At 35.8% G+C, this 144,179-nt stretch overlaps 8 protein-coding genes, 2 long non-coding RNA genes, 1 other non-coding gene and 1 pseudogene across 13 annotated transcripts in view; 6 read left to right on the top strand and 6 right to left on the bottom strand.

Moving 5' to 3' along the window:
- Positions 1-3,813: 3,813 nt before the first annotated feature.
- Positions 3,814-5,612, top strand: LOC133882116 (monolignol oxidoreductase AtBBE-like 15). The gene has a single exon (XM_062321219.1). The coding sequence runs from the start codon at positions 3,837-3,839 to the stop codon at positions 5,433-5,435; it is 1,599 nt and encodes a 532-aa protein (XP_062177203.1). The 5' UTR covers positions 3,814-3,836; the 3' UTR covers positions 5,436-5,612.
- Positions 5,613-21,755: 16,143 nt separating this feature from the next.
- Positions 21,756-25,822, bottom strand: LOC133882936 (uncharacterized). Its single transcript, XR_009902757.1, has 3 exons — positions 25,283-25,822; positions 23,338-23,436; positions 21,756-22,043 (listed from the first exon to the last, which is right to left on the bottom strand). It is a non-coding gene; the product is annotated as an uncharacterized LOC133882936 (long non-coding RNA).
- Positions 25,823-33,447: 7,625 nt separating this feature from the next.
- On the top strand, positions 33,448-35,279 carry LOC133882060 (monolignol oxidoreductase AtBBE-like 15; annotated as a pseudogene).
- Positions 35,280-37,944: 2,665 nt separating this feature from the next.
- LOC133881079 (uncharacterized) lies at positions 37,945-38,705 on the top strand. The gene is made up of 2 exons (XM_062320043.1): positions 37,945-38,476; positions 38,671-38,705. Exons 1-2 carry the CDS (start codon positions 37,945-37,947, stop codon positions 38,703-38,705), a joined length of 567 nt encoding a protein of 188 aa, XP_062176027.1.
- A 13,311-nt stretch (positions 38,706-52,016) lies between these two features.
- Positions 52,017-52,409, bottom strand: LOC133881078 (uncharacterized). The gene has a single exon (XM_062320042.1). The coding sequence runs from the start codon at positions 52,407-52,409 to the stop codon at positions 52,017-52,019; it is 393 nt and encodes a 130-aa protein (XP_062176026.1).
- A 181-nt stretch (positions 52,410-52,590) lies between these two features.
- On the bottom strand, positions 52,591-56,686 carry LOC133882623 (uncharacterized). Its single transcript, XR_009902697.1, has 3 exons — positions 56,255-56,686; positions 54,225-54,324; positions 52,591-52,869 (listed from the first exon to the last, which is right to left on the bottom strand). It is a non-coding gene; the product is annotated as an uncharacterized LOC133882623 (long non-coding RNA).
- A 6,927-nt stretch (positions 56,687-63,613) lies between these two features.
- LOC133881418 (monolignol oxidoreductase AtBBE-like 15) lies at positions 63,614-65,361 on the top strand. Its single transcript, XM_062320353.1, has one exon. The coding sequence runs from the start codon at positions 63,647-63,649 to the stop codon at positions 65,252-65,254; it is 1,608 nt and encodes a 535-aa protein (XP_062176337.1). The 5' UTR covers positions 63,614-63,646; the 3' UTR covers positions 65,255-65,361.
- Positions 65,362-75,487: 10,126 nt separating this feature from the next.
- Positions 75,488-91,866, bottom strand: LOC133881077 (LRR receptor-like serine/threonine-protein kinase IOS1). The gene is given in 14 exon segments (XM_062320041.1): positions 75,488-75,559; positions 75,562-75,901; positions 76,464-76,653; positions 76,741-76,803; positions 77,670-77,796; positions 78,164-78,378; positions 78,947-79,089; positions 84,498-84,578; positions 84,659-84,730; positions 86,609-86,680; positions 86,934-87,072; positions 88,415-88,884; positions 91,155-91,692; positions 91,782-91,866. Coding segments are annotated over 14 exon segments (2,607 nt in total).
- A 7,866-nt stretch (positions 91,867-99,732) lies between these two features.
- TRNAR-UCG (transfer RNA arginine (anticodon UCG)) lies at positions 99,733-99,806 on the top strand. Its single transcript has one exon. It is a non-coding gene; the product is annotated as a tRNA-Arg (tRNA).
- Positions 99,807-103,169: 3,363 nt separating this feature from the next.
- Positions 103,170-106,711, bottom strand: LOC133882799 (uncharacterized). The gene is made up of 5 exons (XM_062322019.1): positions 106,434-106,711; positions 106,227-106,253; positions 105,917-106,039; positions 104,996-105,224; positions 103,170-104,263 (listed from the first exon to the last, which is right to left on the bottom strand). Exons 1-5 carry the CDS (start codon positions 106,487-106,489, stop codon positions 103,442-103,444), a joined length of 1,257 nt encoding a protein of 418 aa, XP_062178003.1. The 5' UTR covers positions 106,490-106,711; the 3' UTR covers positions 103,170-103,441.
- Positions 106,712-108,622: 1,911 nt separating this feature from the next.
- Positions 108,623-111,706, bottom strand: LOC133882307 (pentatricopeptide repeat-containing protein At3g22690). The gene has a single exon (XM_062321448.1). It carries the CDS (start codon positions 111,250-111,252, stop codon positions 108,697-108,699), a length of 2,556 nt encoding a protein of 851 aa, XP_062177432.1. The 5' UTR covers positions 111,253-111,706; the 3' UTR covers positions 108,623-108,696.
- A 29,562-nt stretch (positions 111,707-141,268) lies between these two features.
- LOC133882186 (cleavage and polyadenylation specificity factor subunit 3-I) overlaps positions 141,269-144,179 on the top strand; it is a 13,642-nt gene continuing 10,731 nt past the window's right edge. Inside the window, exons 1-3 of one of the 3 annotated variants that reach the window (XM_062321298.1) lie at positions 141,269-141,340; positions 141,656-141,849; positions 142,000-142,097. In XM_062321298.1, coding sequence (XP_062177282.1) covers positions 141,700-141,849; positions 142,000-142,097 — 248 coding nt within the window. In that variant the 5' untranslated portion in view covers positions 141,269-141,340; positions 141,656-141,699. Of the gene's footprint in view, positions 141,347-141,655; positions 141,868-141,999; positions 142,098-144,179 lie in introns of those variants that run through there. The other 2 variants (XM_062321299.1, XM_062321300.1) reach the window with 2 other exon arrangements.

Here is a 144,179-nt window from a genome sequence, read left to right as displayed (position 1 = left end):
CTCATCATAGACGGCTTTAAAAGTAGGGCTATAAATGATTTTTGGCTTTGTTTTTTTTTTTTTTTTTTTTTAAAAAAAAAGGTCTTTAAATACTTGATTATTTAGGGTTAACTATTATTTAGTCCTTCGAAGCATCACGAATTGATAAGTGTCATGATTTAATTCTTCTATATGTTAATTTGTTATTATTTAATTCCGTCCATTACTCTTGAGAGTTATGTTGAATATATAGGAAATCAAAATGTTGTGAGAGTAACTTTATTTTCACGGGTCGTCTGAATTATTGGCACTGGGACCGTCCAATTTCGACGTTGACACTGCTTGTCTAAACGAGGCATGTAGGTGGCGCCACCACAACTGTCTTTATCTACTTTCTGAATGCTTTAATGTCATGCAATAAAACCGCATTATTTATATATTATAAGTCATGTCTTCCTTTTCCCATCATTATTTTCATTGTCCACCTATTATAAAATTATACAAATTTCTTATATATTACGTTATAAAAATAACTTCTTTTTTTATTATTATTTTTTGTCTATTTTTGTTAAAAGACATGTAAATTTATTATTAAATTTATAGGACAACATATAAGTTTTACATATTTAATAATAGATTTGTAAAAAAAAATACAAGAAAATGACACCAAACACATTTTTATACATATATTATGTGACACGAAACTCGACTTGATCATTAATTTAATTGGGATGAACCAAATCCCTAATATTATGATAGCATGTACTTTTTTATTTTTATTTTTTTCTTGGAACAAAACTATACAATGCTGGTGTAATGAAATCTAGATTTTATTTTTTTTTCCAATTAGGAAGCCCAAACTTGAAAGTTCTATTGCATAGTTCATTAATTAAGGTTTTCTTTGTTTCGAACGGAAAATGTTTTACGGAAAACTTTTTTTTTTTATTTTTCAGTATTTGGTATGACCGAAAATTGTAGTCAAACCAAAAACATTTTTTTATCGCTCACAAAAACCTTCTTTAATTTCAGTAAAATGGTTTTTTTTTTTAAAAAAATAAAATTGTAAACGATTTTTCGATTTTGAGCTTCTCCTTCTTCCACACAATCTCTCGAAGTTCATTATTTGCTACTGTCGTAGTTTGGCAGAATATGCCGTCGGCCACAGTCGAAGTTCTCCAGAATTTGATCGTTGCCAATCACCAGAGCTCTCACGAATCCCCCTTTGGTTGCCAACCCCCGCCATCAGAGTTCGCGGAAGTTGTTGGCTGTTGGAGGTCGCCGACTATTGTCCCTTGTTCCTGATTTTTCCTATAAGTCAAATGCTGAAAAATATTTTACATTGAATTTTTTTTTTTTCTTTGAATCAAATGGAGCGTAAATACTATAGATAACTTAAATAGTTTGCTCAATTTCCCCATACATCTTTTTTTGTTGATCTTTTTAGTCATTTCTTCTTGAACTATTAGAAGGGTTACTTGTACAACTTTCATGAGACTGCAATAATAATAATAATAATAATAATAATAATAAATAAATAAATAAATAAATAAAATTAATAGATACGTTACTCCTTCATCTTCCAGCTATCTCTCATTCATCTCTTTTTTAAATTTACTATTAAATTTATAGGACACATACACATCTAAGATTTGAATATATATATATGAAGATGAATAAGAGATGGTTGGAAGATGCAAAAATAGCATTTCTAAAAAATTAATGATGCACTTTTGTCTATTCTTGTTTGGCTGCTTGGAAAAAAGGTAGGAATTTCAATGAAGATAAATTGGAATGGCATAACCAGGTAAGGACAGAGGTAGTTCATTTGCTTCTCTTTTTTGATTTTTAATTATTTTTTTTTTTCATGTTCATCTTTCCAGCTCTTTTTTAATTTAATTTCTTGGTTATCACAATCACATGGGAGCAGTTGCAACACCTAGTGGAGAAATTCTAGGTTTTTTTTTTTTTTTTTTTTTTTTTTTTGGCCTTTCAAAAAAAAAAAAAAAAAAAAAAAAGATTTGCTTTCATAAGCTTTTTAGGGTTTTGTGGATTTTGGGTAATTTAATGGACAGTAAAATCTATATTTTTATCTTATAATTATTTAACAACATTAACGTAACACTTCAAATTAATCATTGATAATTTTTTTTTTCTTTTTTCTTTAATAATAATTAATTTAAAAATTAATTGAGAATGTCACTTCAATTTTATTTGATAAATAAAAAAATAAAAAAAATATTTAGCATTTCTTATGACCGAGTCAAGATCTCAAAAAGTACTTAATTAAAAAAAAAGAAGTCGAGAAACCTCTGTACATAGTAAATGTTTATCTCAAATACAATTTGTACTCTTGATTATCTCTTCTCTTGAAACAGACTTCAACAGTCGAAAAAAGGACAGAATTTTTCTTAAATTTAGACTATAAAAATGCCATGTATCTTCTTATTGATCAATGTTTCTTACACAATAAATATACACATTTTATATAACAAAGCTGACGTGTAAATAATTTTCATTTTTTTTCTCGCTTAATATCTTTCTTTCATATATCTCATGTATGCCCTCAAAACATTTTCATGTGAGACCCAGAGTAATGTTTATTGCACACATTTTACACACTTTGTACACAGAGTCTTATGTGACACTTTGTGCACAAAGTGTGTAAGAAACATTACTCGTGTGATCCATGCATGTAAGACTCATCCCAAATGAGTTACACACCCATTGTGAGTGTGTGTACGATGTGTGTACAAGGTGTGCGTGTACAAATATCACTTTCCTTTTATAAATTAGAAGCACATACTTTTTTTTTAAGAGAAATGATATATTTACAACTTCTATACTACTCTTGTACAACTACAATAACTTTTTTTTTTTTTTTTTTTTTTTTTTTTTTTTTTTTTTTTTTTTTTAAACTAACTATTAGATCTGTTTTCTTACATATGGGTTTTACATATTTAATAGTTGATTTTTTTTTTTAAAAAAAAAAAAAATTATTAGAGTTGTACATGAGTTACATAGAATTAGAATAACAAAATTGTAAGAAATTTTATTAAAAATGAGTTTACTATTCCAACTTTATCATTGCAATTAAAAAAAAGAAAGAAAAGTACACATACCCCTCAAACTACCACTTTATTGTTAATGCGCTCTCCAAATTACTAATTGTGTTAATGTATCCTCTAAACTACTAAAAAAAGAGTAATGCTACATATCATCCATTTGTCCTCCTTTTGTCCCCCCGAAATTGATGTGGCTCTTTAAATCACCATTGAATTTATGATAGATCATTATTGAATTTTGATCCAATGGTGATTTTAAGAGCCACATCAATTTTGGGAGGACAAAAGGAGGATAAAAAGATGATATGTAGTATTACTCCTAAAAAAATGTCAATATTTCTTAAAGTCAACAAAAAGACAAAAATAACCATAAAAAAGTTTCAATAAGATCATTTCCATTATAAATGAAATGGAGAGCATCCAATTAGTTATAAAATAAGGGTAAAATTGTCCAAAAAATTGAAAATGACAATTTTGCCCATTATTTTATAACAAACAGGATGTTCTCCATTTAATTTACGTTCCAGTTAAGGGAGCATGTGTACTTTTTCCTAAAAAAAAACATAATGTTTCACAACTTTAAAGGAATAGGTGGCATTTTTATAAATTGGGCAGAAGGAACTCCGACCCAATTAGGATGAAATCTTATTTTAAATTGTTTTTGTTTAAATCACAACACAAAATATGACCCTATATGTAACTCAAATTGAACAGAAAATATTTTAGGTTTCTAGAATTTTTGAACTACCCATAAATAAGAGTGCTCAGTCGCTATTATTCTTCAGCACAAAAACAATGGTGTCTCTAAGCCCTTTCTTCTTTCCAGTATTTCTCTTCCTGCTGTCAGCTTCCATGGCAGCTTCAGCTTCAATCCAAGAACAATTCACCCAATGCCTCTCTCTTAACTCTAAGATGCCAATTCCATTCGCCACGGCTTTTTTCACCCCAGACAATACTTCGTTTACAACAGCCCTTGAATCCACTGCTCAAAACCTCCGGTACTTGCTCCCTTCAGCGCCAAAGCCTGCGTTCATCTTCCTGCCGGCGCGTGAATCCGAAGTTCAAGCGGCGGTAATTTGTTCCAAGAAGCTCGGAATACATCTCAGAGTCCGCAGCGGCGGCCACGACTACGAGGGCCTGTCTTATGTATCAGAAATCGAGTCGCCTTTCTTCATTGTCGACCTGGCAAAGCTTAGATCCGTCAACGTTGATATAAAAGATGGTAGCGCGTGGATTCAAGCTGGTGCCACTATTGGTGAAGTTTACTATAGAATTTCTGAGAAAAGCCAAATCCATGGCTTCCCGGCCGGTCTCTGCAGCAGCTTAGGCGTTGGCGGGCACATTACCGGAGGCGCGTACGGTTCCTTGATGAGAAAATATGGCCTTGGTGCTGACAATGTCGTCGATGCTCGGATTGTTGATGCTAATGGCAGGATTCTTAACCGGAAAGCCATGGGAGAAGATCATTTTTGGGCTATTAGAGGTGGGGGAGGAGCAAGTTTTGGAATCATCCTTTGGTGGAAGATAAAGCTGGTTCCTGTTCCCCCAACCGTGACAGTTTTCACCGTCACTAAGAATTTGACCGAAAGCGCAACAAAGATCCTCTACAAATGGCAACAAGTTACCGCTAATCTTGATGAGAATCTTTTTATCAGAGTCATCATTCAACCGGCAAACTCTGGTGTTAAAGGTGGAAGAACAGTAACAACTTCTTATAATGCTCTGTTTCTTGGCGGTGCTGACAGTCTCCTCCAAGTTATGCAAAAAAGCTTCCCGGAATTGGGTTTGACGCAAAAAGATTGTACGGAAACTAGCTGGATTAACTCCGTTCTTTACATTGCCGGATACCCGAGTGGAACAGCTCCTGAAATTCTTCTCCAAGGGAAATCCCTGTTCAAGAACTATTTCAAAGCAAAATCGGACTTTGTCAGACAGCCGATACCGGAGACAGCGCTGGAGGGGCTCTGGAAAAGGCTACTGAAAGAAAACAGCCCGTTGACGATATGGACTCCGTACGGGGGAATGATGAGCAGGATTCCAGAGTCTGCGATTCCATTTCCTCACAGAAACGGAACGTTGTTCCAAATCCAGTGGCTAAGCTTGTGGGAAGATCAGAAGGAGAATGCAGAGCTGCATATGAACTGGATCAGGAGGCTTTACCGTTACATGTGTCCTTATGTTTCGGGGCGTCCGAGGGAAGCGTACGTGAATTACAGGGATCTTGATCTGGGGAGGAACAAGAACAAAAACGCCAGCTCCGTAAATGCAAGTGTTTGGGGCAGCAAGTACTTCAAGAATAACTTCGACAGACTGGTGAGAGTGAAGACTGAAGTTGATCCAGATAACTTCTTCAGGCATGAACAGAGCATCCCACCTCTTCCACACGTGAAGTGACAGTCTTCATTACAACGCACCTCTCTGTTTCTCTCTCTCTCTCTCTCTCTTTTTTGTTTTTGTTTTTTTGTTTTTTTTTGTGTTTCTCTCTCTCTCTCTCTCTCTCTTCTTTGTTGGAAGACATAAATGACAAAGTTTGTAATGTTTTATTAGTCTAAACTTTTGTTGAATTAATGATACTTTGTAGCAATAAAACCAATCAGAACAAAAAAATTTCGTACAAAGTGAAAATCGAACTTTAAAGGCGGCATCTTTTTTTAACATGTGAAAAATATATATTTTTTCAATAATACTTTTTTAATAGCTTAAAGAAACTCACATGTAAGAGCACTTCCCACACCATAAGGTTTTATTTATTTTTTAATCGAAGTGGGCTTTTAGTTCCCTAGGGAAAATAACCATGAATCACTCATCCTTGTACTTTGATATAGGTGTCAAAATTTCAATTTTAAAAATTTATCTCTAGAACATTAAATTTGTGACAAATCAAACCCTCTATTAAAGTTTTTTCACTAAATCTAAGGGAATTAGACACCAAATAATATATTTGTTTTTGCTGTTCATCCGAATTAAAAAGGTTTCTTTCTTTCAATTTTCAAGCAACTAGCAATATCAGCCAAAAAAATATTTTCAATAAAATCAACTTTATTTTTTAAAAATATAATAAGTACTATATTCAAGGAAAAAAACTACCAATTTTCTAGATTCTTCCTCTGGCACAAAACAAGACATCTTGAATAATAGTACCTATTTGCACACTTTGTGTAAACGCTTTATAGACAAAGTGTGTTAGGGCTAGTTTGGCAACTCATTTTCATTCTCTCTCTATTTCTTTCACTTTTTCTAAAAGTATCAAATCAAAAGCATTCTAACTTTTTTACACTTTTTATATCACATCAATTATATTTTATTATTATTCAAATAAAAAAACTCACTACAAAACAAAATTTTTTTACTTTTCAATAAAACATTCTCAAATTTTATATCACATCAATTACTTCTTACTATACAACACACAAATATTCTACAACACAATTATTTACCAAACAAGCCCTTAGTTTTCAATTATATTTTATTTTATTTTTTTAAAAGAAAAATCTGCTAACACACTTTGTACACAAAGTGTGCAAATAGCATTACTCGATAGTACACCTATCTCTAGGCTGCTAAAGATGGGCCCTCAAAATAGACCCCAGTTGGCCTCCGCCGCTCCAGGCCACCGTGTGGGGATGAGCATATTGAGTTCCCGAGAGGCCCTCCTCTACTGGTTTGTGTGCACCATTTCTGTTGCCTGCCACTGTAGTACTGCCTGTCTCTGCCGAATGATCTTGGGCGTGGGTCGTGAAAACAGCAGCCCAGTCATTCCATCCTCTGCCATAACCGGGCCGTTTATACGTTGGAGATGCTCGGAGCCAGGAACCAAACTGCACCTTCATAGTTTCTCTCGGATTTTGACCGGCCCCCTTTCTTGCTCAGACAACCCGCAGCTCCATGTCGAATAATACCACACTGGAAACAAAACTTGGAAAGTCTTTCGTACTGAAAAGCAAACCAAGTAGTCTGGCCATACAGTTTTAGAACTCTTCCCCTTGCCAGAGGCTTGGAGATATCAAGGCGGATCTTCACTCGGAGATACTGTCCCCAGCCTACCCCATCTTCCTCTGTTTCCACTTCTTCCATATGTTCCACCGAGGTCCCAAGCTGGACTCCCATAGCCTCACTCATACTGTCATACATGCCAGAGGGATGTTAAACATACGTACCCAAAAGGACGCTTTCTCAAACGCCATTTGTGCAGGTGGTATGCTGCCATTGAAATCCTCCACGAAGAAGAAACTACCTTCGAAGACCGATGGCTGGCCCTCAAGCACCTGTGACTTTTCCCAAAGATGTTCGAGCTCCACTAGGAATAGATTATCGCCCAGCGCCTTGAATATAGTTGTCATTGTCGGTTTCCAACCCTTAATGAGAGTAGATTTAATGGCATCTTTCCCAATTATCCGATCAGAGATCAGTAACCCACCAGGCTGGAGTGGCCACGATCAGCAATATCATGCATCCCCTGGTATCAACCCCAGGTGTCCCCTGGTATCAGCAATACATCAACCCGGCCCCCCAGACATTCCTCCACCGAGAGCGAGAAGTTCCTCCATAAGTACGAGAGATCCTCTGCCATAGCGCACTACTGGATTTGGAATAAGAAGAGTAATTCTAAATGTCATATAAGCGTTTATCTAGTGTTCATAAAAAAAATAAGATGACTTTTAAAATTACTATTGAGCGTGTGATCGATTGATCAAATAATGATTTTGATCAAATGATGATTTTGAAAGCCACATCATTTTTTTAATGAACACTTATATGATATATATTTAGAATTAAGGATGTAAATAAACCAATTCGTTCGACAACATACTCAATACTCGCTTGGTTTACCCCGATCCGAATTCGAGCTCGATATATACCATAGAAACTTCCTTGTTATAGTAGAAACTCGATCGATTAGTAAATGATACATACCCAACTCGCTTGACAAAACTCAATAGTGGCTTGCGAGCTCAGCTCATTTAAAGCTCGACCGGATCGCTCGCCTGACTCATTAGTCCGACTCGCTAGCTTGTTCATATATATATTTCTTATACATTATTAAAAATGAGTTATATAAATTTAAGCATGTATATTAGTAATTAAGTAATATATGTTACTTAATATTTATATGTGTGTGTATTAATTAACATACTAACTAGTTAGTTCGTAAGCTAACATATTATCTAGTTTATTAACATATACTAAGTAAATGTAATTAACTGTGTATATATATATATATATACTAAATAAGCATATAGTATACTAGTTAAGTAAATAATGTATGACATATTAATTATAATACTTTGATAATAGTATTTAGTATGTTAAACTATCATATTAAGTTATTAATAGTTAGTATGGAGGTTATTTACAAACTCAAGCTTGAACTCCACTTTAATCACACATTGAAAAATTTAATAACCTATCTTGAGCTCTAGTTGAACCGAACTTGTCGAGTAACCCGACTTGACTCGAATGTCATACTCAACGAGCTCGAGCTTGAGCTCGATCTCACCTGAGTTTTAAATGAGCCGAGCTTGAACACGCATTTTATACTTCGGCTCGAATTCGAGCTCGACTATTTAGGCTCGACTCATAAACGAGCTAGTCTTCAAACTTTAAAACTCGATTCGGTTCGGCTCGATTACATCCCTAATTAGAATTAATCGAATCCCATTGAAAATGAATCACAACCGAGAACTGATAGATCCTTCTGAATCCAAAGAAAGGACGAGAAAACAAACTTTTTCTCCTTTAGAGTTTCAGCATCGCCCTAGAGAGAGTTTCCTTATATGCATATATTACTTGACAGGGAACTCGATTGGGTCATTAATTTAATTGGGATGAACCAAATCCCTAATATTATGATAGCATGTACTTTTTTCTTTTCTTGGAAGAAAACTATACAATCCTAGTGTAATGAAATCTAGATTTTATTTTTTTTTTTTTCCCAATTAGGAAGCTCAAACTTGAAAGTTCTATTGCATAGTTCATTAATTAAGATTTTCTTTGTTTCGACGTAAAATGTTTTACAAAAAATATTTTCTCTATTTTTTGGTATTTGGTATGGCTGAAAATCGTGGTCAAACTAAAAACATTTTTTGATTGACCATAAAAACTTTTTTTAATTTCCATAAAATGGTTTTCCTTTTTTAAAGCTGTGAACCATTTTTTTAAGTTCTCCAGAATATGTTGTCGGCCACCATCGGAGTTCTCTAGAATCCGTAGCTTGTCACCAGAGCTCACATGAATCCTCCTTCGGTTGCTAGCCCTTTCCATCAGAGTTCGTGTAAGTTGCTGGCCGTTTTTGGTTTCCGTTGGAGGTCGCCAACCATTGTACCCTGTCGCTAATTTTTCCTATAAGTCAAACGCAAAAATATATTTTACATTGAAAAAGAAAAATGATTTAATAGGGAAAAAAAAATTACATCAAATCAAATGGAGCGTAAATACTATAGAAGGCTTAAATAGTATGCTGAATTTCCCCATACATCTTTTTTTTTGTTAATATTTTTTGTCATTTCTTCTTGAACTATTAGAAGGTTACTCGTACAACTTTCGTGAGATTGCAAGCAAAAAAAAAAAAAAAAAAAAACCAAAAAAAAAAAAAAAACAAAACAAAACGAAAAGAAAAAAATTAGAAAAATAAAAAATAAAAAAAATTAAGAGATATGTTACTCCATCATTTTCCATCTATCTCTCATCTAACTCTTTCTTAAATATACCATTAGATTTGAACATAAAAGGATAGAAAGAAAGGTATATCCATTCTCTGAATTCAGACAATACCTTTTTATGGAGCCTTAGTTCATTCTTTTGGTAGAATCTCCCAAAACTATCAATTTAGGAGTCTAAAAGTATGGTATTTGTTAACCTTTCTCTTATGCCTACCCGAACTTTGGGACTCCACGGTCTGGTGCATGTTGTTGGTTGCTTTAGTTTTCCCAATTCAATGTTCAATTGAAAGTGATTTGCCTCCCAAACAACTCCACAGAAATTTGTATTATGCTAACTAGGAAAAAAAAAATAAAGATAAAAAAATGTCATAATGCTAATTCTAGTTAGAAGACTCAGGTCCTTGTGGTTTGACTTTGTACAAATAAATCAATGGGGGAAATTTTAAGTCCTCCCTGAGTTTTCTCTTACAAGAAGACACGGGTGTGAGAGGTGGAGTCCCTACTGTTTTTTGACAGTGGGTGCTTGGTGCGAAAGGTGGAGTCCCTACTGTTTCTTTCTTGATAGTGGGTGTTTGTTTTGGTTTTAATAGAAAGTGGAGTCTCGAGGTTGTCCTCTTTCTATTGGTTTTGTTTCGTTTAACAAGCTGGGATGGATGAAATAATTGAGAGTATGACGGAGAGTATGAGTTTGACTGAGGGTGAAAGGAAGGGGATTACAATAACGGAAGCTGATACTGCTAATCTTCGGGAAAAGAGTGGTCGCTGTCTTCTGGGGAAGCTGATGTCGGATAGACGCATTCAAAATGAAGCTTTTAAGTCGCTGATGAAAAAGCTCTGGAAAACTATGGGAGATGTGGCGTTCAAAGAATTATATGATAATTTGTGGCTGATTGAGTTCTCTAATATGGCAGATAAACGGCGCATTTTGGAGGGCAGGCCCTGGCTATTTGATCGTAGCATCCTTGTCCTTAAAGAGTTGGATGTTAGCATTCCACCTACGAGCATGGATTTCTCAAAAGCTCTATTTTGGGTTCAAGTACATGATATGCCCTTAATATGCATGAATCGAGAAATAGGGCTTCGGATTGGCCAATCATTGGGAATTGTTGAGGATATTGATGTTGCTGGTGATGGCGTTGGATGGGGGAGATGTCTACGGATAAGAGTCTACATTGATATTTCAATGCCTCTTGAAAGGGGGCGCGCTCTTGTTTTAAATGGCAAGTCAATCTGGGTCTCATTTAGGTATGAAAAATTGCCACAATTCTGCTATCATTGCGGAAGGATTTATCATGCGAAGCAGATTTGTACAGGAAGAACTGGTTTTCGTCTAAATGACGAGGCATCACCCAAACCTTGGGGGGCATGGCTTCGAGCCGAAGACTTACGAGGAAAGAGGGAGGGACAATCAAAGGGTCGTGGGGTTGAATCTGTGCAAAAGTCAACATTCAATGGGATACAGCAGCCCAACACTGCGGAAGGTGAATCGGTGAGAAGATCTCCGGCTAGACCCCGTTCCAGTTCGGTTCAGGATTGTACGGAAAATATGTTATTGGATTCTCAGTCAAACAGAAATAGTGGTGGGCCCCATAGAGTGGGACAGGGGGAAAAAGAGCTTTCAATTGTCAATAACTTGACAAACTCTACTGAAAATCTGGGGGACAAGTGTGGTGTTGATAGCTTGGAGAATAGTGATGATATGGGTGGGAATCTCAGCATTAATGAGGAAGCTCCAGGTGGGGATGGAGGTGAGAAAAAAGAGGTAGTCTACAGGACAAGTAAAACAGTCAAGTGGGTGGGGAAGAATGATCTGGAAGGGGCCTCGGGTACGGAGGCGCATGGGCGAGAGGAAAATATGCAAGAAGACCCAATGGCGGCGTGCATGGAGCTGTGCAATACAGATTTAGCTTTAAATGCTGAGGATTCGGGAACTACAGCTCTGGAAGCAGCTCAAGGTGGGCCCCGAGCTTTGGTGCAAAATAAGGTATGCAAAAATAATTTTTCTATTAGTGCTAGTGGGCATCTCATGACTGGGCCTTTGACACTGGATAAGGCTCCCCAAAGTAGGGATATGCGGCTTGCGCAATTGCCTGAATCCTCATCTTTAGTTGGGCCCATTAGCTTTGCAGATAACCCAAAAGTGTGCTCTCCTAACTTAGCCATGAAAGAAGTCTTAGAGGAGTCCTTATCCAGACAGGATGCTTCGATGGTGTATGGCTATGAAACCTGTAGGCCTGTGATGAAGGCACTGGACCCAGTCCTTAGAGGTAAAAGGCGCGTTGAGGAAAGGTATAGTATTGATGGGGAGGTTGATGAAGCAAAGGCAAAGAAGGGCAAACTGGAAGGAGGAGTTTTCACTGTCTCAGATTTGGCCGTGGCTGGTCAACAGCCCCGCCAGTCGCCATGATTCTCCTCAGTTGGAACTGCCGGGGGCTTGGGAACCCCCGGACAGTTCGTGACCTTCATTAGACGGTGAAGGAAAGAAGGCCCAATTTTGTGTTTCTTATGGAGACACTTTGTTCGAAAATGTATATAGAGCAGCTAAGGGTCAGACTTGGTTTTGACTCTGTTTTTGTGGTAGACCCTGTAGGTAGGAGTGGAGGATTGGCTTTATTTTGGAATGTGGTGGATAATCTGGAAATATACAATTTTTCCAGGAGGCATATCCATGCTATTGTTAAGGATTCCCAAGGCAAACCACTTTGGAAATTGACTGGTTTTTATGGTCACCCAGATTGTAGAAAGCGAGAAGAATCTTGGGCTATTCTCAGATACCTGAATTTTTGTGATCCGACTCCATGGATATGTGCAGGAGATTTTAATGAAATTCTTGATCAGACAGAGAAAGAAGGCTCTATAATTCGAAGAGAATCATAAATGATGAGATTTCGTGAGGCTCTAGAGGACTGTCATTTAGGGGACCTGGGCTATCGGGGTTCTCCTTTCACGTGGAGTAACAAAAGATCGGATGACTCTTATACTAAAGAAAGACTCGACCGTGCAGTGGCCAATACAGAATGGTGCTCGATCTTCCCAAAAGTCATGGTTTCAGTTCTTGCAGCCAGAACTTCAGATCATAGCCCTTTGATCATTTCTTTTGATGAAGATGGTCATGAGAGGAATTCCCTTATGAGGAGCTTTAAATTTGAAGCTTGGTGGTCAAATGAAGCGGAATGTTCTAGTATTATTAATTCTGTTTGGAATGAGGAGTTCCGGGTTAATGCTTCCATCTCTGATGTCCAGGAGAGTCTTTCAGCCTGCCAGTATGCCCTTAAAAGCTGGAGTAGTCGGAGGTTTGGGAATTTGGATAAACTTATTAAACAGAAGACTTCCCTCCTGGGGAATCTCCAAAAAAAGGAATCCCCGCCATTATTAACTCAAATCAGAACTCTCCAAAAGGAAGTTGATGAGCTTCTTAAATGTGAGGAGATGCGGTGGAAGCAAAGAGCTAAACAGCATTGGTTTCGATATGGGGACCGAAATACGGCTTTCTTTCACTCTTGGGCACAGCATAGGAGGAGGATTAATAATATTCAGCATATTTGTGATGAGCAGGAAAGGGTTTGGAGGAAAAGAAGGGATATTAGCAGAGTCTTCCTTGATTATTATAACCGATTATTTTCTTCCCAGGGATCTGAACGTGTGGAGGAATGTCTCAGATTTGTAACTCCTCGGGTTTCAGATGAAATGAATAGTCGGCTTTTACAGCGATTTACTGAGGACGAAGTGAGAAGGGCTCTCTTCCAAATGCATCCTCTCAAATCTCCAGGGCCTGACGGTTTTCCAGCAGTCTTTTATCAGAAGTATTGGAATATTGTTGGGAGGGATGTTTGTCAGGCAGTGCTTTCTTATCTCAATGGAGGTACTTTTGATGTTAATTTAAATGTTACTAATATAGTTCTCATTCCTAAAGTGAATTCTCCTTCTAAGCTTACTGATTACAGGCCGATTAGCCTATGCAATGTGTTATACAAACTTATCTCAAAAGTTTTAGCTAATCGCCTTAAGATTATTCTCCCCTATATTATTTCTCCGGAACAAAGTGCTTTTGTCCCGGGACGTCTAATTACTGATAATGTTCTTGTAGCTTTTGAGACCCTTCATACTATGGCTACAAGATTAGCGGGAAAAGATGGTTATATGGCGCTTAAGCTCGATATGAGCAAAGCATATGATAGGATGGAGTGGAATTTTCTGGAGGTTATGCTTTGCAGGCTTGGTTTTGCAGAAAGGTGGATTAATCTTTTGATGCCATGCATTCGTACGGTAACTTATTCTATCTTGCTGAATGGCAGGCCATATGGTCAAATTATTCCCTCCCGAGGCTTGAGACAAGGTGATCCCTTATCCCCCTATCTATTTATTCTTTGTGCTGAGGCGTTAAGCTCTTTGATTTGGTCTGCTGGGAGTGATGGGAATATTTCTGGTGTTCCTATATCACGTGGTGGGTTAAGGATTAATCATTTATTCTTTGCAGACGATAGTCTTCTCTTTTGCAAGGCTAATATGAGAGAATGGAGATGCGTGCAAAATCTTTTGACTGTTTATGAGGAAGCTTCAGGCCAGAAAATTAACAGGGAGAAAACCTCTGTTTATTTCAGTAAAAATACGAAGCAGGATTTGCGGGTTTCTATTTTGCAAGAGGTGGGTGCAGTTTCAACTCAGCACTTTGAAAAGTATCTAGGGTTGCCAGCTTTAATTGGACGCAGTAGGATTTCTTCTTTCAATTTTATAAAGGGCAGAATTTGGACTAAGCTGAATGGTTGGAAGGAGAAGCTCCTGACGCATGCTGGTAAAGAAATCCTTTTGAAGACAGTTATCCAAGCGATTCCTATCTATACGATGAGCGTCTTTCGACTCCCTAAAACACTGCTAAAGGAGATAAATGCTCTAATGGGTAAGTTTTGGTGGGGTTTCAAAGAGAATATTTCCAAAATAGCTTGGATGACATGAAAGCACATGGGATGGAGCAAAGACTTTGGGGGCTTAGGGTGTCGAGAATTGGACTGTTTTAATATGGCTATGTTGGCTAAGCAAGGCTGGAGGCTGCTGCAGTATCCTGATTCTCTAGTAGCTCGAGTAATGCAAGAAAAGTACTATAAGGGAATCAATTTTTTGGGGTCGGAGCTAGGCAAAAGACCTTCATATGCCTGGAGAAGCATTTGGCAAGCTAAATCTCTTATTGAGGAGGGGATGGTGTGGAGAGTGGGCAATGGATTGAACTTAAATCTATGGGAGGACAAATGGATCATTTCTACCCCTTCACACAAGATACAGGATCCAATCAGGGTGTTGAGTAAGGAAGCTAAAGTTGCAGATATCATTGATTTGGATTCTAATTAGTGGAACGTACCTCTTATTGAACAAATTTTCTCGCCAGAAACTGTTGAAAGGATCTGTAGTATTCCCATTAGCCCTCGCTCTCAGGAAGATAAGCTGATATGGACTAGGACAAAGACGAGAGTTTTCGCAGTGCGCAGTGCGTATCATTTGGAGATGGAGCGTAGGACTAGGGAGATGGGGTCTGTGTCGTCCCGCTCAGATCCGAGCCCTTATTGGCGTCGCCTTTGGAAATTAAGGGTGCCCCGGTATATTATCTTGTTTCTGTGGCGAGCCAGCAATGATATTCTTCCAACCAAACACAACTTATTTCGGAGGAAAGTGGTTGCTGATCCTTTATGTCCCATGTGTGCTTATGCTTCGGAGACTAGTGCTCATGTCCTGTGGGAGTGCGATGCGGCTCGTGCGATTTGGAGTCTATGTGGAGGACCCATCCAGAAGAGCTCTCTGATGGTGGACAATTTCTTCGGCATATTTTGCTATCTTTGTAATCGGTTAGAAGATAGTGACTTAGAGCTTTTTGCTATGCTTGCCCATAAGATCTGGATTCGCAGAAACCGTTTGGTTTTTGATGGTGTGGTGCTGCCTCCTAGCTGTTTGCTGAAAGGGGCAATTGAGGACCTAGAGGAGTTTCGGAAGTCCTTCGGAGATATGCTAACCCCGATGACGGGTGTTGTTGCTTCCCCTTCTCAGTGGTCTGCTCCAGCAGTGGGCAATATCAAAATAAACTGGGATGCTGCTATGGATGGCCGGACGAAGCTTATGGGTATGGGGATTGTGGCTAGGGATTCGGGGGGCCGGTTTGTGGCTACTATGTGTGTGTTCCTGCCCTATATCAAAGACCCGACAACAGCTGAAGCAATTGTGGCTCGGAGGGCTGTCGAATTTGGTCGAGAGATGGGCTTCGCTTCTATTGAGTTGGAAGGTGACGCGAGGGAAGTGGTTTTGGCGCTAGGGAGAGCTGAGGCATGTGAAGCAGTTTTTGGTAGTATTATTATGGAGACCCGTTTACTTCTTCAATCTTTTCAATTTTATTCAGTCTCTCACATACGCCGTGAGGGCAATAGAGCTGCACACTGTCTTGCTAAGTTTGCCATAGCCCACAAATGTCATCATGTTTGGATTGACGTTTGTCCTTCATTTATTTTGGAGGTTGTATGTTCAGAACAAGTTGCTTAATGGAAAGCTATTTTCCCCTCAAAAAATAAATAAATAAATAAATAAATAAATCAATGGGGTTTCAAAATGAACAAATAACTCCATGTGGTATGCCTACTTAACAAATAAGTCTCCATTCAAATTCCGGCCATTTGATTGCATAAAGCAAATCAAGATTAACTGGTTGGTGGCCAAACACCCCATGCTTATGGGGGTGTTGTGGCCACCCCGTAATTGGTCAGAGGGGGTGGCCAAACCACCCCCAAGGGCCAGATTCGACTGTTGGGGCATAGGGCGTAACTCCACCTGGTCGGTGATCTTCAAGACGTGAGCACGACTCCTTTCCTCATTCGGATAGTGCACGACCACGATGGGTGACACACAGTGGTGCACACAATAGTGCTGGCGCTACCCAGGCCCTCCCCCTTTGGCCGCCCTCTTGGAGGCCCCGAACCCTCAGCTCCCCATGACCATGGCGCTGAGCCCTAGGCAATCTACCTCTAGGCACAGTTGCTCAGCATTGTGGTCCTTCACAATGTGGGTTTTGAAGGGGATTTGGGCTTGCAATAGGGGTTGGGCCAGGGTCGTGGCGTTGGTGGCCTTGAAATTGCCGGAATCATCCTCCAGCTTTCACTGGGAGGCCTCCATGGAGGGAGGGGCAGAGTTGGGGTGTGGGCATTGGGGAATGGAATGCGGTTGGAGCCCCAGTCGATGCCGTAGCGCATGCACGTGGATGAGCACCATAGCCATGGGTCGGTCGGCCTTTGGGGTGGTCTCCAAACCTTTTTTTTTTCCTCTTCTATTTTCATTTTATTTTATAAATTTTCACTCAAGGGTAAATTTGTACTTTTCTTAATGACCATGCCCAAAAAAAAAAAAAGGAAAAAAAGAAAAAAAAAAGGGACCGGAATTTGAAGAGGGACTTATTTGTTACGTAGGCATACCACAGGGAGTTATTTGTTCATTTTGAAACATCATAGATTTACTTGTCTCAAGGTGAAACCACATGGATCAATTTAGCGATTCTCCTTTAAGAATGTTATATCAACATTTAAGGGTAACTTGTCCACCATCTTCATCAGAAAGCTGGAATGGAAAAGAATAGCATCGAATATACATTTGAAAGATAACGTACTATCTCATTTGGGAAATCTCTGGAATATCTTAGTAAATTCTTAGAATTGGATGTTGATGTTGATCTGCAATCATTGCTATGTTGGGGAATTGTGAATTATATCTGGAGCTGAGTCAGCTGACCTTGAAACAAAAAAATTTCAACTTAAACAAAGGTACTTTTTTCATGTGTTACATTTAGCCATGGTGAGTAGAGATCGTGCTGACAGGCTTAGGTAGGTCCCTTCCAAGAAAGGGATGTTCAAGGTTAAATCCTATTTCAGCTCCTTGGCCAGCGGTGAGGGTAGTTGTTTCCCTTGGAAGAGTGTGTGGAGGACTCAGGCTCCTTCGAGGACGGCGTTCTTTGCGTAGTCGGCAGCTCTTGGTAAGATTCTTACAGCGGATAATCTCAGGAAGCAAAAGATCATCATTGTGGATAGATGCTACTTGTGCAAAAGAGACGAGGAAACTGTGGACCACCTTCATCTTCATTGTGATGTGGTTTCTACTTTGTGGAATCATGTCTTTTCTCGGTTTGGTATGTCTTGGGTTATGCCTAGGAGAGTTGTCGATTTATTTTCTTGTTGGTGGAAGGCGGGTAGGTCAAGGAGTGCTGCAGTTTGGAAGATGGTGCCTATATGCATTCTTCGGTGTGTTTGGAAGGAGAGAAATCTTAGGTGTTTTGAAGACTTTGAGAATTCCATGGAGAATATTGTTGCATCGTTTTTACATTTATTGTATCTTTGGATGGAGGCTTTTTTCCCACCCGTGTCAATTAGCTTTTCTGATTTTCTTGTTCGTTTTTCTTTGCCTTTTTAGGCGTTTCCTTATGTATACTTCCAGTGTACTTAGAGGGGCGCCTTACGCTTTTTTTCTTTATATAAAATTTCATTTACTTATATATATAAAAAAAAAAAAAAAAAAAAAAAGAAGGTACTTTTAGGGCAAGTCTAGTTGAAGTCAACCGTTTCATGTTGTCTCCAATGTCGTGTTTACTAATTTGTCCTGTACATTTCTGTGTACTTGAGTGTCTCTTTTTTAATCAGAAAAAAGTGAAATTGTGATGTCCTCTGGCAATGTTAATGACGTTTGGTTGTTGGTTTTTGCAGGGGAGATATTGATAATATCTCAAATGGTTACTTGAGAGCATGATGGGAAGGGATCTGTAAAGAAGTTGTTCTCTTCTTCATTCTCATCAGCAAGGGCAGAAAATACAAGGCCTTCTGAGTTCGTCACCATAAATAGTCTGCCAATTTTTCCTTTTTTATGCGACTTTATTTGACTTTTGAAGTTGGAATTGGTAACTTCCTTTATGAAGCTTGAACTTTGATTTCTGCTTCTACCAAAGTCTCTAGGTTGATTACAATATGATTGTGGTTTATGGGATCTTTTCTAATCTTTTGGTTTGTGGAGCCTAATGGACAAGGGACACATGACACTTTTAGAGAATAGGTTGGAGAAATTTTCCTACAACCCAACTTGTAGAAAAATTGTGTCCATCTCAGAATATAGCTGTTGTACGAATTGATTCACCATTGTGTTTTTGGGAATTAAGGTCATCTAGAATTTCTACGGTTTTGAAATCTCTCCTGTTATTGTCAAATTAACTAGATAAGATCTTGCCATCTAGGTATTTCCGTTTTTTTTGTTGTTGTTGTTGTTGTTGTTTTTTTTTTTTTTTTTTTATTATAATACAAGTCAGTGGTTTATAGCTTTTTTAACTTGCATCTTTTGTTGCGGGTTTGTTTTAAATGCATTATGACTTGCTCTGAAAGGTGCAAACCTGGTAAGATATGTCTTGAGTTGGTCTCAATTTCTCAAACTCCCAGTTTTTTCATCGATTTTTAAAACTCTTGGTTTAGAGTAATGCAGATGTTGAATATGATCTTTTAATTTGTTTCTTTTCCAATTCATCATGTATACCATTACCTTCGATGCTCAGGAAGAGAAACAATTGTATCCCGTACTTCTATGATGATTATTATTTCTGAATCTTTCACTATTTTGTGAACCTGATAATTCAAAATGAAACAATTCCCTATATTTCTAGGCTGCTAATGGATTAGATAGTTTCTGTAAACTTTAGTAGGTTATTATCTAAGTACATATGGTTATCAGCATCTTTATCTAGAAAAAGGCCAAAGTATGTTAGGGCAACGTTGGGATTTCCAATCAGGTCTAAAGTTCGAATATTTTTATGTGCAAACAATTATTTGGGGTCTTAATGTTTCTCGTAATTAACAAGAGTAGGGAAGCATCTTAGCAATATTAACCGGTTCTCATTTATTTTTATCTATATTTGTGACAATTTGTAATAATCTTATAAGATAATGGGGTTGTTTGGCAAATTATTCTAACTCTCCCTCTATTTCTTTTCACTTCTTAAAAAAAAAAAAAAAAAAAAAAAAAAAAAATCTAATTTTTTTATAATTTTTATATTACATCAATCATTTTTTATTACTATTCAAATAAAAAAAAAAAAACTCATTACAAAACAAAACTTTTTTACTTTTCTATAAAACATTTTCAAATTTTTTATCACATCAATCACTTTTTACTACACAACATACAAATATTCCATAATACAACTACATACCAAACAGGCCCAATGTTAGGGGTGCTTATATAAGAAAGAACAAAGTAATAATTTAGATTTGTCTGGATATTCATTTTTATTCACAATTTAAATTCAAATAAAGAAATAAACAGTTTGAGTTTACTAATTAAAATTAAAATTTAGATGATGTCTATCTATACTGTTTACGGATTTCTTTAAATGCTTTTGATCTAGAAATAATCTCATCAATGTATACGAAATTAGGTTTTTAAGTTTCATCAATGTTAATTGGAGGACATCTTATCCTATATATATATATATATATATATTTGAAAAATAAGCTCAAATAAAGTGTCATTTAACTTAATTAATTGAGCTTTGGTATATGGGTTAATTTGCTTCTTGCTTAGCGTGATTGTTATTTCGTATTCATATTTTGCTCTTTCTACTTTTCTTTTCTTTTCCTTTGTTCCTTTGCTCTTGATTGGACGACAGATTATGTCTTTATTACTTGTAGTTATGTTAGTTAGGCTTCCCCTCCCATTTGGGTAAATTACTTATGAAAAAAAAGGGAGGTTTCGAGTTAGAGTTTCTTTTCACCTTCCTCCTTGCGACCCTATTTATTTTGTGTGACAATTTTATTTAACAATAAAATTATTTATTTTTTGAGATAAATTAGAACATTTGACATATTCTTATATATTTGTTTAACATTTATGTATTTATTGTCTTAAGTTACATTGAATATGGTTTAGATGTGTTAATGAGATTATGACCTTGTTTGATAACTTACAGAACATTACACAATAGTGACTGGCACTATTCACAATATTTTATTTTATTTTTACATTTTTCAATAATAATCAACATCAAAACATTCTTACTTTTTATATCACATCAATAATTTTTTATTACTATTCAAATAAAAAAAATTCACTACAATATAAAATTTTTTCACTTTTTTATACAATTATTATTTTTTTTATTTATTTTATATCACATCATCATTTTTTACTAATTTCAAAACTAACAACCCACTACTCTGTTCTGTTCTGTTCTTTGCCAAACAAGCTCTATCACACAGAAGATCTAAACCATAATACTTTGTGACTTAGAAACCCTAGTTCATTGTCATCAATGAGATTGGACATTCCATTTGTAAGACTATAACATATCAATAATGGAAGTAGAGGCTTCTGATTGATATGTTGGTGTGGTTGGAATACATTAATTTGTACCACGTGAGTTGTTATTTTATAAACTATTGTCGATTGAATAACTTTAATTCACGACTATTTATAACATTGACTCTCACCGTTAGAGGATTGTGAACTCAAAAGTGAAGTGTAGCTCACTTGATATATTTAGGAGTGAGATCCTATACGGTCAAAATTTCAATGTGTTACGTGGTCACATGTACCATTGTAGAAATAGTACTCGTCAAAATGGAATCCATAATCATTTTAATTGAAATCAAAGAGAAGTAAAATATTCTCTTTAGATAAATTTAAGGGTTAAATGCCTTTGAATACCTGTGGTAAGGTTTATTATCAAATGGCCGCCTCGATTTAAAAAAATATTACAAGTGAATCTTATCCAGAGCCTAAATACGATATGGTACTTTCGTTCATAATTTCAACGGATACACCTCAAACCAATTATAAGTTGCCATGTGGCCCACCGTCTAGTCAGGGGTGGTATCAATCACCCTCAATGTGACGACCAATTTTTTATTTTTTATTTTTTATTTTTATACAAAACGTAAAACGAGTCCTCACAGTGGTACGACTATGTGTCGCTCAGCCAACATATGGCACATGCCCCATAACATGTACCTGATAATCAAAGTATAACATACATCTATCGATGCAGCGGAAAACATAAATCTAAATAGCGGAAATTACAACTCATACATCTATCACAAATTAATTACAGCATTGAGCCATTTAACATCTATCTGTTTGAGTCTTATTAACACAATATTTACATAACAATAATGGCTTAACAAAGAATAAGTGACACAAATGTCACAAGCCATACCAAACCTGTGAAATAGTGGACAACCCGTGGTCCGACAATTACAACTGTTGCGACGAGCTTCAGTCATAATATCCCAAGCATACTGCTACCGACCCATCGACTATACCGAAGTACCTGCAGCCAAAGAAACATCATCTACACGGTTGTGGTGGTATCTACATCCGCATAGGTGAAAGAATGAGTTCACCGCCTTAGTATACCTCATACTAAGACCTCAGTGGTATAAGACTAACTGAGTTTTCACAAAGAACCAACCTTTATTTTATTTTTAGTCGTGCGAGCACTATATTAGCCACAATTTACCAACAGCTAATGCAGCAAACACCGACTATTTAGAAAACATTTAAAACATACTATATAGCTGTGAACATATGTAGAAGTTCCAATCTACCGCTTGGAAGATTCTACATATAGACTCCTTTATAATAATACTTTTCACCGGTCGCTTGGACATATGTGCACACGATCACTCCATCACAGATATCACGTATACACATAAGTCTTAAGCAAAGAACATGGCATCTTACTCTTCCGTACTAGGACAATATCCGTCAACAAAACACTCGCAACACCATCTCTAATCGTATTTCAGCTTTGTGCCTTGACGCTAGTAGATCATGAGAGCACTAGAGCTAAACTCAATCATGCTAACACGTCTTTCCTGGAGAACAAGAACAGTCAACCTTCCTACTCATAGACATGCCATTACTCGCACCCGGGCAATCATGTATCCATGTACTTTCAAGTTCAATGTATGATATTAACACATGACTATCCGATAGAAATATACATAAGCGCTTTTCATTTAAGACACTTATGCATACCAACACGTCTAGTAAAATCTACTCATAATATAAAAACATCACTCATTAAACAATGCTATACATGATATGCATGACTGGGTCTACTGGGGCTTCGGTCCCCCACGATGCTGATAACTGCTGTTTTACTGTGTATCCTGTTCCTTTACTGCTGTACTACTGTTGATGTATGCTCTATACTACATGCTCAATGTTCCGTGCTTGATCAGTATATATTTCACTACTATATCATGCTCAAATCATGCAGTTGTTAAATCACGTCCTTTTAAAACTAAAAAAATCCAGCATTTTACCCAACACTTTGAAATCATTCAAAACTTAGTTTCTTTATCAAATCTACGCAGTTTCAACATGACATGTTCTCAAACAATTTGCATAATTTAAATCTCAACCGCAGAACTTAACACTTTAAATCTATTCAATACTTTTCACTCATACACTATCTCTTTAACATCATTGATATAGTTTAAACATAATCGAAACTAAACAAATCATCTCAAAGCATATACATTTCATCATATGGTTGGTTCGGTTTCATAAACAATATATATTTTTATCAATCCAATACATATAAAAATATATATTTTCTCAGTGAGTGGAATACCCACCTTGGCTGCATTGGACTTCAACTCGAACACTCCCTTGAACTCTAGTCACTTGGACTCTACATTGGAGAACCAATTAAAGCCTCCAATCCGAACATGATCCTGCAAACATTGGTAACATTAGACTATGCTATTGAACTCTATACTCTATGACACAAAAGCTACCCGCATGCTCACACGTCACGTCACTCGCTTCGAAAGCTATCTAGATATCTTAAGCTATTATTAGATTAGTCATTGGTTATAGGTTCTTATTACATTTTGCTTATTAATTAGGAGATGCATTTACTAATTTATTGGCTTATTTATTAAGTTAACCATTTATACTTAAACTCACATACATGCATATGTATGTTATGTATATACATATACACGTACAACGCTTATTAAGCTAAACGTAGCCTCATAACACACTTAGGTATTTCATTATACATAGATAAACACATTATTCATATAATTACATTACTCGTTGATTTTGAAATCTATTTATGTACTTGTATAATATTACTATTTATACATGTGGTCGTAAGGTTATTTAGGTTATTTACACTTCTACGACGTTCTTATCTTAAACCATACATTTAATACTTTACCCTTACTACTTTCTACCCATTCAAGTAGATTAGGTTTAGGACCTTAGTCTTGTTTACCCTTATAATTTAATAACTCTTTAGATTAGCTTAGGTTACAAATCTCATTTTATAATATTTACGCTTACTAAAGCTTGAGGCATATACCAAGACCTCAAAACTAAGAGTTACACTTAGGCTCAATTTACTATTTGTCCACCACCATTCCACATAAACGCTCCTACCTTATTATTGATACACTTATCCATTAAGTCTTTCCAACCTAGGACTCTAGTGATTTAATCTTAAAGGTTATCTAAATGTCTTTAACTATATTATACTAACATCCCATAATCTATTTATATAATCACTTTACCTATTCATGGGTTTATTCTTTCGTTATGCCCACATACTTTATTTGCTCATTTACTCTATGTAGTCTTTACTCATTTATTTACTTTAGTAATTATCTTGTTTGTTTAACTACATACAAAATAATAACTAACTCAACTCCTTTTAGGGCATAATCTAAAACTCCGTCACATAACCAAAACTACCTTCTCCGAGACTCCACCACATTCAGTCCATCAATACAATCCAACATCAAAAGCCAATCGGCCAACCAAACAAGACGCCCATTTTACAACACTTCCAACCGAAACCCATACACAACCAACTCCACAATATAGAGGCAACCTTTGAGCACTACACCACACGGGTTCTACCCAAAATCATCAAGAATCCCAACTCAAAACATCACACGGCTAAGCTCAACAAATCACCAACTAAAAATTACCAAATTTGAAACCACATAATCCTCAAAGTTCATCTCCAATTAAGCTAACATCAACCTTAAAACATAAACAAACTTAATCCCTAACAAATAGTCATAAACTAACATAACTATCCCATTTACAAATACAAACCAGATTTGGGGTTTTCATCAAAATACCCATCAAAATCAACTTTATAACTATTACACATACCAAATATTAATACCTAAAACATCACATGGCCAGGATAGGAAATCTCATGTTTAAAAACCATTTCTAATTCGGTTAGCAACATGAGTAAACTCAAAATCATATCTCCAAAATTTCTAGTTCAAAATCCACCATCCAGAATCAACTAACGTAATCAACCATGAAAGTTACAAGAAACAAAACCCTAAGATAAAAACACCATTAGGCCATTACTGCCAAGAATCACCATAAACCCTAAATTTTCCTCATCTAAATCAAATCCCATAAAATCCATACCCATTTTCGGATTCAATCCAAAAACATAAACAAAATTAAACTATAAGATTTCAACCTAAATCAACCCAAATATAAAATCCAAAACACTTAGGATAATCCAATAATTTGCTTGAAAATTACCTAATAAAATAGAGCTCAAGAACCACAGAAAATCGTCACTGTTTTCGCCGGAAATCCATACCGGGACTGTCGGAGAACTCGTCGAAATTTGATACTGGAGGATCAGCCACGTAGCTCCGTCGGAGGATCCCTGAACGGCCGAATCTCCCTCGGCACTCCCTCTCTGTTTCGCGTCTGCCAGACCCGTCGGGATTCGGGTGAATCGGGTTCAGTTGGGTTGCACGGTCCCTGGGTTTTTCTTCTTCTCCGGTTCGCACCCCTCACTGACAGCATCACTCTCTCTCTCGAACTCACTCTCTCAAACTCCCCTTTCTCTCTTTCTCAATCTCCGTCTCCCTTTCTCTGTTTCTCTCTCTCGGATCCTCCCGATCTCTCCCTCAATCTCCCTGAATCTCTCTCAGTCTCTCATCTCTATCTCGTCCCTCACTCTCTCGCATCACTCTCTCTCACTCGGGCAAAAGGAAGAACAAAGGAGAAAAGAAGAACAGAGGAAGAAGAATGGGGGGCTGTGCGTGAACTGAAGGCTCTGCACAATTTTTCTTGTCTTTTTGGCTTTACTAAAGATAAGAGTAAGATAGGATATCCCACAAGGCCACACACAGGTTGACACGTGGCAGTGGGTGGGATTTTCTTTATTTTAAATGCCTATACTTTCTATAAATCACGGTAGCACCTCACAACAAATTAAATTCATTCATTTGTTAATTGGTATTTAGCCTTTAAATCTAATCTAACTACATTCTTACAAATATGATTAATTACTCATTCAACTAGGACCCATCATTATTATTATTTATCTTAACACTATTATTTCCATAGTATAAATATTATCACTTAAAATATAATCATTAATCACATCTATTCAATAAATATGATTTATTAACTATTAAGTGTCCTATCTATTTTCTTGGTCTTTACACTCAAGGCCTTTGAGGGGTGGCCGAGCCACGCCCATTTGCTGTGGGGGTGGTTTCAACCAGCCCTATGGCCAGTCTAAGGGTGATTGAACCAGCCCATAGCCATTGAGATGTAATCCAACCACCCCCCAAATGGCTAAATAAGGATGATAGCCACTCTTTTTTTTTTTTTTTTTTTTTTTTCTAATATATATATATATATATATATATATATATATATATATATATATATATATATATTTAAAATAAATAATCTTAATAAGCCGTATGTGACATGTGTCACATTCTAAAAGGTATTGACATGTTTTTCTGTTAAATTTATGGATGGAATTACCATCTCAGTATTTAGGCTCAAGACTAGTACAACCTATAAGACTTTTTGAAATCGATGTGGTCATTTGATAATGCACCTTACTACAAGTACTAAAATATCAATTAACCCTGCATTTAATGAAAGTTGAATATTCTAAATCTCGGGCTTGGGTATTTTGGTGAGGAGTTTCTAAAATTAGATTCAATCAATGAATTACGATTTCAAGAGTATGACAATAATGAAGAGATTAAATCGAAGACTCAATGATTAAGAGATAGTGAAATAAAGTAATAGTAAATTTATTTTGACTTTAATTTCACTATGAATATTTCATGAAGGGGTCAAATGTATTTATAAGAAGTTAAGGGGCTCTTAATTAATCAAAATAAATACTAGATTGCAATTACAACTGTTTAGTGAAATAAGTTGTCATTAATGGTAACCTAGAATAAGTCATGACATAACAAGTATCCTAGCTAGGTCCATTGAAGCTAGTGTTATTTTTTCATTTATCTCCCTCCTCAAACTGATAATTATCTTTAAGGTTTGACCTAATTGTACAAGAAGTAATACTCGTAATAGGCGTGTTAATGGGCGTTCAATTAAGACTTGGTTTCCAAGTCCTTCCATAGTTAAGATTCACATGTATTTTAAAATAGCATTGTGTATGGAAGCCCATACTCTTTGGTTACGAAATCATAATTGAAGAGAATATCCTAGAGGTCTTGAGAGCGAACCCTAGTCTCCAAACACCATCCCAAAACCGTTCTTGAAGTTCCACTGACCAAGTTATGTGATTTCTTCAAGAATACATATGAATGTTTCCATGTTTTGAAAAAATTGGTTCTATGTATGTTTATCATGAAGCATGACATTGTGAATTTTTCATTGCTTTTCATGTGATTAGTTCACATATATGTTTGGAACAAATGAACAATAACGTGTACAACCATTTGATGACAGCAAGGATTTGTGAGGGATACACATATTGGTATGCTCATAGGGAACAAATTGTAACTACTTCTAGTCTGGCTACTATTGCCCCTATTAATATGGAGCCAAAACATGAAGGCTCTAATAGGATGCCATGTTGCATGATGTTTTCCCATGCATGATCATTGAGCATATGAAGGTATGTCTCAAATGGGTGTGTAAAATGAAGTTGTACACTAAAATCAATAATTTGTTATAAGATGCTGATGAGCCATTATATGAAGGGTACACGAAATATAGCGTGCAATTGTAGGTTTATATCATTTGAAGTGTATAAGTAGATGGACTAAAACATTATTTACATGGTTGTTTGGATTTGTCAATGACTTGCTTCCACCGAAAGTGCCGATGCCTAAGCACACATATGAGGTGAAGAAGTACATGAGAGAGTTAAGGCTTGCATATGAGAAGATCTCAGCCTGTTGTAATTAATGGTTGTTTGTTGTTTTGGAAGGAGAAAGAAAAGTTAGAAATTTATATAGCATGCAGAGAGTTGAGTGGAAGCAAAACATGGGTGAGGCTGATGAGTCATCTTGAAAAGCGAAAAGAAAATCGATGAAGGTATTATGGTGATTTTCTTTGAAACAAAAGATTGCAAAGATTCAATTGAGGTTTAAACCTCAATTTCAATTGAAATGGAGTCTACCTCTAAGATGAAAATTGGAAAATGTTATGTTATAGGCCTAATTTCTTAAGCACGTAACAGATAAATAAAAGGAGTTCGAGAAACCCTAACACCTCTAAAATTAACTCAATAGCTTAATAATAATAATTTTTGCTTAATTTTATTAATGAATTTATGGTTTCTTTAAATAGACACTTACATGCATAGTAGAAGTAAAAAACTAATTAGAATAAACTACTTCTAATTCTATCAATAATGATAACATATTATTTTCAAAAATGATAATAATAATAACATATTATCTCTAACATTTAAATTATAATCATAATCTTAACTCTAATGTTATCAATAAAGATAACTTATTATCTTTTAAGTTATTCTAAACTTAAAGTCCTAATGAAGCCAAGGCAAGTTGCTGGTATTTTAATGCAATCCGGAGGAGGAATGTCTTTCTCTGCTTAATACTGTTTCTTATTAGCCCAATTATGAACCACCTTGGTTGGAGCCATGGTCTACCAGCAATGTTATGCAAGACTCCTTCAGTCGTAGGATGGTAAGCTTAGCAATTTTTTATACGACCCGTGAATTCGGCATGAAAATACTGGGTTTGGGTTTGGCATTATCGGATTCGGGTCATAATCGGGTCAACTTGATTATGACCCGATTATAATCGTGTTTGGCGGGTCAACCCCGCTAACACGATTATAACATGGTTATATATATATAAACTTCAAGAAAGATCATGGAACCCTAGCCACGCACTGCCTGCCTCTGCCTAGTTTCAAACTTTCAACTTTCAAACTCAGTTTTCAACCTTTTTTATTTCGCTCAGTCAAACGTTCACTTGCCGACAGCCGTTCACGCAGCCACGAGCCCAGGCCCCACGACGCCTCACACACACAGCCAGTCAGCCTTGACGCCTTACAGTCTCACCTAGCTTTAGTCAGACCCTTCACCGTTCAGTGACTACGGTTCAAACCGTGTGGTTTGTTTTGTTGTTGTTGAGATTGTAGTAGGATTAATGTTTGAAGTTGAAATTGTTGGGTGATTTCTATTTACTGTTGAAGGCTGTATTTGGGTTTTGTTGGGGGATTTAGTTTGTATATGAGGCCGATTCTGCATGGTTTTATTTATTTATTTTGATGTCGGTTTCATTTTTATTGTTTAAGAACACTTGATAATGCTCATACAAATACTTAGTTCTGACTTTTGCCAGCTTGTTAATAACTTAATTATAGTTGAGTAAGTGGAGAATAATAAGAAAGAAATACTAGAGCTTTAATTTTCTAAGGAAAAAATAGGACATGGATCCAACTTCTACAGACTTTTCATATGCATATTCTCAAAATGTTAATAGAAGTATAAAGAAAGTATAAATGGCATACATGCATGATGAGTGTGGATCATGTGGTTAAGTTGTAAAAGAGTTTTCATCAAGTTAGAAATTTACATCTTACTTATAGCCCAACATTATGGTTGCTTACATTACATGATGTAGTTAGTCTCTCTTTAATTCCAGTAAATCTTCTATTTTAGATTACTTGGATTCCAACAAAGCTTACCATATATTTTGACCAGCTCGTCTATTGTGTGACTTGTGTGATTGTGTCCAATCATGAATCAGGATCGAGATCAAGATCAAGTAAGATTATTAGTCTTTTAAGTTCTAAGTTGTTTTTGTGAGTTAGATTTTATGTACTATCTAATTTGGATTGACGACTTAATTTACTAATTATGGTGTGTAGATGAGTAACGAAGTACTTGTTGATGATATTGTTAGAGACTTTGATGATGATGTGGTTGGATTGACTACAATAGAAGATGAATCTATTTGTGCGGGGAAAGATAAAAAAGGCCACAAGCGTAAGAGAACTTCAGTCGTTTGGCAACATTTTGATGCCATTCGTGGCACAGAGGGTGAGAAGTTAAAGGCAAAATGCAAGTTGTGTGGTACTATATACTTGGCTCCAATTACGTTTGGAACTAGAAATTTGAAGTGTCACCTAGACACTTGTCCGAGCTAGAAACACTTGTGATGTTGGGCAGATGCTCATATCTAGAAGTCAGGGATCTATGTCTGTAAGTAACTCTAAATTTTGTCCCAAAAAATTTAGAGAATTATTGGTTGCTTTGGGTCATTAAGCATTGACTTGCCTTTCCGATATGTTGAGTATGAAGGCAAAAATGAGATGATAAAATACTTGCATCCTGATGCACCGCTTATCTCTGGGAATACTCTTAAAACTGATTTGAAAATTTTGCATATAAGGAAGAAATAAAAGATTAAATTTATGTTGAATGGTTGTCCTGGGAGGATTTGTTGAACATTTGATTTGTGGACTTCTTTGACTACTGATTGGTATATATGTGTCTCACAGCACATTTTATCGACAAAAATTTTGTCTTAAGTAAAAAGGTGTTAAACTTTTCATTCATGCCCCCACCACATAATGGTATATCTTTGTGTGAAAAAATGTATAATATGCTAAAATAATGGGGGATTGAGACCAAAGTTTCACTATAACAACATTGGATTAATACTTCTTCCAATAATGTTTCTGTTGGTTTATTGAAAAATCAATTAAACATGAAGAAAACCATTCTTTGTGAAGGCGAGTTCTTTTACATTTGTTGTTGTGCACACATTCTCAATTTGATAGTTCAAGATGATTTGAAAGAGATTGATAGTGCTCTATGAAAAATTCGTAATAGTGTGAAATATGTTAGAAGATCATAATTGAGAAAACAAAATTTTTTTCAAGCTATAAATCAAATGTCATTGGATAGTAAAAATGGGTTAAGATAAGATGTGCCAACCAGATAGAATTCTACATATCTTATGTTTGAGATTGCTATTCATTATCGGCGTACTTTTAGTTATTTATGAGATGATTGATTCAAACTATAAGCATTGCCCTACTACATTTGAGTGGGAAAAAGCGACTAATATATATTATTTTTTGGCTTCCTTTTATCATGCTACATGTGAGTTTTCTGGTATCAAGTATCCCACAGCCAACCTATACTTTCCTGTGATTTTTGACATTTATGTAACTTTGAAGGAAGAAGTTGAGAGTGAAGATGAACATAAGAGATTAATGACAACACAAATGCTCTCTAAATTTGAGAAATATTGGTCAAAATTTAGTGTAGGTTGGATCCTCGTTACAAGCTTCAACTTATAAATTTCTGTTATTCGAAACTTTATGAAGTTAATAATTCTCGAGAGTATAGATATGTTCATGATAAATTGGTCACTATTTTTATGGAGTATGGTGGTTCCTCAATTATATCTTCAAGCACCACATGTCTTGATACAAGACGTGTTGATCCCCAAGTACACCAACCACAAGTCAAGCGGACTTCCACAACAATGAAGGTAAAATTATATGTTTGTTTTGTGATTTATGTGCTATTATTAGTAACTTAGTATATATATTCCTAACTAAAATTAAATTATGTTTATATTATCTTAAATTTAGTTGTTACAGATTTCAACAGTAGAGAAAAGGACAGAATTTTTCTTAAATTTAGTCTATAAAAATGCTATGTATCTTCTTATTGATTAGTGTCTACAAAATAAATGTACACACTTTGTACAACAAAGCTGACATGTAAATAATTTTCATTTTTTTTTTCTCGGTTAATATCCTTCTATCATATATCTCATGAATGCCCTCAAATCATTTTCACGTGAGACCCAGAGTAATGTTTATTGCACACATTTTACACACTTTGTACACAAAGTCTTACGTGACACTTTGTGTACAAAGTGTATGTAAGAAACATTATTCGTGGGATCCATGCATGTGAGATCCATCCCAAATGAGTTACATACTCATTCTGAGTGTGCGCACGATGTGTGTACAAGGTGTGCGTGTACAAATATCACTTTCCTTTTATATATAAGAAGCACATACTTTTTTTTAAGAGAAATGATACATTTACAACTTCTATACTACTCTTGTACAATTACATCAACTTTTTTTTTTTTTTTTTAAACTAACCATTAGATCTGTTTTCCTACATGTGAGTTCTACATATTCAATAGTTGATTTTTTTTTTTTAAAAAAAAAGTTATTAGAGTTGTACACGAATTACATAAAATTAGAAGAACAAAATTGGAAGAAATTTTATTAAAAATGAGTTTACTATTCCAACTTTATCTTTGCAATTAAAAAAAGAAAGAAAATTACACATACCCCTCAAACTACCACTCAATTATTAATATGGATTTGATTCTTGTACTACACCATCACAACAATTGTACAACAACCCCTCACATGAGGGTGGGCCTGAGTGTGTGGGACCCACCTTCATGTGAGGGGTTGTTGTGTAGTTGTTGTATTGGTGTTGTAAATCTAACATTTTCCATTGTTAATGTGCTCTCCAAATTACCAATTGTGTTAATGTCTCCTCTAAACTACTAAAAAAATGTCAATGTTCTCCTAAAGTCAACAAAAAGACAAAAATAACCCTAAAAAAATTTGAATAAGACAAATATATCATAATAAATTCGAAAAAAAAAAAAAAAGAACAAAATTGAAAGAAAAAAAAAGATTATTTTTTTTAAGATTGATAAAAAAAAATAATAATAATAAAAAAAAAAAGGATATCCAAGGAGTGGCCCAAACTGAAGACTATATAAAATCAAAAATAAAAAAAATGAAAAACCTTGGTTTTATTTTTTATTTTCTTTCTTTCTTTCTTTCTTTTTTTTAAAATAATAATTACTTTTTTTGTTATGTTTTTATATAATTTTAATAATTTTATGAAGGGTATTTTTGTCATTGTGGGACACATTGACATTGTTCGATAGTTTAAGAAGACATTGACACAATTATTAGTTTTGGGGCACATTAACAATTGGGTGGTCGTTTTGTAATAGGATTCTCTCCATTATAATTGAAATGGAGATCTAGAGCATCCAGTTAGTTATAAAATAAGAGTAAAATTGTCCAAAAAATCAAAATGACAATTTTGCCCATTGTTTTATAACTAACCGGATGTTCTCCATTTAATTTGAAATGGAAAGAATCCGTCTCCGGTTTAGTTAAAGGGTTATGTGTATTTTTTCCTAAAAAACATTTGTTTTGCAACTATAAAGGAATAGGTGGCATTTGTATAAATCCGGTAGAAGGAACTCCGACCCAGTTAGAAGGAAATCTTATTTTTCATTGTTTTTGTTTAAATCACAACACAAAATATGACCCTATATGTAACTCAAATTGAACAGAAAATATTTTAGGTTTCTAGAATTTTTGAACTACCCTTAAATAAGAGTGCTCAGTCGATATTATTCTTCAGCACAAAAACAATGGTGTCTCTAAGCTCTTCCTTCTTTCCGGTATTTCTCTTCCTGCTGTCAGCTTCCATGGCAGCTTCAGCTTTAACCCAAGAACAATTAACCCAATGCCTCTCTCTTAATTCTAAGATTCCAATTCCATTCGCCACGGCTTTTTTCACCCCAAACAATATTTCTTCGTTTACAACTGTCCTTGAATCCACTGCTCAAAACCTCCGGTACTTGCTCCCTTCAGCGCCAAAGCCTGCGTTCATCTTCCTGCCGGCGCGTGAATCCGAAGTTCAAGCGGCGGTAATATGTTCCAAGAAGCTCGGAATACATCTCAGAGTCCGCAGCGGCGGCCACGACTACGAGGGCTTGTCTTATGTATCAGAAATCGAGTCGCCTTTTTTCATTGTCGACCTGGCAAAGCTCAGATCCGTCAACGTTGATATAAAAGATAGTAGCGCGTGGATTCAAGCTGGTGCCACTATTGGTGAAGTTTACTATAGAATTTCTGAGAAAAGCCAGAGCCATGGCTTCCCCGCCGGTCTCTGCACCAGTTTAGGCGTTGGCGGGCACATTACCGGAGGCGCGTACGGTTCCTTGATGAGAAAATATGGCCTTGGTGCTGACAATGTCGTCGATGCTTGGATTGTTGATGCTAATGGCAGGATTCTTGACCGGAAAGCCATGGGTGAAGATCATTTTTGGGCTATTAGAGGTGGGGGAGGAGCAAGTTTTGGAATCATTCTTTGGTGGAAGATAAAGCTGGTTCCTGTTCCCCCAACCGTGACAGTTTTCACCGTCACTAAGAATTTGACCCAAAGCGCAACAGACATCCTCTACAAATGGCAACAAGTTACTGCTAATCTTGATGAGAATCTTTTTATCAGAGTCATCATTCAACCGGCAAACTCTGGTGTTAAAGGTGGAAGAACAGTAACAACTTCTTATAATGCTCTGTTTCTTGGCGGTGCTGACAGTCTCCTCCAAGTTATGCAAAAAAGCTTCCCGGAATTGGGTTTGACGCGAAAGGATTGTACAGAAACGAGCTGGATTAAATCCGTTCTTTACATTGCCGGATACCCAAGTGGAACAGCTCCTGAAGTTCTTCTCCAAGGGAAATCCCTGTTCAAGAACTATTTCAAAGCAAAATCGGACTTTGTCAGACAGCCGATACCGGAGACAGCGCTGGAGGGGCTCTAGAAAAGGCTACTGAAAGAAAACAGCCCGTTGACGGTATGGACTCCGTACGGGGGAATGATGAGCAGGATTCCAGAGTCTGCGATTCCATTTCCTCACAGAAACGGAACGTTGTTCCAAATCCTGTGGCTAAGCGCATGGCAAGATCCGAAGGAGAATGCAGAGCCGCATATGAACTGGATCAGGAGGCTTTACCGTTACATGGGTCCTTATGTTTCGGGGCGTCCGAGGGAAGCGTACGTGAATTACAGGGATCTTGATCTGGGGAGGAACAAGAACAAAAACGCCAGCTCCGTAAATGCAAGTGTTTGGGGCAGCAAGTACTTCAAGAATAACTTCAACAGACTGGTGAGAGTGAAGACTAAAGTTGATCCAGAAAACTTCTTCAGGCATGAACAGAGCATCCCACCTCTTCCACACGTAAAGTGAACTGAAAGTCTTCACTACAACAGACCTCTCTGTTGCTGTCTTTTTTTTTTCTTTTTTCTTTTTTTTTTTTTTTTGTGTGAGTGTGTGTTTGTGTTTCTCTCTCTCTTGTTTGTTGGAAGATATAAATGACTAAGTTTGTAATGTTTTATTAGTCTCAACTTTTGTTGAATTAATGACACTTTGGAGCAGTAAAACCAATCAGAACAAAAAAATTTCGTACAAAGTGGAAATCGATCTTTAAAAGCGGCATGTTTTTTAAGCAATTGCTGGTTGTTGGTGACTGAATTGTTTGGGGATTCTTTTGTGGTGGTGCTGATTTCATGCATGTTTGGTGGAAGTTGGTGGGTCTTTATCTCTTGTTGTTAACTGATTGTGCCTTAGGAGTTTGGATTTCATGTTAATTCTATTGAGCACCAATTGGTGCTTTGTTAAGGAACTTTTGGTGGTTGATGATGTGAGATATTATTCCTTATTTGTGGCCTTTATATCACATATTACGGCATTTGCTATGTTTATTATATTTTAATAAACAAATATACGGTATTATGGTTATTTCTATTAATTTAGATTACCGTAAATATGAAATCGTTTAATTGATTTCAAAAAATCAATTAACAATATTGTTTCCTTGATGGAAGGAATAATACGGTGTTTACCATATTGAGGGTTCCTAACCTAGCCTATAAATAGAGTACATGTGTACACCATCAGTACAGCCATCAAGCAAAAGGCATAGGTTAGAAGACACCTCATAATTTTATTTCTAGAAGTTCTTGTGAAGCACTTGAGCAACAATGACCGGAGGTAAGCCTAAAACTATTCTATTTTTATTTCCGCTGCGTATGTTAGGTTAAAATAATTTGTTTAATTATTTCTAACATGTGGTATTAGAACCAGCCTCTATACTATTTTGCTTAGCGTTAATTTTTGCTATGCGTTATAATCATTGAACCCAATAAATTTTTGTGAACATAATTTTTATCTAAAATTGTGTTTACTGGTTGGATTAAACAGCATGAAAATTTTGATATGGATATTTTTTCGATTATCACTATTCTTTGTAATGTGATGAACTGTGTCTATTTTGAATTGCCGTGTAAATTGTCAAACACAGTGACATTTATTAAATTTGGGCTGTGCTATTTATCATTTTGCTATAAAATTTACATTTTTTGCCCCTATATGTTCAAGCAACCTAAGAAAACCATAGTGAAGGAACACCCCCCCATCGTCACTGGCCAAGGTGACGCCGCAAGGCCCAACGGCGTTGTCGCCGTTTCTTGAAAGGAGAGGCCGCCCTTTGCGGCCCACTAGGTCGCCTGTTACAGCAACAACGGCGACCCTTGGGTCGCCCGTTACAGCAGCAACGGCGACCCTGAGTCGCTGCCAGTGCTCCAGCAGCGGCCTTTTGGCCGCTGCTTCCTCGGAAAATGGTGACCCATAAGGGTTGCCGTTAGCCATCAAGCAACGGCGACCCAAGGGTTGCCGTCAGTGCCCCAGCAGCGGCCCTTTTGGCCGTTGCTTCTCCAGTACACGGCGACCCATAAGGGTCGCCGTGGTCGTCAGAGCGGCGGCCTTTCTTGGCCGCCGCATAAGGGACAGCAGAAAGGCGGCAGCGCTGCAAAAGGCGGCGGCGCTGAAAAAGGGGGCGGCTAGGGTTTCTTTTCAGGTTTTAGGGTTTCAACCCATTTAGAACATGACGGGTCGGGTCGGGTCATTAATCAGGTAGGGTTTAAAACCCATAACCCAACCCGACATCAAGTGGGTTGATCCTTACGGGTCAGCCCAATCCAGAACTGGGCCTATTCAGTAATAAAAAATAAAAAAAAAATAAAAAACTTAGGTCTTGTGGGGTTTAGAGCTTGGGTTCACCAAGTGTAAAGGGCCTAAGGCCACATCCTAAGCCATTGGGCTATATACTTATTGTGCTTTTTTAATGCAATTTTATTTAGCTTGAGGTTTAAATTATTGTGTATTGAAATAATTGTTTTATTTAATACATAATTATATATTTGCCTTTTATATTGTTCAAATATAAATTGTTTGATGCCTAGACCTAAGGAATAACTAGCAAAACCTAGTATGTTAGTGTGAGTTTATGGTGTTATCTAAGAATGCAATGTCGGGGAAAGTTCTGGCAAGGAAAGTCTTGGGATTTAAGTGTGTCCGGGTGACCCCCCTCACTTTCCTGGGAGCTCATCTGCTTGCACCTTGGAGAATGCTATTTACCTCATTTACATGTTGGTTTGTCTTATTTCTAGGGTCATTTGTGGGCATCTATAAAGTTATTAGATGTTAATGAAGTCGCAATTATTATGATAATTTTGGGGAGCCACAGCATCCCAAATTTTGAATAATAATTGCATCAAGCCCATACATATGAACTTCATATAGAAAAATTAACATCGTGTTGTAATTAATTCATTAATTTAATTACTTATCCCCACATGGAAGTTTTTATTTTATTTTTATGACTTAATTAGAATAAGATAACAAATTTAATATTAGAAGTAAAAATCTCTCTTAGGCCCACAGGTACGGAGGATTTTATTTACTAATATTTAAATTTGCTTTTAGTCTTATTAATAAAGAGTAAATTTCATGCGTGATGCAACTTTTGCCCACAGGTAGTTTGAAATTTACTATTTAAATTAGCATTGGCTGATTTAAATTAAAGTCACTTTCATGGCACTTAAGTAGTTTTGTTTTTCCTTGGTTCTTGCAGCTATACCTGCTGGATTATTTGACGGTACTTTTCATGTTCCGAAACTTAATGGCAATAATTTTACTGAATGGAAATAGAACTTGCTCTTTACATTAGGGTGTTTGGAATTAGACCTGGCACTCCGAACGGATGAACCACCCGCTTTAACGGCTACCAGTACTGAACTAGAGATGGCTAAACATGAAAGGTGGGAGCGATCCAATCGCCTCAGCTTAATGTTTATACAATCTCACATTGCCAAAGGCATTAGGGGTTCCATCCCTGAATGTTCTAAGGCTAAGGATTTTTTGAAAGCCGTTGAAGCACAGTTTGTGAGTTCAACTAAAGCCCTAGCCATCACTCTAATGAAGAGACTATCAAGCCAAGCCTTCGATAGTTCCAAAGGTGTGCGTGAGCACATCATGGAAATGAGGGATATAGCAGCTCAATTAAAGTCCCTTGAGGTTGAGATTTCCGAATCCTTCTTGGTCAATTTGGTTCTCAACTCTCTTCCTCCTCAGTATGGTCCCTTTAAGATTTCATACAACACACATAAGGATAACTGGTCGATTAATGAACTCTTGACCATGTGTGTTCAAGAGGAAGAGAGGTTGAAACACGAGAAACCAGAAAGTGCTCACTTGGTTGCTCGTGCTAATGCAAAGACTAAGAAAGGCAAGGTTGCCCACCACTCCAAGAGAGGAAACAAGGTGTCATTCAAAGGCAATAAGGATGCTTGTTTCTTTTGCAAGAAGGAGGGGCACATGAAGAAAGAATGCCAGAAATATATTAAATGGCTGGAAAAGAAAGGTAATCTCATCTCTTTTGTATGTCATGAATCTTTTTTTGTTGAGGTTCCTTGCAATACATGGTGGATTGATTCTGGTTCTACAATCCACATTGTGAATACATTGCAGGGATTTCTCAAAACAAGGAAGCCGATAAGAAGTGAGCAACGTGTTTACTCGGGAAATAAATTGTTCTCACCAGTCGTAGCAGTTGGGATTTACAGACTTATTTTGAAAACTGGATATGTACTAGACGTTGAGAATGTTTTTTATATTCCATCATTTTCTAGAAACTTGATTTCTATTTCAAAACTTGATGTATTTGGATATGGTTTTTGGTTTATTAACTCAACTTTCAATATTTTTAGAAATAATAATTTTGTTGGTGGTGGAATAAAAATTGATGGTCTATTCAAACTTTCTTTAGATCCCAACTTTGAGAACAGTTATTTATCGTTGCATACTGATATTGGCATAAAGAGAAGCCTTGTAGATGAGAACTCCGCTTGGCTATGGCACAGGAGATTGGGACATATTTCCATAGAAAGAATCAAAAGATTAGTAAGTGATGGAGTTTTACAAACTCTTAACTTTACTGATTTTGGTACTTGTGTGGATTGCATAAAGGGAAAGCAAACCAACAAGACCACTAAAGGTACCAGAAGGAGTTATGAGATTCTTGAAATAGTACTCACAGATATCTGTAGACCTTTTTCTACTCCCTGCCTCAATGGTCAAAGATATTTCATATCTTTTATTGATGACCATACGCGATATATGTATCTCTACTTCCTAACTGACAAGACTGAAGCGCTAAATGCCTTCAAAACCTATAAGGTGGAAGTGGAGAAACAAAAGGAAAATAAAATCAGGATCGTGAGATCTGATAGAGGCGGAGAGTACTACGTTAGGTATACAGAAAAGGGACAAATGATCGGTCCATTTGCGCAATTCCTTCAAGAAAAAGGTATTGTTGCTCAATACACAAGGCCTGGCACACCACAACAAAATGGTGTAGCAGAAAGAAGGAATCGCAAACTTATGAACGTAGTTAGGAGCATGCTTAGTAATTCTGAATTACATTTGTTTTTGTGGAGTGAAGCCTTAAAAACTGCTGTGTATGTATTAAACCATGTTCCATCCAAGGCTGTCCCCAAGACACCTTTTGAATTATGGAAAGGATGGAAACCGAGTTTAAATCACATACACATATGGGGTTGTCCTGCTGAAGTGAGGATTTACAATCCAAACATGAAGAAACTTGACCCAAGGACAACCAGCGGTCATTTTATTGGCTATGCGATAAACTCAAAAGGATTCGGGTTTTACTGTCCTTCTCACAGTACTAGGATTGTTGAGTCTATGAATGCAAAGTTTTTAAAGGATGCTGAACCCAGTGGGAGTGCTCATCCACAAAGAATAGAATTAGTGGAAGCACGAGAGTTGGCCAAATCTCCTCCTCACAGAGGAAGATTGATTGTATTCAGGGAAAATCAGATTGATTGTCCTGAGCTACAATCAGTTCTAGAACAACCAGCTCATAAAGAACAGGGAGATCAATTTGATCCTCCTGAGCCACAACCAGTTCTAGAACAACCAACTCATACAGAACAAGTTCAGAATGAGTCTACTCTCCCATTGCAAAATGCAGAGGAAGTGGAATTAAGAAAATCCTCTAGAATAAGGAGACCAGCAATCTCTACAGATTATGTTGTATACCTCCAAGAGTCTGACTTTGATGTTAGACCTAAGGATGATCCAAGTATGTTTTCACAAGCCATGAGTGGGGATAACTCCACATTATGATACGATGCCATAAAGGAAGAGATGGAATCCATGGCTAAAAACCAAGTTTGGGATCTCGTTGACTTACCAAAGGGAGCTAAAGCCATAGGCTGCAAATGGGTTTACAAAACCAAAAGGGATGCTTCTGGTAATGTTGAACGATATAAGGCTAGACTTGTGGCCAAGGGTTTCACTCAAAAGGAAGGCATTGATTATCACGAAACCTTCTTTCCAGTATCAAAAAAGGATTCATTTAGGATAATCATGGCATTAGTAGCTTATTTTGACTTAGAGTTTCACCAGATGGATGTGAAAACAGCCTTCCTGAATGGGGATCTTGATGAAGAGGTTTATATGAAACAACCCGAAGGCTTTGATGATGATAGCAAGAGAGCTTGCAAGTTAAAGAAATCTATATATGGACTAAAACTGGCCTTTTGTCAATGGTATATTAAGTTTCACAAGGTTATTACCTCATTTGGATTTATTGAGAACCTTGTTGATCAATGTATATACCTTAAGGTCAGTGGTAGTAAAGTGATATTTCTAGTCCTATATGTAGATGATATTTTACTTGCAAGCAATGATTTAGGTTTGCTAAATGAAACTAAGCAGTTACTCTCTCAAAGCTTTGAAATGAAGGATTTGGGTGAAGCCTCTTATGTCATTGGCATAGAGATTCACAGAGACAAACAACAAAAAATATTAAGACTATCTCAGAAGGCCTACATTGAAAAGGTTTTAGAGAGATTCAAGATGAGTGACTGTAAGTTTAGTGTGGCAACTATCTCTAAAGGAGAAAAATTCAGTAAAGACCAGTGTCTGAAAAATGAGTTGGAACAACAGCAGATGAAAAGTATCCCATATGCATCTGCAGTAGAGAGCCTGATGTATGCTCAAGTCTGCACCAGACCTGATATTGCATTAGCGGTTGGAATGCTGGGACGGTACCAAAGTAATCCAGGATTAGAGCATTGGAAAGCTGCCAAGAGGGTCATGAGATACTTGCAAGGAACCAAGGGTTACAGTTTGACTTTCAAACACGCTGATAGTTTGGAGGTCTTTGGGTATACAGATTCAAACTTTGCTGGATGTGTAGATAGTAGAAAGTCTACTTCAGGATATATCTTTCTTCTAGCTGGAGGGGCTATATCTTGGAAAAGCAGCAAGCAGACTATAGTTGCTACATCTACTATGGAGGCAGAGTTCATTGCATGCTATGAAGTCACTACACAAGCATTGTGGTTGAGAAACTTCATTGGTGGACTAAAGATTGTCGATTCAATAGCAAGACCCATTAAGATTTTTTGCGATAATTCTGCTGTAGTTTTCTTTTCTAAGAATAACAAAAGTGGAAGCAGAAGTAAGCACATCGACATCAAGTATCTTAGTGTTAGAGATAACATTAAGAGACATGAAGTTTTCATTGAGCATATTAGTACAGAATCAATGGTTGTGGACCCCATGACAAAAGGTTTACCGATAAAACAGTTTAAAGGTCATGTGGACCATATGGGACTTGTTGATTCATTTTGTACTCATTTTTTTATCTATAGACATAAAGTTATTGTAATAAAGTTTATTATGCACATTTATTATTTTTTATCCATGAGCATAAATAAAGTTGGACCCGAATGACTTATAAGAAGTTCATTCATAAAGCTTAATTATCCATAAGGTACTCACGTAAGGAATGGTTTACATTGTGATACATGGAAGGGACGACCTACTTTATAATGGTTTTACTGCCATGATTCATGTGAAATATTTCTTAACTGAGTTGGAGGATTCCATAAGAGATTGGCCAAACTAAAGAACCTAATACCATAAGGTCATGTGTCATAAAGGCCAAGTGGGAGAATGTGAGATATTATTCCTTATTTGTGGCCTTTATATCATATTACGGCATTTGCTATGTTTATTATATTTTAATAAACAAATATACGGTATTATGGTTATTTCTATTAATTTATATTACCGTAAATATGGAATCGTTTAATTGATTTCAAAAAATCAATTAACAATATTGTTTCATTGATGGAAGGAATAATACGGTGTTTACCATATTGAGGGTCCCTAACCTAGCCTATAAATAGAGTGTCTGTGTACACCATTAGTACAGCCATAAAGGCATAGGTTAAAAGACACCGCATAATTTTATTTCTAAAAGTTCTTGTGAAGCGCTTGAGCAACAATGGCCGGAGGTAAGCCTAAAACTATTCTATTTTTATTTCCGTTGTGCATGTTAGGTTAAAATAATTTGTTTAATTATTTCTAACAGATGATTGTTTGGGTGTTTGGCCGGTTGTATCTGTGCGTCTTGGTTGTGGATATTGGTTGGTTGAAATTTTGTTTTCAAGTAATTTGGAAGGGCTGGTTTGGAGGGACTTTGACGGAGTTTATAGCTATGGGCTTTGATCAAGTTGACGAGTGATTTTGATAGGTATTTTTGGTGGAATCCGAATTTTATAGGTATTTTTGGTGGAATCTGAATTTGGTTTCGGATTTGTGAATTGGTTCGTGTTTACTTGTTAAAGGTTAAGTTTAATGTTTGTGATTGTGTTACTAGTGTTTTGGGTTTATTTGGCAACTCTTGATTCCTATGGCCGTGTGATGTATAGTTGGATTGTGGTTCCTCTTGGGGTCACGACAAGTAATGGAGCTTGGGGTTTTGTTTGGTGGTTCCTAGGTTAAGTCTTAGAGTGTTTTTTTGGTGAAATGTGGGCTGTTTTGGTATAGTGTCCCTTAGGGGTGATTTTGAACAATAGTTGAATGATGTTTGAGCATTTGGTTATGTTATGAGCGTGGTTTGTTTAGATTTTAGAAAAGTATGGGGAATGATTAATGTATAAGGGCACTAAGACAATATGATAAACGGGCAAGTGTTAAGCGTTTGACTCTAAGAGTCAATGGTCAGAATGTTTATCTAATTAGAAATAAGTTAAGGAAATAAGTATAAGTTGGAAGGTTTGTAGAAACACATGAATAGGCTCCGGATTTATTTAATAATGTAATTATATGACTAATGCGTCTATTTATGTAAGATGAAATACTTAAGTGTGTTAGACCACTCACAGCAGCTTATCTAAAATAGCTAATGAAAATTCATTTCTATTAGTTTAGCTAACCACTTTTCAACACCTTTCTCCATCAGATTATCTAAACTTCACTTTATTTTACTAAAATAATTATTTTTATTATTTATTCTTTATTTATTTTTTTTTTTTGTTAAAAACCAATCTCGACGCTGCCCCACGCATCTCCATCTCCACGCAGCCACGCGTCTACACTCATCTCCACATGACCCATGGCCATGAATTTTTAACTAGAAAAAATCCCATTCTCCGACAAATTCTCCCCCAAGCCCTAGCCGAGACCCGACGATTCGGCGTCGGAGAAGACGCCACCTAGGCACCGCCGGTGGATGCGGATAGCCTCCTCCAGCAATCCCATAGCGCTAGAACCCACAGCTTCATGAACTTGAATATCATCCTCTACCGACAGTGTTACAGTTTGCTCCCCATAGGGACCAGTTGCGATCGATTCATGTACTTCTTCGTGTTCCTAAACACATGCGGCTTCAGGAACCATCCCTGGCCTCTTCTTCTTCTTCGAACCAGAGAGAGACGCAGAGAAAACGAGAGAAGAGGAAGAAGCGGAAAGAAAGCGAGAAAAAAAAAAAAAAAAAAAAAAAAAAAAAAAAAAACAAGTAGATTTGTGTACAGTGCAACGCCTCATGTGGCGTTGCACTGTTCACAAATCTCTACTAACGCCATTTTAGCTTTGCTTTACATAAGCTGATGGAGGTGAGTTTTAAGCAAAAGTTGAGCTATTCTAGCCAAATGAAAGAAGTAGCTAACCTGCTGGGACTGCTCTTATGAGACTAGGTTTAGCTAAATAAGAGTGTGATAAATAAAGCTTAATAGTTAATATTGATAATATAGTAACTAAGTACCCAATTCACCTATCCAAGTACACTAAGTATTTTAGTGTATAATCAGGTTAGGTTTATGCGTTGTATGCATATATGTATGTATATGTATACATATGCATGTATATGAACCAAATATACATTGCTAACCTAAGTGAATAAATAACAAGCCATCAAGGGTTTGACAATGGTAATATGACGTAATAATAATAAGTAGATAAATAAAATAGTAAACATAACTTAAGGATAATATGGATAAAATATGAACCTAAACCTAAACGTTAACCTAATAATAGCCTAAGGTATCTAGTTAGCTTTAGAAGCGGGTAACGTGACATGTGAGCACACGAGTAATTTATGTGTCATAGAGTATAGAGTTCAATAGCATAGTCTAACGTCGTATATGTTTGCAAGCTCGTGTCATAATTAGAGACTTCGACTTGTTCTCCAATGTAGAGTTCAAGTAACTAGAACACGGCTGAGATGTTGGAGTCAAGAGTCCAATGCAGCCAAGGCAAGTATTCTACTCACTGAGAAACTATTGTTTTCATATATTAATGAATTGCCAAATATATATGTTGTTTTATAAATCTGAACCAACTGTTTGTTAAATATAATTGTTTTGGATGATTTGAGTACTTTCGAGTATGTTGAAGTGTTGAACCTATCAATGATATTTTGGAGAATTGTATATTGTATGTGGAGTGTGGAATGAATTATGTGATTGCGTGCTGTGGTTAGGAATTTTGTAGACTATGGTTGCATTGTAAATGATTGGGATTTTTAGTATGAGTTATAAAAATTGGGACATGATGCATTGCATGCTTAACGGCACAAATCTTGGGATACAGTCCATGTTCTCTGGAGTTACGGACTCGACGTTAATATGGGATACGGTCTCTTTTCTCCTGGAGTTACGGACTCTATGTTCTATGGAATATGGTCCCTGTTCTTTGGGATATGGTCCCTGTTCTATTGAGATACGTGTCTCTGTTCAATCGGCATATGCATACATATATCATGGTGTGTTTGTGTGCACTATTTTAATGATATGTGATAAGTGTCGAATGTTGCACATTTAAGCCATTTAACTTGCATATGTTAATTTCTTAGCATTGTTATTTGTTTGATTTTGTGTTGTTTTATTTTTTTCAAGTTGTAAATAAATATACAATTAATTCCATTGATTTTGGGCTTAAAGCACACTGAGAAAACCTAGAAGGTATTGGTAAGTTTAACCAATCATAGTAGAAGACTTATATGATGTGGTTACGTTTAATCAAATCAAATAAATGAAATTTCTCCAATAAGAGTCAAAATCGGATTGGATTCAAATTTAAATTATGCACACGTCTCAGTTTTTGGATCATAACTTTTTGTTCAAATCTCGGATTTCAATAAAACATTAAACAGATTTGTCAGAAATAGCTTTTTCCTAATTCGGACATTTACTATGTAAAAATCGCCCCGCAATAAAAGATCGCAAATCTGGACAAATTTGGAATCGTTTTCCTACTTGGATTGAATTTTCAATCTCCTACTTGAACTAAGAGACTAAGTTTTTATTTTTGTTGGATTTCTAGGGCTTTTAGGCCTCTCCTAATTTCTATAAATAGACCCCTAAGCTTCAATAGAAGGTGTGCTTAGCTTTAGACAGAAAATTCTTCTTGGAGGCTTGACAAGTTGAAAAGGAGAAGAACATGGCAGGAGGCCATCCCAGGACCACGATGAGCGGTTAAATTTGTAATAGGGTATTGATGTAGCCATTTCCAAGTAACAATGATTTAATTGTATTTTAGTTTGGGATTTTCTATATGCATGGTGGTTGTATAACTGTGAGAATTGATCTTAATGTTTATATTTAATCATTATGAATTTCTTATCTTGTCTTAGAAAGTCTTTTATATTGATTGAACTCAATCCTTCATATTTTCTGTGATTATGTGAATGATTGTTATACAACAGTTTTAAATATGATCAAGAGGGTTAGATAAGCCATGCGTAGGGAAGACGGATTGCACTACACCATAGTTTAGTGTAATTTAGGTAGACAGTTCGTACCAACCGAAGATAGGTTATACTATTCCATTGATTGTGTGTATCCTATTAAAGACGTAGCTAATCTATACCTAGAAAAAACGGGTCGTACTGCATCTTAGTGGTTAGGTGGACGATTTGTGCCAACCGAAGATAGATTATACTTATTCTTTAAAGGTAATTTCTTGATTGTTCGAGTGAGACGAGTCCTATATCATGCAAAGTATGAATTTTTCTTGTTAATTTATGATTGAGCATTGTTATGCGATGAGTGGTGAAATCAATTCCCCATTCTTTCTCTCATCCCTACTCTTTATTTTTATGTCTTTACTTTTATGCATTTAACTTAGTTATAAATAAAATAAAGTCAACCTTATTTTAATTAAATTATATTTAATCTCGAAGAGCTTCATAAAAACTCCTACGCAATCCTTGATGATCGACACCCTCGGTATAGCCCTATCCTACATGGATTCATACTATTGCGAGTGGTATTTTCATTATTAATATTTTTGTACACAAAACGACCACATCAATATATATATATTTTTATTTGCATGATTTAAGAAGCATTGAGTTTGGATGTGCCTAGATTTACACATTGTTCAGAGATTGGAATATTATGTCATGATATAGTAGACAATTGTTATTTAATCTTCAACAATGATGTGCTTGTATATTTGAGTCTCACTCTAGCGCTAGCATGATCACACTGATGCTCAAAAGTAATGAGTCTCAATGTATTCAAGCGTAGTGTTACCGATAACTAGGAATGCAAATGTCTTTGTATAATAAAGCTAAATGTTTTGTTTTAGTATTTCCAAAATGCATTAAGCCTCATTGTATTGGGAGGCAGGTATTTCTTATGCATGGGATGCTTGTGTTTCAATACAGCAGACTAAATGTGTCACACCCAGACCCAAAAGAGCTTAACCCATTAGCCTTAAAGCTTCAGAGGCGCAAGGTTACATATTAGGACGCTAGAGTACTTGTAAACTACTACCATGCATGCCATGAGAAAATAATATTTTTACAGAAGCTTAAGTTCTTAACATAAAGAGTACATAACAACACGACTTAACAAGTTAAGTGATCCTTTTTCTTTCTTTTTTTTCGTCTGTGCGCAAAGGACTTACTAACATAACACATAGTTCGACAGAATATAAATGCAATAAAGTAACATAGTAGATGATATGATGACCCCCAAAAGTCTAAACATTCTGGCCACCTACCCATCTGTCTCAAAACCTGAAAAGTGGGAGAAAGTAATGGGTAAGCGAAAGGCTCAGTAAGTAATATTCCCAACCGAGTTAAATCGGTTGAGGTTGGGACTTTTTGAAATAAAGAAAATTAAAATTTGAAGGTGAGACTTAAGCATATAACATAAAGTAATTACTTGAGTTAAACATCATTTCTCTATCCTCAAAACATTTTTCTTTTCACTTGTCATTTATGACCTTACATACTATTACGCCCCATATGTGTGGGGTTGTGCTATCCAACCTTCGAGGATCAGGCATCACCCGTGGCCTCAGGGTGCCCTGGTCAGCTAATTAACCTCTAGGTGCACTCAGCATGACATTAGTGATGGCCATACCTTCCCGAAACCGTACTTCAATGTGGTGCACCCCATCTAGCCCAATACCATGCTTCTTTTCTTAAGGCCAAGTGTCTTAAAACCTTCATTTACATAATTTGGTTTTACCTTACACATACTCATTCTTTACTTCCTTAAACTTTCAATAATCATTTAACTTAGCACGTGAAAAGGGTACCACTTCTTCTCGAAAAACTTTTCTTATTGGGAAAGTTTCCTAAGATGGAAACTTTTCTTCCTTTGGAAAAAATCACTAAAATAGAAGCTTCCCTCATTTGAAATCATCATTTTGATACGGAGCGTTTACACCCACTTTTGAGTGATAACTTAGTTATAAATCATTCTGATGTAATGAGTTTTTTAAATCATATGATGACATTAAAAAAAAAAAGAAAAAAAAAGAAGCATATATAAAGCACTAACAAATTAAGATAAATGTCATAACAAGTACATGTTATTAAAATATTTAAGACAATAATAAAGCATTACTTTGTAGGGTAATTAAACTTTCAAAATAATCCATAATAACACGTATAGTAGAAAAAAGATTTGAGAATCCTTGGAATTGAAATACATTTGGAAAAGATAAGGAGTACCACTTACCTCGCTACTACAGTAAGGTATGCCTAGATCTGCTAAGTCTTGAACAATAAAGTTTATCTGGGTTAGCTCGGAGCTAGCTACTCAAATACCCTAATTAGGAGTATGTCGTCTCTTACACAACCTTCCTAACCCTTCCCCCTATTTGAAAGATTTTTTTAAAATAAATAAATAAATATAAATATATATATATATATATATATATATATATATTTAAAAAGAATCTTAAAATTGTTTTTATGAGGGCTTGGGTCAAGAATGACCCATTTGGACATCCTCCTAACTAGGTAAAGTAATAAGGCCCAAAACTTACTAAATGGGTCTAAACTAGTGCTCTTCACTTAGCCTACTTGGCCGATTGGCCCAAAACACATCTAAAGATATTCACTTAATAAATTTTGGTTCAACACCCACTCAAACATGTCATAGAAATAAATTTTCCAGATTTAATTCAAAACCTTTTTTTTGATTTCATATATAAGAAATATCATATTTTCTTAAAATAGTTTTAACATCACTTTTAAGTGTTAATGTTTAGAAATAATTTATTGTTCAAAAGAACCATACTATAAGACTTTTTGGTTATAAAAGATCATGACCCAATCTAAAATCCAAACTCATTACTCATTTTTAAAACAATTTTTCACATTGTTTTACAACTATGAACCTTTGGTATGAATCCTATGTCATTTCCATGAAAAATATTACTAAAGGGTCATTATGAAGTCTTCTTTATAGCAAGGTGGTGTTCATGAGCTCATACATTTGGTCATTTACAAAACTCTTGGTCATGTAAGATAAGGTAGATGTGATTTAAGAAAATAAAACATAAGGTACATAAGCTTGAGTACAACACATGCTTTTATGAGGTCGTTTTAACATGTGTTTTCATGATGTAAAAGAAATTTGACAATATATGGGTTAAGTTACCTAAAAAAATAGTATAGTCACATTTTCATGGTTTAAACTAATATTTATACAGCATAGGCAAAATGTTTCATCTAAGTTGAAACATGATAATCCATAGTTTTAAATACCCAAATAAAATATAACATATAAGTTAAAGCATAACATAAATGGTAGCTTGAAAGAGGAGAAGATGAGTTACTTACAAGGTTAAGGCAAAATCACACTAGAGCTCAAAGGTTTCTCCAATGAAGGAGTAGGATGGGCTCTGGGAGAAGTTGAGAGGTGAGAAAAATGAAAGAGTGGATGGAGTGAAATGGGAAGGGGATGGACGTGTAAATGAAGATTGGCTGTAAGAAACAATGTTCCTTATTTGGGGGAAGTCAAAAAGGAGTCTTGTTCTTCCAAATGAAGAAAAATTGCTCCTATTAACTAGTCTACTCCATGTAAAGGACACTTTTCTTTTTACCTAAGCGGTCTGATGCATGGAGTGGCTTGTGGTTTCAAGACCACTTAATTAATAAGGATCACCTATAATTAAGCGTAATTTGAAGACAGTTAATACACATAATTAAAAGAAGTCATGTTACATTAAAATCACAAGGTTTCATTTCATATTGTTCTATATGGCATATGTTATAAATTAATCATTAATTTATGAAATCAAGTATTTTTCATGATCTTCTTTAGAGGGCTTGATCCAATCTTTATTAAGCTTACTAGGCCTAATGACATGGTTCCTAAGTTTAGGCTCAAGACCTTGGTCAAATTCCTAGGTACAAATATAAGGGTGTTACAACACTTCCCCTCTAAAAAAAAATTCCATCCCCAGAATTGCTATTTCAACAATACAGTAAATGGAAGCAAACAAGTATACACATACTAACCTACTGAAGCCTGGTCAGAGAGGGATCCAGCGGGAGGGGTGTCGGTGGTCATCTCAATCAGTGCAGGTGCAGAATCCTGGGTCGGTCCCCCCGAGGGAGGTGTAGGTTCCTCATCCAAACACTCAAGGTCTAGACGTGGCAAGAAATTCATGATAGGCATCTTGCCATACCTCTGACGAATCGTTCGTAGTCCTAAAGCTGATCGGTGGCATCCACCACGCCTAACAATCGGTGTCCAAATTGTAAACGGGCAAAGTCGGTTGATCTCATAACCATTTCGATTGGTCCATTGAACACGACAGTGTAACATCAGGTCATGGTCCTAGGAGTACCCGAGGATGTTTGAAGAGTCTGCCGTATTGATGTCGCAAATGTAGGTATGTAAGGGCAAATGATTCAATCAAATAATTAATTCATGCAACCAACTAGGGCTGGCAATTTTGACACAACCCGACACTAACATGACACGAAATTAGCGGGTTTGGGTTTACCTTAAACAGGTTTGGGTCATAAACGGGTCGACCCGTTTACCTCAGTCTGGCGGGTCGTGTCATGGCCGCCAGACACGATTACTCTATTTTTTTTTTTTTTTTTATTAGGTTAGAGACATTAGCCGAAAATACCAAAACAAACCCTTAAGTCCCTAACCTCTTTTCTCTTTCCTTTAGCTGCAACGCCGCGCCTCCTCCTCTTTTTCTTCCATTTTCTTCTTCTTCAGTGCCTCCCCTTCTTCTTCCTCTTGCTTGACACATCTTGATATCAGGGAGAGAAGAAGTCCCACGAATCTTGTTGACAGCAATTGTTTGGTGTGTCTAAGGATCTAATAAAACACCTTAAACACAATCCCTTTCAGAATGTCGTCCTAGAAACTCAGGAAATGCCTCAAGCAGCTGTCTCAAACTTGTGTGTCTCTCTGCCTCTCCCATATGGGAGAACCAGTAACTCTTCAAAGCCTCTATGTTCGACGCTTCCTCACTCTTTCAAACCAATTGGCAGAGTTCTAAGCCAAAACAGCATCAAGGCCATGGCAGCTAGGGAAAATAGAGACAATCTTGACCATTTGCAGAGGTCCATCAATCTTTTTTTATCTTTTTCTCTCTGTCTGTCTGTTGTATCATGTTTGCCATTGTGTAGGGTTATGGGATCAATTTCCAATTGCAAGGATGGTTCAGCATATGATTGACGCAATGGATAGGATGATGGACGACCTGTTTGCCTACTTTGGTGGGTGGTCCTCGCTATTGCCAAGCGGGGGGGCAAGGTACAGCAGGGGAAGGACATCGTGGGAGATCAAAGAAGGCGAGATAGAGTACAAGATGAGGTTCGACATGCTTGGAATGACCAAAGAGGATGTGAAGGTCTGGGAGGAGGATAAGACGCTAGTTATAAAGATTGAGAAAGTGCTCGAGAAGACGGAAGGCTAAAACATATGACTAAACAGGTCAAATGGGTCGTGTCGACCCGATACGACCCATTATGCTAAATGGGTGTCACGAGCCGTATAGGGTGACCTGTGAAATTGCCGTGTTTGGTGCCCTGACCCGTTAACATAAACGGGTCATGTTTAAGTCTAGCTTAAACGGGTCACAGTTCTCCATGGGTCGTAAACGGGTCGACCCCCGTACCCGTTTTGCCAACCCTACAACCAACCATGGAATGAATACAGTGAAATTTTTTTATTTTAGTTTTTTTTTTAAAAAAAAGAATTTCATTTGTTTCATGATACAATCAGTCACTCAAATAGTTGTGGGTACTTTGCTCTCATTTCCTCCTCTAATTCCCAAGAGGCCTCTGTAGGTGTCCGGTGATTGCTCCACATCACCTTAACCATTAGAATCTTTCGTCTACGCAACTCATTTTCTTTCCTATCTACTATTCGCACTGGTACCTCTTCATATGTCAAGTCTTGGCGAATTTGAAGTGGTTCGCTTTCCAAAACATGCGAAAGGTCTTGCACGTACTTTCGTAACATTGATACATGGAAAACGTCATGAATTTTAGATAAATTTGGCAGTAGTGCTAAACGATATGCCACTGGCCCAATACGTTTCAAGATTTCGAATGGTCCGATGAAGCGAGGGTTCAACTTACTCTTCTTACCAAAGCGAGAACTGTGACGACCCATTTTTTTGTTTTTATACAAAACATTTCATAAATATTAATCTCTTAAAATACTAATGGATCCTAACAGTGGCACGACGATGTGTCGCAAAGCCAACATATGGTACATACCCCATAATATGTACCTGGTAAATCAGAGTACAACATCTAACTACTATGCAGCGAAAAACATAAACTCAATAGCGGAAATCAAATCTTGAACATCTATCATAAATTAATAACAACAAGAGCCATTTAATATCTATGTGTTTACGTCTTTCCACAATATAAATACATAACAGAATGGCTTAATACAATAACGAGTGACACATGCGTCACAAGCCACAACAAAACCTATAAAACTGAGGACGCCCATGGTCGCACAATTACGACCATCGCGGCAAGCTTCGGTCATAATATCCCAAATGCACGTCTACGACCCTCATCAACTACAACCCGAGTACCTGCAGCCAAAAGGACATCATCTATACGGTTGTGGGGGTTTGCCACATCCGTATAGGTGAAATTATGAGTTCACCACTTCAGTGATATTAAACTAACTGAGTTTTCGCAAAGAACCAACTTTTTTTTTTTTTTTTTTTTAGTCTCGCGTACACTATAACAGCTACCACTTTATAACATTTTGTTTGAAAACCCCCATAGCTGATATAGCAAACACCGACTATCAGGAAACATTTAAAACCTACTATGTAGTTGGACCCATACGTAGAAGTCTCATTGGCATGGAAGCAACCACGTATAAACCCACCTACAATAATACTTTTATGTTGGTAGCTCAAATGCACATAGGCCTAACGATATTAACTGTGATAACACTGTGCCTCAGGGCATTACAACTTCATGCCGGGCACACAGTGGTCCATGCGGTTACTAGAGTAAGACTCTGATATCCAAGCACTTCTTACTGATGTGCAACGACAATCCATCTACCTACTCCCAAGCCACACCGATATCGCAACCAATAGCGTCAAAACCAAGCACACTAAGCTCAAAACATGCCATCTCGCTCTTTAGTGCAAGCTTACTATCATTTTCCGAACATGGTTAAAACGAAATCCTAGGGCATTACAACTTCATGTCGAGCACGTAGTTGTCCATGCGGCTACTAGAGTAAAACTCGAGTATCCAAGCACTTCTTACTGACGTGCCACGCCAATTCATCTACCTACTCCTAGGACGTTGTATTACTCATACCGAACCATGACAATATTTTTGTTCGTCCAAGCTCAATGTTATAAAATTATGCAACTAGACGATAGCAGTATACATAAGCTCTTTTGCCATTAAAACTCTTAGGCATACTAATACGTCTAGTACAAAAACTACAATATTCTATATCATGAAAACATTATACAATTTAACAATGATATGCATGCTCATGATTGTCCTTCCATTCCTTATGTCAATCCTTTCATTCCTTGTGCTTTGTCCTTTCATTCCTTTCATTCTTTGTACTTTGTCATTTCATTTCTTTTATGCTCATGCTTTATGCTTTACAATTCAAACTCTATTCCCTATTCTTTACAAATCATGCTTTCTTCAAATACAATAAACCAATTAACATGAAATTTTATTATTCTACTATGCATAATTTAAATCTCAACCGCAGCTCACATTCAAATACTTTAAAAATAATTCTACACATTTCATCCATACATCATTTCATAACATCATTAATATTATTTGAACATAGTTGAAACTACTCAAATCAACCAAAACAGATAATCAACATACAGTTGGTTCAGATTCATAAAACATATATATATTTTGCAATCTATAATATATAAAAATAACAGTTTCTCAGTGAGTAAAATATCACCTGGCTGCATTAGACTCTTTGACCTGAACATCCTCTCAGATTCTAGTCACTTGGACTCTACATTGGAGAATCAATTGAGGTCTCCAATCCGGACACTATCCTGCAAACATTATAACGTTAGACTATGGTATGTGACTCATTCTATGACCCTAAAACTACCCGTGTGCTCACACGTCGTGTTACTCGCTTCTAAAGCTAGCTAGATACCTTAAACTATTATTAGGTTGACGTTCAAGCCTTGTTTTATATTTTATTCATCTAATTATCTTTAAGACACATTTAGTATTTTATTTGTCTACTTACTATTATTAAGTCACATTATCATTGTTAATTCATTAGTGACTTGTTACTAATCTAGAGAGTTAACACTATATATATATATACACCTCTCTTAAACCTAACCAATAGCACACTTAAGTACTTTGCGTGCATGGATAAGTAGACTAGTTATTAAATTACCCTTATTGGATTCAAAGTACATTTATGTACTTCAACTTCCTTACTAATTTCTATTTGTTGTCTTAGGGTTACATAGATAATTTACCATTTTAAAATAATTTCATCTTAACCTTTATTTTTAATATTTAATCCTTATTAATTACTAACCACCTTAGTAGTTTAGGTTATGGAACATTAACCTTATTTAACGCACTAATTCAATAACTCTTGAAATTAAATTGCAATCACGTATAGAATTTATATTCGTTACTAAAGCTTATACTTTGACCCAAAGCTACACATTACACCTAAGCTCTAGGTCAAACTCATGCCTATCTTAATTTATCCCAAATGATCCGTTGCAAAGAATCCAACTATTTACCTTAGCTTCCCATTAAATTAGGTTCTAAAATAACCATTATTCGTAACCATTTAGCTTATCAAAACAGCCCATTAAAATTCATAAAATGTAAATCTTAGTCATTAAAATTTCTACTCTAACAATAAGCCAAAATTCTCCAACAACCAAGTCTTCAATATCCGTGACCATTCATCAAGACAACTCAAAACCCCTTTACATATAATCGGCCTTAGCTATTAAGGGTTACCCAAAAATCAACCCCAAACCAACAATATATGAACTACAAACATTACAAACCACATAAAAGCCACACCCTTCAAAATCTCACTCACTATTGGGCTACCACATCAAATGATCCCAAAAATTAATTTCAGATTTCCATCAAACAATAGTATGGGAACTTAATTAAGATTCACCCATCAAATCCCCAACTCCCATCCATGGACATTATCACAATGCCCCCATAAACATTGCCCCCATACACATATAAACATAATCTAACATTATCACCCAATCTACAACTCCAAAACTAAGTTTGAATTCCACCATAACACCCATTAAAATCACTCTCTCCATACATGGCCACCATAAGAAATTAATCAAACCTTTCCACCATTTTGAATTAGCATTAGACATTCAACACAAATCTAAACAACAATCCAACAATTAAATTCAATCTCTAACAACAAAATATAAACCAACCTCATCAATCGGTTATCATCCAACCAAAATCACAATCCCTCCAACAAACCTAATCCAACCAATTTTCTCAATAACACCAAAAATAAATCTCCATTTCCATTTAACATTATACATAAAACATAAATAAAATCAATAACTCATTTAAACCCGAGAATATCATCTAACAGAAAATTCATAACGAAAGTCTACCACTATCATTCGGTTTCTCTACCAAAACAACTCAAAGTCAAGCACCCAAGAACATATCAATCCAAAAAGCCCTACAATACCCATAATACTCAACCGGGTAGAGTTCTACAACCCACTCAAATCAACCGATTTTCTCCATCAAAATCAAACCCATAAATCTGGAATTCTAAGCCACCTAAATTCGTAGCTTTAAAAACCCATGAAATCCACCCTACCGATAGCTACAACAATCCCATGGAAGAGACCCATATGGAAAATGCAACAAAAACCCCAAGAAACCAGATTTCAGAACATATATTCAATGGGCAAAGTGGAAATACAAGAAGTTAGGAAATTTTACCTTACAAAAATTCCCATGGCCGGAACCCATCACACTCTCCATCTCAAAATCTCATTCTCACAAACTGCTCTCCACCCGGTCTCCATGTGTCTCTTCTTTTGGGAGTGCGTGAGTGATACGAAGAGAAAGGAGGAAGAAAATGGGAGAGGGGAGAGGGAGATCGTGCTGTGAAACCGGAAGGAGAGAAGGAGGAATGCAGTGGAGGGGGTCAGGCTGCGTGTGGAACGGGGGGGGGGGGGGGGGGGGGGGGGGGGTGGTTGCGTTGCTGGAGAGGAAAAAAAAGGAAGGAGGAAAAGAAAAGGAAGAAAGAGAGGAGAAGGGTGCTGCGCGTGACAGAGCCGAGAGAGGGAGGAAGAAGGGAGAAGAGAAGAAGAAGAGAAGGGAGAGAGATCGTGCGGTGAGAGAGAGAGAGATCTGGACCTGCGTGAGGGAGAAAGAGAAAAAGAGGGAAGAAGGAGAAAAGATAGGGTGGGGACACGTGGCGCGACGCGAGTGGCTAAGAGTAGATAATAAAATCCTTCCAACCAACCGGGTAATGCCACGTGGCAAGGGGAGATTGTTTTTATTTTTAAAACCCTCAACTTATGTGAATTAAAGTGGGACCCCATTTTATTAAAATCATTTCATTTAATAATTAACATTTGACCCCACTATAATAATTATTATTCCTTCAATTATTTATCTTAAGCTTATTTTATTTTGATAATACAATTATTATTACCTAAAATAAAATTATTAATCCTATCTATTTAATAAATACGATTTATTATTTGATAAATCGCCTATTAAATTTCTTGGTCTTTACAAGAACTCCCTTCATTGGGGATACTTTGTGAAATACTTTTTTGCCTACCTCAAACTCCAATTCTCGCTGTCTATTATCTGCATAACTCTTCTGTCTATTCTGAGCTGTGGTCAGCCTATCCCTGATGAGTGCAATCTTCTCATGAGTATCTTGGACAATCTCTGGTCCGATCAGTTGCCCTTCACCAACTTCATCCCAATATAAAGGCTATCAACATTTCCTCCCATAAAGTGCTTTGTATGGTGTCATGCCGATACTTGCTTGGAAACTGTTGTTCTATGTGAACTTTATTAACAGAATATACTAAATCCAACTACCCTTGAAATCTAGTATGCATGCCCTTAACATATCTTCTAGAGTTTGAATCTTCCTCTCAGATTGTCCATTTGTTTGAGGATGAAAAGTCGTACTGAAATTTAATCTTGACCCCAATGCTGAGTGTAAGCTCTGCCAAGATCTTGATGTAAAGCGAGGGTCACAATCTGACACGATCGATATAGGTACTCCGTGCAAGTGTACAATTTCTCGAACATAGATCTTCGCCACTAGATCGATAGTAGACGTGGTCTTGAAAGGTATGAAGTGTGCTAACTTAGTTAGCCGATCAACCACTACCCAAATAGCGTCTTGACCGTTTAGCGCCTTCCGTAATCCTATGACAAAATCCATGGAGATATGCTCCCACTTCCACTCAGGACTGTGTAGTGGCTTGAGTGTTCCTGATGGTTTCTGAAGTTTTGTCTTGACTTACTAACATGTGAGACATTGGTTTACGAATTGTGCAACATCCATCTTCATCCCGTTCCACCAAAAGTGTTCCTAAAGGTCTCGATACATCTTGGTACTTCCAAGGTGTACTGTATATAGAGATTGGTGAGGTTCTGACAAAATCAACTTTCTCAACTCCGGTTTGCTTGGTACACACAGTCTATTGCAAAACCTCAATGTGTCGTCTTCTGCAATGCTGAAGTCTGGTCGCTTATTTTCCTCAGTCTCTACATGAATCTTGATCATTTCGGGATTGGTCAATTATGCAGTCTTGATCTATTCCATGAAGATCGGCTTCAATGTCAAGTTGCTGAGGTAGGTTTGCATACCGCTAACTACCGCTTCAATTACAGCTCTCTCCATTTCTAGTAGGATTTTCCTTTGGGTGGTGAATGTCACCGCCACCAATCCCGATGCAGATTTCCTACTAAGAGCATCTGCCACGACGTTTGCCTTTCCTGGACGGTTGTTAACAGTGCACTCATAATCCTTTAATAGTTCTAATCACCTTCTTTGACGCATGTTCAACTCTTTCTAGGTGAAGAGGTACTTCAAACTCTTGTGATCAGCAAAGATTTCACAATGCTCCCCATATAAGTAATGCCTTTAGGCTAGAGTGGCCACGATCAGCAATATCATGCATCCTCTGGTATCGTATCAACCCCCCAGACTTTCCACCTCAAGAGCGAGAAGTTCCTCCATAAGTTTGAGAGATCCTCCGGCATAATGCACCATTGGATTTGGAATCCTAGGAGTATGTCATATAAGTATCCATCAAGTGTCTATAAAAAAATGAGGTGGCTTTTAAAATCACCATTGAGCGTGTGATTGATCAAATAGTGATTTTGATCAAATGATGATTTTGACAGCCACCTCATTTTTTTTATGGACACTTGATGGATACTTATGTGACATTTAAAATTAGGGATGTAAATAAACCAGTCTGTTCGACAACCCGCTCGGTTTAGTCTGATCCAAACTCGAGTTCAATACCGTAGAAACTCGTTCATTACTGTAGAAACCCGGTCGATTAGTAAGTTATACATACTCGACTCGCTCGACAAAACTCGATAGGGGCTCGCGAGCTCAGCTCGTTTAAAGCTCGACCGGATCGCTCGTCCGGCTCGTTAACTCGTTCATATCTCTTATATATTACTAAAATGAGTTATATAAATTTAAGCATGTATATTAGTAATTAAGTAATATATGTTATATATGTTACTTAATATTTATATGTGTGTGTATTAGTTAACATACTAACTAGTTAGTTCATAAACTAACATATTATCTAGTTTATTAACATATACTAAGGGTTCGTTTGAGTTTGCGATTTCAAAAAGTGTGATATAAAATAACGATTTTAAAATGTGCGATTTGAAAAAAGTGATTTTTAAAAACGTAGTTAAGCGTTTGGCAAAATCCTAGTTTAGTCTTTAAAATCGCGAATTTACCTTTAAAATTCTGCGTTTTCAAAAAAGCACCATCTTATCTGCGATTTGAAAAAGCAGATTTTCTGCGTTTTCAAATCTCAATTTTTTAAAACGCAGTTCCCAAACAATCTATGTTCTGCGATTTGGTTTAAAATCGCACTTATTGTCTACGAAATCGCAATCCCAAACGCACCCAAAGTAAATGTAATTAACTGTATGTTACTCGATATTTTTTTTTATATATATATATAAGCATATAGTATACTAGCTAAGTAAATAATGTATTACATATTAATTATAATACTTTGATAGTAGTATTTAGTATGTTAAACTATCATATTAAGTTATTAATAGTTAGTATGAAGGTTGTTTACAAACTCGGACTTGAACTCCGCTTTGATCACACATTAAAAAATTTAATAGCCTATCTTGAGGTCTAGTTGAGCTGAGCTTGTCGAGTAACCCGGCTCGACTTAGCTTGAATTTCATACTCAACGAGCTCGACCTTGACCTCGAGCTCCCCCGAGTTTTAAATGAGCTGAGCTTGAACACGCATTTTATAGCTCAGCTCAAATTTGAGCTCGACTATTTAGGCTCGACTCATAAACGAGCCAATCTTCAAACCTTAAAACTCGACTCGATTTGGCTTGATTACATGCTTAATTAGAATTAATCGAATCCCATTGAAAATGAATCACAACCGATAACTAATAGATCCTTCTGAATCCAAAGAAAGGATGAGAAAACAAAGTCTTTCTCTTCTAGAGTTTCAGCATCACCCTAAAGAGAAAAAGTTTCCTTACATGCATATATTACTTGATAGGGAACTCGATTTGGTCATTAATTTAATTGGGATGAACCAAATTCCTAATATTATGATAGCATGTACTTTTTTCTTTTCTTTCCTTTTTTTCTTGGAAAAAAACTATACAATGCTAGTGTAATTAAATCTAGATTTATTTTTTTCCCAATTAGGAAGCTCAAACTTGAAAGTTCTATTGCATGGTTCATTAATTAAGATTTTCTTATTTTCAACGTAAAATGTTTTACAGAAAACGTTTTCTCTATTTTTCCGTGTTTGATATGGCCGAAAATCGTGGTCAAACCAAAAACATTTTTCGATTGACCATGAAAACCTCCTCTAATATCCATAAAATGGTTTCCCTTTATTAAAAAACCGTGAACTATTTTTCAAAGTTCTCCAGATTATGTTGCCGGCCACTGTCAGAGTTCTCTAGAATCCGTTGCTTGTCACTAGAGCTCACACGAATCCTCCTTCGGTTGCCAGCCCCTTCCATCGGAGTTCGTGTAAGTTGCTGGCTGTTTTTAGTTTCTGTTGGAGGTCGCCAACCATTGTCCCTCTTCGCTAATTTTTCCTATAAGTCGAACGCAAAAACATATTTTACATTGAAAAAGAAAATTGATTTTGATAGAAAAAAAAAAAAAAAAAAAAAAAAAAAAAAATTACATCAAATCAAATGGAGCGTAAATACTATAGAAAGCTTAAATAGTTTGCTGAATTTCCCCATACATCTTTTTTTTTTGTTAATCTTTTTAGTCATTTCTTCTTGAACTATTAGAAGGTTACTTGTAGAACTTTCGTGAGATTGCAAAAAAAAACAAACAAACAAAAACAAACAAACAAAAAAAATTAAAATAATTAAAATAAAATTAAGAGATATGTTACTCTTTCATTTTCCATCTATCTCTCATCTATCTCTTTTTAAATATACCATTAGATTTGTAAGATACATACACATGTTAGATTTGAAAATATATATATAGATGAAGATAAATAAGAGATGGATGGAAGATGGAAAAATAGCATTTCAAAAAAATTAACGATGCACTTTTGTCTATTCTTGTTTGGCTGCTTGGAAAAAAGGTAGGAATTTCAATGAAGATAAATAGGAATGGCATAACCAGGTAAGGACAGGGGTAGTTCATTTGCTTCTCTTTTTCGATTTTTAATATATATATTTTTTTCTTCTTCATCTTTCCAGCTCTTGTTTAATTTAAGTTCTTGGTTTTCACAATCACATGGAGCAGTTGCAACACCATGTGGAGAAATTCTCCTCTTTTTTTTTTTTAATTTTTAATTTTTTAATTTTTTAATTTTTTTCACTTTGTTAAACATGTTTTATTACTTAACGAGATTTGCTTTCATAAGCTATCCAGGGTTTTGAGGATTTTGGGTAATTTTATGGGCAGTAAAAATTATATTTTTATCTTATAATTGTCCAATAATATTAAAGTAACACTCCAAATTAACCATTGATAATTTTTTTTTTTAACAATAATTAATTTAAAAATTAATTGAGAATGTCACGTCCACTTTGTTTGATGAATGTCATCAAAAAAAAAAAAAAAAAAAAAAAAATTGTATCTAACATTTCTCATGACCCAGTCAAGATCTCAAAATACTTAATTAGGAAAAAAGAAGTTGAGAAACCGTCTGTAAATAGTAAATGTTTATCTCAACTACAATTTGTATTCTTGATCATCTCTTCTCTTGAAACAGATTTCAACCACTCAACCCCCAAATATATGGGGTCAAAAAAAGGACAGAATTTTCCTTAAATTTAGTCTATAAAAATGCCATGTATCTTTTTATTGATCAATGTTTCCAGCACAACAAATATATACACTTCATATAACAAAGCTAACATGTAAATAATCTTCATTTTTTTTTTCTCACTTAATATATATCCTTCTTCCATATACTATTTTCATGTGCAACTCAGAGTAATGTTTCTTCCACACATTTTACACACTTTGTACACAAAGTCTTACATGACATTTTGTGTATAAAATGTGTAAAAAAAACATTACTCTTCTCAAATACACTTTATGCATGTACAATTCCACACACTTTGTAAAAGTACTTAATTAAGAAAAAAGAAGTTGAGAAACCGTCTGTATATTGTAATGTTTATCTCAAATACAATTTGTATTCTTGATTATCTCTTCTCTTAATTGAAACAGATTTCAACCACTCAACCCCCATATGCAGTTGAAAAAAGGACATAATTTTCTATAAATTTAGTCTATACAAATATCATGCGTCTTTTTATAGAGTAATATTTCTTGGACACAAAGTATACGCACTTTGTACACAAATGCAAATGGTTTTCATTTTCTTTTTATAAAATTAAAAAAAAAAAAGAAAAAAAAAAAAAAGAAATCTGTCGGTGTACACTTTGTATACAAGAAACATTACTACTTTTTATATAGAGTTGTGTTATTTGCACACACAATCCCACATGCATGGGTCACACACTCATTGTGAGTGTGTATATAATGTGTGTGTACAAATATTATTGTCCTTTTATATATGAGAAGCACACACTTCTTTTTAATTGCAAAAACAAAATTGGAAGAAATTTTATTAAAAATGCATTTACTATTCCAACTTTATTGTTGCAATTAAAAAAAAAAAAAAAAAAGTACACATACCTCTCTCAAACTACCACTATATTGTCAATGTACTCACCAAACTACTAATTGTGTCAATGTTCCCCCTAATCTACTAAAAAAATGTCAATGCCCCTCTAAAATCAACAAAAATTTAAAAATAACCCTAAAAAAATTGTAATAAGAAAATTATATCTTTATAAATTAGAAAAATAAAAAAAAAAAAAAAATAAAAAAAAAAAACAGCAAACTCAAAAAAAAAAAATATTTAAAAAAATTGAGAAAAAAAAAAAAAAGATTTTTTTTTTTTTTTTAGATTGAAAAAAATAAAACATTTTTGAAAAAATAAAAATGAGAAAAATGAATATTCAAGGAGTGGCCCGAACTGAAAAATATATGAGAAAAATTGTACTATTAATTTCTGTAGTTAGCCTAAATTACAAATCACTCTCTACCGTATCAAATTAATTTAAAAATCCATGCGGTTGGCCTAATTTACAAATCGCTCCTACAGTCAAATTCCGTTAAAGATTTTGACATTCTATTAAGCATGACATCAGCATTAATAATATGGTGATACGTGTTACTCTTATTAAAAAAAATAAAAATAAAAAAAAAAATCTAAATAAATTTTTTTATAAATAAATAAAACTTCAAAAAGTTATTTTAAAAAAATAAATAAATAAAAAGTAAAAAAATTGGAAAAGAGTATGTGTATTTTTTCCTAAGAAAAATATGTGTTTCTTACCCGTAAATGGACGACCCTAACATTTTTATAGATCGGCAGAAAGAAATTCTCCCACCCAGTTCGAACGAAATGTTATTTTTACATTGTTTTAGTTTAAATCACAACACAAAATATGATCCTATATATAACTCAAATTGACCAGAAAATATTTTAGGTTTCTAGAATTTTTGAACCACGTACACATAAATAAGAGTGCCCAGTCGCCATTATTCTTCAGCACAAAAACAATGGCGTCTCTAAGCTCTTCCTTCTTTCCAGTATTTCTCTTCCTGCTGTCAGCTTCCATGGTAGCTTCAGCTTCAATCCAAGAACAATTCACCCAATGCCTCTCTCTTAATTCTAAGTTTCCCATTCCATTCGCCACGGCTTTTTTCACCCCAAACAATATTTCTTCGTTTACAACTGTCCTTGAATCCTCTGCTCAAAACCTCCGGTACTTGCTCCCTTCAGCGCCAAAGCCTGCGTTCATCTTCCTGCCGTCCCGTGAATCCGAAGTTCAAGCGGCGGTAATATGTTCCAAGAAGCTCGGAATACATCTCAGAGTCCGCAGCGGCGGCCACGACTACGAGGGCCTCTCTTATGTATCAGAAATCGAGTCGCCTTTCTTCATTGTCGACCTGGCAAAGCTCAGATCCGTCAACGTTGATATAAAAGATAGTAGCGCGTGGATTCAAGCTGGTGCCACTATTGGTGAAGTTTACTATAGAATTTCTGAGAAAAGCCAGAGCCATGGCTTCCCGGCCGGTCTCTGCACTAGCTTAGGCGTCGGCGGGCACATTACAGGAGGCGCGTACGGTCCCATGATGAGAAAATATGGCCTTGGTGCTGACAATGTCGTCGATGCTCAGATTGTTGATGCTAATGGCAGGATTCTTAACCGGAAAGCCATGGGAGAAGATCATTTTTGGGCTATTAGAGGTGGGGGAGGAGCAAGTTTTGGAATCATTCTTTGGTGGAAGATAAAGCTGGTTCCTGTTCCCCCAACAGTGACAGTTTTCACCGTAACTAAGAATTTAACCCAAAACGCAACAAAGATCCTCTACAAATGGCAACAAGTTAGCGCTAATATTGATGAGAATCTGTTTATCAGAGTCGTCATTCAACCGGCAAACGCTAGCGCTGGTGTTAAAGGTGGAAGAACAATAACAACTTCTTATAATGCTCTGTTTCTTGGCGGTGCTGACAGTCTACTCCAAGTTATGCAAAAAAGCTTTCCGGAATTGGGTTTGACGCGAAAAGATTGTACAGAAACGAGCTGGATTAATTCCGTTCTTTACATCGCCGGATACCCAAGTGGAACAGCTCCTGAAGTTCTTCTCCAAGGGAAATCCCTGTTCAAGAACTATTTCAAAGCAAAATCAGACTTTGTCAGAGCGCCGATACCGGAGACAGCGCTGGAGGGGCTCTGGACAAGGCTACTGAAAGAAAACAGCCCGTTGACGATATGGAATCCGTACGGGGGAATGATGAGCAGGATTCCAGAGTCTGCGATTCCATTTCCTCACAGAAACGGAACGTTGTTCAAAATCCAGTGGCTAAGCTTGTGGGAAGATCCGAAGGAGAATGCAGAGGCGCATATGAACTGGATCAGGAATCTTTACCGTTACATGGGTCCTTATGTTTCGGGGCATCCGAGGGAAGCGTACGTGAATTACAGGGATCTTGATCTGGGGATAAACAAGAACAAGAACGCCAGCTTCGTAAAGGCAAGTGCTTGGGGCTGCAAGTACTTCAAGGATAACTTCAACAGACTGGTGAGCGTGAAGACTAAAGTCGATCCAGATAACTTCTTCAGGCATGAACAGAGCATCCCACTTCTTCCACACGTACAGTGAAAGTCTTCACTACAACACACCTCTCTGTTTCTGTCTCATGCTTCTTCTTTTTTGTGTGTCTTTCTCTCTCTCTCTCTCTCTCTCTCTTGTTTGTTTGAAGATATAAATGACTAAGTTTGTAATGTTTTATTAGCTTTAACGTTTGTTGAATTAATGATCTTTTGGAACAATAAAACCAATCAGGACATAAAAAATTCGTACAAAATAGAAATCAATCTTTAAAAGCGACATGTTTTTCTTAACATGCGAAGAATATGTATTTTTTCAATAATACTTTTTTAATAGTTTAAAAGATACTTATTACTTTTAGAGACTCATTTGTAAGAGCAATTACTACACCAAAAGGTTTTTTTTGGAATCCAATCATGCATTCCTTTGAAAAATGTGGACAACCAAGATAATATTGTTCAACAGTTACAATGTCAGCAATACATTAAGGGACTTCCTCCATGTTCCTCCCAAATTGAATACACAAAAGCAGTGAACATCCATTTACAACCGAACTTTGAAAGGAGTTATCCTTAAACCTATCTGACATCCTATGAGACATCGTATGAATAATCTCTTGCCACGATCATTGAGAGCACTAAATAATACATTTGAAGCAAAGATTGTGTCAAATGTTAAGAATATACAATGAAATTTGATTTCAAAGATTTGATTATAATCTCCTATAGTCAGATTTGTTGATTTGATCACCATACTTGTCTGAATCAATTCTCCTACAAAGATGAGTCTTTTTTTTTTTTTTTTTTTTGAACATAAAGCTCGACTTCTTCATAGATAGAATAAAAATTGATCCCAACATTACAACAAAATTAGGATCTAAGGACTTGAAAGTCCCTAGTAATAGTCTCCAAAATACAAGGAGGAATTTCTTCTAACCAAACATCATCAACAACATTAGTAATCGCAGTCTTAGCCAAAATATGAGCAGCTTCATTGAGACCTCTAGCTACATGGACAAAAGAATATGTTCTGAAAAAACCCACCTCATTTCGAATGCCTTCAACCAAATGACCAATGCTCGAAAGAAAAGGTGGATTAGAATTCACCTCCTTAATAACATTCAGTGCATCGCCTTCAAAAATCACTTCAAAAAAACCTACCTCCTTACTAAAAGATACTGCATATGTTGTTGCCAGCATTTCTGCTGTATGAGGATCAGTGAATATATGGATAGAAAAACATTTAGCACCCAATAGGAAGCCCATTGAGTCCCTCGCCACCACACCAATCCCCACCATTCCTTTCTCTTGATTTAAAGCAGCATCAAAATTAATTTTAACAATACCTGAAGGTGGATGAGTCCAGGAGCCCGTATTAGAAACTACAGGTTCAACCGCAAATTCTTCCCGTCTATTATTATCAATAAAATCAGCAGCCGTTGTCACCACTTCTCGGTAAATCTGGTTTGGATGTTCATTTTTACCTTCAAACAACATTCCATTTCTTCTAAACCAAATTCTTCTGGCAAGGACAGCAAAGATAGCCATTTGCTCAACTTCAAAGCGGCTACAACACTCCATAAAAATCTCCATGAAAGTAAAATCAATGAAAGCACATTTCTAGAATGGAGACTGACCCACACTCCACACATCCTGTGCTGCAATACAATACCATAAAGCATGAGAAATAGTTTCCATCTCACCAAGAAACCATGGACAACTCCCATCATCAACTATCCTCCTTTTGAGAAGGTTTTGCTTTGTAGGTAAAATATTATTAAAACTTCTCCACATAAAAATTTTAACAGCATTAGGTACTTTAAGATTCCATAAAGACTTCCATACCCCAGGCTCCTTAACAACTGTGGACGATTGCCCTCTTGACTGATCTTGTAACTCCATCCCAAGGTGATAAGCGCTTCGTACAGAAAAACTTCCATTCTTGGTGCCTTGCCATATCGGTCGATCAGATGGTAAAAATGGGCTAATAGGCATATTTGTTATTACCTTCACCTCCTCAGGTCGAAAGAGTGCATGTAAAAGGGAAATATCCCACATCTTTGTATCCCTATTAATGAGCATAGCCACCCGTGAATCCTCCATTTGTGGAATAGGGACAGACTGGATCTTATATGTAGTAGGGGTAGGTAGCCACCTGTCCCTCCAAATTTGAATCTTTGTGCCATCTCCAACCCTCCATAAAATACCCTGTTGCAAAAGCTCCCTAGCTGAGAGAATACTCCTCCAAGCATAGGAAGGATGATTACCAATAGAAGCTTCCAAAAAAGAGGATCTTGGAAAATACTTGGCTTTTAGAATTCTACCCACAAGAGAAGATGGATTCTGGAGAAGTCGCCATCCTTGTTTTGCAAGTAAAGCCTTGTTAAAACAAATAAGATCCCTAAAACCAAGCCCTCCACAACGTTTAGATCTCCCTATCTTTTCCCAACTCATCCAATGAATACTAGAAGTAGAAGCCATATGATTCCACCAGAATTGTTGCATCAATCTATTGAGATCTTTGCAAAGAGTAGTAGGCAGCAAGAAAACACTCATACTATAAGTTGGTACCGCTTGGACCACCGCCTTCAAAAGCACTTCTTTTCCAGCTTGTGAAAGGAATTTCACTTTCCAGTTCGTAAGCTTTTGTCCAACTCTCCTCGATGCTTTGGAATGCTTGGTTTTTGGACCTACCAATCAATGTCGGTAATCCCAAATATGTGTCAAATCTTCGAGCTTCTGTCAATCCGGACAAATTTAGAATCTCAGCTCGTCGAGATAGGCTAGTATTCCGACTAAAGAAAATAGCCGTTTTCTCCAAATTTAGCTTTTGGCCCGACCCTGCCTCATAAATTCCCAAGATTTTCAATAACCGTCGCCATTCCACAGAGTTAGATTTGCAAAAGAGGATGCTGTCATCCGCAAAGAAAAGGTGGCTGATTTTTGGACCTTTGGGGGAAGTCGGCACCCCTGTAATAATTCCCTTTTGTTCTGCCTGAGTAAGTAAAGTGCTCAACACCTCAGCACAAATCAAGAAAAGATATGGAGAGATCGGGTCACCTTGGCATATACCCCTGGACGGTCGAATATCTCCAACTGGATTGCCATTCACCAAAACTGAATAATGTGCTGATCTCACACATGCCATAATAAGTTGCACCCATTTTGTCTCAAAACCCATCCGTAGCATAGCAGATTCCAAAAATCCCCACTCCACCCTGTCGTAAGCTTTACTCATATCGAGCTTGAGACCCATAAAGCCCGTTTTACTCCACATGCGAGTCTGCATAGTGTGCATAGTCTCATAGGCAGCTAAAATATTATCAGTGATTAATCTGCCAGGAATAAAAGCACTTTGCATAGGGGAAATAATGTTAGGCAATACAATCTTAAGTCTATTTGCCAACACTTTGGATATGAGCTTATAAATTACATTACACAAACTTATAGGACGAAAATCAGCTACACTTATAGGGGCCACTTTTTTGGGTATGAAAGCTATGTATGTCTTATTAATAGAAGCATCCAAATAGCCAGTTTCAAAAAAATGGAAAATTGCATCACAAACCTCCTGCTACACAGAGGGCCAGTTTTGTTGGAAAAAAACAGCAGGGAAGCCATCAGGTCCCGGGGCTTTAAGAGGTGCCATCTGGTGCAATGCATGAGTAATCTCCTCCACAATTAAGGCTGCCAACAGCCTCTCGTTCTTTTATATTGTAACAAAGTCAGGGAATAAGAGCAAAATGTAGGCTTTAAGACTTTATCTTATTGACGTTGGTCATAGACCGAACCAGGTAAAATTCTTAGTCTCTATTTTATTATTCTACTATTTTCCTTTAATTTTCATAGCCTTATATTTCCTTTCGACAAAGTGATCTAAGAAGGGGCATGGGAAAGAAAATGTGATCTAAGTCTTCACAAGGTTGTCCACAAAGAATGATCTAAGAATGGCTAGCCAATAAATCAACTTGATATACATTCATTGAAACCTTTATCAACTCATTTATTTTGATCTTTAAATCCTTGACACACTCACATCCTCGCCTTGAGACTTGGAATAATTCTTCTATAGTAATTCTTAAAACTTTAGCTCAAAATCAACTTTTACTTTTGATAGACTCTGGACTAGGTTTCTCAACAATTTCATTATTTCGGCCATTGACCTTTTTATGCATTTCTTGCAAAAAAAAAAAAAATAATAATCTCAGACTTTTTGTTAAAATATAAAATAAATTGAAATTATAATGGAAGAAAAGAGAGAAAATGTGGTGCAAAGTGGGCTAGTGAGAAGCTAAATCTACACACTATAATTCGTAACTCTTTTATACATTTTAAAGCACTCTAAGAATTATAGGAAATAGGAGAAAAACTCTCTCAAGAGTGTTTCTTGTTATTGAAGAATAACAACAATTAGGTGGCTAGACCATCTTTATTCTACTTAAATAGAAGTTAGAGATGTAGCCCTAAAAGGAAAATTATAAAACTAGCCTTTATGAATCTAATTGCAAACTCGCTCTAGCGAACATATAGTCCCGCAGTCAGCAGCAATCTCACTCGAGGAGGATCGAGTGAACTTTTAGGCTGCCATCCATAACATCTCACTCGAGCAGCTGTCAAGCAAGGCTCGTGTGAAAACCTTTCTAGTTTCTCATTTGAGCACGAGGGCCACTCATACTTTTGGCTTCCTACAGAATTGCAACACTTTAGAAGCAACCCTCTTCACACAAGAAACCTCATGAGGTCATGTGTAATATGGTCAAAAATGAAAAAATATTTATGGGGAAAACTTCACGTAACTTCTCTAAACTTCCATCACTTTCATCACTTTTTCAATTCCACTCCCCCCCCTCCCCAAAGTTCAAACTTTCAAGTTAGTGTATCGAGCTTTTAATTTTTTGCAATCTTACTCCTCTCGTTAGGATTTGGGGTTAAAAGAGATGGTCAAAGGGTGACCTTTATAGCTTTGTCAACTTTATAAAATTACAGAATTACCCTTAAATTACAATTAATTTTGTTACAAAAAAAAATGAGAATATTTTGGGAATTTCTCACTCCTCCGTTATGATTTGATAGAAAATCCTAATTGAGTGGTGAGATTGCAAATTTTTAAATTTCGATACACTACATTAAGAGTTTTTAAACTTTGGGGGAGATATTACAAAAGTAATGAAAATTCATATGGCCGGTTAAGTTAAGTTTCTCCATATTTTTAAGTAGTTTGATGTTGAAGGTCAATGTCAACAATAAGAAATGTCCAATAGCATTACTTTTGAATGTATTGACTTGATTTGTCTGTCTTTCAATAAAAAGTATTTATAGAGAATTTTTTGTACTAGAAAGGTATAATTGTAAGATAATGTGGCCGGTGAGTGAAAGATCCTCCTCAAACAAAAAGATAAAGTTGAATGGAGTTGCACTGGGGTTGATGCAAGCTTTTTTTCAAAAAAGTTAAAAAAAAAAAATGGAGGTTTTTCTCAAAAGCTCTTTCTGACTTTAAAAGCTCTATTTTTCAACGCAATTCCAAACAGTCTCTTAGAGTAGAATTAGGATTGTGTTAGGAAATAGAGAAAATGTTTCATTTTTTAGCTTTTCTCAAAAGTGACTTTTGGTCATTTTTAGAGTAAAAAAGTCAAATAAGTACTTTTAATTTTTTTTTTTTTTTCCATACATACCAGCTTTCTGTTTAGCACAACTTTTTAGGTACTAAAATTACTTTTCAAACTCTTTAACGCAATCACAAACACACTCTTAGCAATCAACAACCTCTTGACAACCTTATTGAAGAAAGATACAATATTTCAATGGAATGATGATGTTGCATATGAGGCCTTTGCAAGACTCAGGCGGGTTGCTACAACTACCATATTCTTGCATTACTAAATTTCAAAAAAAAAAAATTACTCTTGAATATGATACGTCAAGATCGGCTATTGGGCCAATACTGATGTAGGAAGGTCAACCTATTGCCTTTACGAGTAAGGCCTTGTCTTCTCTACACTTACGCTTGACTATCTACAACAAGGAAATGTTAGCTATCATCCATGAAGTGACTAAATGGAGGCTCTATTTGATCCAGCAACATTTCCAAATACATACTGATAATAGAAACTTGAAGTACATTCTTGAGCAAAGAATTTCATTAATGGAGTAGCAAAAATGGGTTACCTAATTACTAGGGTTTGATTATGAGATCATTTACAAGAAGGAAGTAGAGAACTTAGTAACAGATGCCTTGTCACTTATTTCGGAGCATTCAGATATCCTTGCCATTTCAGTTTCAGCATCTGCTACTCTTGATCAGAATAAAAAGAGCAACAAGAAGACCTTGAATTGAAGAAAGTTATTCAAAAGTTAGAGCAAGATCCTTCCTTTGCTCCCCATTTCTCATGGCACACAGATCACTTGCGGTATAAGCTGTCAGGACTGGTGTCTAAAACTTAAATTGCATTAATATTGCTTTTCTATAATTGTATAATATTGAACATTGGACATATATATATATTGGTTTACATGTACATATATGTTTAAATATTTCATATGAATCGATATACATGTAAGGTCCTTAAGTTACTTGTATTTGACTAAGATGTGAGTAATGAGATTATCACACAGAAGACCGTAGTCTTAGGTCCTTGTAATTTATAAAAGATTGTTCGTAGTCATAAATGGATCTAGAAAATCCATCTAGACTATAACATGTCAACCATAATAATCTATCTAGATTAGAAGAAGCAGGAATGGCTTCAGGTTGATATGTTGGTGTAAGTGCAAGGTAGTGACATCTACCGACCGAACTATGTGAATCATCAATCTCTTAACACTGTAATTAAGAATGATGTATAAGCACAACAACTTCTAACAATTACTCTAAATCCCCAAAAAAAATTGTGAACTCAGACGTAAAGTGTGGGTCACTTTGATGTGCAAGAATGATATCAAATCACTTGTTAGGGGTGAAAACCCGGAGTTGATTCTCGGTTATTGGCTAAAACCGATAACAGGCTCCGGGGTAGCTGGTTATTAAAAATGGCCAGCCGACTCCTAAACCAGATAGCTGGTTAACCAGCTACCCCGATTGGCACTCGGTTATTCGGATTGGGTACTTAATTATTTATTTTTTTTTTAAAAAAAAAAAACAGTTTTTGTGCGACTTTTCGTTATGAATGATGAACTCCTCCAGCGATAAGAATACCTCCTTATCTCTTCCCTCAAGTCTCTAGACGTTCCATTTTCTTTTATTTTTACTTTCTCTTTTCATTTTTGTATATCATCATCTGGAAAGGTTATTTTTCTTTTGTTACGATGGTGTTATGCCTATTATTCCATTAGTTTGAACTTTGAACTTTGCCCAGAAAAAGAAGAACAAAGAAGCAACTAAAAACAATAGCTGTACCACTGAGCCACCAGACAATCCCAAGCACATGTATCCAGAGGTGGAGCTACGTTGTAAGGTGGGGGGCCAGGACCCCCCCTAAAATTTTTGAACTCCTTTCTACTTTTAACAGTTTTATATGAAGGCCTTGCAAGTTTTTGTGATTGGCCCCCCCAAGTTTTTGTATTTGGCCCTCCCAAAGTATTTTGTTTGCCAGACTCAGTAGACTTTTAAAAGAAAACAAATTTCTTTTGTCAGATATTAGGCTATCTCACTTTTTTATGTGCCTAGAGACAAGGGTTCTAGGTTCATGAAGTAAGATTGCAGACTGAAGTGTACACTGCTCAAGGTGTACGTACTGCATCAAAAGTTGGTTATTTTGTTACAAACTTTTTGACACATAAGGCTAAGAACATGCCACGTAAACCCCTTATTAAATTTTAATTTTTAAACCAAAATTTAACCACTTTTGTCTTTTTGTTACCTTTCTCCCCCACCCTTCTGCGTGCATCTTCTTCTTCATTTCTCATTGAAAATTCACTTTTTCATCTCACTAAAAATTCACTTTCTCACTGAATTTTTTTTCTTCTTCATAAAGTCTCTTCCTTTCTCAAATCAGACAGGAAGAGAAGAGAGATTAGAGGTAGAGAGAGAGAGAGAGAGAGAGAGAGAGAGAGAGAGAGAGAGAGAGAGAGAGAGAGAGAGCTCTTTTGGCTATTTTTCCAAATGCTAGTACGTAGTACCATTTGCTTAACCCTATAACAAGATGCATGGGGAGATAATAATCTCGCATTGCCGGTTTGTGCATGGCCAATGGGAGTGTTTCACTCCCCTTGCCCTGCACCCTAGATAGTAGGAGGTGGAATTCAATTTCTCCTATGACTCCTATCCTATCTGTTAAGAATTGAATGTTGCACATTCAAACCCTTAACTCGCATATGTTAGCCTCTTAGACTCATTGTGATATGATGTTTTGCTTGTTTTTTATGTTAACAGTACTCTCAATAGCTAAAGGGAAAAACACAAGCAATTTTCTGGACTTAAAGGGCTAAAATGCATAAGACAAATCTAGCATCTTATATTGCTGTAAGCGCTCGAGCGCATTTCAAAGGGCTCGAGCGCAAGTTAGGAGCAACAACCGCTCAAGCATACATCAAGCACAGGAGCCTAACCATACTAGCAATTACACTTGAGCGACCTTCCATAAGAGCTCGAGCACAAATCCATAAGGGCTCGAGCGCACTTGGAGGCGGCAGAGCTGGCAGTAGGGCAAAACCATAAAAGGAAAGATCTTTTCCTTCTTCTACTTGGACTAGAATTCCAAGACAGCTATGAAATCAACTAGAGTTTCTCTTTTACTCTATAAATTCACCTTCTATTGGTGCATTAGAGATACAATTTTTTAGTGAATAGGAATCAATAGGATTAGTGGCTAGGGTTTAGAGAAAAGAGTTCTTATTTTCAAACAGCTTCTTGGAATGAAATTCTCTGCAACAAATGCAATTTCCAGCATCTCCATGAGCAACTAAATCCTTCATAGGGTATTGATGTAGCCCTCCCCGAAGTAATAATGGTGTAATTGTATTTTCTCTTAGGAATTTCATATCATGAGTATTGGTTGTTTAATCTTGAGAATATTTCTTAATGTCTAAATTCGATTTTGATAAACCTTTTATCTTGTCTTAGAAAATTGTTTATCTTGATTGAACTCAACATTTATATTTTCTGTGATTGTATGAACGATGGTACAATTATTTAACATGTTTTTCTATTTGTGAATTTTTCAAGCATGTGTTCTTGTTTGTAGAAGATGTTCAGTTGCTATAAAAATTTAAGCATATGCTTTTCTTTTCTTTCTTTTTTCTTTTCTTTTTTTTTTTAATGATATAACATTTTTTATGCAATAAAATTATTCCAGCATGTTTTCTTAATTTGTAAAACAAGTTATGCTTGCAGTAAAATTTGTCAAAAATTTTACCAAACAATTTTCTTATGTTGACCCCACTTGAAACACTTTTTCAAATGTTGATCATACTAAAAATACTTCTCCACTTTTTATAACACAAAAAACTTTTTCAAAAAAAAAAAAACACTTTTCATAACAACAAACTAAAAAAGTTGAGATAAAAACCTTTTAGCTAAAAAAAAAAAAAAAATTAAACTAGGTTTCTTTGTCAAAGAAAAATTAGTTATTTCATATGCTTCTCCATCAAGTTAAACGGATGATTTGGATGAAGGGAGTAAATCGACATCTAAACTTGAAAAATGAAAATAGAGTTCAAATTGCACTAAGTTTAAGGAGCTAGGAAAGTAATATGAGTGTCATTTTATTGTAACTTATTCTTTTTCTTCTTTTTGTTTTTTATTTTTCTGTTTTGTTTTTTATTTTTTTTTAGAAAAGATGGATTGACAATGATAACCAATTTAGTACATATTGCAAATTAAACCAATAGTCCTTTAGAACCATCATGGATGATTCATTTGAAGTACTATAGTATGTAATGACAAAAGAGTTTAAGAAAGTAAAAAATGTTCAAGATCAGACACACTGATTTCAATTTTCGACAATGTTTTATCATGTTTAGGGTATGTTTGGGTGTTGTATTATATTGTATTATTTTATTATGTTTGAAAATGTTGTTTGGGTGGGTTTCTAAAAATATTTTTTTTGGGTTTTACCTTGCCTGCTTTTCGACCTGTTTTGAACCTAACTCAAAATAATTTAACCTAACTCAAAAATAATAATAAAATAATAAAAAATATATTCAATTCAATTCAATTCACACTCCTAAACATTTTTTTCAAATTTTGTTCTAGATTTTCTAAACCATCAAAACATAATTTTAAAACTCAAATTTTTTCAGTATTCACAATTTTGAATATAGTAGAATATAATACAAAAGATCCGAACACTCAAACTTGCCCTAAAGGGTTGAGTTTAGTTGTTTGATTCATGTTGATCATTTCAATTGTATTAGGTCATTGCACTCATGGCCCTCTTTCTTGCGAGCCAATTCAGTTGCCAAACACTCCTTTAGCTTGGCCATTACCATACTCATAGCTGGTCTTGTAGTAGAAGTCGGAGACACACAAGCCATTGCTATTTCAATAGCTTTCCGAGCAGAGTTGATGTTGAAATTTCCATGCAACCTTTTATCAACAATATTTTTTATATCCCCTTTAGCAAGCATGTAACTCACCCATTGACTTACGTGAGCCCTCTCATTGGTTCTCGTTATGATAGGGCGACGTGTGATTACCTCCAAGAGCACTACTCCAAAGCTATAAACATCACTTTTCACTGTTAACCTATTTGATAGGGAGTACCTGTCCAAATTTTGTAAATATGTCTGTTTAAAAATAGGGAAAACTTCATTTATAACTTCTGAACTTTCACCATTTTTTAAAGAAACTACCTAAACTTTAAAACATCTCAATTTATGGTATCTATTTTTTCAGAAAGTTTCAATCTCAGTCTTCCACTAGAATTTTCCGTTAAATCCTATCAAAATTCTCAAAATACCTATGTGTTTATTTTTATTTTTTATTTTTTTAAAAAAAGATATATAAAAATTTTCAAAGATTTATGCATGGGTATTTTTGCAAATTTCATTAAATTCTAACCAACACATAAATCATAGAATTTTTTTTTTTCTTTTTTTCCCTAAAAAAATGAGGGGTATTTTGATAATTTTGACAGTATTTAACAAAAAATTCTAACGGAGGACTAAGATTGAAACTTTCTAAAAAATGAATACCCTAATTTAAGATGTTTTAAAGTTTAGATATCTTCTTTCAAAATGGATGAACGTTCAATATTTCACATTTCAAATATCCTTACTTTATTGGGAAAAAAAAATTTTAAATATAGAAGATATCATGTACTCACTCAGGATCAAGGTACCCAGGAGTGCCCACAATCTTTGTGGAGAGATGAGTGGCTTCACTATTGGGAAATATTTTGGACAGACCAAAGTCAGAAAGCTTAGCTTGAAAGTTTTCATTCAACAAAATATTCGTAGACTTCACATCTCTGTGGATTATGGGTGGCTTACACCCATTGTGCAGATAATCCAAACCTACATTTTGAAATCCACGTACACTTTGCTTTAGAAATAAATAAATAAAAGAAGTCTATATATACCAATTGTAATCTGCTTCAGAACCTTGTGCTGCTTCCATTGCTATTCGAAGTCCATCTTCCCAGCTCAATACATTTTGGTTGTCACCTACATGAAAACAACCTTTGTGTTACTTTTAATTTATTAATGTGTAAGCAAATGATCATATATAAGAAATTAATTAATTGGGATTGCATTAAGGAGATTAAAAAAATATTTTTTAGTACATGAAAAGCTATGTCAAGTAAAATGGGTTTGTTTAGTTAAAAAACTTGAAGAAGAAAAAAATCTTTTACTTGCTCTAAAAAAGGATATCTTTTTTTAAAAAAAAATTATAGAAGAAAGCCCTATTTTCTGACCCAATCCCAAACAAATTAGTGTTCATAAGAGAAAGCTGCCAAAAGTAAAATTGAATTCTTTGAGTTGTTAGAATATATATTAATTAAATAGGAAAAACTTCACTTATAATTCTTGATTTTTCATCGTTTTTTTTTTTTAAAAAAAATATATATATATCCAAACTTTAAAAAGTGACAATTTAGAGTATCCATCTTTCAATTTTTTTCAATTTTAACCCTCTATTATAATTTTCCGTTAAATCTTACCACAATTTCCAAAAAACCCCTGAGTTTATTTTTTTAAAAAAAAAATTATAAAAGTTTTCAAATCTTCAAGCATATGTATTTTTTCAAATTCCATTAAATTATGTCCAACACCTAAATCCTAATATTTTTTTCTTAATAAAAAAATGTATATTTTGAAAATTTTGACAAGATTTAACGGAAAATTCTAATGGATTGTTGAAATTAAAAAAAAATTAAAAAATAAATACCATAAATTGACGCTTTTTAAAATTTATCAACTATTTTTAAAAGTGATAAAAAATAAAAATAAAATAAAGAATTATAAGCGAAGTCCTCAATTTTACAAGAGAATAAACGATGATTCAACACGAGCGACTCATTTTCCCAAACCTGAAAGATGTTGTCGTAAGTTTCCATTTGGCATGTACTCATAGACGAGTCCTATGTTGGTCTCATCGTGGCAATACCCAACAAGGGCAGTCAAGTTTTTATGATGAACTCTCATAAGAAGGTTAACCTGTAAATATAAGCCACATATTAGTTTACTAACATGGATGAGCTCTATTTTCTTGAAGTACATTTGGGCTTGCAATTTTTATAAGTGTAATTTAAAAATAGCGATTTAAAAATGTGAGTTTTAAAAATATAGTTAAGAATTTGACAAAATCACAGTTTGGCCTTTAAAATCATATTAAAATTGTGTGTTTTAAAAAAAAAAAAATACTTTAGTGCCTGCAATTTGAAAACCCAACTTTTGTGCGTTAATTTACATTTTTTTTTTTTTTTTTAAAAAAAAAAAGGCAATCCCAAACATTTATTTTCTGGGATTTAATTAGTTTAAAATCGAACTTTTTATCTTCAAATTAAATCGCAAGATTACTTGCCTCCGCTTGAAATTGCTGATACCCTTTAACAGATAATTGAGAAAGCATCTTAACAGCTACTTGAGTGTCATCTATGAAGCCATGGTGAACTTTTCCAAATCCACCTTTGCCAAGTAGCCTCTCAAAATTATTAGTGATCTTTAAGATATCAGCATAGCTAAATTGTCGTTTGTTGGACTCCAATGGCCTTCCTTGAACCTTGGATCCTGTATCCACTTTCAGATACATATGTATGTATTAAGAAAATATGTGTTTATTTACTTGGAAATTTTTTAAAAAATAAAAGGAGAAACTTCAGTTACCTCAAGATGTTTCATCATTTTTGCAATCACACCTCCAAAATCTAAAAATTTATAATATCATCCCTCGTTAAGACTTTCTGTTAAGTTTGTATTCTAACGTAGGATGTGAAAATTATCAAAATACACATTTTTAAAAAAAATATATATATATTATGCTCCACGACTAACCCACGGCTTTGTAAGTTTGTTTGGTTTTTTAAATAATTTTTTAATTTAGAATAATTTTGTAATTTTTAAAATATTACAAAGGTATATGGGATATTTCACCTATTTAATTACTGTATGATTTAACTCCAAACCCTAATAGGAGCGATGACATTACAATTTTTTTAAAAACTTTGCTGCTCAACATTGTAAATTTTTAAACTTTAGAGGAATGATTACAAAAAGACGGAAGCATGAAAGGAGTAAGTGAAGTTTCTTAAAAAAAAAAAAAATTGTAATAACAAAAATAAATAAATAAATAAAGTGGATGGCTTGCCTTGTTCTTTTCTCTTCTTGAGGCTCCAAAATATAGCCGCGACAGTGAATAAGAGGATGAACAGTCCAGCGAGTGATGCTGTTCGAATAACAATCTTCTTTTTGCATGAACTCGATGGACATATATTTGGATTTTCCCCCACACTATGCATTAAATTCAGAGTTGCCAAAAAATAATTCATATTGGGAATTATTTGAACTACCAACAATCAGGAACATAGCCAAAAGCTCTTATGAGGAGGGGTTAAGGGTCAAAAAAAATTTGTTAGTAGGGCCAGTGGACTAAATTTTTATTTTTTACCTAATTTTTTTTTTCTTTTTGGAATTGAGGGGGGCATGGCCTTTACCGGCCCCCTCTAAATCCGTCCCTGCCAACAATCTTAGTGTGGTATCAATAGTCGGTGCTCATGATAATTTTTTTTCTTGCCCTGAGAAATGTTGTTAACTTAAGAATATCTCCAACATAATAAGCAAATGGTTTCATAATAGTCAAATTTGACTATTATAAGCCATTTTATTTATCTCCAGTAGAATATGCAAAATAGATATTTTCCTTTTAGTGTGAATAGTAAATAGGCTCGATCTTCTGCATATTTATTATTCACACTACGCAGAGTTTTTTATTATTCTCTCACCCTTTTCTTCTTTCTCTCTCTCTCTCTCTCTCTCTCCCAATTTCTTTCACACTTTTTCCCACACCAAATAATATTTAGGGAAAAATCATATTTAGTCCTTAGGTTTTCAATTGATTTGTATTTAGTCCTTGAGTTTTTAATTTAAAGAATATGATCCTTAGGTTTTGCCCAAGTTTAAAATAAGTCATTCTATCACTTTAGTGTCAAAGTTAACAGTGGTTTGTCCACACGTCAACACTCTCATGCAATGCTACATTAGCAAGTATCAAGTCATTCATCAAAAAATAAATAAATAAATAAATAAATAAACCCTGAAAAAAAAAAAAAAAACTTAAAAAAACTTAATCTGATAACTTAAAGAGCAACCCCACAATAACTTTTTTTTTCTTTTCTTTTTTTTCATGAATGATTTGGCACTTGCTAACATTACATTGCATTTGGGTGTTAACATAGATGCTAACATGTCAAATGAGATACGTGTGACAAGTTAACTTTGATGATAAAGTAACAGAAGATCCTAATTTAAACTTGAGTAAAACCTAAGAACTGTATTCTCGAAATTGAAAATTCAATGACTAAATCCAAATCAGATGAAAACCTAGAGACTAAATATAATTTTTTCCCAACATTTAAATGCAAGTAGAAAGTAGAATAGAGAATTTGTTGGAGAGAATATAGAAAAAATAGTATCTAAAATAGAGAGTTGCATGTACTTTTTTAATAGCCACTTTGGCTATTATTACTGGAGATGCTCTTAAAAAAATAAAAAAAATAAAAAGAGAAAAATTAGACGGGCTTTTCTTCATTGGGTTTAGGTGTGGGGAAAACTAGCAATAATATTTGTGATTTTCTGAACATTCGCAACAACTTAAATACATGAAAAAATAAAAATAACCTCTTTCATTCCTTAAATACATGAAAAATCTAAATATTACAAAAAGTCATATACAACAGCCTCCTTATTACTTCCCTATCTATTATTTTAACGTAAAATATTTATCTCTCCCGTCTCCTCTTTTTGCCTTTCATTAGGAACTATATTGAGATTTTGAAAAAAATGTGAGGATAGGTAGGGTATTTGTATTTTGTAAAGAATTACAATTTTAATAGTATAGAGAAAAATAAGGAAAGCTATTGTAATGTATATTTGGATAAGGAAGTAGAAGGAGTTCAAAAAACTGGCCAACAGTGTGGTTAGATGGCCATGAAAAGCATTAATCAGGACGTTCTTAGGCAGGTTAAAAGCTGATATTTCAAATGATGTGCGTAAGTTCAAGTCTCGCACACTCCGTGAGACCATTGAGTTGGCACAAATGTGGGAGGATGAGTTGATCCACTCAAAAAGGAGTTCATATGCAAACACATTAGAGTATACACCACAGACATCATGGGAAAGCAATATCACTACCACGGTGAGTTCTAAAGCTCCAGGTTCTCAACCCTCTGTCAAAAAAAATTTGTGGGAGGAAATGCAAAAAAAAATTGAAAAAGGATTATGTTTCAATTCCACTGAGAGGTACATACTAGGGCATCATTGTGTAGTCCCTCATGTTTTCATTATTAAAGCTGATCTAGAGGGCAAGTTGGAGCTTGAAAATGTTGCAGAGGAAGACGAAGATAAGAAACTCCCCACATATTCACAAGTTACGTAGGCCTAAAGACCTGAAGATGCCACATGGGAAGAAGTCAATGGGAAGAAGACTCCGCACATAGGCCCAAACTCTGCCAGCAGTTTCCAAATTTCGACCTTGAGGACAAGGATCGTGTTCAAGGAGGGGCGATTGATAGGAACCGTGTCCTTGGGGTTTGGAAGCCTAATTCACATTACTTGGATTAAGCCTCCACGTTAGAAGTGATCCTTATCGATCACTTATCAGATGGGTAGCTAGATTATGTTATCTTTATCATTCTGTTTGGTAGGTTATGTTTATCTTTCTATGTTTATCTTTATGTTTCAATAATTACTAGAGAGGTCGAGACCTATTAGGAGTAGTAGAGGTAGCTAATCTATTTAAGGGAGAGGATAGCTAGGAGAAGGGTATCAAAGTTATAAACAATCAGTGTGTACGGTACTTTCCTACCTTAAATGGAAAACTTATCAATCCCATTCATCATTTGCATTCCACTTTCATTCACAAATCACCTATCCATCTGTTGTATCACAAGCATTTCAGAGAAGTTATTGAGTCTTAGAGCACTAGCAGCAGATTCCCTACATCTCATTCACTTCCCTACATATAGGTAAAACTCCTAAAAAACTACTTGAATTAGATTCCTTTGTTGTTCCCTAAACTAAGAAAACACCAAGGAAAACAAAAATTGCACCCTACCTCTAGGGAAGCAAAAGTGGTTCCCTTAGCATTGTTTTAATATAAAAAACTTTATCTACCCTCTCTCATTCCTCTAACATTTATTTGAACCAATATTTAAATGATTTCTCTTTCATCTCTCTCCTAGCATTTAATTTAAATAATATTTAAATGATATAGAGAATGGATAAGGAAAGTTATTGTGAAGTGTATTTAAATAGAAAATCAAAAGTGGTTTAATTTTCTAAATTGAGAAAAATTTTAAGGAGAGCTACTTCTAGTAGTGTTACTAGTTGTCTTGAATATTTAGTCAATAATCTTAGTCTTGAATTCAATATAGGTTGTCATCTTGAAATGCTAAGGACTTATATAATTAAATATAGGTTTGTTAAATTAATCCTATTATGTATAGAGAAAGTCAAGGCAAAAGTGGAAGAAAAACAAAGTGTGAGATAGAGCTCCAAGTCACAGTGCAGTGACTAGAGTCCTAGCCAAGATGGGAAGTTAAAGAATAGTCTCACATGCAGTAGAAGAAGAAGTCTAAGCGGAAGTAACAACACTACAAAAAAAGGACCAATTCTTGACCCTTTTTTTTCTAGATGGTTTTAAAAACCGTCTAAAATTAAATTTTTAATGACATTTTTCTGAAAAGCGTCAGGAATAAAAAAAATTTACAGACAATTTTCTAAAAACTGTAAGTAAAAAAGAAATCACGACGGTTTCGTTTAAAAACGTCGTGAAATTTGCTGACAGTTTGGGACAAACCGTTTGGAAAGGTAAGTGAGCTGTGGTGTTCCACTTAACCCTATGAATTTACAAACGGTTTGGGACCAAACGGTTTGGAAAGGTAAATTTCCAAACGGTTTGGTCCCAAATCGTCTATAAATTCATAGGGTTAAGTGGAACACCACGCCTCACTTTTACTTTCTTCTCGGTCTCTCTCTCCCTTCTCTCAGCATCTCCATTCTCTCACTCTCTCTTTCTCCATTCTCTCAGTCTCTCTTTCTCCCTTCTGTCACTCTCTTCTCACTCCCTGCATCTCACTCTCATTCTTTTCGATTCTCTGTACATTACTCTTTGTTCTTCATTTCAAAAAATTAGGGTTTGGTTTGGGAGTTATATGATAAAATAATTTTTTGTTTTGTCCTTGCAGATTGAGAAGGCATTTCTGAGAGACACAGAGAGATCGAGAGGGAGATAAGGACCGATCCTCCGGCAGTTCAGGGCACGTCAAAGAAGAGGAGATTTTCGGTGAGCACGTGAACCAGAGATGACCCGAGACCCATGAGATTCAAAAGAAGCCCAATTCTCCGATGAATTTCCGATAGAAACGAAGCTGATTTTTGATGGATCGAAGAATGGGTTCCATTGAAGCAATGGGTCGAATTCCGGTGACTCCCGATGAGATTTTTGGTGGTTTGTGGGGAATTTCTAGTAGGTAATTCCTTGTAAATTCTTGTGATTCCACTTAGATTTTGTTGATTTATTTTAAGTGCTTTGATGTCATGATTTCCAGTTGCTGAACCGAAGCCAAAGCATGCAAGGAAGAAGATTGGGCATGAATAATGACGAAAAGAAGAACCTAGAAGCTATGACCACAGGACAAAAATTCCCGCATGGATAAAAATAATAATAATAATAATAATAATAATGATTAATTGTAGACGGTTTGGGCTCTAGACTGTTTTACCTAATCCGTCAGGAATTAAATTTCCCGACACTACTTTCCAGACGGTTTCAAACCGTCCAGAATAAATCGTTAGGAATTGATTCTTGACAGTTTTCACCTAGTTCTGGACTGTTCAAAACCATCCAGAAATAAGAGAATTTTTGTAGTGCAAGAGAACGTAGAAGTTCTATTTATCTTCTTAGCCGTTGTAGTAGAAGTCTCTCTTGTGTCACTTTTGTGTTCCTCAAAAACTGAAGTGGCTTTTAAAATCACCATTAGGCTTGTGATTGATCACTATTGAATTTTAACCAAATTGTGATTTTAAAAGCCACCTCATTTTTAGAGGGACACAAGAGTGACACATGACAGGTTTATAGAATTACTCCACAAGAGTGACAAAAGAGTGACTTCTAGAATTACTCGTTGTAGTAGTAGAACGTAGTCTAAGTTTGGCAGTAGTCCTTTACGTGTTGCATTAGTATTACTATTTTTTATTGCTTTCATAGACAAAAATATATAGTATAAATAAGGGGTCAGTGTAAATAACCATTAGAAGAGAATTATTAAGCTTATGGTTTTTCATCATTCCCAAATGGAGTATTGTGATCTCTCCTGAGAATTATTAAGCTTGTGGCTTTTCTCCATCCCCAATTGAAGTATTCTGGTCTCTACTACCCGAAAGGAGTTCAATATTTTATTCAATATATTTATATTATTAGTTGTGGGGTTCCATGAGTGTGACTTCAAATGAAAATAACTTCTGGTTTCTTGTTTAACTCTTATCATTTCGTTGATTTTGGTAAGTCTTTATCAATTGATAAGCATATCTATCTTCACTTTGTATTCCATGGATAAATTTCTTTCAATGGTAATTAAGCTTATGATTCCTCTTTGAAATCCAAGATCACCATGTCTGAGTTTGTGATAGAACAAACATACCTTAGTGATAGTGAGCCATCAATTGATTTTTCATTGAGTTGAACTGGAATTGTACCTATAAGCTTGTTTTTTTCCAGATTTCTGCAATGGTAAAGCCAGTATGATCACCAGATTTTAACCTAAAAATCTATAATGCTACAAAATTCAACTACATAACTTACAAAACCCTCAATAATGGCAATTTTGATAGAAAATTTGGCACTGGTCCAGTTAAGCTATTGTTTGATAGATCCCTGTATTGGAAAAAAGACTTAGATTTAATTTCATTCAGAATCTCAATACAAAAACATAAAAATAAAATAAAATAAAATAAAATAAAAAAAAAAAGTGTTTTCCCATCGTTTAATTTTTCGGCGTTTTTTCTTATGAGAAATGATACATTTACAATTATTGTATAACTCTAACAACTTTTTTTCAAACTAACCATTGGATCTGTTTTTCTACATGTAAGTCCTCCATATCCAATGGTTGATTTTAAAAAAAGTTTGTTCGAATTGTACAAGAGTTATATATCTCTTTTCTTAATTGCCAATGAATTCTCGGTGTAAAAAGAAATACACCAAAAAATTTCAAATAATTCTCGTTTGGAAACACCATAATTTATCCTAGAATTACCCGCATGTATTCCTTTTTTTTTAAAAAAATAAAATAAAATAAAAAATAAAACAAAAAAAGGCCAATAATTAGTTACAAAACAAATAGAACCCTAACCCATTTCATGTGATGAAAAATGATAGTTGGTTAAAGTATTAGCAACAGCTTCTCTATAACATATTTTATCACTTAAATATAGGAAAATTTTCAAAAAAAAAAAACACAAAAAGTCACCTGCAGTAGCTTGCCTATTGTTTCTCTAAACATTAGAAATGCTACAGTGCTACCAAATGTATTGGGTAGTACTTTACCTTCCCTATACATTATTTTAATACAAAACAAATAGAACCCTAACCCTTTTCATGTGATGAAAAAATGATAATTGGTTAAAGCACTAGCAACACATACTCAACCATTTTCCTTAAATTTAGAGAACAAAATTATTTTCTTTCTTTTTTTCCTATCTAAATACACCACATAATATATTTCCTTAATATTCCCTATATTATTAAAATAATTTTTTTTACTTTTAATAATTTTCTTTTTAATTCCAAAAAAATGTGTGTTCTCTCAATCTCTCTCTCTCTCTCTCAACCTTTCTCTCCTTCGTATTCTTTCTCTCTCTCGTCTCTCTCTCTCTCTCTGAATCTCTCTGTCGTCTCCATTGATTTCTTGGTTTTGTTGCTTTTTTGTTCTTTATTTTTTGATTTCAAGTGGTATTTTGGGGGTTTTTGAGTTGTGGAGTTTGGGGGTGTGGATTTTTATCAGTGGGTGGAATAGGAGAGAACTTGAGAGAGAGAGAGAGAGAGAGAGAGAGAGAGGTGAGGGGGAGGAGAGGGAGATGTGGTGCTGCAATAGGAAGAAGAATAACATATTAGGATGTAAGATGAGAGAAATCCTTTATTTTTTTGGATTATAATAATGTATTGGATAGCATTGTAGCTACTCAAGGGTTTAGGGAACTTTTGAGGAATCTGCTGTGGGTGTCTTTTGGTGGTTTTTTTTTTAGATTTTTCATATATTTAGGAAAGGGAACCACTTATAGGGTATCAGCTGCTAGTGTTATTAGAACATTAGCAACAGCTTCCTTATAACATCTTCCCTCCCTTAAACATAGAAAAGATTTCAAAAAAAATCACAAAAATTCACCTGCAGCAGCTTCTCTATTGCTTCCCTAAATATTGGGAATTGTTTTCTTATAAAGTATCTTTCTCCTCTCTCATATCTCCTATTTTTGCCTTTTATCGAGGATAGTGTTGGAATTTTGTAAAAAATGTAGGGCTAGGTAAGGAACTTGTATTTTGTAAATAAATAATATTTTAATTGTAAAGGGAAAGATCATGAAGCTATTGTAAATTGTATTTGTATAGGAAAGTAAAAAGTAATTTTGTTTCCTAAATTTAAGAAAAATCAAAAGAAAGCTGTTACTAGTGCTCTTAGCCCTCAATCACAATTGAGTTCATATATAACTAATTAGACCATGTGATATAATTAGATATCTATATATATATACTTACAAAGATTGTATCATTGTGAGATTGGATATATAAGGAGCAATATCCCCCCTTAATCCACTTGAGGACAAATCCCTGCTTTCAGAACAAGTAATTGTGTTAAAATATGGCTGGAAGGCCCAGAATTATATATGTTACTTTGTATTCTCTTTCTCTTCCTCTATTATTCTCCGTTTAAGTGTAATTGTCAATTCACCATTGGATTTTTTTTTTCTTATTTAATTAAAATTGATCTAAATGTGGATTGACAATGACACGTTAGAGAATGATATATATATATACAGCACATCTTAAGCCAAAAATTTGGAAAGGTCATAAATTAACTTACAAGGAAATAATTCGAGGGGAATTATAATCTTCATAGTTACACTGCAAACCATCCCACATGTAAACTTTAGGAGAACATGGATCTCCTTGCCAGTTTCTTGTCACTCCATACATTAACTTGATGTTGATAATGGCGTTAACTAATGTTTAAAGAATGATACAATAAGTATATATGGTAGTTAATGAAAGAATTCATAATGCAATAGGAAATAAATAAAATAGCTAAAGATTAGAAATAGAAAGTGGAGACGAGAAATTTGGGGTGGTTGGGTGCTAGAGAATTTTTAGCTCTTATTGCTTAATTATTTACAATACAAATTGTCCATGTTTATAGTAAAATTATGGTCGATGAAGAGAATATACAAAAGAGAATAACTTCTATAAGGACTTAGCGCAAACCAACTCGATCTTTGTGCCATTCAATAAAAAATTTGTCACATCAATGTATAACACAAAAACCAAAAAAAAAAAGGATGTTTTGGTTTTTTTTTTTTTTTTTTTTTTTTCTCTCTAGATTTTGTGTATTACGCTGATGTAACAATTTCCTATTAGAAAGCTCAAACAGCATTTATGCCACATCTCTATAGAAGTTAATCTTCATACAATCAAATCTGATTATAATCATATTCTAACAGTTCAAGCAGGTCCATCAGAATGTGGCAGAAAAACCAACATATAGTTCAAAGCATATATATATATATATATATATATATATATATATATACACACACACACACAAAGATAATATTATTGATTTATATTTTCTAGTCTAGGTCGATTTGTGTTTTCTTGTATAAGTCGATTTAGGTTTACTTTTATAGGTCGACTTATTCAGCTATAAATAAGGACCTATGTATTGTAAAACAATCAAGTCAATGAGCACAATGTAGTTAAGGCTAATTTGTAGTGGTAGATGTAGGTGTCTAACACCGAACCACCCATAAATTCTCTGTCTCTTTTCTCTCTTTTGCTTCCGCTACTATTCCGATTTTATTCTCATATTTTAGATTTAAATACAAATCTCAACATGGTATCAGAGCCACTTTCTTGCGGCATTCAATAAATGTCCATCAACGTTTTCTAGTCTCCTTCGCGGTGGTGACTCCTCCAGAGTTCCTACCGATCCGTTCATCCACTGCTCCACACGGATTTCCACCATCCAGGCCTTCTGTCACACTGTTCAACACATGTACTGGAAGCTTGGAGTCTGATTTACACAACCCCACCAAAATCAGCCAAAGGAAAGAGATAAGGAACTTACAGATGGTTCGGCGTTAGACGCCTATGTCCACCTTTATGAATTAGCCCTAACTACATTGTTCTCATTGACTTGATTGTTTTACAATACATAAGTCCATATTTATAGTTGAATAAGTCGACTTATACAAGGAAACACAAATCAACCTAGACTAAGAAATATAAATCGATAATCTTATATTCTGAATAGATTCTAACAATATATAGACGTTGGGAAGAACATACCATCTCCTTGGTCAGTCTCAGATTGTGGGAGTTGTTTCACTTCATAAACCTCGATGGCATTGATGATGGGTGGAAGAGTTGAATTTTTAGTTTTTCTGAGTGAAAACTGGTTTTTACCCGCTGTGATTGGAGATGGGGAGTATACATAAGATGTGTACAGGTACAAAGGAACAACCGGTCCATACCAAAACTCCCCGTTTAGATAGATGTTGAATGCCCTGTATTGGTGAACAAGCAGCCCTTCAACTTCAGCAAAGTGCATGTACACATAATATCCATCGGGAGGGACAGCGAGGTAGAAATCCAACGAAGAATTTGCATCCGCCGGAGTCGCAGCAGTATTCATCACAGCGGACGGTGGTTCATAACCATTCTGATTGGACTTCACGGTGAGCTTGGTACTCAACGTTCTCCACTCCCTATTAACTCTATTAGGCCTCCATATGCGATCAAAAATGTCGTACTTGTACCTAATTAATTATTAACTTCAAATATTGCTTAATTCTCATTATATACACAAAATATTAATTGGATCGTCTATTCGATCTTTGTAAAGAAAAAAATAAATCTCTAATACAAACAAATTCGTTACAAATTTTAACAAATAAATAAGGAAAAATTTTACTTATAATTTCTTATCTTTTATTACTTTTATAAAAAGATACCACAACTTTAAAAAGTGTCAATTTAGAGAATCCATCTTTCAATTTTTCTTTTTTCAATTTCAATCCTCCGTTAGAATTATTCATTAAATTTTATCAAAATTTCTAAAATACTTCTTCTTTTTTGAAAAAAAAAATGATTGGATTTAGGCGTTGGTGAAAATTTAACAAAATTTACAAAAATACCTATGCATGAATATTTGGAAAAAAAAAATTAAAAATAAACACAGGGGTATTTTTGAAATTTTGATAGAATTTAACGGAAAATTCTAAAGATGATTGAAATTGAAAAAATAAATAAATAAATAAAGATGGATACCCTAAATTAACACTTTTTAAAGTTTGGGTACCTTTTTACAAAAATAGTAATTTTGGAAAAACTTCACTTTTACACCCCCATGGCCAAGTATATATATATATATACAGGGGTATTTTGAAAATTTTAATATAATTTAACGGAAAATTCTAAAGGATAGTTGAAATTGAAAAAAAAAATTAAAGTTTGGATATTTTTTTGTAAAAGTAGTGATTTTGAAAAAACTTCACTTTTACACCCCCCATGGCTAAGTTTGTATGTGTGTGTGTATATATATATATATATATATATGCAATTTTGCAATCATAATCTTAAAGTTAGGTGTTTTCTTTTATATATTTTTCGGTGTACTTAGGGGCGCCTTACGCTTTTAATAAGACCAATTTATTACTTTTCAAAAAAGTTTAAAAATTTATAATGTCAGCATCTTATATTTTGAACCCTTTCTATATTTTAGATCTAGCTTGTGTACCGTAACTTTTTAACTGCAACACATATGGTGTAGAAATATTTAACGGCCCAGATGTAACCAAAGCAAACTTATTTTATTTCAACCAAATTAAAACGTTATGTTGTAGTTGTATGATCAACCCACCTAAAATCTCAACCCAAATAATTAAAAAACCCAAAGAAAAGATTTCTCATCATGCATGATCGAGCACGTACGTACCGAACCGAACCCTCCACGTGGTTCGAATCCACCAGACTCGGCGGCTACCAGACTTCCTCTAGAGCATGAATCTGTTTCATTCCAAATATACCACAACGTTTCCGTTAAAAAACACGGCAACTCTTCTTTGGTCGTTATATCTGGGCCGTTAAATATTTTTAACAGAATATGTCTAGTTTTAACTACATGCATCACACAAGCAAAATGCTCCACTTTTTCTTTTTCCTTTTTCTTTTTTTTTTTTTTTTTAAAAAAAAAAATAGAACTTTGAAAATTCTGTTATCCCGCATCGAGTAATGCTACATATTATCGTTGTGTCCTTTTCTAGTCCTTCCAAAATTGATGTGGCTCTTAAAATCAACATTAAATTTATGATAGACCACTATTGGATATTGATCTTATGGTGATTTTAAAATCCGAGAAATGACCCCTACACTCATTTCTCACAACAACCCCACAACAAGCTGACGTGACTGGTAATATTTTATTATTTTTTTTGTTTTCTTTTATTTTCTTTTTGTAAAAAAATAATAAAATATTACCAGCCACGTCAGCTTGTTGTGGGACTGTTGTGAAAAATGAGTGTAAGGATCATTTCTCTTAAAAGTCACATCAATTTTAAATTGATGTGGCTTTTAAAATCACCATTGAATTTATGATAGACCACTATTAGATATTGATCTTATGGTGATTTTAAGAGCCACATCAATTTTAAGATATAAAAGGAAAACATAAAGATTATATATTATATATAGCATCACTCGTCCCACAGCCATGGGTTAGTTCAAGGCAATTTTTTTTTTATTTTCTTTTTGTTTTTGTTTTCTTTTTACAAAACAAAAACAAAGGGTATTTTAGACATTTTAACAAAAAATTAAATTTTTTAAAATTTGAGGTTATGATTTGGAGATTAGCTAGGGATGTAAAAATTGAAAGTTTTTCCAATCGTTTTGAGTAATTTTATAAAGATTATAGTCTTTTTTTTATCCTCTCAAATATATTAAATACGAAATAATAATCATATTAAATTTAATAATAAATTTAAAAGCCACGTGATATTGGGAAGGAATACAAGGAATTAAATCGACTCACCTGAACGTTTTGTACGTTACTGTGCCAGTATCTAGGCGTGCAGTGAGCGCCAACGATCCGGATTGAGACACGTAAGTGTCACTTCCCAAAGGCCTCAATTCTAACGTGGAGATAAACGGCGTTCCAGAGCCGGTGTTGACAAGGCAAACATGGATGTAATTGGACGACGGGACGTGGATGATCTCTTTGTAGATGACAGCGGACGCGCCACTCAGTTTCACAGAATCCCACATGTTCGGTCCGAGATGCAGGTCGAACTCCGGCAATTTGTCTCCGGCGTCATAGTTCCCGTACATGAAAGTCCCCCGGATCAGATATCGAACGCCTCTTGTAATAGTAATGTGGTAACAGTTTCTGAGCCCTTGAGGAAAGCTTCTGACATGCCATAGATGCTGCTTAGCGTTGTTTCTGAACTCAGGCGATATGGTGTTGCTTATGCCGGCGTCTATAAAGGTGGCATCGGAGATGTAATATATATCAGTCGTCCGTCCATTGTTGCTAGAGTTCTGTGGTAGCCCGCAATCTAAGCTAATGAAGCCTAACACACACACACACACACACACAGATTCATGAAGTTGTCGAAGTTAAATTATGAATGTTTTATATACATGCACGACCACGACATACCCGTTTGATCCTGGGCACGAACAAAAATGGTGAGAGCAAAACCAGCAAGCAACGTTAAGTACTGGAAATGTTTCAACATCCCCATGATCTCAACGTTCTTCTTCTTTCTTCTTTTCTTTTCCTTTCTTCCATCACATTCAAGCATTAATTAAGCACCATCTCTATTTGTTTTGTTTTCCTTAAAGACTTCGTTTTTCTCACAAAAAAAGCTCAACAACCAAAAAGTAGTATAGTTATCAACCGATTCAACAAAAAAAAAAACAACCCAAATCACATTTTTTTGTCCGCGGATCTCCTCCACCGCTCGTCAGCGGCACTTGACAAAACAGAAAAAGTAATCATGTGTGCCACACGTGACTTATTATAGTGTTTTTCATTTTGTGGGGGAGGTTTCGCCACCCCATTTTCTATTTTGGGTGCATGGCCGAACCAACCCCTAAAAATTAACTATGGAGTGGCCGATACCAATCGTAACACCCTCAAAATTAATAAACTATGGTAATTAACTTAAAAAGTTACTCATACGCTTCCAAATTAATTAACTGAAGGTACTATATATGCCTAAACACACCCATATTAGAGTAAAAAGTAAAAAATATTGATTTGAGCTGAAAAAATAAGTAACCTCAATAATATCTTCTATCATTAATACAAACTCAGAGCCTCCAATAGAATGTAAATTTCAATATATAATATATATATATTGTCTCAATCAGAGGCGGATCTACATTGTAGGTTAGGGACCCGGCAACCCCTAAAAATTTTTAACTTCTTATAATTAACCAAAGCAATTTTATATGAAGGCCATACAAATTTTTGTCTTGGCCATCCCAAATTTTGTCTGTCAGACATTTAACACAAAACAAGATGTCACCCATCAAAAAAACTGGCAGATTTTTTCATGCCCACCGGTAAAACTCACGGTGTCGACTTAATTCTAGCAACCATGTTTGAATTCTCCCCCTTCATTTTCCTAGCTTGTATTGCTTCTATTAAAAAATTACAAAACAAAAGTACGTTTGGCTTGAATGCCTAAGGTGTTCATCCTTAATTCTCTTCGCCGTGACATGATGAGTTCTCTCTTCTTATACTAGGCTTGAAGGAATTTCTTTTGAGGATGAATTTACTTGGTGGAATTTTGAATCCAGAGAGAGATGAGAGTTTATATCATTACATGATAGTTTCTCAAAAACAACTACCACCACCAGGTGAGCATCATGAAAGTGGTGGTGGTGATGAAGGTTTGACGAGAGACTTTTTGGATCATAGAGCTCTCTCTCATAGTCATATTCTCAACATTGCAATTCTTGACAAGTAACGGCATGAATACTTTTAGTTCTAATGAGCATCAAAATCAACCCCAAAAACAATGGCAAGGTTAATTAGCTCCTACATATGAAACTTTTTCCTTTATTTTTCTATTTAATAAACGTTGGAATTAGAAAAACCTCATGAAACATGACTTTGTATACCTCTGAATCATCTTTCCAACGCCACCAAGTTTGGCTCCGGCCATACGACATCTAAAACTCGAGATATATATGGTCTTTTTTATTAGAACAAGCTAGTCTGATTGGAAACCACCATGCATCTGTTGCACTTGGGGAATGGTGCACTCGGGTCTTGGTTGAGTTTTGTGGGTTGTAGTCCCGTAAGCCCTTCTCAGTTCTCATAGCTTGGTTGCAGTGCAGACTTCGGTTTGGTGGGCCTTAGGCTCCTGGACCCCATCCTTTCTTGGGGATTTTCGGTTTGGGGGGGCCTACCCTAGAGACTTGCTGGATGAGGGTTTGCCAGACTTTGGTTATAGGCTATCGGGCATTAGGGCCATTGTCCCGTGGGCTGTTGGCCTTTTGGTTTGTTCTAGTGGACGACACTTCCAAATGAGGCGTCGGTAGTTGGGCCTTCCACCTACAAAAAAGAAACAAATGATAATAGACATCACAGAAAAAATAAATAAACCACCCAAAATTTCTATGATGGTCGCTGAACAGGTCTCTTTTATTTCTCGTTGACTCATCTTATCATCGAAACCGTTGTGTGTTCAAAAAATTGGTTTTGTACGAACATAAATCGATTCAAGACAAACACCAACTAAATTCACCATTAATATCAAACTTTTACAATTTGAATAGGGCAGGCAAAATATTCGATTATTGCATGCCAACGGCCACTAAATTGCCACCGACTACCTATTGACTTCCAGTTGTGGGAAGTTGGAATAAAAAAAATGTTTTAACGTCAGTTCTGTTCAGTAAGCGGTAGAATATTTATTTTGTCGGTTAACCAAATCGAACTGACTTTGAGCACTCTCAGTTCTTTGCATCACTTGTTTATCTCAAATACATGTTCAATAAATACTTGTTTAACCTAAAAAAACAACTATTTGGGCCAAAAAATAACCCATTTTTACCCATTAAAATAGGCTTGGCCAATGTAAAAAAAGCTCATGACTAATCAATTTAACCGACGGATGAGCTTCTTATAACACTCCCCTACAACAATCTTGATCTCCGAAATATCATCAACTTTCCTGCCATCCTCACTCCAAAGATGTCTAATTTTATTTTTAGCATCACGTACCTTCACCATTTTATGAAAATATGCATTATTATGATCTCTCAAATTCAACCACGTACTTGTTTAGAGATTTTTGTTTAAGGTTATATGCTTCCTCAGCTTTGCACATTATTATTTTTCACAATTTTTCTAAGAAGTTATTTATTTTGTAAGTCCTCATTAGGGTTTCCTTAACTCTGATTTAAAATGGGTATTACAGATCGATGCAGTTGCCATTGGTTAAATAGGATTTCAGCCAATAGCAACACAAAATAAATTTTGATGGAGCCTTAGAAAGCACCAAGAAAGCTGGCCGGTACTGGTTCTTGAAAGCTTATTTGGCAAGATAAAATGTCCTGTCCAGTTTTTCAACCACAAAGAAAATTCTCATTTTAGAAAGCCATTGCCAGATAATTTTCTTGTTCTAGCAAGAACATAGTTTTGGTAACAATTATAATAATAGTTCCAATAATTAATAAAATAATAACAATAAGTCCAACTCCCAGTAAAATTCTTTATTATCAGCTTATAACAATTGGATCCTATCCCACAATTCAAAGGCATGAGTATTTTGAGGAGTGCCCTAGCCTGCAGGGAAGACTGTTTCTCGTTGGGGTGCCATGGTGGAGATTGAGGCTAGATATTAATACACGTTCGAATGCAATCAAGAAAGTTCACTAGAAGTAGAGACCAAATATGTTATAGAATGTGAGCTGCTTAACTAAATTCCATGAAATCCATAAACAGCTATTAATTGATCTCTGCTTATTTCTTGAAAATCTTATATTGTTTAAAGACTAAATACATCAGCAAAAAAAATCAAACCAATTTTGAACCAAACCCAGTTACTCACAATAATTATCCATGTGTAAACATAATTCACTAGCTGATGGAAAAGAATCAAGGGGCATAACAACGCTTACATGCAAATCAAAGTGAGTTAGTAGTTCCCATTATAAACAATAACATCAAAGTACGTAGTTACTTAACTAAAAAATAACAAGTACAAAAGATAGTACTAGTTCCTTACATCATATTACAGCATCCATTCAAATTTAGTAACACCAAAATGATGGAAAAGAATCAAATAATAGAAAAATGACACAAAACCTAGCAACTTAGTCTTAATCGATATTCAAAACTGTCAAACTCTCTCAACATCTGTAGTACTGCCTCTTAGGTCTCTTGGTAACATTCTCGGGCTTAGGGATGTCTTGGAAGTCTAGCAACTGAATCTTCCTTTTGGAATTCTGAGCTTGTTGGTACCTCTGATGTAGCTTCCTTTTGGTGGCTTCAAGTTTCAACTCAAATAACTCATCCATTTCAGGTTTTCCCAAACAACTCTTATCTGTAGTCTTTGGTACAGCTGAACTGCCATTACTGGACCTTCTTTGTTGCACAGCCGTCTTTCGAATATTCAACTGTTCCTTCTTATTTTGGCGTAGCGCAAGCAACTTGATGTTGATCAAACGTCGCTCTTTTTTTCCATCAGTACCACTCATACCACTGGAAGCCAGTTTTTTTGGAACCGGCTTGTTGTCTGATCTGTCCTTGGTAACCGGCTTCTTGTCTGATCTGTCCTTGGTAACAACACTTGAAGCCAGTTTTTTTGGGCGAGAAGAAAATGGGTTCTTCAAGCAACTGTACATAGACCCATTTCCTATGCTAATGCTACCCGAAGTTGTGGGTACCAATTTCTCATCCTTGCCACTCTTTGCATTGAAAGAAAGTTTTTCTTTCTTGTGGGCTGGAGGCAATTTGATTTTGAAAACAAGTGACGGTTTATTTTCAACACAATTCATGCCGCTTAAAAGAGTTGGGACTGGCTTCTCATCCGCTCTGTCCTTGATGACTTTGCCAGGCATTTTTCCTTTGTTGTGGGCTGCAGGAGGCAATTTGATCCTGAAAACAAGCCGTGGTTTCTCTTCAGCACCATTCATACCAGTTAAGGGGTTCTTGCATCTACCATGAACGCCCTCATTCTTGAGCAAATGATCAGCAGGATTGGTGGCAGGAAAAATCATTGCTGAAAACTTGTGCTAGTGTTTCTACGATCTGTTACGTGAGGAGTGGAGAACAGTATCACCTTTTCCGAATAGCCAAACACGTTGAATCGCCCAGACCTGGCAACAACAACAATTCAGACGCATATACCATAAAATTAATCATCAAAATATGACTACCCATTGGAGAATCATTGACATATTATGAATATGAATAAAAGAAGGTTAATGTTTCTAACTAACCAAACACCCAAAAAAGGCGAAAAAAAACAGAGCAACAAATCAACAATATATGCCGTAATTCCCTGTTTGGCTACTTGGAAACAGCGAGAGGGAAAAACAAGATTTTTTTTTAAAAAAAAAAATGACAAAAATGGGTTACGGTAAGCAGCCAGCAACGATCGTTTTTCCTTTCTTTTTTTTCTCACTGATTCTGAGTAACCAAACAGCCAAAAAAAGCGAGAGAAACAGAGCAACTGAATCATCAATATCAACAATATTCGAAACCCTAACCCTCTGTTTGGATGATCGAAAACAACAAGAGAAATTATGGAAGAGACCCAGCAACCGCCTTCTTTTCCCGCTATTTCCGAGTAACCAAACAGAGTGGAAAAGCGAAAAAGGAATCAGGAAATGGAGAAGAGGAAAGAAGAAAAATACCTAAAACGTTCTTGGCGACGAACAAGACGAAACGGCGCTTTTGAGAGATTTTTCTTTTTCTGAGCGATGGAAACTTGGAGAAAAAGAAACAAAGAGTGAGTGATAGGAGTAGCCGTGCCCGTTAAATAGAAACCCTAAATGCGGACTTGAGAGAGTTGAGAGTAGCCGTTGAGATTCACGCGGCTTTGATGATGTCACTACGCCCCGTTTTGGGCCCAATAATTAATCCATGAGCTCCTTTCTTCAGTTTTATTTTTTTTTTTTGGCCCACGAGTTCTTAATGAAATTAACTCATCTTTCAAAATAATCCTGAATTTAATTAAACAAACTCTAAGACTTGTATTAATTCATTTCAAAAAAAAAGAAAAAAGACTTGTATTAATTGTTGCATAACACAATGTTCTTTAAGTGTGATTAATTAGCCACTTCCTCTTTTAAGAGACATATGTATGCAGACTTTTGATGTTATAAATAAATAGGCATGTAATATCGAAGTTGCATATATGACACAACCTGTAATTTCAGGGGAGGAAAAGTACCCACACAATTTATAAGGGTTAAATGTTTTAAAAAAAAAATAATTAACAAATTGCAAGTGAAGATTATTACTTAAAAATATGGGAGTAAGCAATCACTAGAGAAATGTATCCCAAAAAGTTATTTAGTCGAGTATAACTTCTATTCGGTGGTAGCAAAAACCAATTTCTTTCTGCCCACCAATAAGAGGTTGACATATCAACATGGAACAAAAAATTACACAAAAAAGGTAAATGTTGGCAAAACACCGGATCATCCCTCCTTTCACCCTAAACAAAAACCAAAATTCCTCACAGCCACAGAGCCACTACCCCACGCGGCCACGCCGGACACCCGAGATCAGCAACTTCACGGACGACGCGACGAAGCCGAACGAGGTGGATGGTCCCGTCCGCTCTTCTTGGACCCAAAGTTGGCTGGGGGTGGCCGCGCGGCCACCCCTGATCCATGGGGCGGCTGCGCGGCCATCCCCAGGGTCTGGGGGTGGCCTTCGGGGCAACCCTAGATCCATCTAGGGCTAGCTCGATGGCCACCCCAGGCCCTGCGCGGCCACCCCCGGTCCATGGGGCGGTCGCGCAGCCATCCCCGGGGTCTGGGGGTGGCCTTCGGGCCAGCCCTAGATGGATCTAGGGTTGGCCCGATGGCCTCCCCAGGCTCTGCGTGGCTAGCCCCGGCCACTGGGGGGTGGCCGCGCGACTACCCCGGTCCATGGGGTGGCCGCGCGGCCACCCCCGGGGTCTAGGGTTGGCCCGAACCCGGGGGTGGCCTTCGGGCCAACCCTTCTGTCCAGGTCGACTCCGACTCAACCGGCCCAGGTCGACTCCGACTCCCCCAGGCCAGGTCGACTCCGCCGGCCAGCCCATTGGTGGCGACTACGGTTGTGGTGGCAATGGTGGCGGGTTGGGTTGGGTAGGCGGTGATGGAGAACAAGGATGGGTTTCAACGGGTGTGATTGGGTGTTTTCAAACTATGGTGCTTTGGTGTGCTAAACTGATGTGTTGAGTGTTTATTGGTGGGCAAAAAACTATTGTTTTTTGCCATAACTGTATAGAATGGGCTCTCTATTTAGTCTCATCTACTCGGTTTACAAGAAAACCCACCATAAAGCTAGGGTTTTTAAACAAAAATTTTAAGCCTTTTTCATTACACACAATAGCACGTATTCAACCAACCCAACAAAAAACAACAGTGCATTTAGGAATGAAACACAAGCTTCAGTTGAGAGATTACCTCTTGGAGCCTTGAACTCCCAAAGAATCAAGAAAATAGTTTCATTCTTTATCTACCTATCTATTTATGTATCTCCTACATGTGTTGGAGCCTCTAGAACACTAAATGGTCGCTAGGGTTCCATTAAAAGCCTTAAATAAACCCTCCTCCCATTTCTTTAAGTTTTGGACTTTTCTAAATTGTATACTGCCGGTTAGTGATAGTAGGACCAACCGATCACTAGGATTTCAAATTTATCTTACATGTCTTTGCTTCATTGATCAATCAATTAATTTATGCCGATCAATAGCAACGTCGTCTCTTTCATTAGGAGATTTAAGCAATCGCCTAAGGTCCCCAAGGCTCCCAATAAAATTTGTGAATGTACACATAATAAAAAATAAAAGCAAGTTCATAAAAAATAAAAATAGCCTTAATTATAGTACACAGGCGATTTTACAAAAAAAGAAGAAGAAGGTGAACCATCTCTCATTTGAAAGACTTAATAAGAGCATGTTTAGGTGTGCTATTTTTAAAAAAATTACGAATAATGAGAAAATTTGTTTATTTGAAATTATGTTTGGATAATATAGAAAACATGAGACAAAATTAGAAAAAATTGAATAACATCTTAGTAGAATTTGATATTTAAAAAATATTTGAAAAACAAGATTTGCAAGATAGGGAAAGAGAAACACAGGCGGCGTTGAGGTGGGGCGAGTGAACCGAGTGGTGGTGTCGATGATAAGAGAGAGAGGGGGACTCAGGTTATCTTGTTTTCTCAATTCTTTTCAAAATATAATTATAATTATTTATAAAATTAAAATTTTACCCTTCAAATTTGTTTATCTTCAAATTTTTTCTCGCCAAATTTCAAAAGTCGTTCACCGAACAAAAAGGGTGGTAAGGGTATTAGTTAATAGCGGTCAACAAGTGGAAGGTAACATGTTGAATTATTATTAATTTGTTTTACAACAATACGACATGACCGCATAGCGCAGTGGATTAGCGCGTCTGACTTCGGATCAGAAGGTCGTGGGTTCGACTCCCACTGTGGTCGCTTCGTCTTGCAGGATTTTGATATTTCTTTGTTTGTTATATTGAGTCGTTACTTGGCAGCCGCCACAATAACTCTGGAATTGTATTGTTTTCGTTTTTTTTCTCATGTATTTTTTCTTAACCTTTTCTTTGTTTTTGTTTTTGTTTTTGTTTTTTTTCTCCAGAGTGAGAATGTTTCCAAATGATTTATTTTTCATATTTTTTTTACTTTTTATTAACCATATTTAAGCCAAAAATTTAACGTTATTTAATCATTTGTCTAATTTTGCTTTTTTGAAAAAAAAAAAAAAAAAAAAAAAAAAAAACCCTAGCCGAAATTTAATAAAATTCATGAGCATAAGAACACTGTTGAAATTGAAAATTTGGAGCATTTAAAGATAGATAAACAGAAAGGATTTCAAGATTTCAAGTGAGTAATTCTAGAAGTCCATCATGTTTCACTCTTGTGTCCATCTAAAAATGATGTGACTTTTGAAATCACCATTGGGCTTGTGATTAATCATTATTGAATTTTGATCAAATGATGATTTTAAAAACCACCTCATTTTTAGAATGACACATGATGAACTTGTAGAATTACTCGAGATTTTAGGCCTTTCTTAACCTCTTTTTTGGGTTTATTTTAAATAATTTTGAGTTTTTTTTTTAAAAAAAATAATAAGGATAAATCCATCAATAAGGATGTAATATCCAGAAAACTTTAAGGGCTTCTAGGTCGGTATTGATTTTACAGTTACTGTTTTTTTCACTGCTTTGGATGATCTTTTAGTTCATGTGTGGTTTGGAGCCATTTATAGTGTTTTTATGGAGTTGGATGAACAAATTTAGTTGTGATTAGGATTTTGTAGTTGTTGCCTTTTTCATGTTTTTAGTGGAAAATTGATGCTTTTAATGCTAGTGGATATTATTTATTGATGAATAATTAGTTATTAAAGAATATAAATTCATTGCATTCTTATATGGTATTATTATTATACGATTCATTTTGCTGTCTTTTTAAGTCGAATAATAATGTCCATAGAATTTTCCCTTGTGTTTTCCCCTCCAGCATAGGAAAAAGAAAAAGAATAAACAGAGGAGAAAGAGAGAGGGGGTAGAACGTAGAAAGTAACTAGTTTTCTTTTTCAAAGTGAAATTTTTATTGCCTTTATATTAAATATATAATATAAATAACAATATTATTTATATATATATAATAATAGGCGGTTAGCAGTTATATATTAATCACATATTTTTACCTCTAAAACTACTGACCGTCCCACTCTAGACAATAACCGCCTCGTTTGTAAAGGCGCACTTATTATTAGCGTTTATTTAATGATAAAGGCATTGCAATCACATTGATAGATTGGGAAGAACATTGGAAAATTAAAATATTTGGGGAACATTGCTAAAATTGAAACCACATTGGACTTTCTCATAAAGAGCAAGAACATAATGAGTAATTTTGATACTTTTCCTTTTTCTTTTTCTAATATTATAGGTTGCTATTCCTTTTGGATTTTTTTTTTTTTCTTTCAATTTTCTTTTATGTTGCATTCCAAATTTCTTATAATAGAAACCCCTCGTCAACCATTTGCTAGTTTTTTTAATCAAATTTTGAATCTTATTGATAAAAAGACCAAAAGGTCAACATTGAAGGACAATACATTCTCTATGAACAATGTCATAGATAATTGGTGGAATTTTCTCCAATCATATAGAATTTATAACATGAGTTACAGCCTCTCGAGCTAAAAAATAAGCTACCAAATTTGCCTCTTTATGCACATAAACAATATGAAAGGACCGCAAAGAACTTAACGCCGATCTTATACCTTCAATAAAATGCCCAAATCTATTTAGAGGCTGGCTATCTGAATTGATCTCTTTGACAACCTACATAGCATCACCTTCAAGAATAATGTCAAACATCACAATTTCTTTAATAAAAATAACCGCACGAAGAGTTGCCTACGCTTCTGCCATTGTGGGATCAATGCTATTAGAAATAGTAGTACTTCGAGCAACATATGCCCTTCACGATCCCAAGCAACAGTCTCAAAACTTACATGACCTAATTTCTTATCAATAGTTGCATCCCAATTTACTTTGATTTTTCCTATGGGGGGACTGTCCACGTTGTCGGCTGAATTGGAGGAGAGGGTTTTAAAATTTCCAATTTCAATTTAATCTCCTTCTGAAATTCCTCAGGTGAAGCCTGAGCCTCCCTATGCACTTCCAATGGAGATTTAAATAAGCCTCCATGATAAAAAATATTCCTGCAAAGCTAAGTGTGGTACTTCTATAGTGGACCTCTCCATCAGTTCTTCAACCGTTGCTAGTTTGGCACAATTAGGGTGGTCAAAATCACATTAATTGCTTCAACGCCTTGATTTTTAAATGATCATAACAAATTCATAAACATTTTCTTTTTCTTTTTTTGTTTCTCTTTTAGGAATATATCTTTGTTTACTCATTAAGGTCGAGGGTTGACAATTGGCTTTTGAGAGCATCCCGCAACACTTTTAGTCAGACAACTGAAAGTAGGCTTGACAATTCGGGTTGTCGTGTTAACTCATTTGGTTGGTGTGTCAACCCGTTTAACTAATTTGGTAAAAATTATGTCATTAACGCGTCATAATTATGTCATAAACGGGTTGATGAGTCATAAACGGGTCATAAACAGGTTAGCGAGTCATAAACGAGTAATTAACAGGTCATAAACGTGTCATAAACGGGTTGACGAGTCATAAACGGGTTATAGCCTAAACCAAACCCTATACATTTGTGCCGTGTTCGTATCGGATTCGCGAGTCGTGTCAAAATTGCCAAGCCTAACTGAAAGCATGTATTCTATTTCAGGCAATTCTAATATGTTCCAGAAACCAAACTCTTTGACTAAAAAACTAGATTTAAACTGAAAAAAAAAAAAAAAAAAAAAAAAAAAAAAAAAAACTCATATTTCGAAACAAAAAGTTACTATTCATTTACAACTTTGCTGGTCACAGGTGCAGTTCATCAGTTCATTTGTCTGAACCAAAAAGCAGTTCCTGTTAGAATATTTCCTACCCCTGTATTTTTATTTTTTTTTCCTATTTTAAAAGACAGGCGAAGGAGATCAATTGTAGCTATTCTACTTGATCAGTTCATTTGTCTGAACCAAAAAGCATTTCATGTTAGAATATTTCCTACCCCTGTAATTTTTTTATTTTTTTTCCTATTTTAAAAGACAGGCGAAGGAGATCAATTGTAGCTATTCTACTTGAGCGTGACTATAGTAACACCTACCAGCAAGGAGCCGCACAAGAGGAGCGGTAAAAATCACAAACGCTCTCTGAAGTCTAACTGTACTATGGCCTGACCCAGCCTTATCAAAGCAGTATCAACGAAACCAAAGATTCCCATTTCAAGAGTGAAACCCATCCGGCCGATAATTTTTAATGTTACAAGGCCATTAATATATACTCCCAGAGTATTACTGCTCTCGTCTATGTCATCACTTTCCCATGTCCAAAATACATTTCTTGTAACGTAAGCTAGCTTACCAGGATAAAGCTTCTCTCCCTCACCTCCAATTATGGATACCGGAAGTTTTTGCCCTAACGAGTTAAGGGGAGGATTTGGATGTAGACTCAGGCTAGACAAAGTCAGAAGTTACCGTCGGCAGTAGATTTTTCCTTTGGCGTCGTCATTAATGATATTGCGAAGGCTATCTGGAAAATCACTAGGCCAGAAGACTATGTCACCTCCCAAAATAGCCATCTTTGAAAGATGATCAGCTGCTCTGTTAGTTTCACGCCATGAATGAGAAACCTTATACTTCTCAAACTTCTTTAGGAGTGCCCAAATATGATTCACGCAGCTAGCAGCCTTTGGACTAAAAGGCTGCTTTTTGTTAATGGTTTTCACAACACTCAGTGAATCAGACTCGACCCATATTACTTTAATTCCAAGACCCAAAGCAAGAACAAGGCCTCTCCATACAGCCCATAGCTCGACCAAGAAAATATCATCTCCAAGTGCTTTAGAGACAAAAGCACATATGGCGTTACCCCTATGATCTCGAAGTAATCCACCAAAACCAGCATTTTCTGGATCAACAGATCCATCAGTATTTAGTTTTGTCCATCCCAACCCTGGCCTTTTCCATCTACACCATCTAATTGACCCAGCAACTGGACTGAGAAGACCACTCAATTTTTCAATAGCAATTTGGTTGATATTCTGTACAAAATCCATCCCATTGCTTCTCTTTGTCACAGAAGAAGACTTGCTTGCACTTTTAATTAATTTCTCTACTCTTAATTTTTCTTTCTTAGCCTTGTGCTTCTTGCCTTGGAGGTGTGTCTCTAAACATTTTTCACTTGTAGTGCTAACCAGACAAAGAGCACAGCTCCATTCCTTCTGAACTTTCTTTGGACTGGTTGGGCGAGTAACATTTATTTCTGTACTGCCGTAACTGGACTCCAATGTTTCCTATACAGAGAAACAAGAAGAGATAAAATACTTGTGATGGCTTGATTCAGCAAAAATTGAATCAAACCTTGAAAAGATTAGCATTAAGCTATCGACTCACTTAGGTCTTGTGAAAGCAGCCATTCAAGGAAAGAAAAATAAAAAATGGTGGGGGTTGGGGGGGAGGGATCCATTTTCAGTTGTAATTGTCAGATTTTGTTTCAAAAGATTGCGTATATATTTGCCCAGGGATTGAGTAAAAAAAATTAGAGCTTTTGTCTATCGAAAAAGCCAAAAAAGAGCTTTTTAGAATAAGCCTCATTTTTTAGCTTCTCCAAAATACAGTTTTGAACTATTTAGAGTAAAAAAGTTAAAAGTGTTTCTTTTTCTTTCTTTTTTTTTATGTTTTTTACCAAACAAACAGATTTTTGAATGGCACGGCTTTTATATACTAAAAGTACTTTTTAAGTTCCTTAACACAATTTCAAACAGATTCTTAGTCAATATGCCAACAGATGTCATGGTTCCATAGCTTTTGAAATCTAAATTCTTTAACAATGCTTTTTGCTTACTCTTTAAGAGTAACACATAAAAATAGCATGTTCCAAGGCAGAAATCAGTACGTAAATAGAAATCATTAAACAAGTTAAGTGTAGTAATAATTAAAAAAAAAAAAAGAGTTTTAGTTCTCAATTGCACCTGACTTCCACATAACAAACTTGATGTCAGTACAACTTCAGGTTAGAAGCCTACCTGACATTGGAAGAGTTCTTCCTCCTTCCCTTCCGGTTTGTTTTTGATAATGTTTCTCTCAGTCACATCTAGAAAGGTGCTCTGCTTAGTCTCTGCTGAGTTCAGTATATGGGAACTCTCAGAAATATAGGGCCTTATGAAGTGCTTGTAGACATAAAAAGCACCGCCAAAGTAAGGTATCACCAACAAAACAGTTGACATACCCTTTGCATAAGACCAGAATGGAAGCCTGTCATGAAAGAACAAGTTTAAAGCAAAAATGCATTCTAAGACATGGCAGAGACACGGAGAAATCAGAATCTTCCATGCCCCCACATGCACACACGTACAGCAAAAGACATACACATGCAGAAAGAGACACAAGTGTTCGGTCCAGCTCGAGCTTTTGAGCTATGACATGCTCAAGCAACTTACTCTGCATTAGGAACTTGAAAATCCCATTTCAACCAAAGAAGAACAGGATTTGTGATGTGTAATACGTAAAACATCCATTCATCCATCTGTGCACATGTAACGTTCAGTTTAGCCGGTTAGGCAATATCTATTGTTAAATCACCACTTATCCTAAAAGCTTAACCTAATAGGATGCTCAACCCTCAAGTGTGGGTCCAAACTCCCCCTTAATAAGTGATGTCCAACACGTAAAATATTGAATTGAAATGGGTGGTGAATGATGAAGACAATGTTTGAACTTAAGACATTTTCTCTAATACCATGTGCTAAGCTAATAAAAAATGATAAATTTAAACATTTAATTAATATTTTAACATATATAATGTACTAGAAAATTTGAACTTTTTGTCAAACTAATAAAACTATGAGATGTAAATTTTCCCCTAGAAGATAACCCAGAAAAGATTATCTCAACTGATCTATCTATAACAGAATGTAATTTCTGCACAACAAAAGAAGCTTAATTACCATTCTAAAAGCTTTGCAAGCAACCACTCCAAGATATTCATCAAAGAAAACAGGACCCAATAACTGAGACACTGCTGATTTTTGGAGGGGGAACCACTCTCTATTGCCCGAACCGAAACATACCTGTACCATAATGTTGAAATTGCAGGTAAAAAAACTGTAGAACTAAAGCTCCTTGACATTCAGAAAGCAAGATAAAACATTCACCAAACAAAAAGAAGAAGAAGATAAAACCATAAGTTTAAGAACAAAGTAGACCCGATAAGCATATAACCATTCAATGACAAATGCAAGAGGGATAGCTACGTACAGAGGAAAAAGCATAGTGAATGAAGGCCTGCAGATCAAAAGAAAGGGAATAATGTATCAAAATTAAATTAAATTTAAAAAAAAAAAAAAAAAAAAAAAAAAGAAGAAGAAGGAAAATATCTACAATTCATACAAGGGGGTCTGCATAAAATCAAGAAATAAATGACCCCATAAAAGGAAAAAAGAAAAAGAAGCTCAAAAGTCAAACCAGGAAAGAAAACTGGAGAATTTTGCGACAAGCTTGAGAAAATCTCCCCAACCCATATCTTCAGTGTCGGTGTTCTTCCTTGTTGTTGCTTTTTTCTGCCGGAATTTTTTGAAATTTTTGAATAGCTTAGCCCGGAAGGTACGTATATGTTCAACCCAGGGGGATGGAGCCAAACAAGGTAAAGTTGCATCCCGGAACGAAAGAGAATAACATGTACACGCTATTTGACCATTAGAATTCTTAACGGTGAACTCCTCCTTGTATCCAATCAGCGTACATCAACACGCGGAATTGTGTTCCCGGTTTTTCTTTCTCAATTAATTTATAACGATTAGAAAAAATTAATTAATTAATTAATTAAAAAAAAAGATTATAAATGATTTGAAGGCCAAAGGACATCAGTTTTGCAAGAATTAAATGCTCTGCCTCTTCTTTTTAATGCTTTTATTTATTGTTTTTGTCAATCACTACAATTTATGAACCGGGACCACCTCCATTCTAATTGAAATAGGAAATATTAATAATGGTCTAGATTAAATTTTATAGATATAATGATATACATTTAATCATTAAAATGATTGGCTCAAATGTCTGTCCAGGTGAGCAAACAATGAGTACTTTTAATGCGTAGGTCAATAAAGAATTTAGAAAAACCCCTCATTCTCAAATAGGAAGAAGTTCTGAAAACTAGTGTGGGCTTTAAATGAATGAGTAAAGTGTTTACCTTCCCTTTTGAACCATATTTTTTCCAATTGAAAGTCATTCCTTCCTCATATGACTTTACGACGTGTCGCCTTTTCATTGGATTGCGTATAGTTCGTTTTATAGGGTTAGGTCATTGGCTCTGGTAATGGATGTCGCCAATAACCTCTCATTTGTCGTGGGTCGGGTGGCATTAAACACCACTTGCCCCCGTGATAAAGGAGAATGTGCGCTTATACCCCTTCCGTCATGAGTTATCTAAAAAATCTATTGACACATATAGGTTTTGGCCTTTTTAGGTGGGAGGAGAGAGAGAGAAAGAGATTGGATACTTTACAATTTATTGTGATCTTTTTCCGGTTGCCGAAATAACGTTGGTGGGCCAATCCGAGAATGGGTTGGTAACTGCTTGAAATGAGTTTCTTGGTCTAGACTTGTGGAATAAAATTCAGGTGTATCAATATGTATGTTACCACATTATTTATATATTGTCACATTATTTAAAAAGTTTAAACAATATAAACATTATCTACATCATTAAATATAACAAAATTTAATCTGAACCATAAAATAGATCATCTTCCATAATTTAGTCGAGAATTCCAATTGCAAATTAATGTTGATCATCACACCATCAAATACTAAAATTACCTCAAGTATTTATTACAAGATTATATTATTTAAATTTTTTTAAGTTCTTATACCTGATAATTTCAAGATTTAAGGATAGTCCACAAAGTTATTAGCATTTATCATTTAGGGATTAAATAAGCAAACTCCTGCGATTCAAATATTGAGAGTTAGAGTTTTTTGTTTTATTTTTAAGTTTTAGATTAGGATAGGGTTTATAAAAAGTGAGTTTTGGATTTTAATCAGTAGAAATTCTGGGGTTTAGATTCAATGAATTTTAGGTTTAGCATTCTATTTCTTAAATTGATTAATTCATATATTTGATTAAAACGTTTTTTTGGAGTTTTTTTTTTTTTTTTAACACTTTTATGCAATCAACGAAAAATATTTTCCATGTCAAAGTCAAAAACTGGCTTAACATTCACAAAGTGGGAAGTTGATCACCCTGTTTTTATCAATTGATGAATGTTTTATCTTGCTTTCTGAATGTCAAGGAGCTTTAGTTCTACAGTTTTTTTACCTGCATTTCTTACCCTTGTAAAGCTGAAGCCACCATCTGGCTCACTGAAGAAGTCCATCGCACCACCTCATCTCATCTTCATCTAGACAAACTTTGGCTTTTTGACCCAATGCACCATATGCTTTTGTCTACTCCATTTTTCCACAGTTATGAACCATAACTTGAAAGGCTTGGCCCTTCAGTTTTCACTGGCCTGGTGCTGATTGTGTATAAATGCCAATGTAGTAGATTCCTTTGGTTTGTTTGGTCAAAGACTCAAGACCTGTATCTCATAAATTTGATATGAAAGAAACTTATTCTCCTGTAACAATATCTGATGTTGCATCTATTTACAGTGTTCATTTTTTGAGCAAATAATTGGAATTAAAAATGAAATTTACAAATGAAAGTTTTTCCTTTTTTTTCTTCTCTCTACCAATAATCACAACAAGAACAATACCCCTGCCGGAAAAAGTGGAACCTGTTATTATCTCGAATGACAATTTCCCTTTCATATATTCTTGACACGAGTTTGGAAAATGAGTGGCAATCAGTGCACATACGGAGGTTCTTAACAACACGAATTGGCATACCTTGACCCGTACTGATTAGTCCAAAAGCTATGGCTAATTTCTCACTATGTCTGCTGAGCAAGTATTCTTTCTCCTGATCATCAACATCAAGCATAACATTGGTTAAATCAGGAACATGACCTGCATCACTGAGCCTGTAGTTTATTTCTTGTAGCATCAATGCAATCTGGGTGTTTTCTGGGTGTGATTCATCACCAGAGGTAAACTCATGGATTATTCCATTAACCTCTGTTGAGCTTGATCCAGGCACTTTATGGACACCTTTCTCCTTCAACTGTAGCCTCACTTTTGCAACTTCAGTCCACTTACCAGCAGATGCATATATGTTTGAGAGAAGCACATGAATCCCAGTCCTCTCAGGAGCCAATTCAATTATCCTTTCAGCTGCATATGCTGCCACTTCAACATTTTTATGCTTCCGGCAAGCAGCTAAAAGAGACCCCCAAATCACATCATTAGGTTCCATTGGCATGCTCTTTATGAGATCAAGAGCTTCTTCCAACAACCCAGCTCGGCTGAGTAAATCAACCATGCATCCATAATGGACAATTTGAGGGGAGATTCCGTGGATCTCCTTCATTGACCTGAAAAGGTGCCGCCCTTGATCCACAGACCTGCCATGGCTGCATGCTGTCAATAGCGCCACAAAGACTACCTCATCGGGTTTCACCCCTTGCCCAAGCATCTCATTGAAAAGCACTATAGCTTGTTCCCCATTTCCTTCCATGGCCATTGCTCCAATGGCTGCAGTCCAAGCAGAAACATCTCTTCTTGCCATTTTATTGAAAATTCGCATTGCACTTTGAGGATCACCACACCTAGCAAACATGTCAACCAAGGCTGTGCCAAGCCACATGTCACAGTGAATATCATTCTTTTCAATGTAAGTAAGGATCCACTTAGCAAGATCAAGAGCTCCTAAATAGCCACAGGCAGATGCAATGACCACCATTGTTACCCTATCGGCTTTAATCCCTTCATTCTGCATCACTCGGAAAAGTTCAATTGCTTCCACAAACATGCTCTCTTGGACCAAAGCAGTGACCATTGTGTTCCAGGAGACGAGATCACTGTCTGGCATTTCCTTGAAAATTTCCCAAGCCGACTCCACATTACCATTTCTAATTAAACCAGCAATCAATGAATTCCACGACACGACAGTCTTCTTTGGCATACAGTCAAAGACTCTGTGAGCCATTTCTTGTTTGCCACACTTCATATACATGTCTATCATCGCATTAGATATGTTATCCCAACCTTCTAACCCATTTCTCAAAATATAACCATGGCACTGCTTTCCAAAGAGAATATCACCTAAATGTGCACATGCTGAGAACACAGATAACATTGTAACTCTATCAGGTTGTGGTCCCTGTTGCAGCATCTCACCAAAGACAGAAAGAGCTTCTCTCAGCAGCCCCAGGCACACATAATTTGACATGATAGTATTGCACAGAACCAGATTTCTATCTACACATTCATTAAAAAGCCTCTTTGCACTATCAATAGCTCCACATTTCATGAACATATTAACAAGTGCATTAGCCATATGAGTGTTAAGCTTCACTCCTACCTCACCCATGTAAGCACTTACTTTCTCACACAATTCAAGATTCTTCAACTTTGCACAAGCTGATATCACACAGACCATCGTAACCGAATTGGGTCTAACACCCGTCTCCACCATTTCAAAAAACAAACAAACCGCTTCCTCCGGACAACCCCTCCTAGCATAACCACAAATCAAACTAGTCCACGACACAACATTTCTTTCAAGCATTCCATCAAACATCTTCCGTGCATAATCTATCTTTCCACACTCTGCATAAAAATGAACCAAAGAATTCCCGATAAACACATCTCCCTCTAAACCCATCTTCATAACTACTCCATGAGCTTGAATTCCCTCAAAAAACCCTAAAACCTTCGTGCATGCGCTTAGCAAAAAGGGAAACGTGAATTTATCAGGCACAATGCCCGCAACCACCATCTCAATATAAAGCAAGATAGCATCACCACCAAGTCCAGCAGAAGAGTAACCTCTAATCAAAGAATTGTACATGAACAACAACCTAGTATTTCCCCCATCTCCATTGTAGCCTTCAAACGCCTTTCGAGCGTAATGTAAGCTTTCGGAGGAGCCCATTTCGGCACACGCGGCAATCAGCTTGGTCACGGTCGACGGGCTGTGGCAGAGGCCTTTCTTTGTGATGTTACAGTGTATTTGCCTGAGTTCGTTCATGGTTTTGCAGTTTTTGAAAGACCCAGTAGGAGAAGAGTCCTTGGCCGTGGTCTTGGTCTTGGGCTTGGCCTCATCTAGATTGGTGGGAGTTATGGAGCTTGGGGTGGCTGAGACCACAGGAGGCAGAGGAAGGGTCACGGCCATTGTGGTCATGCTGGTATTGGCTGCTGCACCAAGAGCTACTTTAATTGGAGATACTTTCTACTAAAATTCCACAACTACTATCATCAACGACAATTAACAACTACATTCTCCAATGGCCACATACACAAATCAAAGTAAAGTCCTCTCAACCAACACTACCTACAAGCGGCCATCACAAGAAAATCACCAAATCCAAACTTTCAAAATGCAACCCCTTAAGCCATCTCTACCCGTAAACCTCCAAGAAAGCCCACAACTCAGAATCCCATAACTGATAACTCCAAGTCCTTTCCTAGCAAAACAACAAGCAAGGCCAAGACATCACCCACAGAAAATCCACCCCAATCTAGCATTACACAACCAGAAAATCAAAAGGAAATGTAACCCATATCAATCCACCAAAATCATCTTGAAATGGTACAACAGGGTATCGAGATGCTACAGGGAGCAACCAAAGGCAGAGCTCACCTCAAGGTCGGTTCGATATATTTTGGGGCATAAGGCGATAATTTTAAACGAGGTTTTTTTTCGTGGGCCCTATTCTCAATGATTGTTGTTTTTGTAGAGTTATGACTTGTATTTCAACGAATCTTTTTCTGTGAATCTCACTCTCTTCATTAGCTTTCTTATAGTCAACATCATTTTAGTTGAGTCTTTTAATAGGAGAGAAAATGTACTTTTTTTTGTTAGTATTAATTGTTATATTTTTTTGCCTTTAACTATTTATTTTTCTATTGAAGTTAAAAAGTTTCCAAAGAAGAGATCATGCTTCTTTTATTTTTTCAAGACCATTCCAGATTATGATTAGGCTTCTTCCTTCTTCTTTTTTCTTTTTTTTTTTTTCAAACAAACCCATATTTGGGGGGGCCTTATTCCATTGGAAAAAAACCGTTTTAGCTTATGATTATGGCTTTTTTCAAACAAACTTGTTTTGGGGCCTTATTCTACTTTTTTTTTTTTTTTTTTAAACAAACCCGTCTTTGAAGGCCTTATTCCACTTAGGGGCCTTAGGCGACCGCCTAACTCGCCTTACGGTTGAGCCGGCCCTGGCTCACCGGAACAGGGCCGGAATCCATTGCCCCAGCTGTTTCCCACACGCCATGACGGTGGCCCAACCACCACTGCTCCAAAATCGCACCACCTACGGCCAAGAACCCATATTCCTCACTCTCGGGTTCTCTCTCTCGCTGGGTCTCTCTCAGCTCATCTCTCTCTTGGTCTCAACTCTCTCTTACTCTCAGCTTGTATCTAGACTTCAACTCATCTCTCTCTCACTCTATCTCTTTCTCTCTGTTTCTCGGTCGTGCGTGTGTCCGTGATGGACTGATGGAGAAAGGGAGAGGAAGATGAGGGAAAGAGAAAAGAAAGGGGAAGGGGAACGTGCTGCGTGAGAGAAGAGGGAACGTGAACGTGAATGGGATGAAATGGATGAATACCTCAAATAGGTTCGTAAGGAATTTTCTATATCTCACATATAAAATTAATATATATTTCTTGACATGTAAAAAATATATATTATTTAAATAGCATGTACTTCTTATATATTATGTGCTTTTTACATACTTTTTTAATATCATTAATAAAAAAAAACATGTGCTTTTTACATATAAATCATATGTTAAAGGACACGTATCCTTTTTATATGTGAGTTGTAAAAAATTTCTTTCAAATCAATTTGTAGGAAATTTCTATTCTATCTACTGGTATATGATTTTAAATTATTTTAAATTTTAAAAGGCGTATCAATATTGACTTCGGGTGCGTATGGGATTGCGATTTCGTAGACAATAAGTGCGATTTTAAACCAAATCACAGAACATAAATCGTTTGGGAACTGTGTTTTTAAAAATTGCGATTTGAAAACGTTGAAAATCTGATTTTTCAAATCACAAGTAAGATGGTGTTTTTTTGAAAACGCAGAATTTTAAAGGCTAATTTGCGATTTTAAACGCTAAACTGCGATTTTGCCAAACGCTTGCGTTTTTAAAAATCTATTTTTTCAAATCGCACATTTTAAAATCGTGATTTTAAATCGCACTTTTTGAAATCGCTCGCCTAAGGGAAGAGCCGGCCCTGAGTAAGACTTAAGGAAAGTAATGATAATATTAGGGTTTGTTAAAAGGGAAAAAATCTGCTTTTGTGTTTCAGCCAAACGTTCGACTAGGGATACTGAGCATTTGATTTGCATAGTACCTCGAACGTTCAAGATTATGTCACGAACGTTCGACAGTATGACATATAGCACTGTTCAAGCAATAGGCTTTGTGTCAGAAGGTGTACCGAACGTTCAATGAAACCTTAAGACCGTTGGATAAACAGTACACCGAACGTTTGACAAAAGTAGACCGAACTTTCGACATTTGGCATAATTTTGTAAAATAGCTCATTCTTATCTTCAGACTTCCAGACTTATAAATATCCCACCTCCTATGACCATTTAGACCATTTCTACCCTCTCTTGATCAATGAATCCTTGCAAGTGTGTGAGAGTATTTTGAAGGAGGAATGAACTTTTTTCATACCAAGAACGTAACCTTCTTGGCTTAATTCATTTTAGTAGGGTTATTAGGTTTCTTACTTACTGTTTTAATAAGTAGTTCTACCTAGCTTTACACCTTTAGTTTTTTTTGCTTTAATACTAGCTTAACAATGGATTAACAGTTTGATGAAGTTTGGTGTACCAAGTTCTGCATGTAGGTGTTATTGTGGCTTAGGACTGTGTAAGGGATCATGTTAAGACCTTAGGACTTTCTTAGATGGAGTTTGTGGCTTTTAGGTTTGGAAATAGGATTCTGCCCAATATCGAACATTCGATCCTTCACTGGATGAACGTTCGATGTCAAGACTGAACGTTCAACTCTTCTATCTAAATGTTCTACAGTCGGGCAATGAACCTGTTTTGTGCTTATTTAAAACTTAAGTCTTGTTTAGCTCGGTTTAGAGGCTAATGACAAGTCTTCTCACAGATTTGGAGATAGAATAGTGCCCAAAAGTTTACCCAATGAAAACCTACGACTCAAGTGAGTAAAAACTCACATAGATACTTGTTATTATTTTTCCCGCATAGCATAATTATTTTGTTTACCAAACATGCATATTTACAACTCACATGAAATACACATTAAATTATTGTGAACTTTGCTTTTACGAAAATGAATGATGAATAACAAGATAATGAAAATGATGAGTTTATAAAAACATGCATGTAAAAGACAGTGAACATTAAATTGCATCATATGACATGGTACACCGGTATGTGCAGGATAACGGTCATAGGCTTACTATTATGCAGGTTAACCCTATGATCAAAGAGATTTATTTTTATAGTTGACCTTGGATCCAACAGTTATTTTGTGATAGGCACACTATGTATGGATGTGGTCACAGTTACGGCTTTACTAATAGTGTGGGCCATCCGAGGTTGGACTCGATCGGGCTACTAGTATGTGACAGTATGCATGAAATATCCGGAGCACCGGTGTTATACTATAGGTCCTTCGGGATAGTGTCAACCCTGTCAAGAAAGGGTTAATAGCCTAGGTAAATCATATGGAGTTAAACTATGACATAATTATCTTATTATAACATATGCTATTTCTATATTGCATTCATGATTATTATGCCCGCCATGAGGACATAATTAGAATTATTTTTTAGGAGTTAGATCATGTGTGACTGAAGTCCACGTGGGATGGAGATGAGGATACCCATCGTGACATGATTGAGATTGTTCATTTGGTGTATCTCCTTAAAACTAGGCCTTGAATCTTTATGTTTATTTATGACTCTTAGACTTTGTTTGTAATATATATGTGTGGTCTTTTGTTTACCAAAATATATCAATAATAAAATTAATCACTCGCAATAGAACGAATCCTTGTAGGATAAGGCTATAGAGAGGGTGTCGAACCTCAAGGACTGTAGGGGTATTATTATCAAGCTTATCGAGATTAAATATAACTTAATTAAAAATACGTTTGATTTGGTTTTTGTTTTCTAAAAATAAATGCATAAAAGTAAAAGACATAAATTTAAAGATAGTAGGGATGAGATAAAGAATAGGGGATTGATTTCACCACTCACCGCATAACAATGGTCAATCATAAATTAATAAGGAAAATTCATATTATGCATGATATAGGACTCGTCTCACTCGAGTAGTCAAGAAATTACCTCTAAAGAATAAGCATAATCCATCTTCGGTTGGCACGGACCGTCCACCTAACCATTAAGATGCGGTACGACCCGTCTTCCCTAGGCATGGACTAGCTTCGTCTTTAATAGGATATACACACAATCAATGGAATAGTATAACCCATCTTCGGTTGGCACGGACTGTCTACCTAAATTACACTAAACTAGGGTGTAGTACAATCCGTCTTCCCTAGGCATGGTCTATCTAATCCTCTTGATCATATATCAATTAAAACCGTTGTATAACAATCATTCACATAATCATAGAAAATATGAATGATTGAGTTCAATCAATATAAAAGACTTTCTAAGACAAGATAAGAAATTCATAATGATTGAATATAAACATTAAAATCAATTCTCACAGTTATACAACCATCATGCATAGAGAAAATCCCAAACTAAAATACAATTAAACCATTGTTACTTGGAAAGGGCTACATCAACACTCTATTAGGAATTTAGCCGCTCATCGTAGTGATGGGATGGCCTCCTGCCATGTTCATCTCCTCTTCAACTTGTCAGGCCTCTGAGAAGAATTTTCTGTCTAGATCTAAGCACAATCCCAAGCACCAAGCACACCTTCTCTTGAAGCTTATGGGTCTATTTATAAGGAGCACACAAGTCCTAGAAGCCCTTTGAATTTCAGAAAAATCGTCTCTTGAGTCTTCTTGTCTAAGTAGGAGATTGAAACTTCAATTCAAGTAGGAAAAAGGATTCCAAATTCGGCAAGAATTGCGGTCTTTTATTGCAAGGCAATTTTAGCATAGTAAACGTTCGAATTAGAGAAAAGCTACTTCTGACATATTTGTTTAATATTTTATTAGCTTTCCAACGCCACCAATTTCATTGCAATCCGATATCTGAAGCAAATGTTATGATCCAAACACTGAGACATATGCAGAATCCAAATTTGAATCCAATCCGATTTTGACTCTTAGTGGAGAAATTCTGATTTAATCCTTCACTTGATTTGATTAAACTTAACCACATCATATAGGTATTCTATTATGATTGGTTAAGCTTAAACATATCTTTTAGGTCTTCTCAAAGTGTGCTTTAAGCCCAAAATTAATGGAATTAATTGCATCGTTATTTAAAACCTGAAAACATTAAAACAACACAAAATCAAACAAATAATAATGCTAAGGAATTAACATATGCAAGTTAAGGGGTTTGAATGTGCAACATTCAGCGCTTATCACACCCCCAAACTTACATATTGCTAGTCCCTTAGCAATACAAAACAAGAAATAAAACTGAAAAACAACAAGATAAATCCTTCTTTCGTGGGATGTACGATTGCATTTAGCGTATGCAACAAGCCTTTTAAACCCGTAGGACTCCCTAGTGGACGAGTAAAGTCTCGTGAGGGTTTGCCAGGAATGATACCCACAAACATTGTTCCTACCATGTTATCCTCAAGAATGCAGCATCATAAAAATAATGGTTCTCATTCATTAGCAAGCTTAACAAAATAAACTCCATCTTCACAATTTCAGGGAATTAAAAATTAAGTTACTAACATGGCATTATGAGATATCACAAGATTCAATTAGTGTAAAGTGAACTTAACATATAGTCATGAGATTTCAAAATTAATCTCAATCATGAATGGTTCAACACTCAAAATTCATTGGACTCCCCATTAGATAAAACAATCAAGGCATATATATTTATTATTATTATTTTTATATATATGCAGGTTGTGCAATGCTTAGCTCCCTTAAGCTTTCTAATTGACCCATGTAACGAGTGTTAGGTCAATGACTCCTAAACCAGATGGTTTTAGGGCATTAGGTGTAAAACACCCTAAAGACTTACTAACTCGAGTCAAAAAGGCTATGAAGCTAAACTTAGCCATTTTATCAATCAAAACAAACTTTCACATTTTGACGCGAATACTCAATGCTTAATGAAGCAAGAGATCCGGTTACTCAGCGAAAAGCTCAAAGTGATCAATATTATTCTCTCTTTCTTTCTTTTTTTTTTTTCTTTTTTTTTTCTTTTCTTTTCATTTTTATTTTTTTTTATGCCAAGGTTATTACTCCAACAAGTTACCCAACTGCATCCAAGATATTAATAACAGACAAAACTGATTTCAAATTTCATACCCCATAGACTACGTAATAGTGTGCTTGTGAGAATCAAATTGAAACAAGTAATATCTCATGCTACCAAAGAAAATAACAAAACTTCTTAATTCCCTAGTCAAGTGATCATGTGTTCATCATGTTAAGCTCACCAATGAAATACAAATCAGGATTTAAGTTCAACCAAATTCTTAGAGATAACAATACAAAATATTGGACAGTGTTTTGTTCTTCCATACCCCCAAACTTGAATCACACATTGTCCCCAATGTGTGTATAGAACTGAACATAACAATAAAAGGATAGGAATACCTGAATGAGCAGATGTGGGGCATATCATACCCCCAAACTTGATTGCAAAAACACATGTCCTGAAAAAGATAGTGATACTCCAACCAAATACTAGTCAAGTGCAACACATTATTGTAAAAATATAAACAAAGAATGAAACAACAATGGAGAAGATAAACCTGGAAAGAGATCCTGTACCCTGGCCTGATAGAGGACTCGAGCGTACAAGGCATGTGCTCAAACCAATGAAGCCCAAAATATATGGGATCCGCCAAGCCAACGGAATCCACATCCTTGATGCGCTCAATACTCTCTGATCCTTAAATTTAAATTTGAAGCACCAATCTTTTATTCTCTTGGACCAAAGAGAATAAATTTTACCTACAGAAAGGTAATTTCGAATGCCCGCATATCGAGGTAGATCCCTCTGAGTATTCTTAAGTAGTTTCTCATCCGGAAGGGAATCATGAACTAGACTAGAATGAGGAGAATACACAAGGAAGTTTTCTACCTTGATAGTCTCTTTTTGCTCTTCTAATATCCCTAACAAACTACTCTCCTGACCTCTTGGTAAATCACAAGCAATAGGGGTTCGGAGTTCATATGGCGTCTTGAGGATAAGAGTGGATGATGAAGGAGCCTCAGTGCTCACTTCCTCGCCTTTTGCCCGATGTAGAGCTTGTGGGGCCTCAATTTGCTCCTCCTTTATCTCTTCCACATGAGTCTCGACCACATCTCCATTCTTCATTGTGGTGATGGCTTGCTCATGATAAGAAGTACTCTCATTCACCATGTAGTGTCCATCAAGATTGGTCACCGACTGTCTTTGAAGCTCTTCTTCTTCTCAATTGAGGTGGTTCATGATTTGTTCAAAGTGAGCATCCATCCTGGCTTCCATCTCGGTGAAGAATTGATGGGTATATTTTTCCTGGTGAGACTTCATAATCTGAGTTTGAGAGTCTCTTATTTGATCCATCTTGCTCATAAATTTCATCATCTGATCTTGAAAGTTAGAACTCATCGGAGGAGGTGGTTCAGCCTGAGATTGCTGTTGTGGCGACCAGTAGATGGGAGATGGCTCCTCTTCGTGAACATCCATCTTGGCTTCTATCTCGGCGGAGAATTGAGGAGTATATTGTTCATGTTGAGATTGTTGTTGTGGAAGCCAGTAGATGGGAGATGGCTCCTCTTCATGAGCTTCTATCTTGGCAATGGATTCAGAGTGAAAGTTCAATGTCTGACCGAGAGAGGTCACTGTCTGAGTGAGTTTCTGATTGATCTCACCCATAAGTTTCAATATCTGAGCTTGAACATTAAAATCTGATTGAGGTGATGGTGTAGCCTGAGAAGAAGGCTGCCAGTTATCCTCAAAGTCAACACAATATGGAGATGATTGCCATTACTAGTGGGGAGGATGGAAGTTAGATGGTGGATATGCCGTTTGATCATTGAATTGTGGATATGCCTGATGGTACAGTTCATGAAATTGTGGAGCATAATTTTCAGGAGCTTGAGCTTGCCACGAGATATTAGACTGGTTACTTCATGCCGGGTCATAGGAATCAAAGTAAGGCTCATTCCTCGGTCTAAAGAACTGTGTGTTCATATGCTCATAAGAATATTTAGAAAATTGTCCTGCAGTTGGACAATCTTTAACATGATGATAAGGACTATAGCAATATGAACATGGTTCGTGGGGGGTTGGAATGCCTCCCCACATGAATTAAATTGACAAAAATAAAACAAAATAACAAAAGAAAATAAAAACAAAAATTGAAAACAAAAAAAATAAATAAATAAATAATAAAAAGAAACCAAAATTAAAATAAAATAAAATAAAAGCAAAAAAGATAATCAAGTTAAATTCAATCTTTAAAACTTAATAATATAACCGTTTGCAGTCCCCAGCAACAGCGCCAAAAATTGATGTGGTCTTTTGTTTACCAAAATATATCAATAATAAAATTAATCACTCGCAATAGAACGAATCCTTGTAGGATAAGGCTATAGAGAGGGTGTTGAACCTCAAGGACTGCAGGGGTATTGTTATCAAGCTTATCGAGATTAAATATAACTTAATTAAAAATACGTTTGATTTGGTTTTTGTTTTCTAAAATAAATGCATAAAAGTAAAAGACATACATTTAAAGATAGTAGGGATAAGATAAAGAATAGGGGATTGATTTCACCACTCACCGCATAACAATGGTAAATCATAAATTAACAAGGAAAATTCACACTATGCATGATATAGGACTCGTCTCACTCGAGTAGTCAAGAAATTACCTCTAAAGAATAAGAATAATCCATCTTCGGTTGGCACGGACCGTCCACCTAACCATTAAGATGCAGTACGACTCGTCTTTTCTAGGCATGGACTAGCTACATCTTTAATAGGATATACACACAATCAATGGAATAGTATAACCCATCTTCGGTTGGCACGGACTGTCTACCTAAATTACACTAAACTAGGGTGTAGTACAATCCGTCTTCCTTAGGCATGGTTTATTTAATCCTCTTGATCATATATCAATTAAAACCGTTGTATAACAATCATTCACATAATCACAGAAAATATGAAGGATTGAGTTCAATCAATATAAAAGACTTTCTAAGACAAGATAAGAAATTCATAATGATTGAATATAAACATTAAAATCAATTCTCACAGTTATACAACCATCATGCATAGAGAAAATCTCAAACTAAAATACAATTAAACCATTGTTACTTGGAAAGGGCTACATCAACACCCTATTAGAAATTTAGCCGCTCATCGTAGTGCTGGGATGGCCTCCTGCCATGTTCTTCTCCTCTTCAACTTGTCAGGCCTCTGAGAAGAATTTTCTGTCTAAATCTAAGCACAAGCCCAAGTACCAAGCACACCTTCTCTTGAAGCTTATGGGTCTATTTATAGGGAGGACACAAGTCCTAGAAGCCCTTGGAATTTCAGAAAAATCGTCTCTTGAGTCTTCTTGTCCAAGTAGGAGATTGAAACTTCAATCCAAGTAGGAAAAAGGATTCCAAATTCGGCAAGAATTGCGGTCTTTTATTGCAAGGCAATTTTAGCATAGTAAACGTTCGAATTAGAGAAAAGCTACTTCTGACATATTTGTTTAATATTTTATTAGCTTTCCAACGCCACCAATTTCATTGCAATCCGATATCTGAAGCAAACGTTATGATCCAAACACTGAGACATATGAAGAATCCAAATTTGAATTCAATCCGATTTTGACTCTTAGTGGAGAAATTCTGATTTAATCCTTCACTTGATTTGATTAAACTTAACCACATCATATAGGTATTCTATTATGATTGGTTAAGCTTAAACATATCTTCTAGGTCTTCTCAAAGTGTGCTTTAAGCCCAAATTAATGGAATTAATTGCATCTTTATTTAAAACCTGAAAACATTAAAACAACACAAAATCAAACAAATAATAATGCTAAGGATTTAACATATGCAAGTTAAGGGGCTTGAATGTGCAACATTCAGCGCTTATCAGTGATGGTGACTGGTCTTTGGCAATAACATTTGTCGCTCTGGTTGTTTATATTATTGTAGGTTTTAAATTAGTAAGCTATCTTTATATTTAAGTGAAAAGTCTTCCACTACAGGCTCTCTTTGGAGAGTTTGTGATCCCTGAGTCTTATTCCGTAGGGAATAAGGCTGGGAGGCCAACCAAGAAGTTAACTACCGGTTAGTTAATTTATTTGGGGCGTTATATAGGCCAGATGGATTTGCAGCATACTTTTATCAAAAAAATTGGGCAGCAATGGGAGGGGAGGCATGTAATATTATCATTAGTTTTTTATACTCCAACCATTTAAATAAATATTTGAATTTCACTTGCATTGCTATAATTCCAAAAGTAAAAAATTCGACTTGAGTAAATGAATTCCAGCCCATTAGTGTGTGTAATGCTTTATATAAAATTATCTTGAAGGTCCTGGCCAACAGACTGAAGGTTGTACTTCCCCATATTATCTCTTATAATCAAAGTGCCTTCATTCTTGGAAGGCTTATTACTTATAACATCCTGACTGCATATGAGTAAAGCTTATGATAGGGTGGAGTGATGCTTTTTGAAGAAAGTTATGAGGAGGATGAGATTTGATAATATATGGATTAGACTTGTTATGACTTGTGTGCCCACAATCAATTACGATGTTATTGTCAATGGCAACCCAATGAGACAAATAATTCCATCCAGAGGTATAAATCTAGGGAACCCCCTTTCACCCTACTTGTCTATACTTTGTGCAGAAGCATTGAGCTCACTTATTTAACATGCTGAAAGCACTGGAAATTTAACAGGTGTTCCAACTTTCAAAGCACGGGAATTGTTTATTCTTAACCATCTTTTTTTTTTTTTCCCCCTGATAATAGCTTGCTTTTTTGCAAGATAAATTTATTACATTGGTGTAAGATGAACATGTTGCTAAATATTTATACGAAGGCATCAAGGCAAAACTAAACAAGGATAAAAATTAATTTTCTTCAGCACAAGCCAAGAGGTCAGAGATCAAATTTTGGAAATCTCAAGAATTCAGGCTACGCAAAGATATGACAAGCACCTGAGACTACCTACTGTAATAGGCAAAAGTCTGGATCACAGGCATTCAAGACATAAAAGGCAGGGTGTGGAAACAACTGAATGATTGGAAGCTAAAGTTCTTATCCCATGCATGGAATGAGATTTTATTGAAAGCGGTGGTCCAAGCAATCCCAACGTATGGTATGAGTGTCTTCATTTTACCTTACGTATTTAAGGATCTAGTGTATTTCAACAAAGCACTACTAGCGAAGCATTGTTGGAAATTGTTACAAAACCCTAACAGTCTTGTGGCAAGAATCATAAAGGCGAAATATTATCACCGAGGAACAATTATAGAGGCGACATTATGCAAACGTCGGCGAAGCATCCTGTCGACGTGTGACTTGCTCAAATGTGGACTTATATGGAGGATTGGAGATGGCTCAACAATTAAAATTTGGGGTGATAAGTGGCTCGCAACACTAATAGCTTTCTCGGTTCAATCGCTAAGAAGAATATTAGCAGAAGATGCTAAAGTGATGGAACTCATAGACCCAAATACTAAATGGTGGAACACTATGTTGCTTAAAAATATTTTTAATAAGGATGAGGGGGCCGGTTATTTGCAAGTTGCCACTCAACTTTTATAAAAAACAAGATGTATTGATTTGGAGAAGCACCAACACAGAGGAGTGCTTTGTGTGCAATGCTTATCATATGGAGAAAGAAAGACAAGACTTGCTAAAAGGGGAAGGTTTAAAACGATTGGGATGTAGTGGGATTTGGCAATTGAAGATACCTAATGCTGCAGAGATGTTTATTTGGAGAGCATGCAACGACCTCCTGCCAACCAAAGATAATATGTTGAAAAAATATATAGTAAACGAATCTCCATGTCCTATTTGTGGTTTGCATAGTGAAAATACTACACATATATTATGGAGCTATCCATCAGCGATGGATGCATGTGTGGGTAGCTTTTGGGAAAAGTTTAAAAAAAGCTATTTCAGTTAGGGTTGAGCATGGGGCCGGAGGGGGGGTGGGGATGGGGATTTTTTGACCCCGCCCCACACCCCGCTGATAACCCCATGCACCCGCACGGGGCGGGTGGGGATGGGGCGGGGATCCCCGCAGGTTATGCCTCATAAAAAATTGGAAAAAAAAAAAAAATAGTGCCAATCTGGAGAGTAGAGGATGTAGATGTAGATGAGCATCTCCTATACCATCAGAGTTTCATCGCCTTGCTGTTGCCTGAAAAAGAATGGAAAACAAGCACAACACCGTGAAAACAAAAAACGAAAACGGGATGAAAATTGAAAAGTAAGGAATAAATAAGATTGCAGAAATGAGGGTTTCGTACAGTTTGGTATCATCGTCGATTTTGAGCTTCTTCTAGCACCCAGTGGTGGGGTTTGCGATGTTGAACTGAAACAAAAAGGAAACAAGAATCGATAACAGAAGAAGCGGTGAGAGATGAGCTACACTTTGAACCAAAAATGGCTTTGGTGATCTGATAATCCAAATAAAACCCAAATTTCAATATCATTGAGTTGTAAAATTAAATGATACTTACTTTCTTGTTGTTCATCAAACACTGAAACACATATGCCGTATGCTTGAGACGACTGCGAGTGTGTCCGTGCGTGCGGGGAGGTGAGGGCGTGAGGCGACGAGGGTCATGCTCGTGCAGGGCGTGAGGGCGTGATGTTGGGATTGCAAGCTGCGACGCTTAGAAGGATTGAACTTAGAAGTTAGAACTTAGGGTTAGGTTAGATTGTTAGAACTGAGAAGGATAGAAAAGTCAGAAAAATTGAAAGGGGCCAAAGCCCAAAGGGCTGTAAGCCTGCAGTGGCTGCTTTAGCCAGCAGGCCTGGCCTGCTGAGTGCTGCTTGCTTGTTTTTTTTTTTTTTTTTCAAAACCTGCGGGGTTGGGACCCGAGAAATTTCAAGGGCCCCCCCAGAACCCGCCCCGCCCCGCGCGGGAAGCCCAAATAAGGTCCCGTGATGGTGCGGGTTTTAGGCTCTGCGGGGCGGGTATTGCGGGGAGGGGCGGGTTCTACGGGGATTTGCTCACTCCTAATTTCAGTGGATCTGATTTCTTGCAGGCTTTGGAAGAAATGTCTAATAAATGTACTACTGAAGAATTTGAATTATTTGTGGTGATTGGTGTTCTCAAGGAAAAATATAGTTTAGAATAAACACAGTAATTCATTTGGGAGGGGGGAGGTTATTCATCCTAACCAAGTGGTGCGGGGGGTAATGGAGTCCTTTGAAGAATATAAGAAAGTGCAAGTGAAAAAAAGTGAGCAAATAGAAACTGGGAGTGAGTAAAAAAAAAAAAAAGGATGGAAACTCAGATGGTAGCGTGCTCAAAAAGTGAATTGGGACATGGCCTTGGACACAATAAATGGGCGCATTGGAATAGATATTATTGTGAGGGACCATGAATGATGTATAATTGCAGCTAAAAGTTTGACTAAATTGGCAAGCTTAAAACCTATTGCGGTGGAGGCTTTGGTTGCTTTTACATATAACTGAGTTTAGTAGATACTTAGGACTGCAAAATATTATTATGGAAGGTAATGCGCTATAAGTAGTGAATGCTGTGAAATCCACGGGATGAAACTAAAGTAGATATGGACAAATAGTGGAAGAATAACAAGGGGTGCTTAATTAATTTAATGCACAACTAGTAGATTGACCACATTAAAAGAGATGCAAATTCTGCTGCATGTGGTTTGGCCAAAACAATAGTTAAACAAGTCATAGCTGAAGTTTGCAAGGAAGAAATTCCTAATTATATATATGATAATGTTTTGTTAGAGCAACATGATCTACTTTAATGAATGAAGTCATTTTTTTTTTTTAAAAAAAAAAAATGCCAATATAAGAAAATTGTTGCATATATTCTCATAGTTTGTTATTGCTTAAGGCTTTGTTTGTTTTAACGTAAAATATTTTCTATCAAAAAATATTTTTAGGCAAATCATTTTTCAAGAAAATGTTTTACATTGAAAACATTTTCCGACGTTTGGTGCATATGGAAAATCACGTATATTTTTTATATTTTTATTCAATCATATTAACTTATAAGAATAAATTTTTATTCCCGACATTAAAATATTAATATAAAAAATATATTTTTTTTAAAAAAACTAACCTAAAAGTTGGAGTTACGGCAGAGTTTCGGTAGTAGCCGGACGGAGGCTTGTTGGTGGTCTGACGATTGGAGGAATAAAAGGTCAAACTCGAAAAGTGGTTTGCGGTTTTAAAAAAATGAAAACTATTTTATGGAAATTAAAAACGAAAACCTTGTCAACCGAAAATGATTTTGGTTTGACCATGATTTTTCATTGTACCAAACACTGAAAAATAGGAAAAACAATTTTTTTAAAAAAAATTACGTTGAAACATTCGAAGAATAAATGTGCTATTGAATATAAAGATTATATGACATAGTTTTCCTCCAAATAAGGCTGAAGGAAGTTCCTTCACATCAGTCTATAAAAATGCCATGTGTTCCCTTTTACATGTGAGAAACACATGTTTTTTAAATAGTAATGACAAAGTTAGAAGAAATTTTATTAAAAAAACACGTGTCTCTTCCAACTTTGTCTTTATTATTTAAATAAACATGTGCTTCTTACATGCAAAATGAACATATGACATTTCTTTCAACCCAATTTGAAGAAAAATATCTTTGTCCAAAATTATATATGATCTCAAGTCCAAAATTGGTTAATCGTGAAAGACCTCCAAAACTATTACTCTTTTTTTTTTTTTTTTTTTGAAACCGGAGAGATTTTATTAAATTTACTAAGAAAACGTTTGCTCAACAAGAACAATGCCCTAGATGGAGGAAGGGCATTCCTCCAACCATACTAGGTCTTGAGATACTGTCAAAGCAAACTTGGTTAAACAATGTGCAATTTGTTTGCCTCCCGTCTAATGTGCCTTACATCAAAAGAATGCAAGCTAAGAAGTCTTATCTTTATATGTAACCCCCCCAAACCGCTAGGGTTAGGTTCGTCCATTTTCTTGCACAAAGCCACAAAGATTCATAAGGTCTACCTGAAAACCTAGCTAATATGCCAAATTAAATAAATTACCAGAAAAATAATTTTAAACTTAGAGCTTCAATAAATGCGGAAATAAGTATTTTGAAAAGAATAATTATGTTCGATAAAATAAATGAAAATCCAAAGTAGAACTAAATTTATTGTGCTGATGCACTTATTAAGGTAAATGAAATGCAATGTCCTAATGCTATCCTAGATCCTATTTCGGCTGCCTAGGTCTCTTTCCTCATAACCTAAAAACAAAAACAAAATAAGGGTGAGCGAGAAATGCTCAGTAAGGTAACCATCAACCATAAAACGGTTGAGTTAAATTCATTTTCTTCAAAACGATTATTAAAGCACACTTGAAATCTAAATTTTCAGGATACAAAATATAAGTTCGGCATTTTGCTTAAAGCATAAAATTACTGGTTGATAAATAAAACTCCTCATATTTAGGGCCCATATAAACTATTACGCCCTGTGTACTAGGGTTGTGCGGTCAATGCGATCCAGGATGGTAAACTGTGGCCACAGGCCTGCCCCGTCAGCTAATTAATTAAAGTGCACTTAGCATGGCCTAGGGATAAATTACCGCCTTCTCAAAGTCCTTCAGCGGTTGTGCTTCCATCCAAGCAACGGTACCGAGCTTAAGCCTCTGTGAATCTTTGTGAATATCTCTGGGGCCAAAATAACAGTCTTCTCCACACACGTGCCTCATTTATAAAAATCTTTATCATTTTTCATAACTATTCTTATTCTTTTCACTATGCTTGGTAACTCTTGAGGCAACGTGTGGGAGGATTTTTACACTTCTCTTTTCATTACTTTCATAAAGTAGTGACTTCCCATCTCAAGAATAATATAAGTAATTTTCTATAATTTGAAAGTCTTTTAGAACTAAGGTTTTTCTCAAAATCTCTGATTTCAAGAATATCATTTCCACCAATAACTTTCACATCAACACTACTTTAAAACAATCTTTTATGCAACAATATCAACTTAAATACATGACGAGAATAATTATTCACAAATATGCTAGAACAAATGGATAAAATAATAATACATAAAACAATTCTAGAAGGGTTAGAGGATCCCTTACAGAGTACTTGCTGCTAATGAATCTCGACAGCTAGCTAGTTACCTGATACAGGTTTAAATAATTAAAATACCACAAGCTAGTCACTAGACGACACACTGACATAATTAAGATTCGTCTTGTTAGCCTACTAAGAATGGATTCCCGAGGTGTATCTTTATGACATTAACCGAATAATATTTAAATCCTTAATTAAGCAATAACACATTTTTTTTTTATTGATATTAGAAATACGACTCAATAAAGGCAATTGTCATAAGAAACATTTTCTTTTATAATCATAGAAATTAGGGGTAATTACCTTTTCCCCCCCATGAACTACCGGCCTGTGTCATTTTACCCCCACGAACTACCACTTCGACCAAAAGAGAGCATCAAACTACCATTTTTACACACTTTGCCCCCTTCTGTCAGTCTAATTCATACAAAGACTTAAATGCCCTAACTCAATTTCAAAAATGACCTAAATACCCTCATTTAAAAAAAAAAAAAAAAAAAAAAAAAAAAAAAAAAAAAAACCTAAAGGAAAAGGGGTGGCTGCCGCCACCCCTGAGGTGGCCGGGTGGCCTGCGAGCCACCCCCAGAGGTGGCTCGCGGCCCACCCCGGCCTAAGGGCGGCCACCCTAGAAAAGACCTAGGGTGGCCGTGCGGCCACCCCTTTTCCTTCAAGTTTTTTTTTTTTTTTTAATATATTAATTTTAATATTTTTTTATTAATTACTGTAGAGGGTATTTTGGTCTTTAAATCAAAATTAACGGTAAAAAATGGCATATTTCATCCAAGTTAACGGAATTCCTGACGGAATGGGCCAAAATGTGTAAAAATGGTAGTTTGATGCTCTCTTTTGGTCGAAGTGGTAGTTCGTGGGGGCAAAATGACATAGGCCGGTAGTTCATGGGGGGAAAAGGTAATTACCCCTAAAATTTAATAGATTCCGATATCACAAACTATACCTCTATTCAAAATAATTTATAAAAATGATCCGTGATTTTTAAGCAATTTACAAGAACTTTCAAAACCCTTGTATTAAAAATTATATATTTTTTTATTACTCTGTGGAGTATATACGAATTAATTAAAATTTACTAGGATTATTGAAACATGGCATGAGAAGACTTATTATGAATAGGAGAGAAGAAAATGAAGATTTAGAGCACTTGTAATGAACTTGCCAAAGTTTAGTCAAATTTTGGCTAAAAAGTGTACTTTGGTTATTTTAGCTATCCACTTTTTAAAGACATCAAATATCAAACTCTCTAAATATTCTCTACTTCAAATAAATACTATTTTTTATTGGTTTTAAAACAACCACTTTTAACTGCCATGAAACCAAAATTTATTAGAAATCCAACACCCATACAGCTCCAACGCCCATCTAGCTTGTGAATGAATGACAATGAAAGCTACCAATTAATGAACATCATCTATAAATGACAATTGATGCTCCAACATCATTTTGTGAATTAATGACAATTGATGAGTATAGCTCCAACGCTCATATATGCTCCAACACCATTTTGCTCTTAATGACAATTGATGAGACCAAAAACCAACGCCCATTTTATGCTAAGAATTAATGGAAGTGGTTGGATGCTCCAACACCATTTTGCTCTTAATGACAATTAATGAGTACAAAAATGAAAAACCAATGCCCATACATGCTAAGAATTAATGGAAGTGCCTGGATGCTTCAACACCATTTTGCTCTTAATGACAATTGATGAGTACAAAAACCAACACCCATAAGAATTAATGGAAGTGGTTGGAAGTACAGCTTCCAATGTTTGTTCACTTGGAAATCCAACGCCCATCTTGCTTTATTTATAGTGCACAACCTTTTGTTCACTAACATACTCAGAAAATTATATATTTTTCACTTTCAATCCTTGTTTTCTCTCTATGAATCGTTCTCTTTTTCAAAAAATGCTTCTTATTGAATCTGACTCTGAAGAAGAGCTAGAAATAATTGCAAAACTTGCTATGGAAGAAGAAAGATCAACATTACATAGTCCTTCTAAACGACGTCACACATTTATCATGCGTGATCGCTTGCAAGCCAGGAAAGATCTTTTTCGCGACTATTTTGCTGAACGGCCATTATATCCTCATAAATATTTTTGAAGGAGGTTTCGGATGAGTCATCTTCTTTTTCACCGTATTCAAAATGCGGTTAAAGCTCACGATATTTATTTTGTCCAACAAAGTAAAATGTTGTCCCTTGAAATTCATGATACATGAGTTGTGCCTTCCCAATATGAAAAAAATTAATATAATTAGAATCTTTTGGAATAAATAGAACATATTCCAAAAAATATTGATAAGCAGTCATAACTAGAACATACCTTATCTTGCTCATTCATACCACTTTGAGGCCTTAATTCAATTTGGGCTAAGTAATCACAAAACTTATTTACCGCTTGTTGAATCACAAACCACCTATTCATTAAAGAGTTCTTATTACGGTGAGAATTAAAGGTCTTGTGCCCATGAAAGTACTCCCAAATTCTACCCCAATATTTCTTATGTTTTTGTTCATTTCCTTAAACCGTATCCATGGTAATTTCAATCCACGAAGATATTAGCATATTGTCTTCGTCCATGTTGAAGTTACCACCCCGTAATGGCCTTTTAACAATGACTTCAACCTCCTCCTCCATTTGGGGTGAAGGCTTTTTGTGTTCAAACATTGTACTTGTAGTTTCTATAAAAATGTCATCAACGCTATCAACACTAAGAAGATTGGTCAAGTACGAGACTTGGTTTGAATCCATCCCTAAAATCAAACATCCATGGATCACAAACAGATTTTCTGATCTCTTAGAGTAACCATTCAACTTATGACAACTAAAACAGAAATGTATTATCTCAAAACTATCTCAATTATCAAAGGAACAATGTAGATAACAAAATCCTAATCATGAGCAAACAGGCTTTTCATTTCATATTACAATATTAGATATAAACAAATTCCATACCAAGACGATTGATGAAAGCCATTCATAGCAGCATCTCTCAACTTAAAATTGATGCAAAAACAATGAGATGCCACAAGAGTCCCTGTTTATTATGGGAGAATTTGACGATCATAACAAAGAATGCAACCATATATTGAGAGAAAAGGTAAGATTGGTCTGTGTAAGTAAGATGAACAGAAGCATTGAAAGATGTATCACCAAGAGAGAAATAAAGAAGCATTGAAAGATGAACAAACAAACATAAAAGAATGGACAGTAAGAGAAGGAATTACTGGTGCAAGTAATCAATGAATCTAGAGAATGATTTAGTTTACTAATGCAAGTAAACAACCTAGAGGTGTTTTTTTAATATTACTTCCTTTTACTTTTACATCCAAAAGGACCAAAACCAAACAACTCAAATAGTAAGATTGAATCATTCTAGTTTCCTTCTCTTTTGCTCAATTTTCTCAGCAACAAAACAGAGAGTAAGGAAACCAATCAATTCGAACAATAAAAGGCCTATGAGTCTAAATGTAAAGGCATCCAGAACTTTGTAAGCTCAGTTTAGTCTTCTTTGTAAATGGAGGTTGGCCCTTCCTCAAATTTGGCCATTTTCCTGTATACAGTTCATTTTGCATATTCAATCCACTTTTCATTCCCTCATTCATCAATTCCATCAACCAGTGTTCGTATATCACCATAATATTCAATAGATACAATACAAAAAGCATAAGAAAATAACAGAAGTGACACAACTTCCTTGATTTTCCCCAGTTACAAAACACATTCTAAAAACAATGCAAGTCCACCCTAAGTATATTTAAAATAAAATCTCAAGATCCACGAAACAAAATGAGCACAAAGTCAAATCCCAACACATTAGGACAACGATGATAACTCTTAGATTATCATTCTTCTAAGAACCCAATAAAAAACCCAAGCACAAAAATCATTTGCAACCCCTTCAACCAAAAAGCACACAAATTTATCTCAACCAATGTAGCTATAGAAAGCACAAAAAACTAAACTAAATAAAGGGCATTTTTACTAAGAACATGCGTCAATCGCATAGTTTAAACGTATATAACTAATTTTTACCAAGAACATGTGTCAATCACTACTTATCACGCAACTCGGCCACAGAGAAGAGGAAGAGAGATTCAAAACCCACAAATCAAAATCAAAATACGAGATTCAGAATCAAAACCCAAAAACCAAATCAAATCTATGATTCAAAATAAAAACCCAAAAACCATATCAAATATGAGATTCAAAATCAAAAACCACGAACCAAATCAAACCTAAGATTCAGAAGCTTGCAAGAGGTGATCTGTGAGAAGAGGCACAAACGAGCTCAACTTTTCCGTTTTAGGAGATCGAGAACGCGGGAAGGGTAATAAACAAATGGAAAATAAGAAGAGATGAGAGGAAATTGCCTCAGCAGACCAGACGAGCCATTTCAGCTCTCACCAAATTTAGTGTAGCACTGACGAGTTTGTTAAATACACGATTTTGATGAAACTCAGCTGATTTTTACAATTTTCGCACTTTGACGAGCTCATTACAAATACTCTTAGAAGGTCCAACAGTAACGTAACAAGAGGGTAAAACCAATGAACACTGGGCTAAAATAATATCTCATGTGACTAACCAAAAGATAGACAAGAAATAAATGCAAGATGCTATGGTCCCACCATGGCCCATAGAAAAGAAAAGATGAGAGAAGAAATATATATAAAAAAAAAAAAAAAAAAAAAAAAAAAAAAAAAAAAACAAACAAACAAACAACTAGAAGGAACAAAAAGCTACACGTTTGATATCAATGAATCAAAAGTCAAAGTACCTGATTGTTATACTGACATGAAATACAATAAAACAAAAATGAAGTAAATAAATGAAGGACAACAGAAACGAAATAACGTAAACAAATAGGTGTATCAATAGCGAACCTGCTATGGTTTAACCGAAAAGAAAACTAAAGAAAGAGATAAGAGACAAGATGGTATCTTGTTTGTAGGAGCCGAAAATTGTGTAAGAGGACAGAAGTGTGCGTCTAAAAAAAAACAATGAGGGGTAGAAAGAGGTGTCACTAGTTTATTTATATAAGTAGAGTTTTGTTCTTTTTGAAAGGGGGAGCCGGCTTGAAAATAATTTGAGGAGAATGAGAGTGATGGCTATGAGAGGTACTTATAGGAGTAGGGTTAAGAAAATTAGGGTTTTAAATATTAATATTAAATATTAAATATAAAAGTGGAACTTAAATTGATATAAAAATTATTAAATCTGAAAGCAGGTATTTAATAAATATAGAAGCGGTTATTTAATAAAACATAAAATAATATATATAAAATCAGGCGTTTATTATTTCTGTCTAGTCATCCATTCTCATAGGTAGCAATTGACCATTCTATCCTCGAAAGAGGATCAGGATTATTACATTATATCTTCAATGAACTGACTGAATCTACTCTAGCAAGGTCCCTCCGTGCGCATGGCAGCAACAACGTTCATGGAATCCCCTTCAAAAAACACATGTTGGATCCCTAGTTAACAGCAGAAATTCAAAGCCCTCCAAGAAGCCCCAACCTCTGCCACTTTAGGATCAGTTTTATAAGGGACTATTAAGGATAAAGCCGCTCGGACAACTCCTAAGCTGTCTCGAACTACAACTCCCACGCCCATCCTCTTAGTACTTCTATCTAGAGATGCATCCTAGTTAAGTTTTAGAATGCCAGGAGAAGGTTTAATCCAACTTTGATGAAGAGAATCCCTCACAGCAGCTAATGAGGCACTACTATGGTTGGCTTGCTGAAAATTATCAATTGCCACATATGCTTGCTGAACCAGTTGTAAAGGGGGAGTGAAAACGCCTCCAAAAACTTGTGAGTTTCTTCTAAGCCATATCAGTCGAGCCATCGTAAGCACCATAATAAACTCTCCTCCCTCCAGCTTATTCATCAGATGTTGCAGTATGATCAAGCCATCACACTCTAGGATAAAGAGTTTTTGAATCCTTTTGCAGCACTCTTGCCATATTGCCTTTGAGAACAGACAACTCCACAAGATGTGGCACACTAATTCGGGTTATACTTGGCATAAAGGGCAAAGAGGGTCTTGAGCAATATGCTTTTTGAAGAGGTTTTCCTTGGTAGGTAGCAGGTTTTGACATACCTTCCACACGAAATTTTTTACCACCGCTGGAAGTCAGCAAGGTCCAAACAGATTTCCCAAAAGCACACATGTCCAGGTTATTTGAGCTTTCACCATGCTCCTGCTCTCTCCTTTGCTTTTCCATATGGTAAGCGCTTTTGACCGAAAAAAGTCCATGCTTGGACCTTATCCACACCAATCTATCCGGGTGTCTTAGCAGGCTCAGTACCAAGCTGCAGATACTATCAACTTCAGCCTAATTAAAAATAGTTTTAATTAAAGGGAAGTTCCACCAACTTGTGCCCTGGTCTATGAGGTTCGAGACCTTAGCATTAGTAGGCAATACAGAAACTGGGGATTGCACCTTGTAAGATGAGGGAGTTAAGAGCCACCTATCTCCCCAACTAGAAATCTTCTCCCCATTCCCTACCCGCTAGACCAACCCCGCTTCTAAGACCTCCCTAGCTTGGAAGATACTTCTCCATGCATAAGACGGACGTCTTCCCAATTGAGCCTCCAAGAAAGAGCCATTTGGGAAATATTTCTCTCGCATAACCTAGCCACCAAGGAATCTAGAAATTGGAGAATCCGTCACCCTTACTTAGGCTGGGTAATTTTTGACACGACCCGCGAACCTGGCACGAACACGACATGACACGAAAAATTCGGGTTTGGGTTTAGCATTATCGGGTTCAGGTCATAATTGGGTCAATCCGATTATGGCTCGGTTATAATCGTGTGGTTGACCCGCGAACACAGTTATGACACGGTTACTTTAAAAATAATAATAATAATAATAATAATAGAAAGTGATTTAGTGATTCGTGAACAGAGAACTAGAGAAGTGAGAAGCAAAAGACTAAGAAGTAAGAACCCTAGCCGCATACCTGCTGACCCGCACGCCCTTCATCACTTTCAGTCTCTGTCTCTCTCATTTCTACGGCTTTGCCTTCACTCTTCAGTTTTTAGTGTTTGAATCACCACTTCACCGAATCACCATAGTTCACTCGTTCATTGAATCACCACTTTACCATTCACACAGCCCGGAAAGAAGAAGCAAAAGACTAAGGCAGAGCAGTCGCGAGCTGCCCAGAAAGGGTTTGTCGCTTTAATGCTCTTTTATTTCTTCTTAATTTATGTTTTGGGTTTGATTATAAATTGGTACTTCACTTTGTGTTTCCATTCATTGAGATGGCATCTGGAGTTTGTATGTTTAGTCTTTTGATTGCAAAAGATGAGTTTTTTTTTTTCTTTAGTTTGACAATAAGTCGACTTTCCAAGTTAAAAAGCAACCCAGTTGCTTGCGATAATCGAAATGGGAGATGTGTGTTTTGTAAGGGTGTATTGAAGGAAGAGAACATTTTTTCTTTCTTTGTAGATTAAGAGACATTGAAATGAAATTTTGGAGGCTTGTCTGATTTATTTTGGAGACAATGTTGTGTAGATTGGGGCTATGACTAGCAAGTTGAAACCTATTTCATAGTATAGGTTGGTTATGGTTTGTATTGTAAAATTTTGAACTTGAAACTTGTTGTATAGATACAGAGTATAGGTTGGTTATGGTTTGTATTGTAAAATTTTGAACTTGTAACTTGTTGTATAGATACAGAGTAGTTGTAAAGAGGTAATCTGCAGAATGTGGATTACGAGAGCTAGTAGTTTGGTTGTATCCCTGCATTGTGTAGGTTGTTCCAGTTGGTGATTACTAGCTGGAGTGTTTGTATTTCTTGAGCTTACTTGGTAAAATTTACTCATTCATCCAAAAAATAAAAAGATATGAAATCAAAATATCAACTCAAACTTAGAGAAATTTCTCAAACAATTTAAAAATAAAAATAAAGGGACCCCATTCTTTGTATCCAGTATTGACAGTTGGGACTTCACCCATGGGGGATTGAACCTGCCTTCTACCCAGAAAGATTCTCTAGTATCTTTGTGCTTAAAATCTAGATATTTTGGGTTCTTCTATAAATTGCAAAAGCACGATCACATTGGAATTCGATAGACCATGCGATTTTCCATAAGAAGTGATCAGAAAAACATGATGGTTGCTTACATGATGTAGTTAGGCTCTCATTAATTCCGGTACATCTTCTATTGTCTAGATCACTCGGATTCCAACAAAGCTTACCATATATTTTGAGCAGCTCATCTATTGTGTGACTTGTGTTCAATCATGAATCAGGATCAAGAGCAGGTAAAATTATTAGCCTTTGAAGTTCCAAGTTGTCTTTGTGAGATAGATTTTATGTACTATCTAATTTTGGATTGATGAACTAATTTACTAATAATGATGTGTGTAGATGAGTAACGAAGTACTTGGTGATGATATTGTCAGAGACTTTGAGGATGATATGGTTGAATTGACTACAATAGAAGAAGATGAATCTGTTTATGCGGAGAAAGAAAAAAAAGGCCACAAGCATAGGACGACTTCAGCCTTTGGGAACATTTTGATGCCATTTGTGGTAAGGAGGGTGAGAAGTTAAAGGCAAAATGCAAGTTGTGTGGTACTATATACTTGGCTCCAAGTACATATGGAACTGGAAATTTGAAGCGTCACATAGACAATTGTCCGAGCAGAAACACTCGTGATGTTGGGCAGATGCTCTTATCTAGAAGTTAGGGATCTATGTTTGTAAGTAACTCTAAATTTTGTCCCAAAAAATTTGGAGAATTGTTGGTTGCTTCGATCATTAAGCATGACTTGCCTTTTCGATATGTTGAGTATGAGGGCATAAGAGAGATGATAAAATACTTGCATCCTAATGCACCGCTTATCTCTAGGAATATTCTTAAGGCTGATTTGAAAAATTTGCATCTAAGGGAGAAACAAAATGTTACATTTATGTTGAATGGTTGTCCTGGAAGGATTTGTTTAACATCTGATTTGTGGACTTCTTTGACTACTGATGGATATATGTGTCTCACAGCACATTTTATTGACAAGAATTGGGTCTTAACTAAAAGGGTATTAAACTTTTCATTCATGCCCCCACCACATAATGGTATATCTTTGTGTGAAAAGACGTATAATATGCTAGAAGAGTGGGGGATTGAGACCAAGATTTTCACGATAACATTGGATAATGCTTCTTCCAATGATGTTTGTGTTGGTTTATTAAAAAATCAATTGAACATGAAGAAAGCCCTTCTTTGTGAAGGCGGGTTCTTTCACATTCGTTGTTGTGCACACATTCTTAATTTGATAGTTCAAGATGGTTTGAAAGAGATTGATAGTGCTCTCTAAAAGATTCATGACAGTGTGAAGTATGTTAGATAATCACAATTGAGAAAACAAAATTTCCTTCAAGCTGTGAATAAAATGTCATTGGATAGTAAAAATGGGCTAAAACAAGATGTGCCAACCAGATGAAATTCTACATATCTTATGCTTAAGACTGCTATTCATTATCAGAGTGTTTTTAGTTATTTAGAGATGATTGATTCAAACTATAAGCATTACCCTACTGCACTTGATTGAAAATGAATTCTGTTTTGTCCTTACTAGTTGTAAAAATTTTAGTTATGTTTAGTTAACTTAAATTTAAATTGTGAGGAATAGCTTAGCATTTTTCCTTTTGTATTCCTTTCAAATTTTAACAGAATATTGATAGTTAAATATTGTCTGTAAAGTGATGTTGAGTTGATGACTGCATATTGGAAGATCTTTAACAATCCTAGATTGTCTAAGTTTTAAAAGCTAGGATTAAAAACTCTTTATGTCTATGAAGTAATGTTTTGGTTTAATCCACTGCGTGAGGGGTGGTCTATGAAGCAATGTTTGAGTTGTTGATTTAATAGGAAAAATATTTGCTTTCAGAGAAGGTGGTAGAATAGTGGGTGCAGGGGTTGTCTCAAAAGTAATTGGCTGAAATGCTGGTAAACTCCATGTTCAATTTTTTGTGTCCTCTCATTTGTTTAAAGGGGTTGTCTCAAAAGCAATGTTTAAGTTTTTTGTTCATACTTCGATCAAAGCACACTCCTTTCCAATTAGCCCAGTAATAGCAGACCCTGCAACCAGAACAGATCATGCATGCACAAGGGAGGACTATAATTCAAAAAAAAAAAAAAAAACAATCCACAAGAAATGAATTCCATTAAAGATCTCCTGACTTAACATAATAATAAAAAAGATCAAACAAATAGTAACTATGTACTAAATCAGCAACATCTCCCATAGACCATAAGATAACAAAGATCAATTATTGAACCACAACATAATATCACTGTCATTCAAGAATAGCAGCAGGCTGTACAAAGAAACATTAATTTGATTGCAAATACACTCCCACTTTTTGGTCATTAGTACAGTGATAGAATACACCAATCTCTACAATGAAGATTCAACAAATCTAAACCTCAAACATCATTGATATGCCAGTTTAAATTTAAAATGGTGCAACTCAAAGCCTCAAACAGCATTCAAAAAATCCTTTCAAAAAAATCGAGTTGTGTCGGGTTAACGGGTTACCCGATTATTAATCGTGTTTATCGGGTCATGTTCGGGTTACCAGATTGTTAATCGGGTTGTGTTCGGGTCACGGGTTCCAACTCAATTAATAATCTGATCGGGTTCGTGTTGGACCCGTTTACATAATCGAGTCGGCCGGGTTTACACGAACCCGACCCATAAACCCAAATTGCCAACCCTACCCTTGCTTGGCAAGTAAAGCAAGATTGAAAACCTCCAAGTCCTAGAAGCCCATTCCACTACTAAGTTTTGACTTCCCCATCATTTCCCAACTCATCCAAGACACCCTTTTTGCATTAATTTGGGAGCTCCACCAGAACCTCCTCATCAAAGAGTTGAGGCTATGGCATAGAGTCTTCGGTAGGCGGCAGACGCTCATACTATATGTGGGGATTGCTTGTATCACAGCCTTGATGAGGATCTCTTTGCCTGCTTGAAAGAGGAATCCTCCATCCAGCCATCCAAAACTGTTATTCAGAATATTGTGATTGTACAAGAAAAATTACATATCCAAATTAATATGGGATGACAATTTTACTTAAGTAGCAAATACTTAGTTTTTTTTATTATTAAATTCAGAAATACAAAGGCAATCAAATTAGGTTATACATTTTATTTTTTTTTGAAATTACATTAGGTTATACATTAGTACCGAAAAAAATGAAAATGAAAATGAAAACTCACCCGTAAAACAACTCCGGGTGAGTTTGGATGCGTGATTCTTCTTTATTTTTATTTTATTTATTTATTTTTTTAAAAAAAAAAATATCACTCAAACATCATTTTTCAATTTTGATTTTATTCTTTAAACCATTCAAACATAATTTCTCAAACCTTTTTTTTTTTTTTTCTCAGTATCCGTAATTTAAGAAAAGTTCAAAAGAATACAATACAAAAAAAGCGTACACCCACATGTCCCTTTTTTCAAAAGAAAAAACAAAAAGCAATTATCAAATCCATCCATGCTTTGTTAAAAAAAATAAGGGTTAAACATGTTTGACCCCCTGTGGTTTAAAGATTTTATTTTTTACTCCTTGTGATTCATTTTGTATTGTAAATGGTACCTTGTTTATGGGTAAAGACAAAGATGGTACCTTCGTCCAACTTCCATCCAAAATTGATAGAAGTCCACGTCAACACCTTTAAGAAGCTAACACGTGTCTTATGCCTAATTAAAAATTAAAAACAAAAACTAAAAATTTAAAAATAATAAAAACTTTTAAATTTTTTTTTGAAAATTTTAAAAAATTTAAGGGTAAAGGTATAAAAAATCTATAAGTCAACGCGTGATTTGAAATCAACCTCTCAATTTTTAAATATAAATTTTTACTCCTTAACGTTTTCGCGAATTTGAAAGAGGTCCTTCTGTTAGATTTACATCCAATTTTTCTGCATCCGTTAGTGCCACATCACCATTTTTGTCACATCACCTTGAAAAGAATATTTTTTATTATATTATAAATTAAAATATAAAAAATAAATTTTGAAAATAAAAAACTAAAAAAAGAAGGGCCTGCGCCGCTTCCACTGCCTTCGACGTCGTTTGATGTCATTTGATTTGAACCAGCAACAAAATCCACAAAAGACATCGAAGTAAGAGCTCAAGATTTCTAGCTTGGCCGGTAACATTTGATCAGCTATACATATTTGAGGAATGCTAGACATCCAAACACTTGTTTCCAGAATTTTGTTCCAAACTGATGTGTCACAATCTCATGAGATCTATCATTTTTGGAAGTGTGTCACAATCTCATGGGATTGTGACACATCAGTTTGGAACCATATTCTGGAAAAAAAACATTTCTCTACATATTTTGGTTCAATAAATGTTCTAAGGCCGCTTGTCTTGAAGCAAAATCTTTTGATGTTTTCAAGCAAGAAACTTTCAAAACGGATCCAAAGTCTTCTTGGTGCAAAAGAAATTCTTGCAATTCTGGTGTTGCCTTTTGACTTAAGAAAGGAACTTTCAGATTGCAACAGTAGTCACTGTTGTGTGTATAATTTTGAACATCATATTGGAATTTTTAGGGACAAATGAATCATTATTGGTGAAAGCTTCCGACTAATCACATATCTCTCGCATTTTGAACACAAACCCATCAAAAAATTGTAGAAATACATATGGACCTCAAATCCAGATTTCAAAATTTGACCGTGAACCTCGTTTCTTTGTCAAAAAGTGAAGACACTAGATTTCAGCCTTCCAAGGGAGCACCCCCAACGGTGGGAATGGTGGTGGGTGACTTCTTCTTCTTTTTTTTTTTCCCATTTTTCAGACTTTTCTTTTTCTTTTTTCTTTTTTAATTTATAATATAATAATAATAAAATATTATTTTAAAGTGATGTGGCAAAAATGGTGACATGACACTAACGGGTGTCGAAAAATTGGACGAAAATCTAACGGATGGACCTCTTTCAAATTCGTGAAGAAGTTAAGGAGCACAAATTTATTTTTAAAAAGTAGAGGATTGATTTCAAATCGCGTTTAGACTCAAGTATTTTTGATGCATTTACCCATTTCTTTTTTTTAAAAAAAATTGAAAAAGAAAAATGAAGAGCCACCCTCATGGCCGGTTTGGAGGTGGCCGAACCATCCTTGGCCGGTCTGGGGGTGGTTTGGCCACCCCCAAACCGGCTGGTATTGTTTGGCCAAACCCACCCGTATGCCAAACGGGGGTGGCTCAAGGCTCTTGTAGGTGGTTTCGACCACCCCCATTTTTCTATTTGTGGGTGGCCGAACCACCCCTAAGGGCCATGGAGGTGGTTCGACCACTCCTAGACTGACCATAGGGGTGGGTCAGCCACCCCTTATTTATTTATTTATTTTTTCAATTTTTTTTTTACGATTTTTAATTTTTTTAAAAAGTTTTTATTGTTTTTAATTAGACATAGGACATGTGTTAGCTTTTTAAAATGTATTAACGTGGACTTTCGCCAATTTTTTTATGAAAGTTGGACAGAGATACCATCTCTATCTTTAGCTATAAACGATGTACATTTATGATACGAGATGAACCATATAAGATAAAAAATAAAGTTTTTAAACCACCGAAAGTGTATTTAATCCAAAAAACAAAAAATCCAACCTATTCTAACTCCGGGTTATGCTGAAGCGGTCCACCTACTCAACCCGGTCCACTTTCAGAAACCTTTATTGTTAAACCGCAAAACTGAGTCGTACTTCAAATTAGGGTTTAGCGCTCTCCTTCTTTCTGCATTCTCAGAATTGTTTGAACACTGTAAGTGTAAGCCCTTCTTTCTCTCTCTTACTTTTCTTTATGCATTACAATAAATCTTAGGGCACTGTAATTTCTTATTCTCCTTGATTTGCGTTAACTCCTATTGTGTGTATGTGCGCTGAATTTTATTATATTTAGTAATCTTTTTTTTCTTTTTTCTTTTTTTCATTTTTATGAAAAATCTATTTTCATGATTCACTTGAACTTTTTGGCAGCCAAGAGTTCAGTGGGAAGCTGAGTATTGGTGTTTAGATGAATAGGTTAGATAATTGTTTGAATTGGAATTTAAACTTTTGTTGATGCTTAATTTTGCAGTTTGATTGAAGGGCTTGTGTTGCTTTCTTGGTCAAGAGTAGATAATGGCTTCAACAGGGCCACAGCAGTCTCTCAAGAGACGGGATTCATCTGCAACTAGAGAAGATGATCAACTTATTATAATCCCTTTAGGGGCGGGTAACGAAGTGGGTCGGTCTTGCGTGTACATGTCCTACAAGGGGAAAACTGTGCTTGTGAGCCATTAACACTAAGTACTCTGGATTTTCTTTAAAAAAAAAAATGCACAATTTACGTTAGTTTTTATTATCATATTATAGATTTGTTTTTGTTCATGTGTTAATTTAATTTTTCTTTATTTTTTGCTACTTTTTCATGGACGATAGTTTGATTGTGGAATTCATCCTGCTTACTCGGGCATGGCTGCTTTGCCATACTTTGATGAGATTGATCCTTCAACGATTGATGTCCTCCTCATAACGCAGTATGTATATATTTTCTTTTGACAGTTCTAAAGCTCCGCTTTATACCTTACTGAAATGCTTTATATTCCTTTGTTTCCCCAACTCGTGTGGCACTTTTGTATTAAGTTCAAGATTCTAACTTTGCAAAGTTTGGAGTTTTATCTGCAAGTGGGTGCTTCTTAGACAAGATGCATGGTATTGTCAAATATCATATTTTAATTGTTTATTAGCAATGAGGGTCTCTTTTACTACTAATAATTCGGTTGAGTGAAATCATGGTACTTTACCACCGTGTTCCTTTCTTGTCCTCATTTTATGAAGTTAACAAATCACCGGCTGGAAAAATTTATCTAATAGTTCCTTCCCTCTTTATATTTTAACTGGTTTCCATAGTTCCCTCTTTATAGATCAGCTGGTTTTCTATTTCTGCAATTTCCCTTCATTTTATCAATTGGATAAAGTTGTATTTACTCTTTTTCAACAATGTTGATGTAATGGCTATAGAGTTGACTGTCTAATAACTAATAATGGCATGATACACCAAATCTATATGTTATTAGCATTATGAAACTAAAAACTTCCTATTTGACCTCAAATAAAAGCTTTATTCACAAGTACTCAACTTTTTCGCCTCTACTTGTAAAATTTGAACAAGCAATGATTTGTGGGGCAATGTAGGATAGTTATATGCAATTAGCTTAAATGCTCGTAACATGCTTCAGTCAAAATTTATTCATCGAAAATTTGATTAATTAGTAAACTTCTTCATGCAAAATTGGTATATTTGGGATGTTACAGATATATATTCCATAGTTTTATTTGTGGGCATATTTATACTTCCATTCTAATGAATAATATATGAGGTCTTGCAGATATTAAATATTAAATAATGGACTCGTTAATTGTCCATTTTGGAACCAAGTTGGTGTCTAGGGAAAATTGTTAACCATTGGAGTTGACTATTAGGTAATAGAATGCTCATTATTAGAGGGTCAATTGAGTTTGATACTATTTAGTTGCATATAGGCTGTAATCAAGCTGAGTTGAGCTGAGTATTGGTTGTCAAACTCGGCTTGACAAAAGTTTACATGGTTTCAAATTCAGCTCGAGCTCTAGGAGGGTGTTTGAACTCAGCTCGAAAAAAAATTAACCAAGTTCAAACTTTTTTTTTGATAAGTAATGATAGTTTTATTGAAAGCGTAAGGAGCCCCTACGTACACTAGAAATATACAACAGGAAACACCTAACTAGAAAGCGAAAAAGAAGCAAGAAATTCAGCAAAGCTGATGGATGAAGGGTACAAATAAGCCATCGACCAGACATACAAGGTATGGAGAGACAACTCTAGCACCTCCTCTAGGGAGCTATCTAGATTCTCAAAACACCTAAGGTTTCTTTCTCTCCAAATACACCAAAAAAGGCAAATAGGCACCATCTTCCAAGAAGTAGCGCTCCCAGATCTCCCAGACTTCCACCAACAAGCAACTAAGTCAAGCACGCTCCTAGGCATGACCCACGAAATACCAAAGCGGGAGAAAATGTTATTCCATAGAGCTGAGGCCAGATCGCAATGCAGAAGAATATGGTCCACTGATTCCCCATCCCACTTGCAAAGACAGCATCTATCCACAATAATTAAGTTCCTCTTCCTAAGATTGTCCAAGGTCAAAATTCTGCCTAGAGCTGCAGACCAAGTGAAGAAAGCTGCACTCGGGGGAGCCTGAGACCGCCACACACACTTCCATGGGAACCGAGTACCTCCAGCACACATCATAGAACCAAAAAATGACTTCACCCTGAACACACCTTTCTTGGACGGGACCCATTTAAGACAATTTGCCCTCTCCATATTCACCTTGGTAGAGTCCAGCATCTGGAAGAAAGAGGCAAAAACATCGACTTCCCAATCATGAGCCTCTCTAATAAAGCTTACGTTCCATTGAATGGACCCGCCCAAACTCTCCAAATTATCAGCCACTGACGCATCCTTCACCCGAGCAATGCCAAAGAGATCAGGAAACACTTCTTTCAGAATCGAATCACCACACCACAAGTCATGCCAAAATCTAATCCTACTCCCATCCCCCACCTCAAATCTAAGG

Source organism: Alnus glutinosa, chromosome 11, assembly GCF_958979055.1.
Source record: "Alnus glutinosa chromosome 11, dhAlnGlut1.1, whole genome shotgun sequence".
NCBI classification, from domain to species: Eukaryota; Viridiplantae; Streptophyta; class Magnoliopsida; order Fagales; family Betulaceae; genus Alnus; species Alnus glutinosa.
This window is presented reverse-complemented; position numbering and strand designations above follow the sequence as displayed.

What these genes read in the sequence shown, in the direction of transcription:
- LOC133882116 (XM_062321219.1), top strand. Translation starts at nt 3,837, where the DNA reads ATGGTGTCTCTAAGCCCTTTCTTCTTTCCAGTATTTCTCTTCCTGCTG.
- LOC133881079 (XM_062320043.1), top strand. Translation starts at nt 37,945, where the DNA reads ATGGCTAAACATGAAAGGTGGGAGCGATCCAATCGCCTCAGCTTAATG. An exon ending in AAACAAGGTGTCATTCAAAG is followed by an intron (nt 38,477 to 38,670) that starts GCAATAAGGATG and finishes AATACATTGCAG; the next exon opens with GGATTTCTCAAAACAAGGAA.
- LOC133881078 (XM_062320042.1), bottom strand. Translation starts at nt 52,409, where the DNA reads ATGGGTCGTCACAGTTCTCGCTTTGGTAAGAAGAGTAAGTTGAACCCT.
- LOC133881418 (XM_062320353.1), top strand. Translation starts at nt 63,647, where the DNA reads ATGGCGTCTCTAAGCTCTTCCTTCTTTCCAGTATTTCTCTTCCTGCTG.
- LOC133882799 (XM_062322019.1), bottom strand. Translation starts at nt 106,489, where the DNA reads ATGGGTTGGGGAGATTTTCTCAAGCTTGTCGCAAAATTCTCCAGTTTT. An exon ending in TTCTCCAGTTTTCTTTCCTG is followed by an intron (nt 106,254 to 106,433) that starts GTTTGACTTTTG and finishes TTTGATCTGCAG; the next exon opens with GCCTTCATTCACTATGCTTT. An exon ending in TTCACTATGCTTTTTCCTCT is followed by an intron (nt 106,040 to 106,226) that starts GTACGTAGCTAT and finishes ATTATGGTACAG; the next exon opens with GTATGTTTCGGTTCGGGCAA.
- LOC133882307 (XM_062321448.1), bottom strand. Translation starts at nt 111,252, where the DNA reads ATGACCACAATGGCCGTGACCCTTCCTCTGCCTCCTGTGGTCTCAGCC.